This window comes from Periplaneta americana, chromosome 16 (assembly GCF_040183065.1).
Source record: "Periplaneta americana isolate PAMFEO1 chromosome 16, P.americana_PAMFEO1_priV1, whole genome shotgun sequence".
Lineage (NCBI taxonomy): Eukaryota > Metazoa > Arthropoda > Insecta > Blattodea > Blattidae > Periplaneta > Periplaneta americana.
Window position 1 is genome coordinate 176,174,653 of NC_091132.1, and position 125,877 is coordinate 176,300,529.

The 125,877-nt window shown below is 34.7% G+C and overlaps 4 protein-coding genes across 12 annotated transcripts in view; all 4 read right to left on the reverse strand.

The window, feature by feature from the left end:
• LOC138692027 (zinc finger protein 664-like) overlaps nucleotides 1-9,860 on the reverse strand; it is a 105,572-nt gene extending 95,712 nt beyond the window's left edge. For both annotated transcript variants that reach the window (XM_069814835.1, XM_069814830.1), the window contains exons 1-3: nucleotides 9,728-9,860; nucleotides 3,306-3,403; nucleotides 1,171-1,308 (exon numbers count right to left, since the gene is read on the reverse strand). In XM_069814835.1, coding sequence (XP_069670936.1) covers nucleotides 1,171-1,308; nucleotides 3,306-3,398 — 231 coding nt within the window. In that variant the 5' untranslated portion in view covers nucleotides 3,399-3,403; nucleotides 9,728-9,860. The remainder of the gene's footprint in view (nucleotides 1-1,170; nucleotides 1,309-3,305; nucleotides 3,404-9,727) is intronic.
• A 4,142-nt stretch (nucleotides 9,861-14,002) lies between these two features.
• LOC138692025 (zinc finger protein 235-like) lies at nucleotides 14,003-48,929 on the reverse strand. Of its 5 annotated transcripts, XM_069814825.1 has the most exons (9): nucleotides 48,798-48,929; nucleotides 47,068-47,165; nucleotides 46,347-46,484; nucleotides 41,477-41,556; nucleotides 33,666-33,801; nucleotides 28,913-29,010; nucleotides 26,818-26,955; nucleotides 20,053-20,135; nucleotides 14,003-18,717 (listed from the first exon to the last, which is right to left on the reverse strand). In XM_069814825.1, exons 6-9 carry the CDS (start codon nucleotides 29,003-29,005, stop codon nucleotides 17,466-17,468), a joined length of 1,566 nt encoding a protein of 521 aa, XP_069670926.1. In that variant the 5' UTR covers nucleotides 29,006-29,010; nucleotides 33,666-33,801; nucleotides 41,477-41,556; nucleotides 46,347-46,484; nucleotides 47,068-47,165; nucleotides 48,798-48,929; the 3' UTR covers nucleotides 14,003-17,465. The 5 variants fall into 5 exon arrangements, with proteins under 5 accessions (XP_069670926.1, XP_069670927.1, XP_069670928.1 ...); XM_069814826.1 differs by lacking the exon at nucleotides 33,666-33,801; XM_069814827.1 differs by lacking the exons at nucleotides 33,666-33,801; nucleotides 41,477-41,556; nucleotides 46,347-46,484; nucleotides 47,068-47,165; nucleotides 48,798-48,929 and adding an exon at nucleotides 29,334-29,450.
• Nucleotides 48,930-63,747: 14,818 nt separating this feature from the next.
• On the reverse strand, nucleotides 63,748-92,405 carry LOC138692028 (zinc finger protein 235-like). 2 transcript variants are annotated; one of them, XM_069814837.1, is made up of 6 exons: nucleotides 92,163-92,405; nucleotides 82,741-82,838; nucleotides 78,924-79,061; nucleotides 78,663-78,742; nucleotides 69,839-70,830; nucleotides 63,748-64,517 (listed from the first exon to the last, which is right to left on the reverse strand). In XM_069814837.1, exons 2-5 carry the CDS (start codon nucleotides 82,831-82,833, stop codon nucleotides 69,843-69,845), a joined length of 1,299 nt encoding a protein of 432 aa, XP_069670938.1. In that variant the 5' UTR covers nucleotides 82,834-82,838; nucleotides 92,163-92,405; the 3' UTR covers nucleotides 63,748-64,517; nucleotides 69,839-69,842. The 2 variants fall into 2 exon arrangements, with proteins under 2 accessions (XP_069670938.1, XP_069670939.1); XM_069814838.1 differs by lacking the exons at nucleotides 63,748-64,517; nucleotides 69,839-70,830 and adding an exon at nucleotides 72,565-75,108.
• A 4,745-nt stretch (nucleotides 92,406-97,150) lies between these two features.
• Nucleotides 97,151-121,184, reverse strand: LOC138692029 (zinc finger protein 678-like). 3 transcript variants are annotated; one of them, XM_069814841.1, is made up of 5 exons: nucleotides 121,069-121,184; nucleotides 115,503-115,600; nucleotides 112,746-112,883; nucleotides 103,561-103,643; nucleotides 97,151-102,300 (listed from the first exon to the last, which is right to left on the reverse strand). In XM_069814841.1, the coding sequence occupies exons 2-5, from the start codon at nucleotides 115,593-115,595 to the stop codon at nucleotides 101,541-101,543; spliced, it is 1,074 nt and encodes a 357-aa protein (XP_069670942.1). In that variant the 5' UTR covers nucleotides 115,596-115,600; nucleotides 121,069-121,184; the 3' UTR covers nucleotides 97,151-101,540. The 3 variants fall into 3 exon arrangements, with proteins under 3 accessions (XP_069670942.1, XP_069670940.1, XP_069670941.1); XM_069814839.1 differs by lacking the exons at nucleotides 97,151-102,300; nucleotides 103,561-103,643 and adding an exon at nucleotides 107,301-109,304; XM_069814840.1 differs by lacking the exons at nucleotides 97,151-102,300; nucleotides 103,561-103,643; nucleotides 121,069-121,184 and adding exons at nucleotides 107,301-109,304; nucleotides 120,891-121,032.
• Between the last annotated feature and the right edge of the window lie 4,693 nt (nucleotides 121,185-125,877).

Here is a 125,877-nt window from a genome sequence, read left to right on the forward strand (position 1 = left end):
CTAAAACTGAATATTAGCGACGAGTAATGAAACAACATTACCGGTATATAATCTTACCATTGCAGACTTCAGTATTGATCCTTAATGTCGAAAAGGCATTGCGGAAGTTAACTGAATCTGAATTCTCTTCAGTAACACATTTTTCAGGAGATCAAGAATTTTAATTCCTCTAAAAAACACATCGATTGCTCAGCACAAGTTCATTGAACGATATCTTTGCATGACTGAAAGTACCGACAATATGTATAAATGTTAAATGTTATGTTTTATTTAACGACGCTCGCAACTGCAGAGGTTATATCAGCGTCGCCGGATGTGCCAGAATTTTGTCCCGCAGGAGTTCTTTTACATGCCAGTAAATCTACTGACATGAGCCTGTCGCATTTAAGCACACAAATGCCATCGACCTGGCCCGGGATCGAACCCGCAACCTTGGGCATAGAAGCCCAGTGCTATACCAACTCGGCAACCAGGTCGACAATATGTAGAATTGGAGTGCACTAGGAATAACAATAACTTTTAAAATCCTTTATTTCAAGGATTACACCAACAGTTAATGAATATAAGGATGCAGATACTCTATATTATGATTTCGTATCTGAAAATAAGTGATACGCATTTAGAGACAAAACAACGGATCTACACATACGCTGTTCTAACATTCAACACCATAGCGTTATATATGGAGCCAAATTAACGTATAAGGTGATACGTTGTTCTGACATTAAATAATCACGTGCATTTGTAGATACGCAGCACACTATCTCCGTAACGGTTAAAGATAGACGTTCCGCTGTTTTGTCATTAAATAGATTGGTTCCCCAAGTCAGTAAGGATGTAGATATGTCAAAATAGCCAATTTTGTAGATACGCTGTTATGACTCTAAACCCCCGACTTTATGTTGGCAAGAAAATGAACTAAAAGCGGATAAGGCAAAAATTATCAGTGGTGATGTAAAAATTGAAGTTAATATAATTTAGTGAACATTCAGCATTGCAGTCTCAACGACAATAAACAAGGTGGAAATGATTTACGAATGACTACAGGATGGAGAAGTTGAAAGAATGAGAGCAACAATTCTATTCCCTGGTCCCCGAATGTAGCAGCCGTATCAGCCAGTAAATAAGACAGAGAACTACCGACCAACACACTTCATAGACTGCACTCACCTCAGCTTCACTCTTCACGATAGGCAAGTCAAATGCTACTGCATTTTCTTCAAATGGCATCTCTGATTTCACTTCGTACCTGTCGTCCATGCATTCTGTCTTTATTTCAGCGACGTGCAAATGTAATGAATTTCCTTCCTGCAAAATAGAGAGCAAAATAATTGGGGAATGTATCATATAAAGATGTTCACAGGCACTCCTAGAAATAGGACGACCTCTCACAGTATCCAGTCAGTGTGGAAGGTTTCAACCCTCCATATTCGTGGGAACAATTGGACTCAAATATAAATAAATCAACTGAACACCTCTGTACAATGAGGTTGGATGTAACACTTGGACAGCATGTTACATCCAAACCTTTTCCAAAGAAGTACTCAACCAATGAAAAGGAAAACAGTCGAGAATTTCTACGGCAGACTTGAGAGTATAAATTTCCTCTGAGCAGACTATTGAGTCTTTCGCTGCAGACTTTGAGAACACAGAATGTAGTCCAGAGGGCTATAACAGGCGAGAGCGATCCAATCCAATCTTTTTCCTGTTAATTGCTTTCAACTCTAAGCAGCCTCCACTCAAAACTCTAACATCGTTTCTTACCAACATTCCGACACTGAATTTAAATATACAGTGTTCGTTGGGAGACGGGAGGGAAAAAGACCTTTGGGGAGGCCGAGACGTAGATGGGAGGATAATATTAAATGGATTTGAGGGAGATGGGATATAATGCTAGAGATTAGAATGATCGTGCTAAGGACATGAACCGATGGCGGGCGTATGTGAAGGCAGCAATGAACCTCTGGGTTCCTTAAAAGCTATAACTAAGGATATACTGACTTTTAAAGGATCAAGAAGGCTATAGAGATGAGAATTAAGTAGAATGTTTCTATTCTTACGAAAATGAGTATGTTCTAGTGGTTATGACTATATAGTCACAGGAAGAACTTATACTGATAAGTACAAACCTTGACAAAGTACTTAAGTTTTATTCTTACTACCCATTGGGTGATAAAAAAAATGAGTATATAGTATATAGGCTATTAGACTTGTTTAGTAAATACTCTTGTTAGTAAGAATAAAAACATTTGAATACGTAGAATATACTCAAGTGTCCATCTTGTACAGAATACATACTCATATTTGTTAAGAATAAAAGCTAGTATATTCACATTTTATAAGTTATTTCTCATGCTATAATGAGTATGGTGTGTAGCAGGCTCAGTTCTGAATATCTGTTGATTTTTATTCAGTTTAAAGTTAAGTCTGAAGAAATTTCAGAATTTTTTTAACGTTGTAGTGCCTCATGAAAAAATATAGAAAAATACGTGACCATGTGGATCCAAAGAACTTCATAAACCTTTAACTTTTCACAAAAGGAAATGTAAATTGGTTAAACACGTAAATGTTCTTCGTAAAAAAAGATCTATAAAAATATGAATGACTATGAAATGATAAGGTTAGATTGCATTGTTACTTATAATTAACAATTACAGTTTATTTTGCAAAATATGAATTGCAAACTGCAATTACTTGCAGCTTTAAAATTGCAATGTGGTCAAAGGGGCTATATAACACGAGTATATACTAACGTTTAAATGATTAAGAAGGCTGTTGAAATGGGTATATATTCGCGTTAGGTAGAATGCTTTTATTCTTACAAAAATGAGTATGTTCTAGTGGGTAGGAGTATATAGTCACAGAAAGCGCTCATACTCCAAAGTACAAACCTTGAGAAAGTACCTGAGTTTTACTCTCACTACCCATTACGTCTCGACTAGTCTTATCTAAGGACAGCTGGTTTGAGTCTTGACGGGAAAAGAAATTATTTCAAAACATATCGGCCAGTGTACGATACACAACATTCTGAGGAATTAGAGGAGATACAATATGTAGCGAAAACTGCTTCCATAGATCAGCTATTAAGGCTAGTGATATAATGATAACCATACTAAACCCCTGTACAGGTAGGATGATCGTGCACCTCTGTTGACGCAAGTGACACGAGGACAGCAATCGTGTAGTCAGTTTTGGCTCTGTACGAACAGTCGCATTTGGAATTGTTATAGGATACTTTTTGCATCATAAGGTATTTTGTTAAAAACGAACCATTAAGAAAATAAATATAATTGCTCTCAATATACCTCAGATGAAGGCTTCTTAGCTTCTACATCCGCGATACCACTTGCCTGTACAGCCAGTGGGTCGCACTCAGGTTCCATCTTGATCACGTCCATTACGACTGAAAAAGAAAATTAAGAAACTTAAATTTACACGCAGAATGTCAGCTATCTGGGTAGACTTACTGGCTTGGTAAATAATTCGGCATCTGCGTTGTATGTGCATTTCTGTGGGCGCATGCGAACACACACCAAGGATGTTTGAGAATAAGGTGCTTAGGAAAATATTTGGGGCTAGGAGGGATGAAGTTACAGGAGAATGGTGAAAGTTACACAATGCAGAACTGCATTACTCGGTCACAATACGATAACACGCTAGAAATACCACTCCACACATCATCTCTTTATTCTTCATCTTTCACTGTTGCTACTTCTCGTCACTGGAATTCTCTGCCGCCTGAAGTCAAGGGCTGCCGAACTTTAATTTCCTTTAAATGTAAATTAGAAAAATATCTTATGATGAGTTGCCAGACCTAACGCGTTGCAAATATTTAATGGAATGTGTTCAACCGTATTTATTTTTATTTTTTATTTTCTTTTTTTGTTTCTTATTTTTATTGTGTAATCATGTAAATCGTGTTTATTTATCACACTTAACGGCAATATGTATCCCACTGTGTTGTTTTTTTATTATTAATCTATTTTTGTGTACATTTTATTAAATTGTCGGTTTCTGGTTTAATTATGTAAATCCTACTTAATTGTAATCTAATACTAATATATATTAATGTGTTTATTTTTATTTTTACTGTGTACATTATTTTTATTGAATTATCGGCTTCTGTTTTTATGTGATTCGTATTTGATCCCAACAATATTGATATGTATTCGACTATGTTTATTTTTATTTTATGAGGTAAATTTTTATGTAACTACCTCTTTTGATCTCATTATGTACCAAAATTGTATCAGTATGTAATTACTTAATTCTGATCCAGTTTTATTTTCAACTATGTAAGCAGGTTTTAAACCTGAATGAGTGTAAGAGAACACCTTACGGCCTTAACTCTGCCAGGTTAAATAAAGCCATTATTATTATTATTATTATTATTATTATTATTATTATTATTATTATTAATTTTATTCTTCACATAACATAATTAGGAACATTAAATCCAGACGTTTGAGATGGGCAGGGCATGTAGCACGTATGAGCGAATCCAGAAATGCATATAGAGTGTTAGTTGGGAGACCAGCAGGGAAAAAGACCTTAGGGAATGCGGAGACGTAGATGGGAGGATAATATTAAAATGGATTTGTGGGAGGTGGGATAAGATGGTAGAGACTGGATTAATCTTGCTCAGGATAGGGACCAATGGTAGGCTTATGTGAGAGCGGGGATGAACCTCCTGGTTCCTTATAAGCCAATAGGCAAGTAATTATGGAGTGTGACTATTGCGCGGGTTTTTAAATAAGGGCTCTTGGTTATAGGGTAGTTTTATAAGAACACAGTGTTCCGCTTTTTATTTGTAGGAAGTGAAGGGAACATGTTTTTTTTATTAGTAATTTATTATAATTTATAGGTTTGAATTCGGCGGGCGTTGTGAAGATTGGTGGCCCTTTTTCAGTGGGGGTTGTTGTGATTGCTTGGTGGGTGGAGGAGTTCGAGTGATCGATTGACTGCAGTATTGAAGAATCTGTCTTTTGTCTCGACTTCAGTCGAACTGGATCGTGTCTTGTGCGCGAGTACTTAATTAATTATGCTGAGTTATCTGATAGTTGTGCGTGTGGCAATTTTGGGGATATTTTGAAAGCAGATTGGAAGAGAAAGTGTTTCAAGTGTCAAACATTAATTAGCGGTTTCAATGGGGTGATTGGTTGCTGGATGGTAGAGTTCGATTGATCGATCGATCGATTGCAATATTCGAGGCTCTGTCTTTTGCTTTTTTTTTATTTGGATCTAGGATGGCAGTGGATACACGTCTGATGTGGTGTCAGCGTGGTTGTACATCTTGCAGATACGAACGTTCGATTTGGTTAAAGTAGATTTTTTATTAACCAAGTTCTACTAAGAAATGCGTGAGTTCTTAATTAATCATGTGATAGTTGTGCGTGTGAAAACAGTGTGGTCATTTTCAAAGCAGACTGGGAGAACCTATAGTCACATCACGTCCAATTGGTAAGTTTCAGAGCTTATTATATTCGCTGGTAATAATGGATTTTCAACTTTTTTTTTTTTTAACTTTCATTTTCGCCTTATTTAACGTCGTAACCACCTATAATAATGTGTTCTTAGGTTAGGTAGGTTGGGTTGTAGTTCTTTTCCGACAAATGAAAATATTTCTATCGTTTTTATGACGCTAAAGTACGGCGAAAATGGAAGTTTGGAAAAAATTTCAAAAATAATCGAACTCTATAAGTATCTCAATTTTTAATTTGTAAACGTCAATAACTTTACTCAGATGAAACTATTCTACCTAGTTTTTGCTATACTCTACACATAATTACCCATTTTATTTCCACAGGAAACTTCATAATCTTTTCCATTCTATGCCCCAATATTATTTATGCCAAGAAATAAACCTTTAAGCTTACTTAAAAAATTGTTGATATCTTTTCTCTACGTTCCGTTTAGGGTATATTAAACAGAATTTAATTAACGGTAAGATTATACAAACAATTTTATGCTCGACCATGCCGAAATGTAGTAATAATACACCTAGTAGTAGCCCTTTAACGCACCTCATTAAAGTACACCTATTCATTATAGTTCAGTTGCTCAGCCAATGACAAATCACCATTGTAGCATTATAAAACCGCAAGTATCGCTTATTCTCGGATATGCAATCGAAAGACAACTAGCGAAACGTCACGGAGGCTGGAAATCCAATACTGTCGCACAAGGTTATGTTCTGTTACTATAATAATTAGCGTTAATTGTAAATAATATTCAAATAAATTAAATTTGTCATCTCGTTTTTCAATTCTAAATCAATTTCCAGGTTATATCAAGATTAATGTTCATGTTATTCTCTAGAGTATATATCAAGGTCGATGATATTCGTTCCTCGGAAAAAATCAATACTTTCGCATCTGCGCAAATCTCACAATTTAGAAGATCAGTTGCGCTCTTCACTTACATAACCATAACATGAATACTTATGAATAATTTCAAGTTAGAAATATGGTCGAGCATAAAAAGTCGTATGAAACTTGCCTATAATAGTAATTAAGACGCTCGTATGAAAATTATGAAACTCGCTTGCGCTCGTTTCATGAACAAACATACTCGCGTCTTAATTACTACAATAATAGGCTCGTTGCATAATGAACTATTAAATTCCGTAAAAAAAATATATAATATTTAAATAAATAAATGCGTAACTGTCTACTTTACGTATACTACTAATAACAGAAATGTTGAATTATACTTAGGCTATTACAGTTTATGGAGGTCTCTTTCCAGTTTTTTGGGGAAACGTGTAGTTCCCTTTGAGTAGACGTTTGAAGCTTTTCAAAGCCAATAATGGTTGCCATTCATGTCCATAACCATTCCACAGGCAATTATCAATTCGATTACCATATAGATAATCCATGAAAACGGGAATTCAAAACGATCTGATTATCAAGGTCGATACACGTAAAAAGGGGATCGAATCGTATTCAATACTGAGTTGCATGAAAACGGGTATCGTATTAAAAAAGATCTCAATAAGCTATACATGTGAACGTTTGGCATTTGTTTGATCTGTCAGTAGTTTTATAAACAGAGCGGGCAATCATATATGTTGAAAAGGTATGTTGTAATACATAATATTTTGTTTTTTTCCTGAAAACCAATATTGCCATTCTTCATTAACGCCAGAACATTAAGTTTTCACGCGCCTCATTAAGAAAACGCAGCATTGTTTATTGCTAAGGTCTACAGAGTGACCAACATGCTAACATTTAACCAACATAACTATTTTCGAAACTTCAGCTTCCGTAGTCAATTCGTTTTCAATACGTATCGAAAACTGCATGAAAACAGGGGTGGCACAATAGTATTCAATACCGGTTCGGTAAATGTATCGAAATCGATTTGAATACTACACGAAAACGTAGTACATCTCCGAGAAAAATGTGCTTTGTTATGATTATATACTATACATTGTTTTTTATATAGTTCCAAAGACAGCTTAATTCATCACATCTTTGCCAATGCATATTCATTATTACGTCAATTACTGCATTCTGGGAATTGTTCCCTGGAGTTTCATGCATTATATCAGGCGATCATTTGAAAATGGTGTCCGTGAACTAGACATTTGCCGAGAAATGTGTCGTCTAGACATTATCTCCCAACCTACAATATAGGATAGTATAAGTTCAAAAATTTTGTGCAGAGAGTTAGCCAACAGTTTCGTATAGCCTACTACACAACACTCCATCAATACTGATTTCTTTCGGAAGTAATATCTTCAGAACAACTTGTGGGGCGTTCCAAGATACTATCCTTTACCGCCAGAGCGCTAGTCATTTAGACTTCATCATTTATATCCTAATTATATAAATAAAAACAACTAACAATAGGTACCGTTATCCTAGTCATGATAACCTCATAAAATACCAGTTGTTAAGTAGAATATTTAAGAACTTGAAATAAAATTATTTGGTCCAGGGCGCATCTATATTTGGCGCAAGCATAATTAGTTGAATATGTTTCTTCATTGCAACTGCATTTAAATCACGAAAACCCAATAATTTTGGTCCAGGAAGCATACACTTTGGTGCAAACATAATTCCCTTCACTTGTTCAATTGCTCGTATATGTAAATAACTAAAATATACGATAATTTCATACAGGGATATGCGTTTAAGATGTTTCTCAATAACTCAATAAGTCATTAAAAACCAATGTAAATAGAAAGTAAGTTGTATATGAATATATGCTATAAGCCTACATATCTTTTGCCCCCACTGGGCATCGTCGTTACGTAAGAAAAAAGATAAAAGAATGAAAAACGATGTGGCTAATGAAGATTTTAAGAAATAGACGAAGGTTCATCGTTCTTAATGATTTTCAGACAGAAAATAATAAAACATCCATGGAATGGAAATTGCGAACCGGCGAGCATGCAATAAACACAAATTAATAAGAGCAAATTATAAAAATTATTTATCTTATGCAATAATTGAAGTCTTAAATGTAAGTTTCCATCCACGTAACACGTCATACGAAATTGAATTCATTTTATAAAAATCTTTAATATCTCTTCATTAAAGTTAAGTCATTAACTTAATAATATGTGTATATATATATATATATATATATATATATATATATATATATATATATATATATACACACACTTAAATTGATCTAATAATACACCTATTTAATGTCATATCTTCTTAATGTAATATAGTCACAATGTTATGATTTTCATACTTAACAAACACGTATTTGACAATGAATTTTCGATTCTAGCCTATTTAATTTAATTACTTAACTTTATTACTTCTATCTTAGATTGAAGAGCATCACCGGTCATAATGTACGTTCAAACTTATGCCGTTAATTAACATCAAAAGGCAACCTAACATAGAAACATATCATGTCATAAACGACAACCACAACAACTTTGGTGAATGTAGAGTATCCAACGCCCACTGAACGAATATTTCACTTTTATCATTGCCAACGTTGCGCTGTAATCGTATATGCAAGGTAGGCTATAACAAAAACCTAAACTAACCAAACCTAACCTGTCAAAGCAACAAGTTATACTAAATATGTGTAAAATTGGCCTATGTCTCTATAGTGGGCGGGACATAAGTAACATTGACCAGAATCTCTTCACATAATATATCATATAGATTGCAATTTTATTAATTTATTAGTGAAGGCTTGCACTTTCATATATGTACATGCATTGTAATCACACGCGTGATTTTAATCAATTGACAGTAAGGATATATTTACACAAGAAAAGAGATATTGATGTCCTAAATTATGTTGTTTTTTATTAAGTTTTATGCTCATTAATGTATATTGTATTTTGATTGTAGAGACATATGTACCTATTAGGGATGATATTGCTGCATAAAAAGTTGATCTGATGATGTCGGCATGACCGACGAAAGCGTTAATCCAGTATTAAATTATGTAATATAAGGACTTGTACCTTACAAATATAGAAAGTAAAGTCATTGACTGAAAATAAACATTTCGTATTACTTAAATGTAGGCCTACATATATGTCCTGTACCAAGCTTTTCTATAAAAATGTGCAATGGGTGAAATCAATTCCTTTGCTACAGTATATGCCGACGTACAGCACAACGGAAAGTTGGATTGAAAGCCACGTAGATGTGTGGATACAGTCTCGTTACTCGTAAATTTGTGTGGAATGCAAAGTAAGAATATGCTGCTGTATGTGAATGAAAAAATAATATTTATGTACCTGTTTCCTGCTGCCACTCCTAAGCTTTACTAGTGTCCAATATTAGCACAGAATAACTAGGCTTAATCCACCAAATTTATGTAAATTTCAGCAGTAATTAGGAATGCCGTATTGCCGTGATCACTGTTCAGTTCACGTAGAAGACCGTGACTGTGAAACGCACAGCTTTCTGGATTATGTTGCCAACTGGACGGAAATTCCGTCAAAACTGAGGGATTTTCAACGTAGCTGACGGATTTTCTGGCGGAAATTACGATTTACATCGTCTTTTGACATTTTTTGCTACTGTCATTTAATTGTTTAATGGTTGGGAGATTTTACTTTTTATTTGAACAGTCCTGCCTGATCCGAACTATGTTTAAGAATCCCTTTTTTCAAATTTCCTTGTAATCAAGTTAGATGTTGACAAATTAATCTACTTGATGCAAGTAAAGAGATAGGGTTGGAAGTAAATCCCGAAAAGACTAAGTATATGATTAGGTCTCGTGATCAGAATATTGTACGAAATGGAAATATAAAAATTGGAGATTTATACTTCGAAGGGTTGGAAAAATTCAAATATCTTGGAGCAACAGTAAAATATAAATGACTCTCGGGAGGAAATTGAAAGCAGAATAAATATGGGAAATGCCTGTTATTATTCCGTTGAGAAGCTTTTGTCATCTAGTCTGCTGTCAAAAAATCCGAAAGTTAGAATTTATAAAACAGTTATATTACCGGTTGTTCTGTATGGCTGTGAAACTTGGACTCTCACTTTGAGAGAGGAACAGAGATTGAGGGTTTTTGAGAATAAGGTTCTTAGGAAAATATCAGGGGCTAAGAGGGATGACGTTACAAGAGAATGGAGAAAGTTACACAACGCAGAACTGCACGCATTGCATTCTTCACCTGACATAATTAGGAACATTAAATCCAGACGTTTGAGATGGGCAGGGCATGTAGCACGTATGGGCGAATCCAGAAATGCATATAGAATGTTAGTTGGAAGGCCAGAGAGGAAAAGACCTTCAGGGAGGCCGAGAAGTAGATGGGAAGATAATATTAAAATGGATTTGGAGAGGTGGGATATGATGATAGAGACTGGAATAATCTTGCTCAGGAAAGGGACCGATAGCGGGCTTATGTGAGGGCAGCAATGAACCTCCGGGTTCCTTAAAAGCCAGTAAGTATATATATATATATATATATATATATATATATATATATATATATATATAATTATATATATATAATTGTTTTTTTTTTATTTTGACGGATTCTGACGAATTTCCAGGTGTTATACCGACGGGGATAAAATTTGTATGTTGGCAACACTGCTGCCAACTGCTTACATCATGATGCACATATATTACATAAGAACGATGCAGTTCTAATCTTCCAAACCATTTTAGAATTTAGAGTTTGCTCTGTGGTAGCGTGCCTGCCTCCAGACTAGCCGGCCCGGATTCGATTCCCGGCGGGATCAGAAATTTTAATCACCTTATTGTGCACCAATATACCTGGTTAAATCCCAAATCTTCGCAGTGCATATGAAGGGAAGGCATATGTCACTGTTGAAAGCAATTCGTCCCTCGGATGGGGACGTTAAGCCTGGCGGCCCTTAGTGCTATTGGACAGGAGTTGGCTACGTGCCGGCATGGGTTTCCCCTTCTCCCTTCCTCACCTTCATCATCATCATCAATCATCTCCAGACTTCCACATACACTCACCCTAGTACACGACATAACTCTCCAAAGATACTCATCATGTACAGCGTGTACAACTAGACAATGGTCACAATTCTGCCATCTATACGCAATATGCGGAACCCGAATCACGCAAGTGAAGTGAGTGGGCATTGGATTCACACATTTTACAATTTTATACCGTTCAATGTCGTTAACGTTGGGACTTTGCAGCTTCTAACAGATTTTCGGTGGCAATTTGCTTAAACTTTTGTATCGCTAAAGTAGGGATTTTCAGCAACTTCTACCGATGATAATGAAACTTTCCTTTATAATCTAGTGCAGAGATGGGCTCGTGCCTCAATTCTAAAATAATGCCTCACTGTCTTTCATAGAGCTTATCGCTCTGAGTGGCATCATCTTCACAGTCCCCGTTCCTCCCTCACGCAGCTCCTAGGCGTGGGCAGGGTTTATACCAGTTTCATAAGCAATATCAGTAGTGGCATAATAGCATTATCAAAGCAGTGTGTACGCGTTATAAAACGATTATTTCATGAGAAATGGGAGGAAGAGTTTTTTTTTTCTGTTTAGAAGGGGAGAACATAAGATGTATGTTATGCTCGAAAATCCTATTAGGCATGAATAAATTTAATATACAACGACATTACTCCTTATGTCATAAAGAACATGCTGAATTAGAAGGTAAGACAAATTAAATGTTATTTTTCGTACTATTCCGAAGAAAATTTATGATCTTAACATTTGCATTGTATACTAAATACGACATTATACCTTAAACACGCTGCTTTAAAAGGTAGGAGGAATTAAAAGTTGTTTGTACGTTCCAAAAGAAATTTATAAAAAATATATATATATATATATCAAATATGCGTAGAAAACGAAATATGATTTTCTGAAATTATTTTAGGTCGAGAACGTTCAAATCTATTAAGTAATCTTGATAAACGCCAGAATATCCAAGAAAATAAACATAGATAACGTGATGGAATATTATTGGCTAGTTACGCAATTTCTCGCCTCTGATTTAAATCAATTCAAAGATGGAAAAAATAACTATTATGAATAAAGCTGCCGAATTAATTTGCCAAATTGAATAAAAGTTTTCGAGTCTCTCACGTTAACCAAGCTCTTTCCTAATAATTCGCCACTGACCGCCTTAGCGATTACGATAAGGTGACGCAGGTCACAGCAGTTTATATTTCCCGTCCTACTTTGCAGTCTCCTCTCCTAGTAAACTATTTCAGATCGAGTACCTCACGTAACCAAAAATTAACAATAACGATCTTGCTTATTTATTATTTAATACATCTCATCTTTATGTTGGGAGATATTTTCTAAATGATTCAATAATTTGTGAAAGAGTAGGCACTTATTTTCCTCCTGGACCTCTCGCACATTATGTTGGTAATTAGTAGATTAGTATGATGTAATATTAAAATGTATTTTGTCTGACAACATGCAATTCATTGCTTTGACTAAACAGTTTACGATTCACGAGACCTAACCTAGAAATGTACTTTGTTTGATCCACAGATATATAGATATATATGGTTTGATCATGTGAAATGATTAGTACAAAGTCCGAAAACCGAATCCCACTTTGAAATGTATACTTAAGAACACTTACATCGCCTAATAATTTTGTATTTAGTTATCATTGCTGTCTCTGTACACATTTTCTATCGATCACCCAAGTGCATGTATCACACCATGTTATATTTACAGTTATCTTACTGCAATCTTGATTTATAACCACAACGCAATGCAACACATGAAATAATGTATATTAATATAATACTGATATTAATTAATTTTTAGTGTGATCAAATTTTACTAGCTTCCAGTAATCAGCGCAGAAATCTAGAACAATTTGAATTTCCAGAATTTGCACTACCGACAACAGCTGTTCCTGCTGCCAACATAACTGTTAAAAAATCACTACCAGTTGTAGTAAGTTTCATTATCGAAATTCGAAACGAAGTTGGCAAAAGAAAATTCAACCTTCAAACTAGAAAATCACAATAATTCATTATAGTCCCATCGCCCTAATTTCCGGCAGCCAATCGCGTTGCAGGTCGGCTACATTTAAACATGTGCGTCTAGTGATTCGCTTATGAAGACGTTATTCATTTCTTAAGACTCGATAAATACTTAATATAAAATAATATAAAATAATACAAAATAAATAAGTAATAAATAAATAAATAAATACATAAATAAATAAATAATCTTTATAATCCTTATATCAGTAACAAATTCTTCGACTTTTGTTTGCATATAAGCAGCATGAAAAACTGTGTGTGTGGAGTTTTAAGCGAAACTTTTTACATATAATTTGGACGCTTTGAACAATAAGGTGTTGTTTGGGTCAATTTGTTCTTAATATTTATCGTATAAGTTCTTTTCATTCGGTTAATGACATCTTTGTTCTCATTACAATGAAATAATTACAATCATTATTAGTTACAGACGACATTTATATGGATCATATGCGGAGAGAAAGAGTAAGGCAGAAAATAGGAAAGATTGAAGAATGCTGGGTTTACAGTGAAAGACCTGCCCTTAGGCAGAACACTATGAATGAATGAATGAATGAATTATTAATTATTCTTTATTGCAAGATGTTACTCTGTCTGCATGGAGTTTCAAGCATATTCTCAAATGTTTGCAATACTGTCTTATTTTTATCAGTCTTATGGCCAGTCTGACCAAGTAATGTTTAATTTTGCTTAACAAACAGTCTGTTTATTTCTAACGCCTTGTTAATATATTTTCCATTTGTTCAATATAATTTTGTTTAAGATAACCAACACCTAACTATAACGTCTGTTAGCACCATTTTAACTACTCAACAGCAGTTGGTAATGATTCTACACATGTAAGACAATTTTTGATTGACTAAAATTAATCTTTAAATTCTATATTATAGAGTGAGTCATGAAACTTGCATAAAATGACAACCTGTTATAGTAGGCCACGCTCCATAAAAAGCAGTTGACAAATGAAAGTTGCAGTTGACGTGCTGAATAATAATTATAAAACAAGGTTATATTTTCTCATTGTTATTATGGATACGAAATACGAAAGAAATAAAATAAGAATGATATATTGAAGCAGTCCAAAGTATTTTTTAAATGTTATATTACCAGTTATATGCTAAACATTCCCTACAGAAAGACAGAAAATATTAATTTCGCAACTTCTGTTCGAACAGTTGTGGAGACATCGGCCATATTTAACTGTTAAACGAGTTAACTGCCTGAAATCCTACATTTAAAATTAACAAACTGTCAACTATCTGTTAAACCAAACTGGTGTTGAAATCATACAATTTTATTAATTAACAAACTGTTTAGAGTTTAACAGTCGTTAAATTTTCTAACAATACTAGGAAAAACCGGCCATTACAGAAGTGAATTTTACAGGTCAATTGTCAATGGCAAAACCACGAGGATACAACTGGAGGGGGGATACTTTCGTCTGGGCTGTTTTGTCCTGATTTTATAGGCATCAGTGAAATATCATTGAGGAAATGTTCTGTTCTTCTAACGTGGTGGTCATGGAGTGTACGAAGACCTACTAATTTCCTGATTATTAACTAATGTAGATCTTCCTTATAAACGTGACGCAGGATCATCGCCGAAATCACTATCATTTTTCTCATCATCAATGATTTCTTCAATCATCATAAGGGTATTTGTCTCATCAATAACCGTGTTCTTCAATCAACTTCTTTTTAATGTGTTCAAAAACTATAATTGCTTCCACAGTTGACGTTTCTTCCCAAATACCAAAAAAATTCACAACCAAGTTAACTACCAGGGCTTGTTTCATTTTGTACAATGCAAAGAATAGTGCACACTCATGCCCAACTTAGACCTTGCAAAATCCGTTCTGTCTCTCGTCGTCAATACCCCCTCCCTTTTTCATTTTTTCTTTCTAAAACAAAAATCAACTTGTTCCATTCAAAAGTCAGCGACAAAATCCTGGACCCTGCGTTATGAGATATGAAGACCATAATAGCTATTTATGGTACTTGTGAGGTAAGTGCATCTTTATTGCGCGAGTGGAAAGATTTAAGCACGAGGCGTTAGCCGAGTGCTTAAATTACACGAGCGCAATGAAGATCACGCTCACATGTACCATACGTAATTTTATCCATGACCATAACAAAAAATTATGTTTTAAGTGTTGAAAATAAGTCCTCATATCATCACAAATCATGGCAGGGATTTTAGAATCGATACGTGTACTAGACAGGTTATGATGTAGGAGGCCATGATTAATGAAGAATGGTATCTAAGGCGTTGGATAAATAACAAATTATAATTAATTATATAATTGTAATATATATATATTTTTTTTTTCATTTTAAACGTGTATTTTCATCTTTTTGAAGTTACAGGGATTATTTAGAAGTGTTCACGGGACTAATGTGATTAAAATAATTTCACATTTTACTTCTGTAAACTTAAGAGGAATATTAAAAAGTAGTTAATCATTATGTATGTTTAGCTCAGTTGACTAACGTGTGTTGTTATAGAATCCTAAAATCCTATAAACCCAACTTCGCAGGTTCAAGTCTCCTCGCCTCCCAAAAGGTAAATTATTACAAATTAAAAACAAAATATATATTAGATATGGATGCAATGCACAAATTACGATGTAGTGGATAGAGACAAGAGAAGGAGATTGAGTATATGTTTATTTAAGAAACGGTAATAAAGAAGTGGAGGTAGTGACATCTAGTAACTAATATATTAACTTCTTGAATAATAGTTGAATGGAAAAGCATACGTGTGTACCCGGGTACTAGGAAAATACTAATGAACTGTGAGATAAAGTTCAAACTGTGAGGTAAAGTCTTTATCTCACTAGTGGAATAAAGTAATGTTGAATAAAAGCCTACTTTACAAACGCAATAGTAATATGCGTTACCAGACCGGTATGTTGGAAGTTTTCATGTTCGAGGAAAAGTTTGACAAAGCAAAACGTAGTTGAGCTTTTTTAATTTCCGAGAATTGAAAGAAAACATACCGATCGTGTATCGTGCATTATTTTGTGCGAAGATCGTTTATTACATACCTGAAAGAGAAATTTCTTAATAATTTGCAATGAAATCTCCATCTTAGTTTCTATTCAATGACGGCAAATTTGCAAAACAAAAATATCTATCTTCAACATTGTTGCTTTAAAATATTTTCTGTGTTTACTATACTCCAGCAGGCCGTGATATACGTCTCTTTTTTTTTTCCCCCAGTCCATAAATGCGAACTTAAAACAAACGGTAAGGTTATGTAATGTTTTATTTTTCATTTTAATACTTTTACAATAATATTTATACAACATATTGCAGTAATAACATCGGCAAGTTTGTTGATTTTTTTCACGGCTTTCTTAATGTTACTTGCATCACGAATGCAGTAACTTTAGTGGAGTTGTAGAGTTTACTTAATTTTTGCAAATATTTAAAAACAATAATTAACAGTGCAATTTAGGTGAAATTGCAGTGGTAAGTTTCCTATATATATTTTATTGGGTTATTTTACGACGCTGTATCAACATATAGGTTATTTAGCGTCTGAATGAAATTAAGGTGACAATACCGGTGAAATGAGTCCGGGGACCAGCACCGAAAGTTACCCAGCATTTGCTCACATTGTGTTGAGGGAAAACCCCGGAAAAAACCTCAACCAGGTAACTTGCCCCGACCTGGATTCGAACCCGGGCCACCTGGTTTCGCGGCCAGACGCGCTGACCGTTACTCCACAGGTGTGGACATTACTATATTGAACGTCTCTAAAAATAATATGTTAGAAGCCTAAAGCAGTAAAATCAATATGTCACTTAAGCGGTAAGAAGAGGGAAATTGTTATGTGTGTTAGGTTGGGAATACTGAATGTGGAATTTTAAACTTTCCGCGGATTGGTTTTGTGCGGAAACCAAGCAAATACGCACGATCTCGCACAAAAGTATTTAGTAGAGACATGCTTTTCGTTATGGTCATGGATAAAAAAAGATATTCCATACACATCACAACTGAATGATTTCTCTTATGTGTGTGTTAGTGAATGCACATTCAGATATTCCAAGCGCGAAAAAACCTTTCCACAAACTTCACAACTGAACGGCATCTCGCTTGTATGAACACGTGAATGGAATTTCAGATTTTTCCTGTATGCAAAACCTTTTCCACATACATCACAAGTGAACGGTTTCTCTCCTGTGTGAACACGTGAATGCATATTGAGATTATCCCGGCGAGCAAAATATTTTCCACACACATCACAACTGAATGGCTTTACGGCTGAGTGTATGCGTGAATGCATATTAAGATATTCCGGCAGTGTAAAACACTTTTCACATACGTCACACCTGAACGGCTTCGCGATAGTGTGCAAACGTGAATGCCTATTAAGATTTGCAAGGCATGCAAAACACTTGCCACACACATCACAACTGAATGGCTTCACGGCTCTGTGTACCAGTGAATGCCTTTTCAGATATTGGGAGCGTGAAAAACTGTTTCCACAGACGCCACAACTGAAAGGTTTCACGCCCGAGTGTACGCTCGAATGCAATTCGAGATATTTCGAGTATGAAAAACAAAGTCCACAAATGTCACAACTGAATGGCTTCTCGCCAGTGTGCATCATTAAATGTGTTTTAAGGTTCGAAGAACTTGATAAACACTTTCCACACACGTCACACCTGAATGGTTTCGCGCCTGAGTGTAGGCGTGAATGTCTCTTGAGATTTGCCAAGCGCGAAAAACTCTTTCCACAGACATCACAATTGAACGACCTCTCCTTTTTGTGCACGCGTGAATGCCTCTTCAGACATTTTGAATTCCAAAAGCACATTCCACACACGTCACAACTGAATGGTTTTGTACCCGTATGCACGCTTGAATGTCTCTTGAAATTTTTCAAGAGTGAAAACCTCTTTCCACATACTTCGCAACTGAATGGCCTATCGTCAGTGTGTAATAGTGAATGTCTCTTGAGATATTTCGATATTGAAAACCTCTTTCCACACACGTCACAACTGAATGGCTTCTCGTCCATGTTCAAACACGAATGCTTTTCCAAATCTGCCGACTGAGAAAAACACTTTCCACACACATCGCAATTGAAATTCTTGTCACCTTCGTGTATGAGGTAATGGCTTTTCAGCCTTGCAAATTCAAGAAAGGACATTCCGCAAATGTCACAATCGTATTTTTTGTCGTGGGTATTTTCGTCGTCCACTTGACGAATATTTTCGCTGAATGTTGCAACTCCACTATTATGGCTAACTGCAACACTAAAAATTATAAGTGTCATTAGTGGAAAGAATGTCTAAATCTGCTAAGGAAATCTGTACGCCACAAGCAAACTAATATAGGATAATTAATAATAATGTTATCTTCTCAGTTGTAAACCAAGTCATTAACGTCTTTAGTGGACCTGAGTTTCGAGGAATATCACTTTTGTTGACGCCGTACAAAATTTTATTCAATATTCTTTTGAGAAGATTAACTCCATATGTAGATGAAATTATTGGGGATCATCAGTGTGGTTTTAGGCGTAAGAGATCGATTATTGATCAGATTTTTTGTATTCCACAGATATTGGAGAAAAAATGAGAGTATAAGGGTACAGTACATCAGTTATTCATAGGTTTCAAAAAGGCATATGACTCGGTTAAGAGAGAAGTTTCGTATAACATTGTTATTTCCTGAGTAGATAAAATCAGTCAATGAAAAAGGTGAGTGAACTGTTATCCATTAAATGTGATAAGTTGAAGGCAGGTCTATGCCTTGGTATTTTCTTTGACAGCAGCAACATCAGCTCCACTAGTTGGCAGTTGTAGGAGTGGTAAAGTAGCGGTAGGGCAGGAGTTCGTGATAGAGATAGGATATTATATCATTCGTGTAATTTATGTCTGCAAGGTAAACTGGAGTTTTCGTATAAAAAATAATCACGTTGAAACCACAAAATATATTTATGCTCGACCATGCCGAAATGTAGTAATTATACACCTGGTAGGGGTCATTTAATGCATGTCATTAAAGTACACCTATTCATTAAAGTTCAGGTTTTCGAATATTCTCAGATATGCAATCGAAAGACGAGGGAAACGTCACGGAGGCTAGAAATCCAATACTGTCGCAGAAGGTTATGTACTGTTACTATAATAATTAGCGTTAATTGTAAATAATATTCAAATAAATTCAATTTGTCATCTCGTTTTTCAATTCTAAATCAATTTCCAAGTTATACCAAAATTAGTTCATGTTATTCTCTAAATTATATCAAGGTCAATGACATTATTGTTCATCGGAAAAAATCAATACTTTCGCCCACATCTCACAATTTACGAGCTTGCACAAAGTCACTTCGGCTCTTCAGTGAGATGCAAACGAAATGAATAGAAATATGGTCGAGCATAAAAAGTCGTATGAAACTTGCCTATAATGGTAATTAAAATGCTCGTATGAAAATTATGAAACTCGTTTGCGCTCGTTTCATAAACAAACATACTCGCGTCTTAGTTACTATCATTATAGGCTCGTTGCGTAATGTACTATTATGCTGTCATTATTTCAATAAAGCACTACAGCCAGCAAAAAATTAGGGACTCCTATATTTCACTCACCTCTCAGTTAAGACTTCATTCTCTTCTGCTGTTACTTCCAGTTTGACCTCCTCCTTCACTTGATCCAACTCACAAACCTCTTCCTGTAGGAGAAGTTCATGGAAAACAGACACATAGGACAATAATACACGAAAATCAATGCATGGCAGTTTATATATTCCACAGATTTGAATATAGATCCTACCAATGCACAATTGTTGGCAAAAAACATGACATGGAAATAAGTACAAAAAATTTAAAACAGAATTTATCGATTTTCTATGAATTACGGTGTATTTAATACATTTTATGCTCGACCATGCCGAAATCTAGTAATTATACACCTGGTAGCAGCCCTTTAATGGGCCTCATTAAATTACACCTATTCATTAAAGTTCAGGTGCTCCACCAATTAGAAAATACCATTGTAGTAATACGAAAACGCAGGAATCGATTATTCTCGAATATGCAATCGAAAGACAACTAGTTCTTTTACTATAATAATTAGCGTTAATTGTAAATAATATTCAAATAAATTCAATTTATCATCTCGTTTTTCAATGTTTAATTCAATTTCTAGGTTTTATCAAGATCAATATTCATTTTACTCTCCAGATTATATCAAGGTCAATGACATTTGTTTCTCGGAAAAAATCAATACTTTCGCATCTGCGCACATCTCACAATTTACGAGGTATTGCACAAGGTCAGTTCCGCTCCTCAGTCAGATAAGAATAACATGAATACTTATGAATAATTTCAAGTTAGAAATATGGTCTAGCATAAGAAGTCATATGAAACGTGACTATAATGGTAATTAAGACGCTCGTATGAAAATTATGAAACTCGCTTGCGCTCGTTTCATAAACATACTTGCGTCTTAATTACTACCATTATAGGCTCGTGGCATAATGTACTATTGCACCACACTGATTCAACTGAGAGTGTAAATGACAATAAGCGTCGTACCAAATTCTAATATGCTCAAAAATGAGTAGCAGAAAATGTCGCTGGCTGAGAACCAGTTTGTTCTATCTCCATTTCTTTAGGTTCTGGGAAATTGATTTTAAAAGTTTCACTTATAGTTTAACACGCAAGAACAAATATATTATATATTTCTTCATATCATAGAATTTAGAGCACTGAAGACAAATAAATGTATAATGTCTATTATTATTATTATTATTATTATTATTATTATTATATTATTCTATCTGCATTTGGTGTTTAATATTGTCAAATAAACATAACATTTCACAAGTTATGTAATGTTATTTTAATAATAATAATAATAATAATAATAATAATAATTATTATTATTATTATTATTATTATTATTATTATTATTATTATAATGATGTTTTATTTTCGCTGGCAGAGTTAAAGCCATAAGGCCTTCTCTTCCACTCAACCAGCCTTAATCAATACAATACATATTTAAATACAAATATTTACACTACACTTAAAATGTTCTCCAGCAATATTCTTCAGTTTTAACGACTAGTAAACTACATATTTATTTAAATTTAGATAAACGTATAAGGTAAAGTAGTAACTTAATTTATGAGCTAATTTAATTCAATCAATTATAAATAATTTGAGGTTTGAGATAGCTAGTAAAATGACGAAAATTAATTTTATATAAGCTTATTAGGACTATGTTACAGGGAGAAAAAAATATATATATATTTCTATAATGAGAATATTAATGTAATTGCCATTAGAGGTTTTGTAAATCTATTTAGAGAAATTAATGGTAATAATAAGAATGGACAGATGTTAGTTTCATTATAAGTAACAAATATTAATCAGCAATTAATCTGTTAAGTAAGAATTTATGTAATTTTGACCTAAATGAAGTTATTGTCCAACAACCCCTTACATCATTCGGAAGCGAGTTCCAATTTTATTTCTAGCAACTGAAACTGTATAGGATGAAGAATATAAAGATGGCTTGTGGTAGGGTATAATAGTAAATTGTTATGATGAGATCTTGTACTTTGCTGATGATATGCGGATAAATTTTGAAGACGAGAAGCCAAATAGATTGGGGTAGCGGTGCGCAGAATTTGAAATAAGAGAACAAGAGAATGCAGGGCTCGTCGATCGCTTAGCCTTAGCCAAGACAGAGTTTGGAAAGACGGGGAAACATGATCATACTTACGAATATTACAAATATAACGGCCCCACGCATTATGCACACGTTGTAGCCTGCTGCTCAAATTTGCATTTAGGTTACTTAATATAATATCGCAGTAGTCGAAGTGTGGCATCACGAGTGTTTGTACAAGGGTTAATTTTAATTTATCAGGAAGAAAGTGCTTCAGTCGCTTCAATGAGTGAACAATAGAACTCTTTGCGTAGGATACACTCTTTGTAAATCTGTGAACGCATTTAACCAACAATAGGTATAGAATGACCTTTGAAAATGGTTTCATAAAAAGGAATGTGAACAGGCGAAAATTATGGAAAGAGAGCTCTGGTATCTTTTTTTCTTTTCAGTGGAAATCAGTCAATTTTGTCTTTTTACTAATTTAGCTTCATTGTCAATCCGTTTACAGCAGGCCTAGAGTTTTTTCTTGCAGAGCGAGGTTTATGTACAGCAAGAGTGGTTGATGAAGACTCTTTTACAAGGCTGATTTTATAAACTACAGAATGCATGGAATAGTCGAGGAGCCTCACAGAACAATATGGCATCACTGACAAATTTGTGAATTCTGATATTGCTTTGATATTGCCATCAGAAGTTACCTTGTAAAATGGCAGTTTTATCAGGTGGCCGCTTGATTAAGGTTGCGGTTTTTTATGAATTAGCATGAAAGTACTGATTTTCATTGACTTTTTAGGACTGTGTGCATACAAGAATCGTGCATATTAATGTCAGCCTCTTCCATTCTTGCAACTAGCCTTTTCAAAACTCAATTTCTTCTCCCTCGCACACTTGAACCATTCGTAAACGAAATCATTCACATTACTAAACACAGATTCTCTCTTCTTTTTTTGGCCACCAAGCATATTTTCCTCCCATTGTTTTAATATTTCATCTTAATTATACCGTGTATTTGTGTCCTTCCACATTTGAATATTTCTGCAATTATTCTCGCAGATGTTCCCTTCTCGCTTTCTTCAATCATTTTTCGTCTCACCTCTAAACTTAATACCACTCTAGATTTATTGTTAGACTCAAACTAACGTCAGAGCTCCTCTGAATCAACTGAATGAAAAGAAGAAAAATTCGTAAAAGCTGGTCCAAATAGAAAAAGATGGAAAGAGGAGAAAAACAAAAATAAAAAAATTTCGAATGGTTAACTACTGACCTAAAACATACTGTGACATTTTCGATAGAAAACGTCCGTGTTTCAATCCTTTAAAAACGAGTAAGAATTTATGGCTGTGCAGGGTCGAAGTGGAAAGTGACAAAAGAATCATAAAACTAACCAACTAACCCCAAGATATGGAGGGTGTTCTGTTGTACACTTAGCTATTGTACTCGTGATATTGCTCTCTGTCCTCTAACCATCGAAAAAATAGGTCAGACAGTATCTGTGAAAATATTTTTGTTGGACAGTGACTGTTATAGTCAGGTTCCAATCCAAAGAGACCCCGGCCGCTGGCCGAAGCATGAGGTGGCCGCTAAATAAAGAGAGAATTTGTATTGATCTTATGGAAAATGCAATTGGTTCCAGAGAAAATTGGCCTTTTGGCCAGGTGGCAGTTTAAATGAAGTGACCGCAAAGGCAGGTTTCACTGTAATTTCATATAATTACAATTATTGTAAACCATTTCTGGGCTGAAATTGAATTACTTCATATTTCGGAAAACATTTTTTAAATAAACTATAGATACGACATAGGGCTGTGCAGTTCATATTGCACCTCCAGCTTCCTGCCAATAGCAGAGTGCATATTGTCCACTTCTTCAACTGCACTGTGAGCTGACTCTTGAAATTTATGTACGAAACTGGCATTTCATTCATTAACCACAGCAAGGCAGTACTCATTACTGAATTTCTGCTCTTAGCCACACATAAATCACACCACAAAATTATTTTTTTGGAACAGTTGCATTATAGGACCCACCCTAAATATAAGAATATGCAAAGCCACAAAAGAAGTTCAACGGAAGTAGCGTTTCGATCAATTAAATTATCGATACATATCGTTTACATTATGTTGCCAACCAACGAATATTGTTGTAAATTAGTTTGATTTTAATCATGGCGGCAATTTCGAATGTTAAAGTTGAATATAAAAAAGAAGTGGACCAAATTCTTCCTGTTGGCTTAAAATGTAAGCCTAGAACTTGAAATTATGGAATTATAAATAGAACGTTTTTACTTGCCTTATCCATGAATACAGATATGTTCTATGGGTTTTTTTATGTGATTGTGGTTTATTTAAGAGTGAAATGTTCTGCAAAACATGTAATTCCGGGATGAGTTTGAAGAAATGTAAAAGTAAACGAGATACACTCATGTGAAGATGTCATCGGAAATTGCAAAGTTTTATAATATGACAAACGAACGCTGTTTCGTAGTACTTTGTGAAATCACTTGGATGACAGAGAAAATGAAACGGAACATCTCCATGATAATGTTTACAACAATTTTTTATTTAAATATTTTGGTCCAGGGAAAATACTAGTAAAAATGTGTTTTTGGAAACACTAGTATTTTCCTAGGACCAAAAATGCAGCATAAATGGAGTAAAATTAGTATTTTACGTGGACCATATTGAATTTGTGGTAAAATATTTAAAGTTTTAAGTTTAGCTTTGGTTTGTTTCTTTAACTTGACTTTGAATAAAATATAATATATTGTAAAAGAAAGGTGACTAATAAATGCGCTTAATTTCATTGTTGTTGGTTTCATTAAATGATACTTGTTTGTAGTGTGCTTTAGTTTTGTTAAGATGGCATACTTGATATAATAATCGAAACTATACGATATATAATCGATACTATGGAGTACTCGGTGTGGGTCCTATAATGCATCTGTTCCATTTTTTTGATATCTGGAAATTCTGAAATGTAATTCTGTAATAGAACGCAAGAGCACTACTAATTTCACTTAATCCCCTACCTGCTAATTGTTCATACCAAATATCACAATATGATTTTTTAGTCCTTATTGCCTTAGCATTAAGGTTATAAACAGCCAAGTTCCTTGAATAATAGACCACTGATGTATCAGATTCTGGACATTGCATAACACTTCGCAAATCAAAGGAAATAAATTCCGTAATAATATCAACGTTTTCGGTGTCCAGTTTTTTCTCTTCCCTGACTGCAACCTTCTCAGTTCCATGAATGCCGTGTTGTCAATATCTTCTAGAATATTACTCATTATCAATGTTTTTTTGAATAAACAAACTTCTTATATTGATGAAGTTATATCCTAACAACGAATAACAACTAAAGTCGCGACGCAGTTATTTCCGGCGTGACTCCGTGTCTTTGCTTACGTCATAGGAAGTGAAGGCTCTATAAAGTCTAGGTAGTTAGTATAGTTCGCCATTTTTGTTCTTTCGTTCCCGAGCTACCAGACGAGGGATCTATTTGCCACACCGTGAAACATTATCATGTCGTAGCTCCTATAATAATAAATCAAACGCACTGTAATTCAGCAAATAATTAAGTGGCAAATAACGTCTTCGTGTGCTTTCTGCGAACGCCAACGAAAGAGCCAAAATGGTGGGCGATTATATTAAGTTTTATGGAGCATTAAGAAATGAATAACGTCTTCATAAGCGAATCACAAGACGCACACGTTTAAATGTAGCCGACCTGCAACGCGATTGGCTGCCGGAAATTAGAGCGTCAGGACTATAGTGACGTGTTTACAAACGGGCATCTCATTGGTTCACGCAATTGTTGCAGTCCACGTGCAGATAGAACAAATTGGTACTAACAGACTCTAATCGATTGGATATGGAACAAATGAATTCTTATGATATTGACCTGCAGAACAAATTGGGTACGAAGGAATATGTTGTTGTTGTTTTCTAATGCCAGGCGTTTGACAATAAAGTCATTTGACCTCTTGCACTCCAATATTTTTCCAAGATATTGTCATGGTCAGCCACTGAAGCACAGATTTTGAGGTGTTCCGAATCCATTTCTTGGTTTGAGTTGCAAAATAGGCAGTTAGGGGACTGATATATTCCAATTCTATGCAGGTGTTTGGCCAAGCAATCATGGCCTGTTGCCAATCTAAATGCAGTTGCAGACGATTTTCGTGGTAAATCGGGAATTAACTGTGGATTATGATGCAGAGAGTTCCATTTTTCCCCTTGAAATTTTGTTTTCAAATTTTGTTTGTTGAGTTCTAAGTATGTAGATTTAATAAATCTTTTCACAGAGTAATACGTAGATTTAGTAACAGGTCTGTAAGTAGCAGTGCTGCCCTTCTTTGCTAAAGCATCCGAAGGAATATGTAGACTGGTATATAGAACAAATTGGCTCCAAAATCTAAGGTCAATTTGAACACAGAACAAAATGGTTCTCAGCCAGTGATATGTCACGGATTAAAAATGTACATTTGTTCAATCTTTAGCGTAAAGTCAGTAATGGAAATATTTTGTGAAAGATACGAGCATCCATTTTGACACTAGTGGATCACCAACATGTATGTATATGATTCTAATGAACTAAACAGTGCTAGTAAAACAATAAAGTTAAAAATTTGACAGGGTAAAAATTATCACTGGGATGACTGTAGCAGCTACATCAGCCAGAAAGTAACAGAGAGAGAACTACCGACCAACACACTTCATAGACTGCACTCACCTCAGGTTCACTCTTCAGCATGGGAAAGTCAACTGGCACTGCAGATTCCTCAAATACTATCTCCGATTTCACTTCATATTTGTAGTCTACACATTCAGTTTTTATTTTAGTGACGTCCAAATCTAATAAATTTCCTTCCTGCAAATAAAGAACAAAATAATGAGACAAAACAGTATGAAAGTTGTTGACGAAAATCTCGTGACTATTTATGAAGTCCGTCAACACTATTATTAATACTGACGTCAACAAACGCACGTGTACCTATTCCAAAACCAATAATAAAATTATCTGTCAGAAAATTGTCGCAATGCAGCGTATAAAAGTAAAAGAAAATATTATTTTATTGTATATGATATTAACATAGCCTAGTATATACAGTCACGAAGCTCAATACTTACTAAATATGCATTCATAGATGGTTGCTAACCACCAGGATCGCTACTATCCTCTTATTACAGACCCTTTCCCTAGAAGACGATAAAATGAATTGCAATTTCGACATCGTATTCTTTTTAAAAAATTAACACCTTCCTTCCACTATTGAAATATGAAAAACATAAGGTTTATATATTGTTTTCATAAAGAACATATTACATTTTATAAACTCACCTTCCTGGATCTTTCGGAAGAAGGATAACTCTGACCTCTTTTTCTTACAATTTATAGTGCTATAAACGTCTCCTTGTCCAATATTATTATTCAAATTATTGTATTTTAGCCATTTACGGTTATTACAACTGATAACAAACATTTCACAGTTTACACAACTTTTCAAAACAATGCGAAATACGGTACAGTCAATGTCTTTTCGATCTAGACCAGGCCGTAATTTTTGTTTGGGTTTTCTATTTCAATGTATGGAGCTCAGTGAAATATTATATTATAACTTTATTGCGTATCATTGCTAAGTTTTATTTAGTGTAATGTGTCCTTAAGTTCCGTTTACTTCTTGTTGCATAATATGTTGCAGAAATAATTACAAAACTGTGTTATTTTAATGTGAAGATAATTTACATGTTAACATAATCTGTTCGCATTAAGATCTTAACTTTAGAATTGAAGCTATTTTGAGGTTTAATAAAAAAATTTATATTGTGATTTTAGTTTACCACATCTACCTTCCTTAATTGTAGACAGAAAATTTACCATACCACTCCTATAAAACTAGTGTATGTATGATTGCGTTACTTCGTCTCTTACGTAGTAGATAAATACAGTAAAAAATTACAGTATTAAAATATTAAATACAGTATTAAAATACAGACAAATTGAATGTGCGAGGTATCATACATGACATTATGTTTAATTATAATGTATAATTACGAATATAAGAATATAAGTTAAATATAGTAAACATAACCTGTAATATCTATATGACATAACATACATAGGCCTATGTAATGGTAGGGCATTGGAGACCAATAAAATTAGACAGAAACGGGCAACTGGTACAGTAAACATAACCTATAATTTCAACATATCTAAATATCCGTGCGGTGAAACTGAAAATTATTGAATCGTGCATAAATGAATGTACAAGAATATCGTAATATTTAATCGAAATAAAGGCAGGTATTACACATACGAACAACGGAAATTTTGACACCAAAAATAATATTACACCTTAACTCGCAAGTGAATTATGTCTTAAGTAACTCATCATCATTATTTTAAAATTTTATTAATGCAATTACACTATATTTTAGATAAATATACGTTACTCTTTATGCATTCTAACTAATTTATATGGTTGAAACGCCGCCTTTGGTGATCGGGTTAAGCGCGTCACATGGTCTGCCTTACGGCCTATATTAGATCACGATGGCAGTGGCACAGTCTATTGTTCCTAGTACTCACAGCACTCCAAGCAGCTAGCAACTATCGAGAGAAATGCAAAAAATCATCCCAAGCTTCGTGACTGTATATACTAGATTGTGATATTATATTGCAGTATGATCACAAGCAACCACAATACTATATAAAGGTTTTAGTTGTGTTTCATCTGGTATAAGAAAAACAATTAAGTACAAAGGAATGCGCTCGCTAGTCACAAATGACGCATTTAAAAAATAAATAGTAACTGCTCTCAATATACCTCAGATAAAGGCTTCTTCTCTTCTACATCTGCGATACCACTTGTCTGTATACCCATTGGGTCAGACCCAGGTTCCATCTTGATCACGTCCATTACGACTGAAGAAGAAAATTAAGTAACATAAGTTAATATGCAGAATGTGAATACTCAGACAGACTTACTAGCTTGGCAATAATAAGTCCATATCTGAGCAGTGTGTGTATTTCTGTGCGTGCGTCAGAATGTGTACTGAGCATGTGATTCTAGGAATAAGTTACAAATAAAGTCGAGAATTTCACGACAGTGTTCGTCACAAACCCATATATAACACAATGGATTGACATGCAGAAAAGTTTGTGGATATCATTTCTCCCTAACTTTTTCGGAATACAATACAACAGCAATTTGCCCATTGTACACTGAAACATTTATATTTACATACCTGCTTTGAGCAGTAAATCTTAAGCACTCGTTAAGGCCAGAATGAGCACAGCATAATTAGCTCTGTACTGCAAATTTATATAAATGACTTTTCTACAAAAGATAATGTACATAGCTGGATAGCAATTCACATAGAAGACCGTGACAAACAGGTTTCTGGATCAGCTACGCTAATGATTCTAGTATTACAGACTGGATACACAATACCAGTATACAAAGGTTTTGCAAATGTTTTAAGGCAAATGTCTGTAAGAGCCCGAAAAGAAATGGGTCACGGAGCTACATTCCTTAATTTCTGCAAACAAATTTTCGACACTGTTGTCCTCGCTTAGCTTCGTACATTACCTTGTCATATGAGCTACATTACTCCACTCTGTTCGCACTTAGAGAGTAGAGGCGATCTTTTAAGGTAGAAACACACGGTATTGGCACGGCACGAAATGTGATTTCCTGTGCTGTCACGTTCTGCATTCAATGTGTGGTATTCGTTTTCTCCATTTATTTACGTTGCTTAGAATCACACTGTTCCCACGCCACGGACACCACGTCCTCTCCTGTGTAGCACTCGTGCCATCACGTTTAGATTTTCTGTCGCACCGGACATTGTTAGACGGTGGAGAGCACGTGCAGGTTCATTATGGAGGAATATATCATTGAAAAAGTAAGGCAATATGAATTTATGTATAATTTTAAATCATCCAATTGCAGAGACTTAAACATGAGAAAAGAAGCTTGGGAGGAAATAGGAAGAGAGATGAATATAAGCGGCGAGTACTGTATGTTAACTTATTTCCAAGAGCTATTCCATCTCAAACTGACCGAAATATAGAGAAAATTGACCTTAAAATTTCTAAATACAATGAAACTTTTTTTTGTACGTAGAGAACAGTGATACAATGAGTATAAAAAATGCGAGGTTTTTTACTGATCGATTTCATATGGAATAGCCCATAAGTAAATCATCGATTCAACTTAACCTCATTATTACTACTATTTTATTATTATTATTATTATTATTATTATTATTATTATTATTATTATTATTGTTGTTATTTTAGGAGGTACATCAGTGTAGATGCGACCATACACATAAAAGTGCATATTAACAATGACTACAACAGCTGTACTGTAGACATTAATTTTAATATTGCGATCTACCTCGACGAACAACATTTAATTGCCAAGGCACTGAGCCTAGATAATTAAAATATTCCTTGAAGTTTTCTCGCACTTGAAAACACTCGCGTGCACTGTTTCTTCTCAAGTGGTCTAGGTTTCTTAGGGCACAGGTTGGTAGTGAAAGTGCTTGCACATCAGGCTAAAACATATTGTCTTTACATAGCATATTATGCAGGCAGCATGACGCAAGTACAATTCTATCGACCATGTTCTGTTGTACCTCCATGTATCTTCGAAAAATTCTCCAACGAGCAGTCAAAATTCCGAATGCATTCTCGACCACATTTCTCGCTCGGGAAAGTCTATAGTTTAAAATCTTTTTTGTTTCGTCTCCATCTAAATGGTGCCTGCCATATGGACGCAGAAGATATTTCTTTAGTGGAAATGCTTCATCCCCAACAATTGTGTGGTTGTGGTTCCCCATTTTCAACTAATGGAGCATTTTGTGGCACATTTAAAGTATTAGATTCCAGTTTTTTCCCAAAGCGTGAATTAGCAAACACACATCCATCACTGTTTCTGCCGTAAGAGCCTACATCAATTGTAATAAATTTATAATCAGCAGGGAAAGGATTTATATGTAAATACATATTTACTTATAAAGCTAATATAATTTATATTTTGCATTATCTTTATGTTTCACAATGTGTAGGGTTGAAAAATCCTACTTTTATTTTCCATATTTTTCCATATTTTAGAGTTTAGTACATATTTTCGTTAATTTCCATATATTTTCCATATTTCATATAAAACAGTCCATATTATATTAGGTTTAACAATAAAACAAAACAAAATTCCATTAACTTTTAAAAATACATTTCAACAATAGAGATTTAAACACATGTTCAGTAATCCCTTTAACATCAGAGTTATTTGAAAATTAGCAGTCCTATCAACAATGGGAAAGTAAGTTACAAAACTGTATTAATTTAATTTAAAATTTTTAACAGACTTCAGTTGTGCAGCTCAACAGTTAAATGCCAGTCAGAGTACACATAGGTTCAGTTTTGTAAATCATACTATAAAGACGGTAAATATGCCAAAAGTACGTCATTCAGTCAATTTAAAATCAAAACTAACAAGTTACATTTCAGAATTTAAAGAAGATGGTTTATCAACTGACAATAAAATATTATTTTGTAATTTGTGTCAGTGTGCAGTATCATCTACACAAAAGTTCCTGGTGCAACAACACATTACAACTAGTAAACATCAGGCCAACAAACAACTAAATTCCAAGCAGAGACAATTGTTTTTAACACAACCAACAACATCGAATGTAAGATCTGAGTTTAACATCGACCTGTGCCGTTCTCTCATCTCTGCTGATATTCCTCTCTACAAACTAAAGAATAAGGTCTTCAGGGAATTCCTTGAAAAATATACTCAACATACAATCCCGGATGAGTCAACACTTAGGAAGACGTATGCTCCATCCATCTACGATGAGACAATACAGAAGATAAGAGATGAAATTAAAGATAGTTCAATTTGGGTTTCCATTGATGAGACTCCCGACAAAGAAGGTAGACTTGTTGGTAATGTAGTTATCGGTTTGTTAAGTGAACAATATTCTGAACGAATTCTTTTACATTGTGATGTTCTAGAAAAGTGCAATAACAAAACTATAGTTAAACTGTTCAACGAAGCTATGGGTATCCTGTGGCCAAAGGGTATTATGTACGATAATGTGTTATTCTTTATTAGCGATGCTGCCCCTTATATGGTCAAAGCTGGACAAGCATTATCTGTTGTATATCCTAAATTGACTCATTTTACTTGTGTGGCGCATGCATTTCATCGTGTGGCAGAAGTGGTCAGAGACAATTTCCCTAAAGTAGATTTGTTGATTTCATCAGTGAAAAAAGTATTTCTCAAAGCTCCCAGTAGAGTTAACGTGTTGAAAGAAATGTACCCTGAAATTCCATTGCCACCAAAGCCAATTTTAACTAGATGGGGTACATGGCTAGAAGCAGTTGAATATTATGCCGAACATATAGACTCTATTAACAATGTTCTCCTTGCATTGGACTCTGAAGATGCAGTCTCAATTGATACTGCGAAAACAGTTACCTGTGACATAAGTGTGAAGAATGACTTAGCTCACATTCAGCATACATTTTCATGCATCATAAAAACGCTCAAAAGTCTCCAAAATAGGCACCTTTCACTATCTGAAAGTTTTGAAATTATAAATAGTACTGTGGAACAACTGAATCGTGGTAGAGGTAAAGTTGCAGATGCAGTAAGAGCTAAGGTGGACACTGTACTTTCAAAAAACCCTGGATATGAAGAACTACAAAAGGTTGTTGCTGTGATGAGTGGTGAATCAACAGTGAAGATTAACTTGGACTTATCCCCAGCAGACATTGTGAAATTGAATTATGTACCAGTTACTTCTTGTGACGTCGAACGCTCTTTTAGTCAGTATAAATCTATCCTCAGAGACAATAGAAGAAGATTCACTTTTCAGCACTTGAAAGAAATGTTTGTAACCTATTGTTATGGTAACAGACAATAAAAATTGTGTTTTGTTGAAACTACATTGGAAGATAAGGTACGTCCATTATATTTTTTGTTTAGTTTGATTAAAATGTACCAATATTTAACGTACATAGTCATTTTTTTATAATTTTAAGTCCATATTTAATTCCATATTTTGGTAAAAATCCATATTTAATTCCATATTTTGGTAAAAATAACTACATATATATTTACATATTTCATATATTTTTAGTCCATATAAATCCGTTCCCTGATAATCAGCATCAACCAGAGCATTTTCGATATCTTCTTCAAACTCTGAAGAACTACTGGAACTACTAACCCATTCACCTGCCATCTCTGCTACAGAAAGCTACTGAATAAAATAGCGACTGAACAGATTGTAAGTTTAGTGTGAAGTGGCATGGCGTGGCGATAATGTGCACACAACACGACACAGCACGTGCCTTCCAACTTATATGATCTCACAGGAGAACACATGCCGTGGCAATAATGTGTTTCCGGCTTTACTGTTCAAACTTACAACTCCAGGCGTTTCTTCCGGCTGCCTTAGGTTAATCTCAGGATATCACATCAATTACATGAACGAATTCACTCGATTCTGTTTGCACTGCGAGAGAACACAATACATTTCAATGTGCATACTTACACCTTTCGACGTTTCTTCTTCTGATCAATATCAGCTGCTGTAACGCCTCTACCTCTGCAACTGTAGTGTGGTAGCTATTATGTCAGGTACATTTTCGGCTTTTACTTCAATATTTTCTTCAGTGGAGTAGCAATGCCTGGAGTGAGACAAATGGCCAATACACTTTGAGTTCACATATTCACTTTTTCTCAGGCCCTAACTCCCCTGTAACTAAGGGTTGTCGCGCAGATTTTAAAGTTTCTCCGACCATTTTCCTTTCTTTAATTCAATTTAGCTACGGCTGTATAATAATGCTACAAGAAAGTAATGTGATACCTCAATAGTATTGAAACTCTTTAAGCGTTTAGGCGAAAGACGAACTTCTTTTAATATGATTTTTTTATCAAACTCTATAGTTCCAACTTGCTACACATGTTTCTCTAATGTGACAGTATTATTTTCTAAAACCCTCTGACGTATTCGAGAAGAAGACAGTTCAGGAAAAAAAAAAAAAGAGTCACGAATACAATAATTTTGAGGTCGATTTACATCTTTAAAATAAAACTTTTTACTTAAGAGTTAGGAGTGTCTGAATACGCCTATATTGCTCTATGGATTGTCCATATTGCTCTCTTCTAATGGCAGGTAAATGTCCAGAATATATTTAATTACTCTATGTCGATATGTAGTGCATTGAAAGTATCTAAAGCAATTCCGTAAGTATGTACCATTTTCATTTATAAAACCATAAACGGAATGAGGCACATAATTAACCAGATTTAACTTGTTTGATTCTGAAATAGTGGATGACAGCACAGATAAAAAAATAATCAAAAGTCTTTAGCCTATGAGTCCACACTTTGCTAGCTGAATCAAAATGAGGATCAGCATCTCGTGTGAGATATTTATCTATAATGAATATAGTTATTTTGTTGGTTAAATTGCAATGGAAATACGTAACATATTTGTTCACGTTTTAATCAACAAACAATTCTACATAATTATGCTTCAAGTAGTACAACCAAACTGTTGCAAACAGTATCTTAAGGCAAATTCACACGCTTTTAGTTTACAGGAGTCAAGTGCTTGGAGCATGTCGACTTTCCTTCAACTTTCCTCGTGTGATATGGTTGAGACAGTCAAGTTGTAACTTGGCGGTGAATTTGAGTTGACGATCGTCAACTTTTGTGACCACTTTCCCGTCACGTGACCAACTTGATTTCACCACTTCCCTCGTGTGAATGCGAACTTGTAGCAACTTGGCAAGTAGGAAGTTTGTAGTTTTAGGCCTATTGTCGAATTAAATTAATAATTATTAATAATGAGCGCCCCTAAGTGGATTTCCAACGATATCATAAAGTTTTTGTTAGTGTATAAGAAGTATGAACTTATATGGAATATACGTGACAAAGAATACCTCAATAAAAACAAGCGGGAATTATTATTCCAGCAACTAATCAGTGAACTTCGAAAACATCGACGTAGCAGTGGTTCGAAAAAAGTTAAAAACCCTTAAAACAGGACTCATTCTGACGTGTTTCCTGTATTCTGCAGGATCTTTTTCAGCTAATTCTTTCAACAAGGTATTAGATGCACCGTGCATATTTCTTCTACGAATCCATTTCTTAACCTATGTTCTCTTTTCCTTTTTTTCAAGAATATTTTGTAATTCATACAATAACAAGGCGCCAATTAGCTGCACTCATGCTTCAGTATGTGCTGGTGGCATCTTCAGTCTCACCAAACTAAAAATGCCAGTTCACTATTGATTTTTATTAACTATAATAGAATACAAGAATTCAAACACCACTACGAATACAACATTCAGAGCGCGCTTTTTTTCAAGCTTGGTTTCAAGTTTAATGTCTCCGTGTGATCACAAATATAGCATCAAGTTTAGAGGCTTCAAGCACTTGACTCCTGTAAACTATCCCCGTGTGACTCGGGTTTTAGAAACTGAGTAACAAACAACTCAATATAATCAGGTTGCTAAGTAAGCCTCTTTTTTTCTTTCCCCCCACATATGTTTATACATTTCGTATTAAATGTTCTCCTTTCAGTGTAATTTGTAATATTTTTGTCACTCGTTATTTTGATAATTTAATGTAAAGAATTTTTTTTGTTCTCTTTGTGTACCGTAATTTAGTAGGCATATTTATTATTTTTAAACCTGCCTCTTTTTTCTAATGTGAATTTTTGTGAAGAATAGAGCAAAATAAACTCTTATATCAGATACACTTAAGTACAATAATTTTTATATTCTGATGTCGAACTATACAGTATATATAAAATTGGTTACATTATTTAAACTATATATGTGCCAGTTAACTTGTGACAAAGCCAAAAATGATACAGTTTTATATGGCGAATAATTCTTTTTCATTAAAAATACAACTTCAGATTTATTTCTGCAATGTATGACAAATTGTACCAATATGATTTTTTGTACCTTATTTAGGCCTAACTTACATATCCTTCGAAGAGGTGGAAAAATTCAAATATCTTGGAGCAACAGTAACAAATATCAATGATACTCGGGAGGAAATTAAACGCACAATAAATATGGGAAATGCCTGTTATTATTCGGCTGAGAAGCTTTTGTCTTCTAGTCTGCTGTCAAAAAATCTGAAAGTTAGAATTTATAAAACAGTTATATTACCGGTTGTTCTGTATGGTTGTGAAACTTCAACTCTCACTTTGAGAGAGGAACAGAGATTAAGGGTGTTTCAGAATATGGTTCTTAGGAAAATATTTGGGGCTAAGAGGTATGAAGTTACAGGAGACTGGAGAAAGTTACACAACACAGAACTGCACACATTGTATTCTTCACCTGACATAATTAGGAACATTAAATACAGACGTTTGAGATGGGCAGGGCATGTAGCACGTATGGGCGAATCCAGAAATGCATATAGAGTGTTAGTTGGGAGGCCGCAGAGAAAAATACCTTTGGGGAGGCCGAGACGTAGGTGGGAAGATAATATTAAAATGGATTTGAGGGAGGTGGGATATGATGATAGAGACTGGATTAATCTTGCTCAGGATAGGGATCGATGGCGGGCTTATGTGAGGGCGGCAATGAACCTCCGGTTTCCTTAAAAGTAAGTAAGTAAGTTATTTAACTTATATTTCGACAATAATCTTCTCCATCCCTAACCCATATTTATCCTCCTAGTCGGAATTAGTTCACGTAAATGTGTGTCCAAGGACATGTAAGACATTTTTCACTTATGTATATTTGCCTTTGATTTTCATATGTTTATATTCACATATATTTTTTAATTTAGAAGTAATTTAGAGGACAATATATATTTATTTCGTTTATGATGTTTATATCGAAGTTTAGAGAATTCATATCCACATCAAATTGATAGATAAAGTAAATAATAATCCACCATGAAAGGAGAGGCTTATCATTTAGATGTCTTCTTAAATCTGAGATAAACAACCCTCAGTACTTACAAATATATTTCATTTCAGATGGTGACCTATTGTCAGTTACGTCTGATATAGTAACAAATTAAAATATAGAATCGATTGAACAACTCCAGGATGTTCTGCGTGATAAAACAGCTACATTCATACTTTGAAATATTTCAAGAACAAGCAACTCACAAATTAAAATAGGCCAATTACAGTACTTGGCCATGTTAATAGAATCTACAACGATTTTTCAATTGCTTGTTATTAATTCTACATTTACTGCAATTTTAAAAATAAAAGTACATCTGCATTTTTTTTATTTTTATTGGCTTATTTTGCGACCCTGTATCAACATCTACGTTATTTAGCGTCTGAATGAAATGAAGGTGATAATGCCGGTGAAATGAGTCCGGGGTCCAGCACCGAAAGTTACCCAGCATTTGCTCGTATTGGGTTGAGGGAAAACCCCGGAAAAAACCTCAACCAGGTAACTTGCCCCGACTGGGATTCGAACCCGGGCCACCTGGTTTCGCGGCCACACGCGCTGACCGTTACTCCACAGGGGTGGACGCATCTGTATTATCTCCACTATTTCTTGAGAACTCATTTTGAGAAAATTTACATTTCAAAATAGCAAATTGAAATTGTGTGTCACGGGAATCTGTTAAAAGAGAAAAAAACCTTCTCGTCAAAAAAAATTCGTGCTTGACCTTGGCCCAAAAGTTCTCCGGACTTGAATGCAAACGAGAATATCTATGAAATGCGGATGCTAAGAGCAAGGCAGAAACTAGAAAAGATTGGATAATGCTGGATTTGTGGTGAATGGTATGTAAATGTGTAAGGTAACCCAGATCCACAAAAAAATTTCCACACTAGTGATACGGTGTGATTTGAAGACCTGTGAATTTGTTGCTATGTCAAGTTTGTCACTGGTTCTGACTGACAATAGTTCCAAAATCTCAGCTCCGAATCTCTAACCGATACGTCATTCGTATCAATGGTGAGTTATCTAAGTATATGTGATAATTTCACATTAACTTTAAGGACAAATTAAATGGGACCTAATTAATTTTTGTCCCAATCACAAGGTTATCTTCGGCAAATTTTTGATACGCAAGTTACAATGCACTCGCTATATTCTTCCACGAATGATTACCCTAATTATTCGCAAATATAACTGGACGAATATACGGTACAACACATCCCGAAAAGAGAACTCAGAGCGTGTTTTAAGTACACTCAACTCTAATCAGTATAGCTGATATAAGATATGGCATCAGTACATAAATTCACTTTGCAGAAAAGTAATACACAAAAATATCTTTCGGGTCGTGATCAAAAGCATTTGCAACCTGAACGACAACTCAACACAGAAAATAACTTCGGGACAAAATCCTTAGTACTAATGACAGTGATTTTTTTCGGATATGTCACAATTCAGAGACCCGATTACAAAATGCTTTGTTCCACACACATCACAATTCAATGGTTTCTGAAGTACTTTATTTCGTGAAGGTGTCGCCAGATATGGCTATTTAAAGGCTTTCCCTTGTGTAAGCGTTCAGAAATCACTGCACTCACCATAGTCTTTCCCGTACTCATTGCTCTAATACGGACTTCCGTCTGTGTGCAAGCTTTCTTCTATATTCAGACTAATCGATTCAGGGCAGTCCTTCCACAAACATGGCGTATATGGCTTTTCAGACTTCCCTCATACGAGAAACGTTTGCCACAAATTTGACAATTCAATGGCTTTTCGCCGTTGTGTAAGGGTGAATGTCTTTTGAGACGTGTCTTATCCCTGAAACGCCTACCACAAACGTCACAACTAAATGGCTTCTCGCCTGCATGTACGCGTGAATGAAATTTGAGAGGCCCAATGGATTGAAAACTCTTTCCACACGCATCACAACTGAATGGCTTTTCGCTTTTATGCACGCGTGAATGATATTTGAGAAATCCAGAGGATGAAAAACTCTTTCCACATAAATAACAACTGAATCGTTTTTCGCCTGTGTCTAAGACGTCATGGCTTTCGGGTCTTGCAGAATCGGGAAGACTCCTGCTAACGTCATACTCGTGTCTCTTCTCGTTCGTATGTAGTTCCTTTTCTTGGTGAATATTTTCGAAGACTGTTGCAACTCTATTGTTATGGCTAACTGCAACACTGACAATTATATGTGCCATTAGTGGAAAGAGAGTCTAAATCACAATCAATGAGCAATAGGGACATTATATGCCAATATAGCAGAAATTAATAGTGGATTTCCAACCCTAGTTTATTATGTAGCGAGTAGATTCAAAATAATAGTAATAATAATAATAATAATAATAATAATAATAATAATAATAATAATAATGGTAACAATAATAATAATAATAATAATAACCACAATACTAACAATAATAAAAATAACAATAACCAAGATAATAATAATAATAATAATAATAATCACAATACCAACAATAATAATAAAAATAACAACCATAATAATAATAATAATAATAATAATAATAATAATAATAATGATAATAACCACAATACTAATAATAATAAAAATAACCATAATAATAATTTTAATAATAGTAATAGTAATAATAATAATAATAATAATAACAACAACAAAAACAATAGTAACGATAATAGTAATAATAATAATAATAATAATAATAATAATAATAAAAATTGCCAAAGAATTAGTATTGCCATTCAAAAACGGAATGCTATAGGTATTATGGGGACTTTTCCCAAAACTAAATCAATGGAACAAATATTTTATTTGGTGTAGAGCTGTAGACCCAAACCAAGAAATGGATTCGGAACACCTCCAAATCTGTGCTTCAGTGGCTGGTCATGATAATATCTTTGAAAAATATTGGAGTGCAAGAGGTCAAATGACTTTATTGTCAAACGCCTGGCATTAGAAAACAACAACATGATAATAATAATAATAATAATAATAATAATAATAATAATAATAATAATGATAGTGATAATGATAATAATAATAATAATGATAATAAAAATAATACAGCATTCCTTTGCCAAAGAATTAGTATTGCCATTCAAGAAGGGAATGCTACAGGTATTATGGGGACTTTTCCCAAAACTAAATCATTGGAACAAATATTTTATATGGTGTAGAGCTGTAGACATTCTTTTTCGCGTCCTTTAGTTTTGTTGCAACATTTTAGCTTGTCCCTTTCTCAAACATTTAATTAAAAAGAAAAAGTTGTATAAATTGAATGTGTCCTTAAAGGAAATCCATTGCACTTTTATATGTACATTAATATAATATAATAAATTATATCTATATTAAAATAATAACGATTTTTTTTATTTTACTAGGTTATTTTACGACGCTTTATCAACAGCTTAGGTTATTTAGCGTCTGAATGAAATGAAGGTGATAATGCCGGTGAAATGATTCCGGGGTCCAGCATCGAAAATTACCCAGCATTTGCTCATATTGGATTGAGGGAAAACCCCGAAAAAAACCTCAACCAGGTAACTTGCCCCGACCGGGAATCGAACCCGAGCCACTTGATTTCGCGGCCAGACACGCTAACCGTTACTCCACAGGTGTGGACTAATAATGATGATGACAATAATAATAATAATAATAATAATAATAATAATAATAATAATAATAATACGAAATCTGTAAATCCAAAAATTCAAATAATCACAGCTTCATTAAGAACCGTGTTAGAAATCTGGATGTGTTGTTCCTCCTGCAGAGACGTAGGAATCACTTCCTTCAAAGCTATAAACAAAAGACTATTTTTTTAGTAGGTTATTTTATGAGGCTTTATCAGCATCTTAGGTTTTTTAGCGTCTGAATGAGATGAAGGTGATAATGCCGGTGAAATGAGTCCAGGGTCCAGCACCGACAGTTACCCAGCATTTGCTCATATTGGGTTGAGGGAAAACCCCGGAAAAAATCTCAACTTGTCACGACCGGGAATCAAATCGGTCCCACCCGGTTTCGCGGCCAGACACGCTAACTCTACAGGTGTGGACCCTCAAAAGACTATTAAAACTCCAGGATGGAAACTAACAAAACAATGGGAGCCATATTTCCCGAATACATACCATTAGTCAATGAAAAACGTCAGTAAACTGTTCTCCATTAAATGTGATAAGCTGAAGGCAGATCTATGCCTTGGTATTTTCTTTTACAGCTGTAACATCAGCACCAGTAGTTTTAGTAATGGTATAGAAGTGGTAGGTCAGGTATTCCTGATAGTAATAGGATATTGTGTAATTCATACCGTTTATATTTGGAAAGTATACTGAAGTTTTCATATGAACAATAATTACGTTAAAACAACAAATATATTTATTTTGCCATGATTTAAACAAAGCACTAAAACCATAAACAAATAAAGACTCATATTTAACTCACCTCTCGGTTAAAATTTCATCCTCTTCCGCTGTTACTTCCTGTTTCACCTCCTTCACTTGATCCAACTCACAAAACTCTTCCTGTAGGAGAAGATTATGTAAAACAGACACAGAGCGCAATATTACAGGAAAATCAATGAATTGCACTTTATATACACCACAGATTTGAATATACAGTAAAATCTCGATAAGACGCGCCCGCTTATTACGCTATCCCCAATAAGACCCGTAACACACTTGAAGAGTTTTCACTAGCGAGAAATGTGTTGCGAGAAAGAGGCGAAGAGCCTTCCTCCACACACTTGGCGAGTTCTCGCTATCACTGATCACACCTTGCTATGATCATCTATGCACTGCCTTCATGCAGAAAGCATTTTTCTGATGACTCGTTGGGGTAAATATTGTAGGTTATGTATTTACGTATATTGCCGTACTTAAATATATAACCTGTAAGTATATTGTCGTACTTTACAAATTACATACGAACGCTATGTTGCATCTGAGTATTGAAATGATGAGGAAATGGAGTTACATGAACATATTATGTTAATGAAAAGAAAAAGTAGGCTTAAAATTAAAGCCAGAAATATCTGAAAATCACATTGTATCTTACGAAAATAAGGGCGAGTTTTGGACACTGGTTTCGATTTGAATGATGATACGTTTAGGCGTTATTTCAGGTTCAACGGACCACAGTTTTTTTTTTTTTTTTTTTTTTTTTTTTGCTATTCATGAAATGATAGAGAATCCTTTGCTATATTCTGATTAAAATTACGTAAACTGTTAAGACATATAGATACATTATTTCAAATGTTTAATCAATACTATTAAATCTCATCAAAATAAAATATAGCCCTATTTATTTGCAGATAATCTTATATTTGTCTCCAGATTTCTTCTTTAAGTTTCGTGATTTTATAGTTTTCATCCCGTGTATCATATAAATAGGCCTACGGGTGACATCGTACAAGTTCGATAAGTTTCTGACTGCAATTATCAGCCATCTTTCCTCATTTTCAAATAACAACAATACAATTCATCGCCATCTGTGATATCTTTTCTACATTCAATAGTCGTAAAAAGTCTAAATGTCAAACATCTTTGATAAATGTGTCTAGAAAATTCGCTGAGCTACCAATTCCAGCGAGATGCTCTCGCGAGGTTTTTGCCTTGAACGAGAATCTCTTCCAGTGTGTGGACGTTCATTTCAATCCATGTTATCAATTTTTTAATTTTCTCGCATCACATTTCTCGCTAGCGAAAACTCTGCAAGTGTGTTGCGGGCCTAAAACGCTTTTTTTTTTATTCGGCCCCTGCACATTTCATATAAACACCTTTATAAAATATCCGTTTGTTGTGCTTAAGTCCCGCATAATACGCTGTTTTTGTGGAATATTTTCGATGTAATTTTCAGCAATGTACTGTAACAGCACTTGGTGCTTGGTCACTGAACTCACTGGTGCCATTAACCTGAAAAGTATTGGTATTCGACCCTTTACCTGCGCATTTAAACCTTCATACTTCATACCTTAGTATACCCCACCCTCTTGTTATGCTCTCTTATTCGACTCCTTATCTGCGTGGTTAAAGCCTACATACAGTTACAATACCTCACCCTCTTGCTAACCCTCTCTCTCAAACAACATTCCTCACTCGGCTGTAATAAAATTCTGGAAATTTTTGCTGGGCAGTTTGTTGTCCTTTAGTGTATTGAAGTGTCTATGAATGTGATTACAATGAGTGTTAAACGAAAAGCGCTTTCTGTGTCGGAAAAATTGGAAATCTTACGAAAGTACGATGAGAACAGTACTCTTACTCAGAAACAACTCTCTGACTAATTAGGAATCCCATCATCGATATTAAAAACGATAATAAAAGCTCGGGACTCAATCACTACAGCTGCGACGTCGTCGGCAAGATATAATCGCAGAAACTGAAGTGTGGTAAACATGAGGACTTGGAGAACATGCACGGCAAAAAACTATAAATGACTTTTTTCCGAAAGAATTAGGTATAGTACATATTGTAAATGTCTTTGACGTAGAGTACAGTAATTACATAATGGAGTAATACTGTATTACCTTTGATGAATCATGTATGTCAATAAAGAAAAATGCTAATAGATACTGTATATGCTTTAAATTTAATAAAGTCGTATCTTAAGGACAGAATTCAAATAATGAAAATTGACAATTATTCAAGTGAACCTTCAATTATTAATATAGGTGTTCTCCAAGGCACAGTTCTAGGCCCTATTCTATTTTTAATATATATTAATGACTTATTAAAAATTGACTTACAACAATACAATGGTGTTCACTATTCTTTTGCAGATGACACAGTTTTACTTTTTGGTGGAAAAACTTGGTATGATGCATATAATAATTCAAATAATGGACTTCAATTAATAAAAAAATGGTTTGACATAAATTATCTGTCAACGAAAATAAAATCATAATTATTCCATTCTCATTATCTGGAAAATGTAACAAACCTCCTACATCTGTATTAAGTATTAAATTACATAATTCTGATTGTTGTCTTGTACAGTGTCAATGTTCGATTATTAAAGAGTCCTCTGAAGTGAAGTATTTAGGCATAATTTTCGATAATCATTTAAAATGGACCAACACATTAATTACCTTTGTAATAAAGAACGTAAAATAGTATATTATTTTGTTTTATTAAGGAATTACTTGTCAATAAGTTTATTATGCACAATATATTTAACTTTATTTCAATCGGTAATTATGCATGGAATTATAGGATGGGGTAGCTCATTTAAATCCAATTTTAATCCACTTTATTTATTACAGCAGAAAATAATTAAAATATGTCTTCATAAACCTATTGATTTTCCATTCCAAAATTTGTATTTAGACTTTAATGTATTTAACGTGAGACAAATTTATTATATTGTATTAATAAAATTCATACATAAAAATCGAAATAATTTTGAATTGTATTCTCATAGTTATGAAACAAAAGGTATGAATTCTTTAAGATTGTTTGAAGCAAAATGCAACACTGTTACAGTATTTAATCATAGTAGTAATTTAGGCCCAAGAATATATAACAAATTTATATTTAAATATCCTAATCTTGTCAATTCTAATAGTTCTAGTATTAAATTTAAAAAGTTATGTATGGATATTATAAAAATTGTATATTTAAATTTATATACTACAACTGCATAGTAGACATAAGACAAATTGTATTGTATAATTATTAATTTCAATTCAGGAATCCGCCCCTGAGCACGAGTTCTCCTCTTTCAGGGGCGAGCTAAAGTTTTTTCTCTATATATTATATGTTATGTTATAATTATTAGCAAAATAAATAAATAAATAAATAAATAAGTAAGTAATAAATAAATAAATATTAAATAAATAAATAAATATTAAACAAAATAAATAAATATTAAATAAATAAATATTAAATAATAAATAAATATTAAATAAATAATAAATAAATATTAAATAAATAATAAATAAATAATAAATAAATATTAAATAAATAATAAATAAATATTAAATAAATAAATAACAAATAAATAATAAATAAATAAACAATAAATAATAAATAAATAATAAATTAATAATAAATTAATTAATAAATAATAAATTAATAATAAATTAATTAATAAATAATAAATTAATAATAAATTAATAAATAAACAAATAAATAATAAATAAATATTAAATAAATAAATAATAAATAGATAAATAAATAATAAATAAATAAATAATAAATAAATAAATAAATAATAAATAAATAAATAATAAATAAATAAATAATAAATAAAGGAATAAATAAATAATAAATAAAGGAATAAATAAATAATAAATAAATATTAAATAAATAAATAACAAATATTAAATAAATAAATAACAAATATTAAATAAATAAATAACAAATAAATAATAAATAAATAAACAATAAATAATAAATAAATAAATAATAAATAAATAAATAATAAATTAATAATATATTAATTAATAAATAATAAATTAATAATAAATTAATAAATAAACAAATAAATAATAAATAAATATTAAATAAATAAATAATAAATAGATAAATAAATAATAAATAATAAATAAATAAATAATAAATAAATAAATAATAAATAAATAAATAAATAAATGTCAAAATTAGTATACCCGCCTAATATGCGGTCCCAGTTAATACGCGGTTTACACCCGTTCCCCTGAACGGCGTCTTATTGGGGTTTTACTGTATATCTTACTAATACAGTACACAGTATAAGAATTGTTGACAAAAACGATATGGAAATAAGTACAAGATATTAAAAACAGGATTTATTGCATTTTGTATGATATATCGCATATTTAATAAATTTTGCACCACACTGACTCAGCTGAAAGTGTAAAAGACAATGAGTGTCGCACGAAATTCTAAGATTCTAACAGGTGTGAACTAGGTGGCTGTCAGCAAGTAAAAATTTACAACTGATCATATCTCTAAGGTAAAGTGAATAATGGAAACATTTTATGAAGGATATGAGGACATATTTAGACACTAGTGGAGTACCACCTAGTAAGAAATAAGATTCCATCTAACGAAACAGGACTAGTAAAATAATTAAATTAAACTAAAAGTGGATGGGGCAAAAATTATCACTCGCGATGGAAACATGATAATTAAAATGATTTAGTAAACACTCAGCATCGCAGTCTCTATAAAAAAAAATGAGGTGGAAAAGATTCACGAATGACTACAGAATGAAGAAATTCGAAGAATGAGAGAAAAACAATTACATTCCCTGGTCACATTACTGTAGTAGACACATAAGCCAGTAAATAACAGAGAACTACCGACCAACACACTTCATAATAAACTGCACTCACCCCAGCTTCACTCTTCACGACGACAAAGTCAAATGGCACTGAATTTTCCTCAAATGGTATCTCTGATTTCACGTCATATCTGTGGTCTATACATTCTGTTTTTATTTTAGTGACGTCCAAATCTAATAAATTTCCTTCCTGCAAATAAAGAACAAAATAATTAGACAATAAATCATATAAAGTTGTTTACGAAAACCCCGTGATTATTTATAAAGCCCGTCCACACTATTATTAATACTGATGTCAACGATCGCGTGTGTACGTATTTCAAAAACAAGACTGAAATAATTTATCTCAAAATCATCGTAATGCAGCACATGCCAGTAAAAGAATATATTTATTGTATACGATTTCCACGCCAGTATGATCACAAGAACCTACAATACAATATAGAGGTTAATGTTATTCTAATTGATAGGCTATTATTTAGTTTTAAATTATTTAAAAGTTCTTTCAAAAATCGATGCAAGTAAGAAAACTCCAAGATTGATATGTTTATAACATATTTCCTGAAAATAAGTACCCACATAACTTTGTTACATTATAGTATGTGTTTTGTGTCAAATAAAATTTCGTTGTTACGCTTCAAACTTCACATTCGCAAATTTTTAACCTCTTTAATTCTATTTCATCACGTGCAAGCAAAATATTTAATTACAAAGCAATCTACTGCCTGACGCATTCAGAAAATGAATAGTAGGCCTAATTGCTCTCAAATTACCTCAGATAAAGGCTTCCTCTCTTCTATACCCGAGTTAATACTTGTCTGTATACAATGTGGGTTACATCCAGGTTCCATCTTGATCATATTCATTACGCCTGAAAAAGGAAATTAAGAAAATTAAATTTATATGCAGAATGTAAGATATTCAGATAGACTTACTAGCTTGGCACTAATACCTCGACATCTGCGTAGTGCGTGAATTTTTGTGGGCGCGAACATACAACAATTACCATAAATACAAACGAATGTATGCATGGGGATAGATGAGCATGTGATTCTAGGAATAAGTTGCAGTAGTTGTATTACAAACAAAGCTGAAGATTTCACAGTTGAGTTTGTCACTAAGTTTTATATATGTGATCTGCTGCTTTGAAGCGAAGTGCTATGAGTTTCTTATGTCAAATTAGAGGTACAATTTTACATCGCCGTGATTCGCAGGTTGGTAAGATTGCGGTTATTTTTACATTGTTTACCTCCCAGCAATTTGTAAATCAAGCCATGTTCTCTCATGTTTCTAATTTTGTTTTTGAATTTTTCTCTACTTGCGAAAATTGGGAGTTTACAGATTTTTTCTCAAATACTTTTTTCCAAGTTTTAACCCTGTTTGCTCATTTTTTCTAAGTGTTTTAATTTTTGGGACAAAATCGGGGGGTTTCGGTATGTTTTTGTCGAAGGGGCAGAACCAGTACTTACAGAGATTTACCTACTCTTCTTATAGATGCAACAAAAATTAATAATAATAATAATAATAATAATAATAATAATAATAATAAACCTGCATAAAATTTAAGTTACAAAGCGATGAGCGTGCAATAGAAAAAAAAATATGTGCATTACTAAATACATGTGTATATTAAGAAATAATGAATTACAGATTTTAAATTGCATATATCTACCTGTATCCCATTTGTATATAATAATGTGCAAGGAATGAAGTACGTGCCCCTATTATAAGCCGATGCAAAGAACAATGGATTGAAAGTCATGCAGAAGAGTTTGTGGGAATCTTTTCCTCATGCCCTTTTGTGGAATACAATGTAATAGTAAGGTGACATGAAAAACTTTTTCCATGCTTTTTTATCTATGTCCTGATTGTACCTATACCCATTATAACATATGGTACAGAAACATGGTTTCTGAATAAAAATACATGCAAACAACTAGCAGTATTTGAGAGGAAAATCTTAAGAAGGATATTCGGAGCAATTGAAACAGTGGATGGATGGAGAGCCAGATATAATAATGAGATATACGAACTGTACAAGGAATCGGATTTGGAGACGCACATAAGATGTCAAAGATTGAGATGGTTGGGACACGTCACAAGGATGGAAACAACAAGGAAAGTGAAGATTGTCTTCAATAACAACCCAGATGGAACCAGATTAAGAGGGAGACCGAGAACAAGATGGTGGAACTGTGTACGAGTGGATGTGAATAGATTAGGAATAAGGAATTGGAGGGAGTTGGCGATGGATAGAGAAGGATGGAAGAGAGCCATAGAGGAGGTTAAGGCCCACCTGGGCTGTGATACCAAATAAGAAGAAGAAGAAGATTGTACCTATGATTTGTAAAATATTACCATGCCGACTGAAACTTACGATTAAGCAAAGCCTGCATGGTAACTTATAGTAAAAAAAAACAAGGTACAATAAAAATGTAAGGAAACAGTTTTTGATGTCACTGTATATTGCCCAGTGTTCATTGAAAAAATTACATTTACATACCTTCTTTCAGTTGTCACTCTTAAGCATTTGTGAAACCCAAAATTAGCGCAGAATAATTAGGCTTAATATTGCAAATTATTCAATTTTCAGCATAAAATCTAATTATTAAGGAAGCTTGATTGTAAGTCACATAGAAGGCCGTGACACATAGACTTCTGGATTAATATGCCCAGTGATCTCAACATTATTATTTAGATACACAATTTAGAAATTCATTTTGCCTAAGATTATTCCATCCTTTTCCTTAGGTGCAAAGACAAAAAGTCGGGATGAGTCCTAAATGAAATGGGCCACGGACCAATATCCTCTTCCCGATGAAGATTCCACTAATTTTCCAAACATAAATTTTCGACATACATGCCCTGGCTTACCTTCATACAATAGCCTGCTACATGACAGAAGTCACTCGACTACACTTCCACTGCCAATTTATATTATACCTCTTACTTTGAAGACTTAGAGCTCCCAGTCCACACCTGTGGAGTAACGGTTAGCGCGTCTGGCCGCAAAACCAGGTGGCTCAGGTTCGATTGCCGGCTTGGGGCGTTACCTAGTTGAGGTTTTTTCCGGGGTTCTCCCTCAACCCAATACAAGCAAATGCTGAGTAACTATCGGTGCTAGACCCCGGACTCATTTCACCGGCATTATCACCATCTCATTCAGATGCCAAATAACCTGAGATGTTGATAAAGCGTCGTGAAATATACTAACGTACTCCCAGCGTTTTTTTCCGGTCCTCTTGGCTTAACATTTGAACATCACACCTGTTGAGTTTAATCGGCTCCACTGGCACTGCGAAAGGACAAAGTAGGAAGCTGTTGTGCCTAGGAACAGTTTTTTTTTAATTTGAATTTTTTTTTTTAAATTTTGTAATAACGTTTTGTCGTACGCCGGACTCCTGGTCGTTTCGCTCTCCGACGTGTTGTCGAGGTGGGGAGGGGAAACGGGAGTGACGTGACAAGATGGCTGTCTCTTGTGGGTGTGGTAATGATAAGGAACTGTGGTGAAGGTTAAAGGAAAGACTGTTTCAAAGTAACATTTGTTTATTACAGAAATAGCTAACAAAGAAAGTATAACTGTGGTTCCCTCCTAGTCCTGTGGTAGGGGTAACGGGAGAGTCGTGATAGAAATTGATAGTTTAGAAAATTCGTCCTGAGGCTTCGATGCGAGGAGAGTTATGAGGGGTGATAGTAAAGTACGACTTGAATGAAAGGTAGGTAGGGGTAACGGGAGTGCCTGGGGAAAATCGGCTTGCTTTCATGTGTGTTGTGGGGTGGGCAGGATAACGAGAGAGATGGAATCGGGATGATGGTTGATTCTCTAGGTCGAAGGATCAAACACAGCGTACTGTGCGACTTACCGACTCCAAGAGGGGGAGGAATGGTGGCCCCTAGCGTTCGGAGGATCAACACAGCGTACTATGCGACTTACCGACACTGGGGGGGGGGGTATGGTGACCTCTAGCGTTCGGAGGATCAACACAGCGTACTATGCGACTTACCGACACTAGAGGGGGGGGGGATTCTGAGGAGATGGTTGTGTTTAATTGAACAAGCGGGGAGTCGAAGTCAGGGTGGTGAGAGATAAGGGTGATCAGGGGAGAGAAGTGTGTGGGTTGGAGGTGCTGATGAGGCCTGTGGCGAGGCGAGAAGAAAATAAGTGCGTAAGAAGTGAAGAAGATTCGGCTGGTGGAGGAAAGAATACAGGAGACAGGGGCGCGGCTGGCTCCCTGTTCCTGGGGTGGTGGCCGTGTGTAGACACGTCCGAACAAAAGGCAAGTCTCACTCGACGTTCTGGGCAGCTCGGCTCCTCTGCTCCGCGCATGCGTAATTCGGCTTTACTCCCACTACGTTGCTGGAGTTGTCACTGGCGGGTTGTGTTTGAGTTTGTTTTGAGTCTCGTGCTATGTTTTTATGGTTTCATTTTTATAACATTTCATTTCGTGTTTCATTGTAGTTATTGTGGTGGGTATATATATATATATAGTTGGGTATGTGTGTATATAGCCTTATTTAGCGTTCTTATTTGTCAAGATGTCCACATTTAATTGTTTCACGTGTGAACTGTGTGACAAGACTTTTAGTAAAAGATTCAACTTAAAAAGACACTACAACAATATACATTCTGGGTACTCTGGTACGGACCAAGAATCGTCCAGAACTACAGCTTTGAAGTGTGCTATATGTGTAAATACATTCAAAAAATTTACTGACTTCAGTGATCACCTTCCCATAGTGCATGATATAGAATTACAAACTAACGAACTAGAATTCGAAAATTCTAGTCATTTCAAAGAATGGAAAAAAAGTGTCGAGGAGCAAGAAACAGCTTCATATGTCAAAAATCGATCTGGAAGTACGTATGCAGACAAAAAAATAGTTTATTATCAATGTCACCGTTCGGGAAATTACAGAAGTAAAGTTTCATCTCCAGGCAAGAGACAGAGAGAGATTAAAGTACAGGGATCGTCAAAAATTAATGCTTATTGCCCTGCCAGAATTAAGGCAGTATTTTTTAGTGATGGAAGTGTGCGGGTTAATCATTGTATAACCCATGTGGGACATAAAATGGAACTAGCTCATTTGACCTTACCGTCATGTGAAAGAAAAAATATAGCTTCAAAAATAGCCGCGAAAGTACCTTTTGAAGCTATCTTAGATGACGTACAGAGTTCTGTCGAAGATGAAATCAAGCGGAAACACCTTGTTACAAAGCAAGATTTACGAAATATAATAAGAGAATTTTGTTTAGACAGCGACTCTGTACGCCATTCTGATGACGCGCTGAGTGTCGAGGCATGGGTAGAGAAAGAAAGGAGAAACGACGAAAAAAGTTGCGTTATTCTCTATAAGCCCAAAGGAGTGGATATGGCAGAATATCCTCAATTAAAAACTGAGGATTTCATGCTGGGCATTATGACAGAGGCACAGTCAGAGATACTTAAAAAATATGGCACTGACTGTATATGCATGGATTCTACTCATGGAACAAACGCGTACAGTTATGAAATGACAACACTGCTAGTTCTCGATGACATGAGACAAGGATTCCCATGTGGATTTTACTTTTCGAACAGAAATGACCAAACCGGTCTAGACGTGTTTCTGAGGGCTGTAAAAGAGAAAGTAGGGCATATTGACACTAAGGTATTGATGACTGACATGGCCGAAGTCTTTTACAATTCTTGGAAAACCGTAATGAGCGACTGCGAAAAGAGGTTGTTTTGCAGCTGGCATGTCAAAAGAGCGTGGCAAAGACGACTAGATAAAATGAAGAACGAAGAGAAGAAGAAAGACGCCTATATTAAAATTTGTGCTTTACATAATGAATTAGACGAAAACGCGTTCGAAATGATGTTGCCTATCATGGTCAATGAGCTGTGCGCAGATGAAGAAACGCAAGATTTTGGACTATATTTAAAAAACAATTACCTAAAAAACTGTCAGGCTTGGGCCTATTGCTATAGAAAAAATGCCGGCATAAACACAAACATGCATTTGGAAAGGCTTCATAGCATAGTCAAACACCTGTTTTTGAAAGGGAAAATGGTAAAGAGACTCGACATAGCAATTCATGCTATAATGCGGTTCATAAGTCGCAAATTATTTGACCGTTTGATTGTACTCGAGAAGGGAAAAGTAACGAATCAACTCCGAAATGTAAGAGAGCGCCATAAAAAGTCCCTGTCTATGAGTGCGGAAAGTGTTGCAGTTTCTTCTCAAGATACATGGAATGTATTTTCATCGTCGGCAAATGAAATGTATACTGTGACACTAATTGAGCCATCTTGTACTTGTACCCTGATTTGTGAGTATTGCAAAGCATGCATACACAAATTTAATTGTACGTGTATTGATGCATGTATAAAGTGGAATATGTGCAAACATATACACTTGGTTTGCAGCACTATAGAGACGAAAGGAACTTCCCACACAAAGACTGAATCGGTTAATGAAGATGATGAGTTTGTTTCTAACCCTGGTCTTCAAATTGAGGAGGAAGAAGAGGCAAAATTGAAAGAAAAAAAATGCGATTTTAAATTATGTAGGGAATGGTGATAACTTTAAATCTCAAAATGTGAATATAGAGGAAATGAAAATGGAGGTTTCAAATGAATTTCATTCTATTTTGGACAAAGTCACACAACCTAATCAAGTAGTCTTAATTAGAAAAATGCTAAAAAAATATAGTGCCGTTGTTGGATTCTGTTCAAGATGTCACAAGAAGTTTCCCAGATGTGACAAAAAAAATTGACACAAGGAAGAAAATTGACCCTCAACGAAGATTCACGATTAGAAAAAAGAAATCAAATAATAAAGTAGTTCCAAAACCCACATCTGCAGAGACTCAAACTATTGCAGCCCACACTATAATTGGACATCTGTCACGTGCTGGTACAAGCAATGAAGATACACAATTTCCTGATGTGTAGAACTGTTTTATAGTTCAGGCTGTGTAAAATAAAACTCTCATTTTATGTAAATAGATAATCATTATTGATGTTATGAAAAATAGGCCTTATTATTTTAAACGGAATACGTGTGATGTGAAAGTGATAGTGTGCAATTAAGACTTAACTGTAATATGGATTAAAACAGTGACTGATGTCATTAAGAAGAGTCATATATCGTAACCTACTTCAGTGTTCACGACTTCTGCTAAATTGAAGGTGAGTAATCTAAATACTAAACGTTTAGATCAGTGATCACTGATATGAACCGCCTACCATAGATTTAACTGCCACAAATTAAACATTTACAACTAAGTTCATAATGTTATGGTGTGAAATAGAGAAAAAGTCAATAAGTGACTTATTTTGAATGTTGAATTTGCATAAACTGCATGCATTTGGTTATCACTGGTCTTGGTTCCGTAATTCTTTATATTTTCAATTAGCTGCCTATAAATATCGTCTTTGATAGCCATTCTAAAAGGGTTGGAGAAATATGAGAACAGATAAAATATTTTCTCGCGTTTTTAATGTTAGATATAATATTTAATATTTAATGACACATGTTAAATAGAATATAATAGAATAGAATATAACTATGTAACAGTAAAAATGTATTCAATAATCGTAGACAAATACATTGCGAAAATACGAGCAATCGTGACGATATAACTGAAGAGCTAACAGCGCATGCGCGGAGCTGAGGAGCCGAGCTGTCCAGAACGTCGAGTGCAAGTCTCTGCGCCTAAGCGAGAGGAGTGAGCACTGGACGAGGGCAGCTGCTAGCTAACCCCCGTCTGACCAGTCTGCCGCTCTCGGCCGCTGGGCCTTCTTATATACCCCTCTCGGAGCTGACGTCACTAAGCTCTTCTTTGTTTGGGGTGCTAGCGTGGGTTCACGTCACAGTGCCTGGGGGTATTTCTACTGCCAACGTTACTCGTCGCCGCGTGATCTTTGCTTTCTCCCTCATAAGAGGGAAAAACGAGCCAACATGCTTTCTTAGAGAAAACAGAGACTGTCGTTCGCGCGGGTAGGTTTGAACCATTTAAAGTAGGACGCACGGGCATCGAAAATTGAGGTACACAACAGTTTTTTTAACTTTTTTTATTAACAACAATATATTTGACGTGTAAAGTATCTTAAGAAAAAATAAGGTTTCAATTAAATATTTTCTTGTACATATGTTTTAATTTTTCTAAAGTGCTACATACAGTAGTCTCCCTAGATACACAAGGGTGATGTACCTTGCGACATGGTTCAACATTATGTTAATATAACTAATAGGAATTTTTCTTAAGTTTATAATCATATAAAATAGAGACAATTTCCTGTTTTGTAATGATTAATGATAAGGTTTGCCTTTAAATTTAATGTAATAACAAAAGTGATAAAGTTGCTACATTTAAATTCTAGTATTAATTCTCAATTTTCTTGACACAAAACAATATGAGACTTCCCAATTAAATGAATTTCTTATTATTCAAAGGCATATCCTTCAAATGACATTTTGAAAACATATTTCTTAGTGTCCCTTGGGCTTCAACCTTTTATTTGGGAAGGAGAGTGAAATTTGATCACAGTATTCTCTGAAGGAAGGACAGAAATGTCTGATTGTTCATTGTGTAAAAAAAAAAAATTGTCACATTTAGTAAATTTCTTTAGATACTTACTTATGGCTTTTAAGGAACCAGAGGTTCATTGCCGCCCTCACATAAGCCTACCATCAGTCCCTATCCTGAGGTCCACACCTGTGGAGTAATGGTCAGCGCGTTCGAATCCCGGTCGGGGCAAGTTACCTGGTTGAGGTTTTTTCCGGGGTTTTCCCTCAACCCAATAGGAGCAAATGCTGGGTAACTTTCAGTGCTGGACCCCAGATTCATTTCACCGGCATTATCACCTTCATTTCATTCAGACGCTAAATAACCTAGATGTTGATACAGCGTCGTAAAATAACCCTATCCTGAGCAAGATTAATCCAGTCTGTACAATCATATCCCTATGCCCTCAAATCCATTTTAATATTACCCTCACATCTACATCTCGGCCTCTCCAAAGGTCTTTTTCACTTCAGTCCCCCAACTAACACTGTATATACATTTCTGGATTCGTCCATATATGCTACATGCACTGCTCATCTCAAACATCTGGATTTAATGTTCTTAATTATGTCAGGTGAAGAATACAATCCATGCAGTTCTGCATTGCATAACTTTCTTCATTCTCCTGTAACCTTACACCTCTTGGCCCAAAACATTTTCCTAAGCACTTTATTCTCAAACACTCTTAACCTCTGTTCCTCTCTCAAAGTGAGAGTCCAAGTTTTACAACCATAAAGAACAACCGGTAATATAACTGCTTTATAAATTCTAGCATTTTTTTTTTTGAGAGCATACTGGATGACAAAAGCTCTTATCCGAATAATAACAGGCATTTCCCATATTTGTTCTGCGGTTAGTATCCTACCGACTGTCATTTATGTGTGTTACTGTTGCTCCAAGATATTTGAATTTTTCCACCTCTTCAAGGGATAAGTTTTCAACTTTTATATTTCCATTTCGTACAATATTCTGGTCACCCCTCATAAAGCTGTGTTTGTGCCAAAGAATTAGTACCATTCCGAGGTTTATTTTGGGGTTCCGTAACAACCTATTTTTTACGGTCATGTGTTGTTAGCTCTTCGTCCAACCCCCAAACTGGAGGACCACCCCTCATCGGCAGTCAATGACTGCTTATTCAATATATTTGCAGCTACCATCCATATCTGGAGGCCGTCTCCTCTATCCGCAACCTGAGAACGTGGCTACCATGGTGATAAGGACCCACAATACATGGCTTCTTTAGATACTGAATTGCAAATTCTGTTCCACAAATCTTCTTACAAATTCTACCTACAAAATATTTATAGTCTCCCTTTCCTGCCACACGAATAAGAACAAAATCTTCTTCTCTTATTTCTTCTAAATTCGCTCGAGCAATCAACTGTGTCGTTTATAGTTGAAATGGCATCTTCATCATTATCAATAGCAGTAGCGAAGCATGACAAAATTTTTAGGTAAGCTGGGCTACACGGTGATATAGGCCATGCTATACGTCGCTAAAAGGTAAACAAAACACGGAAACGCTCCTGTTTTTAATTAACTAAATTCTAAATTGATCTTGTTCCTTCTTCGAAAATGTTTGGAAAACCTCAGCTTACCCTCCCTACCCTGAAGCTTCGCCACTGAATTCATTACCACCAGCACATTCTCTGGCTCATCTGCAGTCTCTTCTGAATTATCTACTGGAAACAGAGTTTGTGGCTTCAACTTCTTCCGTTTTTATCCATCAAATTTCTCTTCTCACTCAACTTTCTCTTTCTTTCTTCTATCCCGGTTCACTCTGGCGTATCTGTTGAAACATGTGTCTTTCCCTTTTTAGGATTATGAATTAATCCTTTCTCGGGAGGAGCATTAGGGAAGGTTAACTCACCGGATGGAGACATTCTTTCAGATTTGTTTTGGCTGGTTTCAGAGGTCGAGGGAACGTAATAATCAACATTTGTGTTGCCAATTGATTCATTGTTAGAATCTAAAAGAGGTTGTGAATGACTCTTACTGACTTCAGATGGTAAGAATTCATGGTCGTTATATTACACACTCTGAAACCACTGATAATATTGGCAGGCATAAAAGCAGCAGTGAATGCTTCTCCTCCTATCCTTGCAACATCGTATATAGTTACGGGTTTACCTGCAGTTCCTGGAGATATCATATAATTAGAGACCACTCTACTGTAATGGGTCTATTTAAGGAGAGTTAGTCGTTATCGCGTGCAAAATAATGGTAAAAATAGCCTATCTTCAAACAGTCATAAACATAATACTATTTATCAGAGGTCTTTCATTTTTCAGTGATGTGTGCACATAAAAAGCTTTAAAATTATAAAAGAATGGTTACTCTAGAGTAAATCTTTACCCTTAATTTTTTAATTTAAACATAATTTTTTTGATAAATTCAGTACATGCCTGAGATCAGGTACGCTCTATTCATTTATCATAGCACATATTGAATTGAAATTTTAGCCACTTACTGCTAACAGATACTAAAACATACCTTACTAAAATTATGAGTGTATCTGTAATATTATGGTCACAGGGCTTATACCAATTATAACTGTCAATAAATAATAATAAAAAATTGACGATGAAGATTGGTATGAGCCCTATGACCAAAATATTATAGATATATTAATAATTTTAGTAGAGTGTGTTTTAGTATCTATTAGCAGTAAGTGGCTAAAATTTCAATTCAATGTGTGCTATATTAAGTGGATAGAGTGCACCTGATCTCAGGCATATAGTGAATTTATAAAAACATAATATTTAAATTCAAAAATTATTTTAAGGATAAAGATTTACTCTAGAGTAACCATTCTTTTTTTTATTCTAAAGCTTAATGTGTATAAATATATCACTGAAAAAGGAAGAGCTCTGATAAATAGTATTACATTTATGACTGCTTGAAGATAGGCTATTTTTACCATTATTTTGGATGCGCTAACGACCAACTTCCCCTAACACCATAAACTGTGCAGTCCTGTGGTTGAATCTTCTATGTCGTGTGTGGAGGAAACATTACTAAAATTTCTCCAGCTTCCTTTATTCGGCAAATTATAGGAACAGATGTGACTTTTGTGATTGTCCAATACCAATATGACTGGATGTGAAACAGTTGGCCGAGCATGAGATATTAAGTGATTCAAGAAATTAATAATATTCTAATCTTCTCACAGATTTTTGCAAACAGGATGTTTATTGCTAAAAAATAATTATACAAATCATTTTTAAATTAAAGAATGCTGACTCATGTAAACCTTATTTTAAACATCATGAACTTTAAACATCTACATTCATTTATAATTATAAATGTTTAATTTTCTTTAAACAGAATGAGAATAAATACAAGAATTCATAATCATCAAGAATTTATCATCCATAATGGTCATTATCGAATATCATAAACTTAGGAAATATGAAAAATCGCCTGCTCATAATGGCATTATGTGTTTTAATAAGTCACCACTGGAGATGCAAACTTTACCTTACACAAAATTCAAAGTGAAGGCGAAACAGATTTTAACTGACACATCTTTTTATACTTTAAAAAAATTCTTAAATTACAATAAATGTAACACTATTAGATGTGTTAATTACGTTTAAACTAATGAAGATCAACCTAAGCAGGTACATGAAGAGAAGTGTGCTATTTACTTTCCATGGTGTGATGATCTCAGTCATAAATATAAATAAATATTCAAGATTGGAAGCCACCGGCATAAAGCTCGGTCGGTTAAGGTGCTAGCTTGCCGATCTGGAGTTCCGCTCGGGCACGGGTTCGATTCCCACTTGGGCTGATTACCTGGTTGGGTTTTTTCCGAGGTTTTCATCAACCAAAAGGGAAATATCAGGTAATCTATGGTGAATCCTCGGCCTCATCTCGCGAAATATATCGCTATCACCAATTCCTTCGACGCTAAATAACCTCGTAGTTGATACAGCGACGCTAAATAACCAAGTAAAAAAAGAAGGATTGGAATGTCATTGGACTTATGTTTGGTGCGCGAGGAACAATTTCCAAATTTACATCAATTGGAGATTCTCAGAAAATTAAAGGTTCCTGAAAAGACTCCTCAGACAATTGCATCTACTATTTTAAAATCTTCATTGAACACATCAATCACCATCTCTAATCTTTTTTATAATATATCACTGTATATTATTTATTTTTCAATAAATTCTTATCATATTCATAGCTACCACATCTTGTTGCAGATCATTTTTTTATGCATATTTCTAACATTAATTTACATTTTTTTTTTCTAGCCACCGGCGTGGCTCAGTCGGTTAAGGCGCTTGCCTGCCGATCTGAAGTTGCGTTCGGGCGTGGGTTCGATCCCCGCTTGGGCTGATTACCTGGTTTGGTTTTTTCCGAGGTTTTCCCCAACCGTAATGTGAATGCAAGGTAATCTATGGCGAATCCTCGGCCTCATCTCGCCAAATATCATCTCGCTATCACCAATCTCATCGACGCTAAATAACCTAGTAGTTGATACAGCGTCGTTAAATAGCCAACTAAAAAAAAAAATTTTCTTGTTCATTTGAATTTATGAGGATGCCGATATCTTAATCCAAAATTTGGACGGCTATCAATATGATGATACTACTAAATGTATTTTTAATCTATACGATATTTTAATTGTTTTAACCTAAACTGTATTTTTAAAAACTTTGTAATGACGTGTACATTCATGTAGGCTAAATGGTAATGAATTGAATAAACAAACAAACAATCAATCAATCGAAGTACGACCTCCTGCGAGAATAATCTCTCCTTCAATGATACTAATAGCAACTACCTTACTATAATAATATCAGCCACTGCAAATGGCACTGGTGCTGCTACCTAGATGACAGGGCATAGCGAAACCCATGAAGCAAGCTGTAATCAACTGAAATAGAGATTGTTCCTAATATTGTAAATATGGTTCTATTAATCAGAGCTAAATTAAAATATCAGGAATTATATGTGTGCTGTTTATATCTGCTACAATTACGGCTTTAGAAATTGCTCCAAATCGTATTTTCCATTTCTAGTGGTCATGAAACATAGGTGAGCAACATTCTTTAGTAGGCTTAATGCCTTCGTCTCTGTGTTGCCCAAGAGTTTCCTTTTAATATAACAAAGGTAATGCACTTGTAAATTTGTTGTAGGCTAAATAATTTAAATGTTCGTATACTTTCCAACATTTCATCGGCATACTTCTGAAATTCCTTAAATCCAGTTTTTTATGAATGTTGCAATAAGTGTATATCATTTCAAAATGTTCCTACTGATAACACCTGATAAGTCTGCAAATGTTTCAATATTTTATAAATAAGTTATTAGCTGGGTTATAAAAGAATAAGACGTTATATTGCTATCTTGTACAATTTCTTCAAATGCGTTACTTTATTGGTGTTTTAAAATAAGTGAACTATTTTTTCATATAACTACAGGTTGCATTCATTTACAATTAAATACAGTTCACATGGTATTCAGAACATATTTAATTGTTTATTTGATTTTTAAAACTGAATTACATTAATCTATTTTTATTTCTAGAACAATTAAGAATTTATTTTAATTTAATCACATAGGCCTATCAAGTACATATATGCAGCCCAGTATTTGGTATGCCGCATGTCCGAAAAAATATTGTGTTCCAACTTAAATATTTAGCAGTCATGATGTGAAAAAAGTAGCAGGCATCTACGAAGTTGGAAAATACGGAACATTTTCAGATCGATTTTTTTCCCTCAAATTTTGCTTATTAATTATCATAATATTCAGCTTCGATATTATATTAAAATACCCCACAAAATTTCTTCAGTCTCTCATATACTACATAGGTTGGATAAAACGTTATGGCAACACTGCTGTCACGTGACGATGGTGCGTTCGAGAGCTGCCAGCTGTGTGGACATGAACAAGGACTCTTAGATGAGTTAGTGCAGCCAGCGGAGACAGTACTCTGTCAATCTACTGCAGTGTGTACAACGTCGACTTTCATAGGGATAGTGCGAGTGCCCTAAGACCACGTTTACAAAACTAGAGCAATGTTCCTGGATCAAAATTGAAGTGGCACGAGGTCGTAGTACGCAAGAATGTTTGCAGGGACTGCGTGAAGCATGTGCCGATGCAGCGTTGCCATATTGCACAGTGGCACAATGGGTTAAAGCATTCCGGGAAGGCCGTTCAGGACGACTCCGCATGGAGGACAACACAGTTCAATTCCTTGCTTCACTCTTGGATGCTGATCGCCGATGGACTGCGCGTGAGTTAGCAGTGGAAGTCGGACTATGTCACAAAACTGTGCTCCACATTCTGCAAGACATTCTGGGTCACCGCAAAATTACAGGGCGTTGGATACCCCATGAAATTTCCGAGGTTTAACAATGGCACCGCTATGCAGACGCACAGGCCTTGTTGGACCGGTACCAAAGGAAAGATGACGATTTTCTTGGACGAATCGTCGCTATGGACGAAAACTGGGCTCGCTCATACGAACTAGCCAAACTTGAAACATCAATCAAATGGTTCTTCTCGTCCGAAGAGAGTGCGCCCTACACAAAGTGCTGTGAAGGTGATGTTCATTGTGGCGTATGACACTGATGGGGTAATGCTGCACCACGCTGTACCTCCAAGGCAGATGGCAGACGCGACTACTGCAGATTTCTGCAGCACCACCTTCGTCCAGCCCTCAGGAGAAAACGACGACACTTGGTGGTACAGAATCCCATCATTCTTCATGATAATGCAAGGAGTCACACCGCTGCTGCTGTCAAGGACCTCTTGCGTTGCTGGCAATGGGAGATTCTGGAACATCCACCGTACTCACCCGATATGAGTCCATGCGATTACGATCTCTTCACCAAAGTGAAAGAACCACTGCGAGGGACCCGGTACAATACCAGAGATGAACTTATCCATGCTATAGGGCGGTCAATACGGAACATCAACAAAGATGGACACGCTGATGGTGTACGACGCCTTCCAAACATTTGGCAAAAGGTAATAAATAAGGGGGCGACTATATAGAAGGTACGTAAATTTTGTACCCCTGTGAATAAAGCCATGTCAGAAATATCGAACTGTTGCTATTACTTTTTATCCAACCCAAGTATTCTGCATTAGTACCTCACGTTTCAAACAAAATTCCCGTAACCGCTATAATATTGTTTGTATTTGTGGGCGTAATTCACACTGCTCTGTTAGACGTCAGGTCCGCGAGATTTCGCACTTGTCAATGCTGCTAGTATACAGTATTATTATAGTAAGGTATTTGCTAAAGTGCTTTCTTATTTGTGTGGTCCAAGGATCCCTAACAGTCACTGCACAGAAATTTGCACCTGAATCTTTCTATAAAACTTCACTAGGCCTCCTTAAATTACAGTCCACATCAACATGTGTCATTACTAGGGAGCGGATTTTTATGTGCTAAAAAATTTAAATATATTTATTTTTCATGTGCTAAAAAGTACGAAAATATTTGCGAAAAATAAAAAAATATATATATTTTTTTTAAATATGACAAAAATACCTTACCTAGCTTGGAAAAAAAATGTTACTAGGTACTCACCAACCACACTTGAGTGCTAGTAGTTGGCCGAGAATTGCAGTAACAACAAAGGTCATCTCCAAATTCTCCATCACAAATGCATGCCGATTATCTCTGAACAACGACTTATACTGTGAAAACGATCTTTCCACATCACAGGACGTCAGACGTGCATATTTAAAGAGAGGAATGTCACAAACACCGTCAATTTCATCTACAGGCACACCCTCCAATACTTGAGCAACTTTACACATTACGAGTATATCCACTGTTTTTCCGAAACACATTCTGCAATTTGTCCCTAAATAACTGTGCTTCTGAACCTGGTAGCGAGTCTAGTTTAATTCCTACGGCACGCACCTCCCTGTTTCAGACAACAGGTTTTTTGATATTTCGCGTTTTCTTTATGGTGTCACACAAAAAGCTTAGATTTCATAATAGGAAAGCTAAATCGTTTTTTAAACAACCATCTTTCAGTATATGTTGAAGGATATCGACTGACGAAGCCCGAGGGAATCATAACAAGACGTATTGCCTTACTTGATGGACATGAGCGAGAGGGGAGAGATTTGTTTAAATTAAATATGTTCATACCCGAGCTCTTATCTGTTGTGTTTCACAAACAAAGCGTGGAATTAAATCATCTTCAGCAACAATAAACATTCCTAATTATGTGTTGCAAGATCTCTCCTCCTTGTCCATGTTAATTTATTCTCTAATAATAACACTGATATGCTGCCTAGCAGTTCTCAGAACTTGAGGCGATACAAAAATGGATCGCGGATACACCACACAGCGCTTAGAAACACGAAGCAACCAAGAATTCTTAAAAAGATAAAGCACTTCTGAGTGACATAATGATTTAGTTTTAAAATGTTTAAAAGTTCTTATAAAAAAATTATTTAAGTAAAAAAACTCCAAGATTTATGTGTTTATAATAGATTTCCTGAAAATATGTATTTACATAATTTTTTATGAAAATATGTGTTTTTATGTGAAATAAAATTCGGGTTTTGAACTTGAAACTTTATGTTCGGAATTTTTAACTTTGTTAATTGTGTTTTATCACACGCAAAAATAATATTTAATTACATAGGAATCCGCTCCTTAGTCATTACAGCAACAATACATCCATTCCTTACGAAGTACAGCAGACGAATAGTTGTAGGTTATATATGTTTATATGAACTTTTTTCCTTGTTCTGGTGTGACGAACATGACCCCAAGGTTTGTCAAAGTCTTTCTGAAACACCCTGTATATACAGCTTTTTATTAGTAATAATTTAACCTGTGTGTTCGTGAATTTGACGTCATTTCGTCATATATATATATATATATATATATATATATATATATATATATATATATATATATATATATAAAACTTGGGTAAATACTTACTTACTGCAAAATAAAGAGAAAATTGATATTAATTAGTGGACATCATCAGCTGAGTTGTCTTTTATAAATTTACAGGGCTCATGAAATAATATTGTACAGACTATGGTTATGTCGTCCAAATGGAGAGCGAGGGAATAATGCCAAAAAATAGTTCTGGAATGCGAAACTTTGTAAAAAATACTTTAAATTTTATTTTATTATTCTTTGGGTCTCGATACGCATTTGTGTGGATTATCTGTTTCGGACCTTTTTTTTTTTTTTTTAATTTTTCCAAACAGTAAAGCCAATGACAAGTAATTAGGCCTACATGGCCATTCTCGGCTTCATCTTCATAACTAGCATCCCTAACATCTCGACGCTAATAAGATCGTATTTGGTTTGCACCATAGAATTTGCAACTGAAACGATACCTTAGCCTATACTATATTATCTCACCTTAAAAGTTGCAGGTAGATCATCCACTCGCCAATGTCACGAGTATTGTACACTTTTATCACTGCAAATGTGGCGCTGGAAACCAATTTTCAACACTTTCATCACAGCCGCAACACTTTTCAATTCTTACTTCACTATATTTATGGCATTATCACTACAATAACACATTCATTGTTGCACAGAACACACACTTAACGACGCAGTAAATGTAATTCAGAGAGAGCCACATTTTCTCCTCGCCATCACGATCCTCTTCACTAGATGACTCCAGACACGCCGTGTAGCGAGAATACCAATATCTGCAAACGAAATGAAGCTAAACGTGAGGAATGTTATAACACGCGTGTAGTATTATGTTACAAGTTAGCTTAGGTTACATTAAGTCTGTATTATGTGGATGGTTAGGTTAGATTCGGTTTATTTTATTTATTTATTTAAATTTAAATATACAGAATAAAGAATATAATTACAAACAAACAAGAGAAATAGAAATAAAATAATATAAACAATATAAAAAAAGGAGATACAGTAGTATTAACAAAATTTGAGACCGAATGAGCAGCGCTCGTGTTCGGTCGCAGTTCAGATATAATATTAATAGGCATATAAGAGAATATAAAATAAAATAAAATAGGAAAGAGAATTAAATTTACAGTTATAGAAATTATATAATACAATATTAATATAAGAGAAATATAGAAAATAAAAAATAATAATGATAAAAATAAGTAAGTAAAATAAAATAGGAACTAAAATTTAAATTACAGTGGCAATATAATTATATAATATAATATTAACACTAGAGAAGAATAATATCGCACGTGAAAAGTAGGACTATATATTTTTTCCAAAATTATAGAATACAAATATAATATAGGTTCATTAATTCATAAACATAGGCTATAAATTTATTTAATCAAATTGAAGATATTAACACGTTTCTAATTGTCTAATTAAGTGTGTAATATTACAACAGGTATGTAGTATTATGTGACGCTTTAGATTACGTGTATAGTATTATGTGACGGGTTAGGTTAGGATAGATGAGGTGTGTACTATCTCAGAGGTTGGGTTAGGTTAACTGTTAAGTTACACAAGGTGCGTAGAGATTAGGATAGGTTAGATTAGGTGTACAGTATTGTCAGAGGTTAGGTTAGGTTAGGTGTGTAGTATTATGATAGGTTAGATTAGGTGTGTACTATTGTCAGAGGTTAGATTTGATTAGGTGTGTAATTTTTAAGTAGATTATTTTACGACGCTGTATCAACATCTTAGATTATTTAGCGTCTGAATGAGATGAAGGTGATAATGCTGGTGAAATGAGTCCGGGATACAGCAGTGAAATTTATCCAGCATTTGATCAAATTGGGTGGAGGGAAAACCACGTAACGTGCTCCGACCGAGATTCGGACCCGGGCCACTTGGTTTCGCGGCCAGACGCGCTAACCGTTACTCCACTAGTGTGGCTAGCCGTGTAGTGTTTTCAGAGGTTATGTTAGTTAGATTAGATGTGTAGTATTGTCAGAGATTAGGTTAGGTTATATTAGGGGTGTAGTATTATATGAGACGTTAGACTAAGCGTGTAGTATTGTCAGAGGTTAGGTTAGGTTAGAGTAGATGTGTAGTATTGTCGGAGGTTAGGTTAGATTAGGTGTAGTATTGTTAGAGATTAGGTTAGATTAGATGTGTAGTATTGTCAGAGATTAGGTTAGATTAGATGTGTAGTATTGTCAGAGATTAGGTTAGATTAGGTGTGTAGTATTATATGAGACGTTAGACTAAGTGTGTAGTATTGTCAGAGGTTAGGTTAGAGTAGGTGTGTAGTATTGTTAGAGATTAGGTTAGACTAGGTGTGTAGCATTGTCAGAGATTAAGTTAGATTGGGTGTGTAGTATTGTTAGAGGTTAGGTTAGATCTGTAATATTGCCAGACGTTAGATTAGGTTAGATTAAGTGTATAGTATTATATGAGATGTTAGATTAGGTGTGTAGTATTATATGAGAGGTTAAATTAGGTGTGTAGTATCATATCGAGATGACGTTAAGTTAATAAAGGTTAGGTTAGATTAAGTGTGCAGTATTATATGAGAGGTTAGATTAGTGTGTAGTATCATATGAGAGATGATGTTAAGTTAGGTTAGATTTGGTGTGTAGTATCATATGAGAGATGATGTTAAGTTAGGTTAATAAAGGTTAGTTTAGATTAGGTGTGTAGTATCATATGATGTTAAGTTAGGTTAATAAAGGTTAGGTTAGATTTGGTGTGTAGTATCATATGAGAGATGATGTTAAGTTAAGTTAATAAATGTTAGGTTAGATTAGGTGTGTAGTATCATATTATGTTAAGTTAGGTTAATAAAGGTTAGGTTAGATTTGGTGTGTAGTATCATATGAGAGACGATGTTAGGTTAATAAATGTTAGCTTAGATTAGGTGTGTAGTATTATATGATGTTAAGTTAGGTTAATAAATGTAAGGTTAGATTAGGTGTGTAGTATCATATGATGTTAAGTTAGGTTAATAAAGGTTAGGTTAGATTTGGTGTGTAGTATCATATGATGTTAAGTTAGGTTAATAAATGTTAGGTTAGATTAGGTGTGTAGTATCATATGATGTTAAGTTAGGTTAATAAACGTTAGGTTAGATTTGGTGTGTAGTATCATATGAGAGATGATGTTAAGTTAAGTTAATAAATGTTAGGTTAGATTAGGTGTGTAGTATCATATGATGTTAAGTTAGGTTAATAAAGGTTAGGTTAGATTTGGTGTGTAGTATCATATGAGAGATGATGTTAGGTTAATAAATGTTAGCTTAGATTAGGTGTGTAGTATTATATGATGTTAAGTTAGGTTAATAAATGTAAGGTTAGATTAGGTGTGTAGTATCTTATGATGTTAAGTTAGGTTAATAAAGGTTAGGTTAGATTTGGTGTGTAGTATCATATGATGTTAAGTTAGGTTAATAAATGTTAGGTTAGATTAGGTGTGTAGTATCATATGATGTTAAGTTAGGTTAATAAAGGTTAGGTTAGATTTGGTGTGTAGTATCATATGAGAGATGATGTTAAGTTAGGTTAATAAATGTTAGGTTAGATTAGGTGTGTAGTATTATATGATGTTAAGTTAGGTTAATAAATGTAAGGTTAGATTAGGTGTGTAGTATCATATGATGTTAAGTTAGGTTAATAAAGGTTAGGTTAGATTTGGTGTGTAGTATCATATGAGAGATGATGTTAAGTTAGGTTAATAAATGTTACGTTAGATTAGGTGTGTAGTATCATATGATGTTAAGTTAGGTTAATAAAGGTTAGGTTAGATTTAGTGTTTAGTATCATATGAGAGATGATGTTAAGTTAGGTTAATAAATGTTAGGTAAGATTAGGTGTGTAGTATCATTTGATAAGTTAGGTTAATAAAGGTTAGGTTAGATTTGGTGTGTAGTATCATATGAGAGATGATAAGTTAGGTTAATAAATGTTAGGTTAGATTAGGTGTTTAGTATTATATGAGAGGTTAGATTAGTGTGTAGTATCATATGAGAGATGATGTTAAGTTAGGTTAATAAATGTAAGATTAGATTAGGTGTGTAGTATCATATGATGTTAAGTTAGGTTAATAAAGGTTAGGTTAGATTTGGTGTGTAGTATCATATGAGAGATGATGTTAAGTTAGGTTAATAAATGTTAGGTTAGATTAGGTGTGAAGTATTATATGATGTTAAGTTAGGTTAATAAATGTTAGGTTAGATTAGGTGTGTAGTATTATATGATGTAAAGTTAGGTTAATAAATGTTAGGTTAGATTAGGTGTGTAGTATCATATGATATTAAGTTAGGTTAATAAAGGTTACGTTAGATTAGGTGTGTAGTATCATATGATGTTAAGTTAGGTTAATGAAGGTTAGGTTAGATTTGGTGTGTAGTGTCATATGAGAGATGATGTTAAGTTAGGTTAATAAATGTTAGGTTAGATTAGGTGTTTAGTATTATGTGAGAGGTTAGATTAGTGTGTAGTATCATATGAGAGATGATGTTAAGTTAGGTTAATAAATGTTAGATTAGATTAGGTGTGTAGTATCATATGATGTTAAGTTAGGTTAATAAAGGTTAGGTTAGATTTGGTGTGTAGTATCATATGAGAGATGATGTTAAGTTAGGTTAATAAAAGTTAGGTTGAATTAGGTGTGTAGGATTATATGATGTTAAGTTAGGTTAATAAATGTTAGGTTAGATTAGGTGTGTAGTATTATATGATGTTAGGTTAATAAATGTTAGGTTAGATTAGGTGTGTAGTATCATATGATATTAAGTTAGGTTAATAAAGGTTACGTTAGATTAGGTGTGTAGTATCATATGATGTTAAGTTAGGTTAATGAAGGTTAGGTTAGATTTGGTGTGTAGTGTCATATGAGAGATGATGTTAAGTTAGGTTAATAAATGTTAGGTTAGATTAGGTGTTTAGTATTATGTGAGAGGTTAGATTAGTGTGTAGTATCATATGAGAGATGATGTTAAGTTAGGTTAATAAATGTTAGATTAGATTAGGTGTGTAGTATCATATGATGTTAAGTTAGGTTAATAAAGGTTAGGTTAGATTTGGTGTGTAGTATCATATGAGAGATGATGTTAAGTTAGGTTAATAAATGTTAGGTTGAATTAGGTGTGTAGGATTATATGATGTTAAGTTAGGTTAATAAATGTTAGGTTAGATTAGGTGTGTAGTATTATATGATGTTAAGTTAGGTTAATAAATGTTAGGTTAGATTAGGTGTGCAGTATCATATGATGTTAAGTTAGGTTAATAAAGGTTAGGTTAGATTTGGTGTGTAGTATCATATGAGAGATGATGTTAAGTTAGGTTAATAAATGTTAGGTTAGATTAGGTGTGTAGTATCATATGATGTTAAGTTAGGTTAATAAAGGTTAGGTTAGATTTGGTGTGTAGTATCATATGAGAGATTATGTTAAGTTAGGTTAATAAATGTTAGATTAGATTATGTGTGTAGTATCATATGATGTTAAGTTAGGTTAATAAAGGTTAGGTTAGATTTGGTGTGTAGTATCATATGAGAGATGATGTTAAGTTAGGTTAATAAATGTTAGGTTAGATTAGGTGTGTAGTATCATATGATGTTAAGTTAGGTTAATAAAGGTTAGGTTAGATTTGGTGTGTAGTATTATATGATGTTAAGTTAGGTTAATAAATGTTAGGTTAGATTAGGTGTGTAGTATCATATGATGTTAAGTTAGGTTAATAAAGGTTAGGTTAGATTTGGTGTGTAGTATCACATGAGAGATGATGTTAAGTTAGGTTAATAAATGTTAGGTTAGATTAGGTGTGTAGTATCATATGATGTTAAGTTAGGTTAATAAAGGTTAGGTTAGATTTGGTGTGTAGTATCATATGAGAGATGATGTTAAGTTAGGTTAGATTAGGTGTTTAGTATCATATGATGTTAAGTTAGGTTAATAAAGGTTAGGTTAGATTAGTGTGTAGTATCATATGAAAGATGATGTTAAGTTAGGTTAATAAATGTTAGGTTAGATTAGGTGTTTAGTATTACATGAGAGGTTTGATTAGGTGGGTAGTATCATATTAGAGGTTAGGTCTACATTAATACTTACCAAATTATGGTTGTGGCGGGTACATCAGTGCCGCCCTTTTGAAGAACTCGCACAACAGACGAGACCTGGGGAAGTTCGACTTGAATATGTACTCTGCAAAGTAGCCCTCCAAGTGCTCCTTTTTTCGGCCGAACACAGGCATCGAATTCTTGATAGATCGCAACTTCATCTCGATGTCCTGAGTGTGTATCGGCAAGGTCTGTCCCGCTGGGCACGTGAAGCTATCCTCGATGTGGATCTCCTCGCTGCCGGCCGTGTCAACAATCGCCACGGAATGGTCAAGAAGGAGCTGCTGGAAGTCTTCATTTTCCAAGGCGTTATAAGCTCCCCAGCAGTCTGACACTATTGTCGTCCCAGGAAGAATCCACTGACTGATTATTTCTACCAACGTTTCCGCGTTTCGGTTCTGTACAGGCACCAGGAAGAAGTTCCCAGCACTTCCGCGTTCTACACCGCAAAAAACCCACTGCCCCTCAATGCGTTTGTCTCTGTTGTAATCTGGTGGTCCAAATTTGCTCTCATGGATCTCCACTAAATTTCCAGGGCCTCCTATCTGCCGCCTGTTGTCGTACACCCAACCCAAGCACACCTCCCGACAGAAGCTTGACCAGTCTGTAGCAGTTTTGTCCGTAATGTTGGTTTCTTCCCGTAGTACTCTGTACCTAGGATTTGGTAGAAGGCACCAGAGAGCACAGAACTTCAGAATTTGCTCAACGGATAACTTGCTTCCGCCGACGAAAGTACCTTGTCGAGCACTGCGTTCAAAATTACATCTCTGTGCCTTGCCGTGACGATTGTTGCACCTGTAATAACACTTGTCGTTCCTCCCTATTACCAAATGTCTGATGTCCCCACACGTTGGGCACGCCACTGACTGCCGGAAAATACCGTGCGATACCAGAAAACCCATCCATTCTACTGGATTTCTAAGAGTTACTGCGAAATCCATAAGCTTCATATCACATCCAGGGCACGCCGTTCTAGCTTCAAACCTAAGACCAGAAGAAATGTATTTATTTTTATTTTAGTAGGTTACTTTACGACGCTTTATCAACAGCTTTGGTTATTTAGCGTCTGAATGAGATGAAGGTGACAATGCCGGTGAAATGAGTCCAGGGTCCAACACCGTAAGTTACCCAGCATTTGCTCATATTGGGTTGAGGGAAAACCCCGGAAAAAACCTCAACCAGGTAACTTGTCCCGACCGGGAATCGAACCCGGGCCACCTGGTTTCGCGGCTAGACGTGCTAACCGTTACTCCACAGGTGTGGACGAAGAAATGTATGTTAGTGTTTAAGATGAGGGGTAGATAGCCTTTACCATTCTTTATTTTAATGTACAGACCAGAGTGCTGCATTGGAGTTAAATCGCTCGCTTGAACTCGGTCGAGTGTCGCACCCTCGAGTGAGATAAGATCGGTCGTGATACGCTCGTAATGAATAGAAGCACAGTACAAGGTCATCTCACCGACATGTCTTATCTTGTATGGAAGGCGACAGATAAGATACACATATGTTTTGCTCACACAGTAAAAATAGGGCTTTATTTTCTACGTTTATGACAAACGTTTAATGGAACAGTCAATGGAACGTATCGAAACTGGAACATGAAGTTATGAATAGTCGAGTGTCGCACCCTCGAGTGAGATACGATCGATCATGATACGCTCGTAATAGAAGCACAGTACAAGGTCATCTCACCGACATGTCTTATCTCGTACGGAAGGCGACAGATAAGATACACATATGTTTTGCTCACACGGTAAAAATAAGGCTTTATTTTCTGCGTTTATGACAAACGTCTAATGGAACAGTCAATGGAACGTACTAAAACAGGAACATGAAGTTATAAATAAAATAGTATTAAAAACTTCGATATACAGTTATTATTGCTAATTAATAATTATTCAATATTTGATTTACCACATATATATGATAGGGTCCACGCCTGTGAAGTAACGGTTAGCGCGTCTAGCCACGAAACCAGGTGGCCCGGGTTCGATTCCCAGTCGGGACAAGTTACATGGTTGAGGTTTCTTCCGGGGTTTTCCCTCAACCCAATATAAGCAAATGCTGGGTAATTTACGCTGTTGGACCCCAACTCATTTCACAGGCAATATCACCTTCATATCACTCAGACGCTAAATAACCAAAGCTGTTGATAAAGCGTCGTAAAATAACCTACTGAAAAAAATATATATGATAGGTCCATATAGTGTTCCGCCTATATACTGCGACAATGTAGAAACGTTTTACAAAATATTATTGATATAGCAGTAGATTAATAACAATATTAGTACAGAGATAACGTCACAGAAAATATAATAAAACGAATAATCATGCTGCACAACTGTTACAGGCGCAAAGATTGATGCACTAATTATTAGAGATTATTATTATTATTATTTATTATTATTATTATTATTATTATTATTATTATTATTATTATTATTACTAGAAAACTTGATACAGTTCTTGCATTATTGTGATTGTGTTCTCCGTTTATAATAATTACATTTACACCCAATAACATCTATCAGATGTGGCAAAAACAAAATCACTCCTGTGTGGGGGGGAAAAAAAAAAAAAAAAAAAAAAAAAAACACACACATTTACCTACAAAATTTATATTACGTTTTAAAGCAAGTTTTGAAGTTGTGCTATGGAGAGGTTAGTTAAACACTGCAAAGTTTTGAGATGATAAATATCTACAATGTTACTACACAGTTCATCACTGTAACAAGAACGAATGTCTAATGCTCGGCTTATACCGTTCGAGGATTTATCGCTCGTGACAATTTTACCCATCATGCATGAGCGCTACCTATTGGATTATGCTATGAACTACTTGGCGCTCGAGCGAAAACATCCGATGCAGACCTCTGCTACAGATATCTTGGTATCTCATATATTAAATTTGACGATGGCAAGGATTATTTATAGTGGACAAATCCAAGGTGAATGTTTCTCACTTTTTCCTTCGCCATTCCACCAACACTCTCCACCACTTCATCTTTTTTATCAGCTCCAAAAATTGATCATCAGCTGTGATTGTGAGATGTTAAATACACAATTCTCCACAACAGAAGTTCCTCGCATAAGAAACTAAGATAATTCTATATTTTGCCGTTATAACACATGCCTACCTAAATTGTAAAGTTTCTAGCAACGAGTTAGAATGAGAGAGATCGCACTTTTCGTTGTTACAATAGTTTCACAAAAACTACTGTTGTTACTATGTAAATGACACTCAGACAATAAAATCTCTTTACTAAGAATAAGCGGATTTGGCCCTATTATGGCGCTGTATCAATTAAATTTGAAGAAAAGCGATAAACAAAAACGACTACTGGCTCGTGATCAGAGACATTTGCATTCGCTAGCAGCCACCCGAAAAAAAAAAATCACATAGTAACAAAATCACTAGTACCTGCTAACAGCGATTAATCCGAAATTGTCACAGTTCAGAGATTTGACTACAAAACGTTATCATGCCCCACATCTCTTCCAGAAACACATCGCAACTAAAGTGTCTCTGAAATGTGTTACACGTGAATGAGTTTCGGCAGTACTCCATTCAACGTAGGTCTTGTCAGATATAATAGCAAATACCTCACTATAATAATACCGGACAGCTGTATTCTAGCAGCATTGGCGTGAGTGCGAAATATCGGGGACCTGACATCTAGCGCAGAAGGATGGAATTACGTCCACATATACAAATATTAACATAGCGAGATTTGGACTATTGTTTAAAACGTGAGTTACTAATGTGGAATTATATAAGATACACGTAAGAAATGTTGTATAATATTTAATGTAAAATTATTATCTTATATCAAAGCTGCATATTATGAGAAATTTGCATACTTCATATTACTTTCCGTAATTAATTGTTACATATTTTTTCTTTGGTTTACCGAGACAAAATCAATCTGATATTAGGAACGAATTTACAGTAATGTTTTATATACGCATTGCTGACAACTGCAAAGATAAAATTGATAGTAATATGATGCTTGTCATAATTAGTAAAGGCATGAGGAGAACAATAAAACTTAATTTGATAAAACCTTAAAATCCAATACATTTTAACTTCTATTTATTTATTAGGTCTAAATAAAAAAAATAATAATTTGTATTTTTCTATCAACACAAAGAAGGAATTAGGCCTACTATAAAATGTTGTAGACTTACGTTTTATGAACTGTCGCAAATCGAAAGTACGATTTGGAGCAATTTGTAATGCTGCAATTGTCACAATTATAAACAGCACATATACACCCTGATATTTTAACACTAATACTAATTCATAAAACTATTAACAAATTAACTAGGCCAGCAACAATATACATTGCAGTTGATTACAGCTTGTTTCGCGAGTATCTCAATCCCGGCAGGTAGGTAGCAGCACCATCGTCGTTCGCACGTAAACTGCTAGCTGTCCTGTATTATTATAGTAAGGTATTTAATGATAGTGTAACCGTGCATTCCTTTTGAAATAACTACAGTCCGCAAAGTATTTCCCAATTACTACACTAGTACTGCTTTTTGCCTGTGACCACACGTGAATGTGTTTTTAGGTTACTGGATTCTGCTTTCGTCTTCCCACACACATCGCGTATATGGCATTTAAGACTTCCCTCAAACGAGAAACGTTTACCACAAACATGACAATTCAAAGGCTTTTCGCCGGTGTGTAAGCGTGAATGCCATTTAAGATTTTCCATTCCCGCAAAACTCTTACCACACACGTCACAAGTGAATGGCTTCTCGCCTGTGTGCACGCGTGAATGCCTCTCTAGGTGAGCAGAGCACGAGAAACCCTTTCCACAAACGTCACAGGTCAATGGTTTCTGGCCTGTGTGTCCATATGAATGTATATCAAGACTTTTCGAGTCCGAAAAACACTTTCCACACACGTCACAGCTGAATAGTTTCTCGCCTGAGTGTATTTGTGAATGCATATTGAGATTTTCCGAGCTCGAAAAACACTTTCGACACACGTCACAACTGAATGGCTTCGTGTTTCTGTGAACGCGTGAATGCCTGGTGAGATTTACCCAGCGCGAAAAACACTTCCCACACTCATCACAACTGAATCGCTTGTCGCATTTGTGTACCAGGCCATGGGTTTTAAGACTTGCAATGTCGGGAAAACACTTTCCACAAACGTCACAATCGTATTTCTTCCCGTCGCTATGCACATCTTCTTGTTGTGGAATATTTTCGCAAAATGTTGCAACTCCACTATTATGGCTGACTGCAACACTGACAATTATATGTGCCATTAGTGGAAAGAATGTCTAAATCACGAGTTAGCAATATGGACATTATATGCCATAAGCACTCCAATATATATCAGAAATTAATAGTGGATTTGCACACTTCGTTAATATTGTAGCAATAATCTAATTTCATTTCTTAATTATAAATATCAATGTAGTAGTCAAGAGTTCTTAGTGAATAGTGGTCCAAGACAATTGATATAGGCTACGGTAATAATGTTATAATAAAATTAATAAATACAAACAAAACAAAGGTGAATGCGAAATTCATAAGTAATCTGTAATATATTATAGCATCAAAATAAAATGAAAATTACAATAAAGAGAAATGTTTGTAAGAAAAAAAATATATATCAATTGTGAACTAACTGAATTGATCGAATCTGCAATTATGGTTGTCGAATAATAATAATAATAATAATAATAATAATAATCGCTCTAGAATTGGTGGTAGTAGTAGTAGTAGTAGTAGTAGTACTAATCACTCTAGAATTGGTAGTAGTAGTAATAATTATAATAATATTAATATTATTAATAATAATAATAATAATAATAATCCGAGGCTTCTGTTGAGACTTGAAACCAATGTAAAAATGACGCTCAATGGGTTGCTAGCCCAAAGAGGTGCAATTGGTGGGGTTCCCACCTGGGATCATAAAAAAAAATGAGGACCTAATGCAAGAACTTCAAATAGAACCCATTATGCAGTTCATCAGCAAATATCAACTTCAGTGGAAGGGTCATCTCGAACGAATGAATCGATGCAGAATTCCAAAAGCACTGCTTCATTACCATCCATATGGCAAAAGATTTCTAGGCCGTCCAAAGAAGAGATGGACTGAAAATTCTAGTTTGAGACCGTAACAGGCCACTTGGCCTAATACTTGTTAGGAAGATGATGATGATGATGATGATGATGATAATAATAATAATAATAATAATAATAATAATAATAATAATACTTACTTACTGGCTTTTAAGGAACCCGGAGGTTCATTGCCGCCCTCACATAAGCCCGCCATTGGTCCCTATCCTGAGCAAGATTAATCCAGTCTCTATCATCATCCCACCTACCTCAAATCCATTTTAATATTATCTTCCCATCTACGTCTCGGCTCTCCTAACGGTCTTTTTCCCTCCGGCCTCCCAACTAACACTCTATATGCATTTCTGGATTCGCCCATACGTGCTACATGCCCTGGCCATCTCAAACGTTTGGATTTAATGTTCCTAATTATGTCAGGTGAAGAATATAATGCATGCAGTTCTGTGTTGTGTAACTTTCTCCATTCTCCTCTAACTTCATTCTTCTTAGCCCCAAATATTTTCCTACGCACCTTATTCTCAAACACCTTTAACCTATGTTCCTCTCTCAGAGTGAGAGTCCAAGTTTCACAACCATACAGAACAACCGGTAATATAACTGTTTTATAAATTCTAACTTTCAGATTTTTTTACAGCAGACTGGATGATAAAAGCTTCTCAACTGAATAATAACAGGCATTTCCCATATTTATTCTGCGTTTAATTTCATCTCGAGAATCATTTATATTTGTTACTGTTGCTCCCAGATATTTGAACTTGTCCACCTCTTCAAAGGATAAATTTCCAATTTTTATGTTTGCATTTCGTACAATATTTCAGTCACGAGACATAATCATATACTTTGTCTTTTCGGGATTTACTTCCAAACATATCTCTTTACTTGCTTCCAGTAAAATTCCCGTGTTTTCCCTAATCATTTGTGGATTTTCTTCTAACATTTTCACGTCATCCGCATAGACAAGCCCTCTCTGTTATTCTGAACTTTCCTAATGGCATACTGTAGAGCAAAGTTAAAAAGTAAAGGTGATAGTGCATCTCCCTGCTTTAGCCCACAGTGAATTGGAAAAGCATCTGTCAGAAACTGACCTATACGAACTCTGCTGTACGTTTCACTGAGACACATTTTAATTAATCGAACTAGTTTCTTGGAAATACAAAATAATAATAAATAATAAGTAATAATAATAATAATAATAATAATAATAATAACAATAATCATAATAATAATAATAATTTTTTTTCATTTATTGAGCACGTCCCAACAAGTGGAACTGATATACCTAGGAATTTTGCTTCACAGCAGCACATCAGCTCAGCACCAGTAGTTGTAGTAATGGTATTAGTAGCGGTAGATCATGCATTGCCGATAGTGATAAGACATTTCATAATATCGAATCATTCACCTGAGCAACGTTGTAACCAATGTAAGATTAACATAGAACTGCATTATGTCTGTTATCCTGCATGCGATGGGAAACTTCCTTTTTTGCCTAAATCAATAGTTGGCACCATTACAGATTTTTTAAATTATTGCTCATTAGAAGAACATTATAATTTTTGCAAGTTTTTTTCCCTTGTGTAAAATTTGCTTTTTGTTGATTGCAACGTTGCTCGGGTCTAAAATTCAATTTATACCATTTGAGACCGCAGAGTATACTGATATTTTCAGACAAACAATAATTACGTCCAAACAACTAACTTATTCGTTAAACCAAGCCCTTTAAATATAGAATACAATCTAAATTTAACAGAAGATATACTAAAATCAGAAGTAAATACTGAAATACCAAAACAATTGTCTTTAGAGAGAATTAATATTAGGTACCCTCCACAAAACTGGCTTCATTTATACACTGACGGATCCTTGATCTCCAGAGAACAAGGTGCCGGTGCAGGTGTTATGTGCTGTCTCTTCTCACTTTATAGATCTCTTGGATATGGAACAACAAGTTTCGATGGAGAAATCATTGCAATAAGTGAAAGTCTCAGGAATCTTCTATGCCACATCAATAAATTTTAAAATGCAGTTATATTGTCAGACTCCAAAGCACCTATTCTATCAATAGCCTCTAAACAGACACCTTCATCTCAAACAGCAGAAATAACTAAAATGCTCTCTCAATTAATATCACTCAATAAAAGAATTGTATTCCAATGGATACCATCCCATTGTGGAATCCTGGGAAACGAGAATGCGGATGCTTTAGCAAAGAAGGGCAGCACTGCTACTTACAGACCTGTTACTAAATCTACGTATTACTCTGTGAAGATTTATTAAATCTACATAATTAGACTTCAACAAACAAAATTTGATAACACAATCCCAAGGGAAAAAATGGAACTCTCTGCATCAAAATCCACAGTTAATTCCCGATTTACCATGAAAATCGTCTGTAGCTGCATTTAGATTGGCAACAGGCCATGATTGTTTGGCCAAACACCTGCATAGAATTGGAATATATCAGTCCCCTAACTGCCCATTGTGCAACTCAAACCAAGAAATGGATTCGGAACACCTCAAAATCTGTGCTTCAGTGGCTGGCCATGATAATATCTTTGAAAAATATTGGAGTGCAAGAGGTCAAATGACTTTATTGTCAAACGCCTGGCATTAGAAAACAACAAAAACAACAACTAACTTATTTGTTTTGTCATGATTTAAATAAAGCGGTGAAACAAGGGTTGATGTAAGGACTCATAGATTTCACTCACCACTCAGTTAAGACTTCATCGTCTTGTGCCGATACTTCCAGTTTGACTTCCTCCATTGGATCCAACTTACAAGACTCTTTCTGTAGGAGAAAATTATGTAAAATAAGGATGCAAAATATTCACGAATGACTACAGGATGAACAAATTGAAAGATTCGGAGCAACAATTGCATTCCCTGGTCACCCGACTGTAGCAGCCATATCAGTCAGTAAATAACAGACAGAGAACTACCGACCAACACACTTCATAAACTGCACTCACCTCAGCTTCACTCTTCACGATGGGAAAGTCTCTTGGCTCTGCAGTTTCGTCATATGTCATCTCTGATTTCAGTTCGTACCAATGGTCTGTACGTTCTATCTTCATTCCAGTGACATGCAAATCTAATAAATTTCCGTCCTGCAAAACACAGAGCAAAGTAATCGGGCAATACGTAACATATATTCGAAGAGAATAGGTGATGATCCAAAGAGCTATAACTGAAAATCAAGTAGCACACGCGAAAATAAAGTAAGGGCTAAGAGTGGAAGTGAAAGTGATGCCATAATTGGAAAGTGCTTAGGTCAAGAGATGAAAAAGACTGCGAAGATGTAGCGGGGATGGGGAATTTAGAATACAGTGCAACTCCACAAATAGACGCTCACTCTCCTATATTTCACGATACAAGGTAAGTCAATTTCAATTAAGATTGTATAGTTGGCAGAACTGGTGACAAGAGAACAGCAGATCATAACACACTACTGCCATTTAGCTGAATATTTTTAATAATACAATTTCAAGACAGTTTCGCATTTTCGTAAATAAATTAATATTTTATTGTATTAGCGTACCAGTACTTTATTTCTTCTAATATTTATATATTTTCCTCTAATCGTGTAATAGTGAACTAAATCTCACGAGTTTTGATTTTCTCTAGAGAAATCAAAACTTCTAATGAGATTAATATAAAGAAATGGCTGAAAAAATTTTAGTTTTGTTCCTTGAAATTGAAGAAATTTGATCCCAATTAATGTCACATTTCGTTCTGCAAAGGATTTTTAAATATTGATGCACTGTGACAGCCACGTAAAGGTTTATTGCAGTTCGCGTAATGCGAGATATGGATGAGAGAACGAGAAATGCAGACATATCACACGCAATTGCTTCTAATAGAAATTTTATTTCTTGTATGTAAGTTTAGTGGCTACTACTTTAAAAATTAAAGTGGGAGGGAACTATTTCTAATTGGTTGAAGAAAATTCTTGTAGTACGACAAACGAAGATTTTTTTAATGATTAATTAGAGTTGTGTAACGTAAGATAAGTTTTTTTTTTTTTTGTTTTGTTTACCGAATATTTAATTCAAATGAAATCGAAGGGTTAAAAATATTTTCAATTTAGTTCGTTTAACATAAAATGAGGCTATCGTATTTTTGTTTTCCTTTACAGTTATAATTAGAGCTAGGATTTTGATGAAATTGCATCCTTTTTTCTAGTAAGCCAGAAACATAGCTGCTTTAGTATTTATATGTTATGTGATAAACTGAGTGTATTAAGACATATTTGTTAGGGCATTTTTTTAATTTTTTGCCTGTTTCAACTCATGAGAGCATTTTTTGTTTAATTCGGTCTTTTTTTTTAGGCATTTTTATTTAATTTTGACGATAAATCCCCATTATTAATGTAAAATGTTCATTTCACTTGATATTTTCTCTACATATTTTGTTTATTAATATTCATTATTTTGTATAATTTTTAATCGTTTTTCTACACAAATATTGTCATTTTAACGTAGTACACCCTATGTAATGGATCAGACCAACCACCCCTTCAATATACGAGTAGACTCCTCTATACCTGCTAGTTCCGGATAAGGGTGGCCTTGTGGTGGACTACATGGAAAAACTACACCAGGTAAAATAATTAATTAAAGTGTACCACTTAGAAAAAATTGTGTAAAATTAAATAAATTTAAATGTTGGTATTAGAAATCAATTTAATTACTAGTCTAAATATTAAGCAATGCTATTCTCCTACTAAGTCAATTTTTAGGGCATTTCAAGGCCATTTTTGAAAGAGTTTTAGGTCATAAATGCATTGTTTTTAGGACATTTTTTCATGATTTATAGGTCATCAAAATCCTAGCCGTAGTTATAATGTTTTAAAATTTTCTTTTCATAACGTACCCTAAGGGTCATTCTTGTTTACGTCGTCTAGAATATTCAACTGAGAGCACCGGATCGAATAATCATTGTTACCATAACAGATATCACTATATTCTGAAGGACTAAAAATTAATCTTTAAATAGATTCTTCGCTCAACAATGCATATTACACTGGAATCCCGGCCACCAAGTCACTCAGTTGAGTGCGTGCCTTGTATAATGGCAGTTGACTTAATATATGAAGAGTTCGCGGGAAAAACGATGAATGTCACATTTCTGTTAAGGATTAGATAATGATCTAATTGAGTCTATAACTGCAAGATGTAGTGCTGTTTCTATAGAAAATAAAGGAAAGGATTACTGTATTCGTGGTGATAATTCTCCTTTTTACCATTTTTCATAAGAACAACATTAAATTTCGCAGTGATCCATTGAATTAGATAATGACATCACCTTAAGAAAACTGTGACATTCGTTTTTCCCGCGAACTCTTCATATGTCAACATATATGTTGAAAAACGCTAGAGAGGGATTCGATCCAGTGGTGGGATTGAACTTCGGCGTAGCTCAGTGGTTAGAGCATTTGGTACGTAGAACCATGGACCCGGGTTCGATCCCCAGCGCCGCAGCGAATTTTTCTCCTCTAATAATCACTGTTACCTTAACAGATTTATTCCGTAGACCGAAAATTAAGCTTTACGGGCTATTCCATATGAAATCGATCAGTAAAAAACCTCCATTTTTTATACGGTACTCTAATTTTTTCCCTATTTATACAAGGTGCTGAAGAGAGTGCATTTTCAAAAATACGCTATCGAAAGACAAACTGTTTTCGTACTATTGAGCGACAAATTTAGCGTATTTTATAAAAGAAGCCTTTTTCAGCACTCAGAACTCTGGAATCATTTACTGCAGAACATTGGACGAGAGCTTATTTTGAAGCTGACATTTGGTAGGTTATGTTAAGAAGTAATCCTCATTTTTATTGTACACAGAGAGACAGATAATCTGACTTTACTTACTGTTAGCTTTTTGCCCATTTGTAAAAATGTAAAAAATATTGAGAAAAACCTTGCATTATTAAGAGGGATTCGGCATTGTTTGCTTAGTGGTACGACAATAAGTTTCGGGGATATTAAATAAATTATTTTCACATGCCTAGACTTCAACGGAGCAGTACCGCACGCACTGGCCGAGAATTGAAGATAAGCGAGCGTTGGGCGTCATTTTACTCCTGTGTTTATGAAAACCTGTGATAAAGCTAGCCCAGCCATGCCCTGCTAGACGTAACATCACGTGTTTGTCTCCTGGCCTTGCTTGCCTAGGCTAGCTCTCGCCTCACAGTCAGCTGGTTAGTTCACGCGCGTAATTCAATACTTTATCAATGTGCCATCAGTAAAAAATATGTGTTTATTTCTACTTTCAATGCGGAATCTAACTATATATTTTTAAAGTATTTTTTCGGTGGCAAAGGCGTCTTAATGAGGAAAAATCTAAATTTTTCCATTTCCGTAAAATGTAAGAAAATCTGTTAATATGTCAATATAAATTTTAATTTCTCAGCATCAAAATAAACCATGATTTTGATCATTGGGTGAAAGGGTTTCGGAGCTACAACAGTTTAAAGTTGCTAATTTTATGAAAATACGATAAATTTAAATATTTTTAATTTAAACACTATGAAGTACTGATGCCTCAAACTTTGCACAAAGCATTGTATCACAGTTCTCTACGTACAAAAAAAGTTTTATTGTATTCAGAAATTGTAAGGTCAATTTTCTCTATATTTCGGTCGATTTGAGATGGAATAGCTCTTACGTAGATTCGTTAATTTTGTTTTATCACGTGCAATAGTAAATATTTGACTACAAAGGAATCCCCTCCCTAGTTCAAATGACGCATTTAGAAAATAAATAGTGACTGCTCTTAATATACCTCAGGTAAAGGCTTCTTCTCATCTGCTTCAGCGTTACCACTAGTTTGTATAGCAAGTGGGTCGACATCAGGTTCCATCTTGATCACATCCATTACGCCTGAAAAGAGAGATAAAGTAACTTAAATTTACAAGCACATTGTACGCTATTTGGATACAGTTACTAGCTAGGTAAATAACAATTCGATATCTGTGTATTTCTACGAGCGCGCGAACCCATACAGATTAAAGGCTGGTTCACAATAAAGCGGGAACGGAAACGACGAGAACGAGAACGGAAAAAAATGTTAAAATAAACGCACTTAAATATGAGCGTTCACAATAGTTAATTGTGAATGCTCACATTTAAATACATTTATTTTAACAATATTTACGTTGAATAATTTCGAGGGAAAAATTGTTCCGGAGCCGGGTATCGAACCCGGGACCTTTGGTTTAACGTACCAAGGCTCTACCACTGAGCTACCCGGGAACTCTAACCAACACCGATTATTCAAATCAACTTTACAGGGAGTTATACCTGAAATCTTGATTTGCATAATACACGTCACTGTTCATTAACAGAAAACCACCATTTAAGTCACACGGAGTTAGTGTGCACTCGAAGTTGGTTGCTCGACGGTTGTAGGCCCACTTTGAGGTCTGTGGATATAGAGAGAAAAATTGGATCGGTGTCGGTTAGAGTTCCCGGGTAGCTCAGTGGTAGAGCCTTGGTACGTTAAACCAAAGGTCCCGGGTTCGATACCCGGCTCCGGAACAATTTTTCCCTCGAAATTATTCAAATACCTGAAGTTATACCTGAAATCTTGATTTGCATAATACACGTCACTGTTCGTTAACAGAAAACCACAATTTAAGTCACACGGAGTTAGTTTGCACTCGAAGTTGGTTGCTTGACGGTTGTCAGCCCACTTTGAGGTCTGTGGATATAGAGAGAAAAATTGGATCGGTGTCGGTTGGAGTTCCCGGTTAGCTCAGTGGTAGAGCCTTGGTACGTTAAACCAAAGGTCCCGGGTTCGATACCCGGCTCCGGAACAATTTTTCCTTCGAAATTATTCAAATCAACTTTACAGGGAGTTATACCTGAAATCTTGATTTGCATAATACACGTCACTCTTCGTTAACAGAAAACCACAATTTTAGTCACACGGAGTTAGTGTGCACTCGAAGTTGGTTGCTTGACGGTTGTCAGCCCACTTTGAAGTCTGTGGATATAGAGGGAAAAATTGGATCGGTGTCGGTTGGAGTTCCCGGGTAGCTCAGTGGTAGAGCCTTGGTACGTTAAACCAAAGGTCCCGGGTTCGATACCCGGCTCCGGAACAATTTTTCCCTCGAAATTATTCAAATCAACTTTACAGTGAGTTATACCTGAATTCTTGATTTGCATAATATTTACGTTCTCGTTCTCGTTTCCGTTCCCGGTTTATTTTGAACCAGCCTTTACGGAACACAAACAAATAATGCGTACTCGAGCACAGGTGAGCACATGATTCCAGGGACAAGTTACACAGCAGCCATCGCCAAATTTGTACTCGTGATGACGTCGCTGGACGCAAGCCGCAATACATATCAATCAAGGAGTATACAGCACTCTGTTCGGATTTCAGTGGCGGACTCTCAACACAAGCACCTGGCATAAACTACACAATAATCATTTGTAGATGGACAAATTATAGTTTATTTCACCTCAATTTTTACTGTGCCACAACAAGGTAGGAAAATACGCCACAATATACCACTATACCACCCTTAATACAACTCGTATATTTTCGTATGGCACTCATGATTTTTGTTTAGTTTTTACAAGTTTTTATTCAGAAAACAAATGTTCGGAAATATACTGAATGTAAAGCGAAACATAGCAGCAATATTTTGTAGCGACAGGTGACGTAAGATAGGACTATAGACATTTTTCTATGGAGAGCATTTTAAATAAATCTAAGCTAGTCTGGCGTGTTACACAATGGCAACCTTTTATATCCTCACTTATTTCCAGCTCTCTTCACACGCCAGTCCACCTAGTAAATAATTTTAAAGTTATATTTCGAGTGTCGTCTGTTATTAGAGACACGAGTTGCTTTATGTTCAGATTCATTTCTTCATGCTGTTGTATTTCCTTTAAGTGCAATGACATCGAGCAAATATTCTTATGCAGAGAGATTCTTCGTAACTCCCCGGGTGAACATAACCAGTTCTAGTTTTAGCACAGTCTACTATATACACTTGCGAAGCTCAATATGTAGTAAAAATGCAAACATGGATAGTTGCCCACCACTAGGATCGCTACTATCGCCTCATCATCGCAGATCTCTCTCCTAGCAGCCGACAAAATATGTCGTTGTGTTCTTTTGGAAAAATTAACACCTTCCTTCCATTATTGAAATATTAAATGCATAAAGTTAATTTATTATTTTAATGAAGTATATTAAATTCCACCATAAACTCGAAGATACCTGCAAGAAATAGGTTAATATTATTTTTGTTTGTGCAAAACGAACTGAAATTTACTATAATCGCTTCACTCATTCAAGATTATAGCGATAATTAACTATGAAACCAATAAATATTAATTTTCATTTCCCTTTACAATAATAATAATAATGGAAATATGAATTAATGGATTAACTTATGTACGTGTACCGGTACTTGTAGTGTAGGCTTACGTAGTTGAGGTTAAGCAATAATAATCACACCAGAATTGGAAACAAAACGTGATCAATAAATTTTATTGTAACAGACTTTTTCTACGTCTCTAATAAAGTAACAAATAAAAATAACAACAAAATTAACAGCTGTAATTAAAAACATATCCTTTGAAAAAAAAAAAAGTAGGCCTAAGCAATAATAATACCACCAGAATTGAAAATAAAACGTGATCAATAAATTTCATTAAAACAAACTTAATTTTTCTACGTCTCTAGTAAAATATTATTATTCCAATTATTGTATTTTAGCCATTAACATTTTCATTACAACCAATAACGAACATTTCACAAGCATCAATGTGAAATACGCAACGAGCTAGCACTCGATGGAAATACGATTCAGTCCAAAGTCGACCGTGGACAGTCTATTGTGTCTAATTGCTAACCGCTAATCATGAGATTTCCAAAAAATCACCTCAAGCTTCGCGACTGTATATAGTAGACTGTGGTTTTAGTTTTATAGTTTTATTTTCCCTGGCAGAGTTAAGGCCATTAGGCCTTCTCTTCCACTCAACCAGGATCAAATAACATACAGAAAAATACATACCAGTATACAAATATTAACTTAAAAGTAATATAAACATAATAAAGTAAAAAAAGAGAGATTGAATACATATACACAATCAGTATTAACTTTAAAATAATGATAATAAAAAAATATATAGAATAAAAAAAGAGACTGAATACATAACCACAAACAGGAAAATACATTCTAGTATGGAAGTATTAACTTAAAAAAAAAGAATTAATACATATGAATATAATCTCATAACTATTGTATCAATATCAAAGTTTCCACCTAAGGCGAGAGATTAGACCACAGTCTGACGCATCTTTCATTTCATTTCTCGTTCAGCTAGTGTTTCAATATCCCTTATCCTCCTTTGTATTGGTCATAGCAATATTATTCGGACATGTTTTAATGAACTGTCCTTCGTTATAGTACTTCAATGATTTCGCGATTTCCAAAGCAATAACATAATTTGCAAGGAGTACCCCTTGACTCATATCTTGTTTCATCATATTTTGTACCACAACTATTATTTGAATTTTGTTTTTTATGTATTATTTCCTTCGCCCCATCCAGCCCCAAGAAAATAATTCGATATGAAATTTTATTCGGCAAAGAGTTGAAATTTATGGAACAACTGGATAATACGCACGGCAGACCAATATCGATAGTCGACTCTACTCGCTGGCCACTAGTCACCGGGCCGTACCGAGCCGTATCAAACAAAATATAATCGAAATGGTGGTAGTCAAATTCGCGACTATATTCTTAAATAATTCACTCCATTAGTCAAGTTCAAGGTTTTATGTAGTACAACGGCTGTTTTTTGAACGCATTAAAAGAAAATGAAGATGTAATAAGATAATAAACTAGGTTATCACAAGGAAATTAACAGGAAAAAAGGAGTGTTTCACGGAAAACAATTAAAATGACGGAAAGTAAATTTCCGGTTAATGTTCGCCAAAGCGTAAAGTACGTAATTATGACGGCGTTGCTGTTTTATTTCTGGCCTATAGAAAAATACCTAGCCTTTTACGAAAAAAAAAAAATTAAGGACCATGAAATTATTCACCGCTTTCATTATAGGCCTATTATTTTTTAACAATATTACGAATCAAAAACTATCATATTATATAATTTTAACTACTACATGGACGAATCAAATCAAGCTAACCTAACCAAAGCTAACCTAACCTAACCAAAGCTAACCTAACCTAACCAAAGCTAACCTAACCTAAGCTAAGCTAACCTAACCAAAACTAATCTAACCTAACCAAAGCTAATCTAAGCTAACCTAACATAACATAACATAACCTTCGTAAATGCAAGGCCTGTAATCGGAGCAAGAAGGAATCTCAATCATTTAATCTGCAAGTACACGCAAAAATAAATTCAAGTAAGGATCACGCTCCCACTGCACGAGAGGTCCGCGCATGCGCTACAGCAAAACTGTTTCTGTCCCGAGCCTCTCATCTAAGGCACTCGTCATAATTTACTCGCAATATTTACGCAAATACACATTGTCGCTAACAGTGGTGCTATCTCTCAATAATGTTCAGAACGAAGGAGGTAGACAGAGAGAGAAAAAATTTCTCCCGCCAACTACGCCACACACCAACGTCATGTTCTTATGTTGGTGACATTGTGTATTTACTTAAATTTGGTGGTAAACGTAACGGCACGGTTCAAAGAGACCGTGCTAATTCTCCAGTATAGCGAAATTTATTTTTCAATTTACCTTAAACTTTCTATCGAGGTAAGAAATACTCGTAACAATTATACCACCAACTGAACCAGTGCTTAAAAATAAACCAGAGCCTGCCTTTCACAAATCAGTTTTCTTTCAACATTGAATAAGTTTGCGTCGAGTCTAACGTGCTTCGTTATTTTAGTGGGTTATTTTACGACGCTGTATTAACATAACAGGTTATTTAGCGTCTGAATGGAATCAAGATGATAATGCTGGCGAAATGAGTGTGGGGTCCAGCATGAAAGTTACCCAGCATTTGCTCGTATTGGTTTGAGGGACAAACCCGGAAAAAACCCTCAATCAGATAAATTGCCTCGACCGGGATTCGAGCACGGGCCACCTGGTTTCGCGGTCAGACGCGCTAACCGTTACTCCACATGTGTGGACCGTAGGCATTAACCGTTATTCCACAGGTGTGTACCATAGACATTACTAACACATGTAGTCTACTCGTATCTATGTTTGTTATGCATTATGTTGGTTTTTAACGGTTTAGGTCCCTGGCTGTATTGCAGAGGAAGCATTAACACACAAATATATGGGTAATAATATTATCACAGTCTACTATATACAGTCGCGAAGCTCAATATGTAGTAAAAATGCAAACATGGGTAGTTGCCCACCACTAGGATCGCTACTATCGCCTCATCATCACAGATCTCTCCTAGCAGATGACAAAATATGTTACACTTTCGTTGTCGTGTTCTTTTGGAAAAATTAACACCTTCTTTCCATTATTGAAATATTAAATGGATAAAGTTCATTTATTATTTTAATGAAATATATTAAATTCCACCATAAACTCGAAGATACCTGCAAGAAATAGGTTAATATTATTTTTGTTTGTGCAAAACGAACTGAAATTTACTACAATCGCTTCACTCATTCAAGATTATAACGATAATGAACTATGAAACCAATAAATATTAATTCGAATTTCTCTTTACAACAATAATATAATAACAATAATAATGGAAATATGAATTAATGAGAGTAACTTACGTGTACCGGTACTTGTAATGTAGGCTTACGTAGTTAACAAAGTGGGTTGAGGTTAAGCAATAATAATCACACCAGAATTGGAAATAAAACGTGATCAATAAATTTTATTGTAACAGACTTACTTTTTCTACGTCTCTAGTCAAGTAACAAATAAAAATAACAACAAAATTAACAGCTATAATTAAAAACATATCCTTTGAAAAAAGAAGTAGGCCTAAGTTGTCTGAAAATGTACAATTATTCAAGGAATCAGCTGATACAGACGTAGAATTAGTGCAAGGCTTTTGTTTCTCAGCTGCAGGTAATAACAGAACAGGTTTATTTGAAACATCAAATAAAGTTGGAACTGCATTCCAGATTAATTTATTTTTGTTTTCATTCATAAATTGTGTGTTTTCGAAATTAAGAGAGCAAAACTTTATATTATTATAAATATATGCTTCATTCTTTGTCATTAGATCTTCCCTCCTGCTGTTTATTAACCACTTTTTGCATCTAGAAGTAAAATAAGAAATAGATGTTACGATTTTTCTTCACGAGCATCAATGCGAAGTACGCAACGACCTAGCACTCGATAGAAATACGACTCAGTCCACTCTAAAGATACGGTTTGTTTACGGCGATCATCGTCGGACGCACATCGCCGGCTATTATAAACGCTGGCGATGATCGCCGAGAAGTGGTTTCTTTATTGACGCACAACGCTGTAGATTCTCATTTGTTTATTCCTTCATCTACTATATATGGGCAAGTAAATTAATGTAGGCCACGGACATAACCTAAAAATTATAATGAATAAATCCAAGATAATGAAGTTGCTATTTATTCTAGAAGAGGGAGATGAGATATCAAAATCTTGCATGCGTATTATAAAAGGAACAAGCTACAGACTAATGAAATATTCAGGAATAGGTTTACAGAATTCTGTTTTAACACACTGATAATGAGACATCTTTATAAAAACGCTACAAAATTTAAGGAATATTTCAGACTCTCACCGACCAGTTTGATTATGTTTTGAGTTTAATTGAAAATGACAATGTTAAATTACCTACAAATTTTGTCAAGACCCCCGTAACTTCAGTTGAAAGATTGGCAGTAACTCACGTTATGAACTGAACTGATTATTATTATTATTATTATTATTATTATTATTATTATTATTATTATTATTATTATTATTATTATTATTATTATACTGTATTACATTACATGGTGTATTCCAAACAATAATTACAAAAAAAAAATTGGCTAAACTAGCGCTGAGGTAGTTCCCTCCGTAATCCGCTTATACACTTTACATGTACGAACATGTGATAGGTTAGGTTTGGTTCGTTTGTGCTTTTATTATGCCTTGTATATACGATCAACTACATCTCTACAAAAAAAAAAAAACGCTATATTTCAGAATACCGCGTAAGTACTTAGGTAGGCCTAGTCACAGAAAACTTACAGAAGAGAGAATTTCCCCCTTACCAACACTGAACGAAATTCTCTGGGGCTCGGGCGTGATAGAAATGTAATATGTAATGTAAGCGTTTATTGTTTAATTTGTTTATTAATTCACAAGCTCATATTAAAAAGAGCATTATGTTGTGACACATATTCAATAATAATTTCGTCTTCAGACCGCGAAAAATTGCAAAAGTCTTGATTTGTTTTGCAGCCAAAACGTACACACGTGGTTAACGTGTACAGATTAGATATTCGATATTACATGACCTTGTCTAAATATCGATTATTGAACACGAATGCGGCGATGTGCGTCCTGAATTTGCTTCAGAAGCAACCTCCAGCGATCTGCGTCGCGTCCAACGAACTGCGCTGGCGATCTTCGCTGTAAAGAAACCGTGCGCATTCATTTCAACTGCTAGCAACTCCGCCGACAATCGCTGACGATGTGCGCCCGGCGATGATCGCCGTAAACAAACCGTAGCTTAAATCCAAAGTCGACCGTCGACAGTCTATTGTTTCTAGTTGCTAGCCGCTTGGAGCGCTTTATCGCGAGATTTGCAAAAAATCACCTCAAGCTTCGCGACTGTATATAGTAGACTGTGATATTATGTCACTTTAGTACGCACTTTATATCGAATTCGTTGTCTTCAATGTACTCCTGAATTGTCAATGTGATGTTTTGAAGTAATAAAGCACTAATAACCTATATGGATATCGTTCATAATAGGCCTACTTAAATTGAAATCATTTCTGAATTACATGAATGGATAAATTTTTATCGACAGTTAAAATTGGAAGGCATGTCTTGTAAAGAGTGTTAAGATCGAATTTTTCAACGATCGTGTGGTCTAATGATTACGAGACTACTAAGCAGAAGGTTTCTGGATAGATTCCCGGTGATTTTAATATCATAGACTATGTTTTTATTTATTTTATTGGGATATTTTACGACGCTGTATCAACATCTAGGTTATTTAGCGTCTGAATGAAATGGTGATAAAGCCGGTGAAATGAGTCCGGGGTCCAGCATCGAAAGTTACCCAGCATTTGCTCGTATTGGGTTTAGGGAAAACCCCGAAAAAACCACAACCAGGTAATTTGCCCCTACAGCGATTCGAACCCGAGCCACCTGGTTTCGCGGCCAGACGCGCTGACCGTTACTCCACAGATGTGGACCATATGTGGTGATGTAAAAGTGGTAACAGAGAGTAGATAGAAGTGAGACGAATTGAACAAAAACAGAAAAAAAAAGGTAGATTTAAGAGAAAAATGAAGAGTTTTTGCCGAATTTATTATTCCCCACCTCTTTACTTCCATAGTCTCTTAAGACACTTGAGTTAATGCGTAACTGCCATATGTAAAAAGTCTGGCAGCTCCAGTATTGTGCACTTATTCCGAAAATAAATAATAAAACCTGCATAAAACAGAAACAATCTGGTGAGCGTGTAATGAATAGAAAATTGGGTTACTGAAGAATATGGTACAAACATATTACTCCCCACTGCTGAAACAAAGATAGTGATGCCGTAATGTAATAACTGTATATGCAAGGCATGGTAATGCCTCTACAAACCTAATCTAACCAGTCACTTATTCTCGGCCGTAAGAAAACTCTCAATCTACCGAAAAACGTAAAGTTGCGTATCGTATTATTCAGTATACCCAAGGAAATCGGTGTAAATATTAAAAAATTTGTACATTACAAAATAGTTAGTTACAAGTTTTAAATGTACCTGTTCAATTATTGGTCAAACTAGCGATAAGGCAGTTCCCTTCGTACTCCGCTTATATACCTTGCATATACCAACCAATCTATGACAGGATAGATTTAGTTAGTTAGGATTTTTTTTATGTCTTGCATATACGATCAACTCCATCTTCACAAAAAAAAAAAAATCCCTTATAAATTAAACAATGTTTACTTCCGAAATCATAGAAACTAACTTCACGCTAGTTTCATCCAATTTTTATACAATAATGTACAAAGAATGAAATACATACCTCCACTCTACGTTAATGTACAGCACAGAGTATAGATGGATTCAAAGCGACGCTGAAATTTTGTAAATGTAGTTTCCTCCTAACTTCTGAAATAAAATGTAACAATATACCGCTCTTTGTGGTTTTCAGCTGTCACTCTTAAGCAGTGTATAAGTCCAAAATTAGCACCGAATAATTAGACCTGATAAAGCAACTTTTTATAATTAGAATTTTAGGATACAGTGTACTCAGAAACAATTGATACCGCTTCACGTAGAAGACCGTGATTATATGGACCAGGACCAGGGTAGCCAACAGCCTATCACTGAATCTCGCTAGACGGGACTTAAATATAAGCTATTTTCGAGCGTAAAAAAGCTAGATTTTTCATAAAATACTTAAAAATCAAGTAATTCAAAATTTTACTTACAGGTATTGTTAATTATATATCACATGTTTTAATGCTGAATAATTCAAACTATGATTACTTGATTCATATAGAGTTTTCTTAAGGATCAACAGGGTCAATGTCTGGATATTCAATGTTAAGTAGCAATGAAGAAGTACTACATATCACATCTATTGACAATATGTAATCTTTACAACTGCCCAACTTTCTTAATGAAGACAATGCACTGGATGATATAATATTAAATATATTTGTAAAAAAGTTGGATTAAACCGACGAAACCTTCCTCCTGCTAAGAGAAGGAAATAAGCTTGATTCTCCGCTAAGTGGGATGAATTATTTGCCACTGAGCTAAACTTAAAAAAAAAAGATAGATTTGACTTGGAAAAAAGCCAAATTGACAACACTGACTAAGCCTTACTTATCGTAAGAATATTTACTCCCTCCAAGCTAATCATTTTGAACTTTGTGCATTTCAGTGTTGCCAATGTCATATAGGGACTTTGTCGCTAAATCTTGCAGTTTCAAATTATGTTTTAGCGACGATTCCTTTAAAAATTTCAATTGTTTCATACAAACGGAAGGAGCGACATTTTCAGCACCCAATAACAACAAAAATGAAACTTTTGTCTATTGAATCTAGCGCATTTTAAAATATCGTTTGATCATTCACAACTTTTTCCATAGCCTACACTTCGGCTGGCTACATATGGTGATATTGAATCATGACATCAAAATACTAGATTATTTTTTTATCTTGTTGTTCATAACATCACTAATAAACTATATCCTAGCTTTTTTGGCATATACACTTTAATATTGGCAATTCCTATGGCGACTCTAATGTGGATATTCGCCTCATTTCTTCAAAGAGAACCAACATAGATTTCCGTTCTTGAAGGTGCTATATAGCATTGATATGACTATCATCAAGTAAATAGCTCCACGAGCTCGAAATTACTGTCGGCAAGTTAATTCTTCTTAATGATTATATCGAATCCATTTATTCCTACGATCCACTGGGGAACGCTGCGATGATGATTTTGTATTTTATTTTGTTGTAGTTCACATTCCATGGTATTCGTACATCGTTTCACAGGTAGAATATGGAACATGTCAACAAACTTAATAGTGCTCAACGAGATTACCTCTCTTCTAACTCGTTGATAGTACTACAAAGTCTTTATTCATAGTCAGTCTCATTGAAATATATACAGAAGCGTTTTACAATATACCCATATGTTCACAGAAATCCATCCGTGATTACAAACGGGTATAAATTCATAACGGCGTACATCACGAACTTAATACTAGAATCATAAGAAAGAACGACTCGAAGAGTTCCTGTTTCGAGTACTGCGGTATGTCTAATTGCCGCCAAAAACTACAGTTGGCAGCAGAAGCAAATATGAAATGTTAATATGGGTTTCGTTCCTTCTGGTTTACCAGTCTTTTGTTATTTTTGCATTACCGTATTCAATTCTAGCAAATGTTTGTAACGATATTAACAAACAACTGACAGGAAGGTAGATTTCACGCGCTAGACACCAAGGCATCTTTTGCAAGTGGCCACCACGGTCGCCAGTCTCACGCCCACACAGCAAAATGATAATACGTTCGTCCTGTGTCAGCATGATTCACTTAAAATAAAAGAAAATAAGAAATTTTATGATATCGTCCATGACGCGAGGTTTGTCGGACACTCTGTACATGCCAGAAATTGAGAAAGAACATTAATACCCATAAGTTATTCTGATGCTAACTTAAAACTAAATAAATCCCGCTAAAAACTGTGTTTGGCGGTTCACTGAAAATAAAATCCTAAATGTGAATGTGCGACTTCGGGATTTGTGCTCTCAAAGACTTTGAGCTCAGTGATGCTGCCATTTTATACTTCCTGGATTCTCTTCAACCTCTTTCTTTGAGCGAAGTTTCTTTGCACTATTAATATTTATTTAGCTAAAATGTGTGACATAGATTTTAGGTTATACTTCGTTTGAGAAACATCTCTTTTAAGTGTCTAGCAGTAGTCCGACTGAATTTTTCGTCTCAATCTTTCCTGGTAGCGCCTTTCCACTTCAGAAAAATCCTGATGAAAATGCTCCCTATGTTCGTTGCTGACTCCCCGAAGGTTTTGAGGAAAGAAAAAATAGATGAGAATCCAAGAAGTTATTTTGAGAGATACATGACATCCCATCGCGTTATAATTCTGAATCAGTTCACTGACAAGTTTTCTGTAATCTTCTGATCTGTGGTTCCTAGAAAGTAAGTCTGTTGAACAATTCTTAGGTTCGCAGTAGGCCTATATCATTGGAACTGGAAAACGCATATGACTGGATCCTTTTAGCCAATCAGTTAGGCTAATAGAAATACATGAAACACAACAGATTTCAGGGGCACAGTTACTGTCATCGTCTATTTTGCAATCACAAGAACACTCGTAAGCTCTTTTAACTATGGTATTGTAATGAAATTCACCTATGTGATTTCAATTTTAACTATCCACAAACGTAACAAAATTAGTTTGTGATTTACACAATATTTCGAGGTATATTTCACTTTATGAGATACTTTTAACACAGTCTACTATATACAGTCACGAAGCTTGAGTTTTGAGGGTGCTAGAAACAATAGACTGTGACGGTACTATTTTGCATTGCCTGTAATGAGGCGATATTAGCGATCCTAGTGGTGAGCAACTATCTAATGTTTGCATATTTACTACGTATTGAGCTTCGCGACTGTATATACTAGACTGTGCTTTTACCACACTTAATAGGACAAAGAAAAGACAAGTTATGAAACTTGTTTCACGATTGTAAGTTCCAACTCAACTGAGAATTAATACTAATTCTCGCAGTCTTATGAAGAATAAAATTCACATTAATGAATTTTGACTTCACAGGCAACAGTGATCTAAAGTTATAGGCTAGGTCAATAGTTAAAGCAATGAAATGAAATATTTGAAATATTTTCTTTAAATTAGCATGTTAAGGAATGTGTATAGCAATAAAAATGTCAATTTTTCTAAAATTACAACATAAATGGTGGGTGGTAGAAAAAATCTGACTTCATTTTCGGAATCAGCAGATGACACTACATAAGAAAGAGCAGAAACTGTGCATTTAACAAAATCACTATTGACCAGTGTAACTGTAACTTTGTGCATCACGTGACGACAAGTAAAGGTATGTTTGTTGTTTTATTTTTAAACTTCAATATAATTCTACAAATGTAATCTTCATCTTTACGATGTTGGTGACGTATAAACGTCCGTTGATGTGACATATTAATGAATTTAAATACTATTATAGTCACAATCATGCCATGGTATGACAGAAAAATTTCATAACCTCGAGCGGGATTCGAACCTGCGACTTCCTGCGAATTCAAATGCAGATATATTATACTGTACTTCTGGTCTCATAATCATGTCTGAAATATGCTATTCCTGAAGACTCAGGAGGATACAGTTTGCTACAAAGAAACATTGAGTTATTATAGGCTGCAGCTTAGTAGGAAACTCAACTGAGCTGCCATTTTAATTTTTAACAACATTTCATGATACAGAAATGCGAAACATGAAAAACTATTCTTTAAAAATCATGTGTCATACCATACTGGAAATGAACGAAGTATTCTACATCTACAGTCTTACTAATAAACAGTGTATACTTTTTATACTAGACTTATGCAGAGTTGAGACAGAAAACTTTACTAATAAACCATGCAGAAGCGATGGACGTATAAACAGCCTGTAACTACAATGGGAATTGCTTTGCAGTAGTTATATACACGAAACCCCTTGTTTAAGCGTTGTATATAGAGAAAAAATGGCCGACCCTCTAACAGCTGTTCGTATCGACTGTCATTTTATGATGATGGTTGCCTAGTAACCAAAGAAGAACAAACCAAAGAGCACAGAATAATTAGAATAATATTACTGTAGCTTGTACTCTTTGACCAAAATATAATATGGTAATCGATCAGGCCCAGTTGTACTATCGATACTTAACACGCCACACTAGAGCGCTCTACCGGATGCAATAGAGAACCTCAGATATTCTATTATCTTTCGTAACGAAGTAATGACGAAACTATGACGTAGCTGTGTAACAGTTATACTGTTATACACGACGTATGTAGTGATTATTAGTAAGGAATTTACACACGACTTATAAACGAGCTACTCTTGTATAAGTATAAGACAGATAAACGTCTGTCTATAGAGTTTTTATTAGTAAGACCGCTAATGTTTAAGTATTATACGGTATTTTATTTAGACCATTCAGCACTTTTGTCACTCAAGAGGAAATTTTACGCAGAATAAATCTGGAAAATGCCTGTAATTATTCGATTGAAAAGCTTTTATCATCCATTCTGCTTTCAAAAAACCTGAAAGTTAGAATTTATAAAACAGTTATATTACCGGTTGTTCTGTATGGTTGTGAAACTTGGACTCTAACTTTGAGAGGAACAGAGGTTAACAGTATACGAGAATAAGGTGCTTAGGAAAATATTTGGGGCTAAAAAGGATGAAATTACAGGAGAATGAAGAAAGTTACACAACGCAAAACTGCACACAAAATATTCTTCACTTGACATAATTAGGTACCGTACATTAAATTGAGACATTTGAGATGGGCAAGGCATGTAGCAGGTATGGGCGAATAAAAAAATGCATATAAATTGTTAGTTGGGAGGCCGGAGGGGAAAAAGGCCTTTGGGGAGTCCGAGACATAGATAATATTAAAATAGATTTGAGGGAGGTGGGATATGATTGTAGAGACTGGATTAATCTTGCTCAGGATAGGGACCAATGGCGGGCTTATGTGTATTTAGTATTTATTTATTAAATACAATTAGTATTAGATTTATAGTTACAATTACAAATAAAATTACAATATTAAATTTACAATTACAATTACAATAAAAATCAAAGTATGAAAAGATTACATGACTAATGAAAGCTAGATAATTTATGATAGAAAAACGAAGAATATTTTATATTTACTGAATTACAAATTAAACCTAGAGTAACAAAATTGTATGAGGGTGAGTTCCTTAAAAACCATACGTAAGCACTTTTGTAACTGAATGCACACACAGTCTGTCCAGAAACTAATATTTTCTGTCATCGATGTGGACGTCACAGATTTTCGAACGTTCATTGTGTGTGAGGGTTGAACATAACTCTTTTCTGGAACTGCATGCAGTTGAAACTTTATTCTGAAAATCTTTCTAAACACACAACATTCATTATAGGTACAATGACATATACATAGAGAATTATAAAAAGAGGCAGACAGTCTCCTTTAAGCCAAACAACAACGTGGTTCGATCACCTGAACCAGCCGTCGTGGTAAATAGTCACTGAGGATGGAGAAGCATCTCAGAAACATGTCTGACTATTAGTAATTTCTTTTATAATTATATTACATTTATTAGTGTTCATATAACTGTAATATATAATTTTTTACGTTTCTTATCAAATCTATGAACACTGTATAATTGGCCTAACATGTGTGGTTTATCTTTGAATGTGTTTGTGTATATTATAACGCCTTTTCATACTATATATTAGGTTGATACATGTTGATGGCATTTTTATTCCTCATTACAACATAGCAATGTTAAGAGATTGTTCGCCGTTTCTCATTTGTTATTTATGGTTTTGTTCTTGTAAATACGGCTTGGATTTTTGCAGATTTTAAGAAATTCTGTGCTATTTGTGGGCTCAAGAACCTGGGGTGTAAGTTGGAAAAACACGAACAATACCGACATTTTCTTCTGTTCGAGTTTAATCCCATATCAGTTATAAGAGATTGTTCAGCCTTATAGGCTTTGACGGCAACAACTTTTATTAAATTTCACTATGCTGCCATCTAGCTACTATATAAGATGTCAAGTTACAAGTTTCTTTTGAATTGCATGGAGCAACTGTACTTTCATCTGGCGATTGTTCCCAAACGGTGATGGTGCTTCTGGCGATTGTTCCCTTCCACATGTTACTGATGGCCAATGTTACATATGTGATCAGGGGTTTAATACAAGAGCAAAGGCAGCCGAGGTGGCTCGGAACATTTGCAACGTGTGCAGAGGTTGGACGTTACAGATGATGATGTTTTGCATCTGGTAGGATAAGAAGGACGTCGTGTAGTACGAAATACTACCCAGGAATGTATCCATAACTTCTGACATTACCAATAACACAAAAGCCTTGCGGCCGCAATTGAAGAAAAGCGACAGGGAACGCTGCAAAAAGTGCAGCTGCAACCCAAAGATGCACGTGCGCACTCCGCAAACATCACGAAACCAGATATGAAGGAGGTTAGATGGGAGGTGGTTTCACTTCCCCCCATTTCCTCCCGATTTTGTGCCCTCAGATTTTCTACATTATCTGTTCATTAACGGACAATCATAAAGGGAATTCCCTAATAACGAAGATGCCTCACAAATTTGACTCCAAACCAGCACATTTCTAAGGAAACGGAATAGAAAAGCCATTCCAGCGTTCGTAGAGACTCCTAGATAATATGGGGGAATATAGTACCAGTAATTAATACCTGTTTTTCATTCATCCCAGAAAATAGAAACTTTTCTGACAGCGAAAAAAAAAAAAACGCTATGAACTTTTTCATTAACCCAGTATTTTTATTACAACGTCGAATCAGTAATATAATCCGTTTGGTATGTATAAAATAAAAACACCGTAAAACATTTATTACTGAACTTCATTTGTTGAAACTTTTTGCATACAACACTGCACGATGGGAGATTCCTCAGAGCTCAACATGACCCCCATTGCGAACCCCGCACAACTCATAACGGTGAAGCAATTCAGCCCATGTCCGTTGTAACATAAGAGGGATGATTTGTTGAAAAGCTTGAGTAATTTTTACTCTTAGATCATCAATGTTCATGGGTTTCTGTGAATAGACAATGTCTTTAACAAAACCCTACACGAAGAAGTCAGGAGGGGTTAGATCTGGGGAGGTTGGGAACCAATCCAAGAGATAGTTGCTACTCATATTGCGTTTCGCCTGCAACTTCCTGTATGTTTTTAACACAGAATCTGTTTCTATAAATGTTCGATACCACAACATTATGTAATCGTATTTAGGCACATTACGCACACCATAGTCACGTCGAAATTCCCGTTGAACTCTTTTAACACTCTCAAATTAGCATACTAAAGAAGACATTGTGCCTTCAGTTGATTTGTAGTAGCCATTTTAATCATCTACAATTTTTATTTGTCCTTTCAGATTATGCACTGTTGATTGTCATATATGGAAACTCCCATCTTTTAATCATAATGTAACCAGCAAGAAAATTTCATACTATCATAACAGCTTTATAATAATAAATTAATATTATCCATACCCAAATGGATCAGACTGTACAAATTATCAAGCGACAAGCACACTTATATGGAATTTAAATAATACTGCCATTAAAAAGATACAAATATGACATGGACCTGTGTATGGGAATAGTCGATTTACCAGAAACATACATTAAAGAGACATTTAGATTGACTTTTTTACAAAAAATTTCCAAAAATCGATTTTCGGACTTTTGTTCAAAAACATTCCTTCGACTCCTATTAAGTTAACCACAAGAGGTTTTTCGCCTTCTAAAAGGTCCAGAAGCAACCATTTTTTATAGGACTGCCCTGCATGTCAATATTGTATTATACAAATTTCCCTTTTTTTTTTTTTTTTCCGAAACTATATTTTTGCATGTTCATAATTGCCCATGCACTGACAGTATTAATGCTATTCATTGAAAATTTTTGTACGTGTCTATACATTATTATCTGAGATCTAACGTTAAGAAATGTGAAGTATCTTGACAATTAGGAGCTAAAAATTACATAAACTAATAAAATAATTAACAAATAAATAAAAAAATAAATAAATATATAAATGAGTGACTTTAAGATATATTGCATCTAAGCTAGCGTAATTTTCATGAATTTCTAAACGTTAAAATATTGCCCGTGAAGCATGGTCCATACGAAAAAATATGAACTTGCTGTAGTTAAATATAATGTGTAAGGAACTTTTCGAATAAATCTCCAAATCACATAACGGAAATAAAATCACTTTCGAATCTAACACTCCGATTTAGCACAAAATTTGCATGCACTTTATTCCTAATGCAACTAATAAACCGCTAAAATAATTTAAAAAAATCGGATTAAAATTGAAGGGTAGACGGGAATAACGATCAAGGTCCATTTTAGAAAGTTTAGAGAAAAACGAATTTTAGAGTTTAAGCACTTAATACTTTCTTATGTGTGTATTTAATAGAAATTGACGTAGTGGAATGTCAAGAACGATTATTTCTTATTACTAGCTAGACCACAAGATAGTACTTCCTTTCCACTATAAGATGGCATTATTAACTCAATTTCGACTTTTGATGGACCTTGATCGTTTTTCCCGTGTACCCTTCAATTGTAGACATTTCAAAACGCAGTTCTCTATTTTACTTAAAGTAAAAGAAAAGGAGGCAATTCATCGTCCATCCATTCCTCACTTCAGTGAGAGTTATAATACACCTATATATGCATTTGAGGTAAAGGGTCTCCTTTTCGGAGGTCGGGAGAGATGTTTTAAATATTGTCAAAATTATATAAAATCTCAAGGTATACTCCAGCACGATATCGAAAGTATTTGTCTGCAAATTCCTAAGGACTCTATACTTATACTAAATACTCATTTGTATTCTACGTATTAATGTGATTATACCAAAATGTTATAGCAATATTTATAGTTGGTAATACTAGTTTCCAAATTAGTACAGTTTTCATGTTAATTAAATTAAATTCTTGTATGTTTCTAATCTAGAACTGAATGGTCACCTGGTCTCTCAGGCTGGTCTCCCCTTCTTTATGAAAAATTATTATTGTTTACTATTAAACTTGCAAGGACTTGTGAAATCTCGAAAATAATAAAGAAAGATTTAGCTCAGACTTCACATTAGACTATCTTCTCTGTTGTTGCATGTTGGTTTGAGTGGTACTTCAAACCTGTGGGTGAGGAGTAACACTTCCCACAGACATCGCATTTATATGCCTTCTGACATTTGTGCAAGAGTTCATGCTTTCTGAGATAAAACAAATCAACGTAGTTCTTCCCACACTCATTGCACGAGTACCGCTTGTCTCCAGTGTGTATGCGTGAATGCTTCGTCAGGTACCACGCTTCCGCGAAAGATCTGCGACAAACTTGACACTTGAATGGCCTCTCGCCTGTGTGAACGCGAGAATGCCTTTTAAATTGACTCGAATCCGCGAAGACCTTCTCACAAACGTTGCACTTGTACGGCGTGTTGCCGGTGTGTACCCGTACATGCCTCGTGAGGTTACTCGAATCTGCGTAACTCTTTCCACAGTCATTACACTTGTATGGCTTTTCACCTGTGTGTACACGTTTATGGGTTTTCAGGTGATTTAATTCCGCGTAGGTATTACCGCAAACATCACACTTAAATGGCTTCTCGCCCGTGTGAGTGCGCATATGGCTTCTCAAACTTCCGAGAAAAGAAAAACTTTTCCCACAAATGTCGCAATTGAACGGCTTTACGCCGGTGTGAACGCGTTCATGCCTTTTGAGACATCCGGATTGCGAAAAATTCTTTCCACACACATCGCAATTATATATCTTATTGCCTGTATGCAGTTCATCTTGTGACATTTTGTTGTTGTCAGCTCCCACTCCATTATTATGCGTTGTACTGCTGTAAAGAACACGATAACTTTAGTCCAAGCTTGACTATATCTAGGTCGTCGTAATCTTGCATTTGAGAGTTTGTTCCTACAAAGCTGTGCGGTATACTTATAAACCAATACAGCAGTAGTAGTAGTAGTAGTATCAGTAATAGTAGTAGCAGTAGTAGTAGTAGTAGTAATAGTAGCAGTAGTAGTAGAAGTAGTAGTAATATTAGCAGTAGCAGTAGTAGTAGCAGTAGCAGTAATAGTAATAGTAGCAGTAGTAGTAGCAGTAGTAGTAATAGTAGTAGTAGTAGTAGTAGTAGTAGTAATAGTAGCAGTAGTAGTAGTAGTAACAGTAGCAGTAGTAGTAGTAGTAACAGTAGCAGTAGTCGTAGTAATAGTAGCAGTAGTAGTAATATTAGTAGTAGCAGTAGTAGTAATAGTAGTAGTAGTAGTAGTAGTAGTAGCAGTAGTAGTAGTAACAGTAGCAGTAGTCGTAGTAATAGTAGCAGTAGTAATAGTAGTAGTAGTAGCAGTAGTAGTAGTAGGAATAGTAGTAGTAGTAATAGTAGCAGTAGTAGTAGTAGTAGTAGTAGTAGTAGTAGTAGCAGTAGTACTAGTAGTAGCAGTAGTAGTAGTAGCAGTAGTAGTAGTAATAGTAGCAATAGTAATAGTAGCAGTAGCAGTAGTAGTAATAGTAGCAATAGTAATAGTAGTAGTAGTAGAAGTAGTAGTAGTAGTAGTAGTAGTAGCAGTAGAAGTAGTAGTAGTAGTAGCAGTAGTAGTAGTAATAGTAGCAGTAGTAGTAGTAATAGTAGCAGTAGCAGTAGTAGTAATAGTAGCAGTCGCAGTAGTAGTAGTAGTAACAGTAGTAGTAATAGTAGCAGTAGTAGTAGAAGTAGTAGTAATAGTAGCAGTAGCAATAGTAGTAATAGTAGTAGTAGAAGTAGTAGTAGTAATAGTAGCAGTAGTAGTAGTAGTGGTAGTAGCAGTAGTAATAGTAGTAGTAGTAGTAGTAGTGGTAGTAGCAGTAGTAATAGTATAGTATAGTAGTAGTAGTGGTAGTAGCAGTAGTAGTAGTAGTAGTGGTAGTAGCAGTACTTCTGGTATTTGTGTTAGCGACAGAAAAGAGTATAACTCCTGCCAATTAGGTTTCCCGAAGTATACTGAATCGTTCATTTGTACAACAATAAAGTTGAAACAAGTTACCAGTTTCTTTCCTTCGTAGTTATTTAAACAAAACAGTGAAACCAACAACGAACGAAAGGCAGACACATTTCACTCACCTCTCAGTTAATACTTCATCCTCTTCCACCGTTACTTCCAGTTTGACTTCCTGCTCCACTTGATCCGACTTACAAGGCTCTTCCTGTAAAACAAGATTGCGTAAAACAGAAAAACTGTAGGCAGGGTTGCCAAATGCTCTCATCAGAAATCCAGGACAGGTGATGCTACTGCGTACTTTAATGTGACTACATATTTGAATTAATTTAATTTGAAATACAACTGAAATTATTGTTTTATGTATTTCAACTAATTACAATAAAATCCCTTGTAACCGGCGCCCAAATAACCGGCAAAACCAAAATAACGGAACTTTCATTTTCAGGGAATATCTGAACCTGAAATTTGTGTATTGTTTGTGTTGTGTGATGTGTTGTAATGTGTTTTATGTTTATTCAGTTATGAGCAAGCGATACAGATATAAGCTTCACATGGCTGCAGCTTCAGAATTTGGCATCATCAAATACTAACTTTGTTTTTATATATACCAGTATTCAATTATCCGGCAAAATCTCGTATCCGGAACTAGCCTGGTCACTTTGGTGCCGGTTAAGAGGGATTCTGCTGTATGTAGGACTCAAACTTTTAATTTTGTAACATTTCTTTTAGATTATGAAATTTCATTTGAATTAATGATAAAGTCTAGAAAAGTGTCATATTACAGTCTAAACTATATTCATAAAATGCGCTATACAGCGTTTAAATCATATCAATAATAAATCAACTTTCAAAGAAAGATAAAAGTAAAGGTACTGCACAACACTAATTCATTCTAGAGTATTATCGTTTTTATTTCAATACAACCGGATACAAGGCGCCAGGTGGCGTTGGCGACGACATTCAACATAGGTTTAGTAGTGTCTTGAAAAAAATGAATAAGAAATTTTGAAAGTAATTTTATGCTCGACAATGCCGAAATGTAGTAATTATACACCTGGTAGCAGCCCTTTAATGGACCTAATTAAAATACACCTATTCATTAAAGTTCAGGTGTTCCACCAATCAGAAAACACCATTGTAGCAATATGAAAGCGCAAGTATCGATTATTCTCGGATATGCAATCGAAAGACAACTAGCGAAACGTCACGGAGGCTGGAAATCCAATATTGTTGCATAGTATTAGTGTTAAAATATCAGGTGTATATGTGCTGTTTATAATTGTGACAATTGCAGCATTACAAATTGCTCCAAATCGTACTTTCGATTTCCGACAGTTCATAAAACGTGAGTAGGCCTAATTCCTTCGTCTTTGTGTTGATAGAAAAATACAAATTAGTTTTTTTATTTAGACCTAATAAATGAATAGGAGTTAAAATGTATTGGATTTTAAGGTTTTATCAAATTAAGTTTTATTGTTGTCCACATGCCTTTACTAATTGTGGAGTGTCGTTTCAAATCGTATTAAATGCAGAAAAACAAATTTTACAGGAAACGTAAAAAACGTTTCACGGCTAAGATAATGGAAAAATTTTTAATATCTTAATGTCACATTGTGAAATGACACCAAATATAATAAACACTGACACTGATTGTTTAATCTATTGCATGATATTGCCAATTGAAGTTTGCACTTAATACGTTTTGCACTGACACAGTGTATTTAATACGTTTTGAAGCGATTTTGTCACATAATACGATTTGCATCTATAAACCACGCTGAATTGTGCCCTGTCATTTGTCAGTTTTTCTGTGGTTCTTACAGCAGTATACTATGTAAGACGATATATCAATAGTTCTTATTGCTTTCTGCTGGAAAATAGTGATAAGGAACGGCGAGTTTCTTACCTGCAACCCTTCGAACGGAGCTGCCTAAAGAGACATACTTTGGATCGTGCGGCCACCCGGGTCGATCTCTAACTCACATTGAATATAAATTTTAAATAATTATGGCATGTACAGAGTGAGCACAAAGTTCCGTTATCCCCTTAAATATCTGAAATACCTCAAATATGCACACTATTGATGTAATTCTGGTCATAATTCAAACATACAAACAAAATAACCACTGTACACTAACTGTGTATACCTAAGTATCTAAAGAGTCAGTATCAGTGTTGTCAGATCTTGAAAAAATATTTCTGGAGGTCGTAATGAAAAAAATCCGGAGATTTGTCCACAATTTCCGGAGGCACTTTCGAAAATCATATAAAATGTTATTATAACCTTCTATTACAATACATGAACCTATAATAAAAAGATTTCTACTTTAATTCTTTTAATCACCAATTTGATTAGTAGTCACCACCTTCTTCTCCTCATAGATGTTTCTCCAGACCAGATATGTTCATTTTTACGTGTTACATATTTTATATTTAGCGAAACATTAGTAGTCAAGTTATAAAATATGTTGTTGTTGTTTTCTAATGCCAGGAGTTTGACAATAAAGTCATTTGACCTCTTGCACTCCAATATTTTTCAAAGATATTATCATGACCAGCCAATGAAGCACAGATTTTGAGGTGTTCCGAATCCATTTCTTGGTTTGAGTTGCACAATGGGCAGTTAGGGGACTGATATATTCCAATTCTATGCAGGTGTTTAGCCAAACAATCATGGCCTGTTGCCAATCTAAATGCAGCTACAGACGATTTTCATGGTAAATCGGGAATTAACCATTTTTTCCCTTGGGATTGTGTTATCAAATTTTGTTTGTTGAAGTCTAAGTATGTAGATTTAATAAATCTCTTCACAGAGTAATACGTAGATTTAAAATATTAACAAAACTTTAACTATATAATGTTCATCTATCAGTTTTAATGTATGCCAGAGATTGATTTTTCTAAAAAAGTAAATAATTTCCTACATTAAAAAAATCCGGAGATTACAACATTATTTCCTATTTTTCCTGGAAGTCAAAAAATTCCGAAGATCTCCGGAAATTTCCGGAGACCTGGCAACACTGGTCAGTATGTTCCCCATTATTCTCATGACACAAAATAATATGGACTAATGGGACTTTTTTCCCAGCCTGTATATTTTATTCTTCAATCCTTATATATATATATATATCATTCATCGGCGAACAGCCTAATACATTTGATGAACTGTCGAAATTAAATTCACTGATAAATGTAGTGACGCAAGATGCCACTTCAATAGCGCCCGCCCAGCCTGTGCTTCATTTCATGTAAAGAAATTTGGCTTCTCTGAAGCTTTATCAGTTACACAGAGAGTATAGAAAGCTAATTGTCTTGAATAATATACTTCACTTATGCTGAGTTTCGAGAGTGGTTGCAGTTGCTGTAAGTCGAAGAAAAATGACTGTGTCTCATTAGGTTCTGTTCTCATAATTTTATGGAACGTATTGGCACGAAGCTTATGTGCGCCTAAATCGAGTAAGAGCCTAGTCTTTGAATAACTGTGCACTCGATGTGGGTCTCTGGCGTTTCGTCTGCCATCGCGAGTTGTGTGGATATAAAGGGAAAAGTTGAGACGGTGTCGGGTGGATTTCCCGGGTAGCTCAGTTGGTAGAGCGCTGGTACGTTCAATCAGAGGTCCGGGGATCGATACCCGGCCCCGGAACAATTTTTCCCTTGAAATTATTCAAATCTGCTTTACAGGGAGCCTTACCTGAAAGACTAGATTTGCATAATATATACGTCACTGTGTAAGTAAACAGAAAATCACAATTCCTAGTCACACAGAGATTGTGTGCACTTGATGTGGGTCTCTGACGTTTCGTCAGCCCACGCGAGTTGTATGGATATAAAGGGAAAAGTTGAGACGGTGTCGGGTAGAGTTCCCGGGTAGCTCAGTTGGTAGAGCGCTGGTACGTTCAATCAGAGGTCCCGGGATCGATACCCGGCCCCGGAACAATTTTTTGCCTTGAAATTATTCGACAATTTTAATATTTAATGTAACAATACAATGCTATAGCAACAATAAAACACATTTTTATTGTAGGAATGTCTACCTTTATCGTGAGTGATAAGGCTCAAAGCATCTCTGACAGAGCGTTACATCACACTTCTTGCAGAAAGTTACTGGTCTTCCTTTACATCCTGCCATCCGGCAGTGTCTCTGAGAGGGTCTTTTTGCCATGAAGTGACCTCTACCATCAAATCTCATATCAAACTGCACTCCTCGAGGTGACGAAAGAGGGCGCTCCATTCTCTTGCGGTTCGTAAACATCTTCAGATATTGAACAGCCAAGCATCGTCGGAATTCAAGCAGGTCCAAAGCGTCTCGTCCATGTATTTCTCTGTAGATAATCCAACCATTTACTACAGCCATGTCCAGCATTCTTACAAATAGAGCCCAGTACCACTTTTTACAACGGATTGCAGTGGCATATTTCCCAGCTAAACAATCGTGATGGTCAACTCCACCAATGTACTTATTGTAGTTCTTTATGACCAATGGTTGTTGCACACTTATCTTCTGTCTTGCATTTCTGTTCCACCTGCTTGCAGAAGCCACTGGCTCAACTACGTCAAAGTTTGATGCTACAGTTACAGATCTGTTATCATTCCACTTCACGAAGAGAATTTCACCGTTAATGTCAAATGAGTAATCATAGGATCCCCGTACTGATTTCTGTAGTAATTTCGTATCCTGAAGAGGACAGCCGTCCATTCTGTTTTCTCTAACAGTTCCTGTAGCCCGGAAACCAAGATCCTGAAGGTGGAGCAAAAGATCTCTACTTGTAAAAAAATTATCGAAGTATATGTCGTGAGCCCGAGGATGTACAATGCAATCCAACATATTCAGCACAACTTTGGTGCCTAAGGCTAAGTCATGCCTATTACTGACGTCACTTCCAGCTGCGTCCTTACCGCAGTACAAGTCAAACTTATAGCAGTATCCATTAGAACCACACAGAGCCCACAGCTTGTAGCCAAATCGAATCGGTTTACCTCGAATTAACTGTTTCAATGAGTTGTGACCATAATATTTCACTATCATCTCACCTATGGCGAGGTGTTCTGAAAATATACCGAACTGTTGAAAGGCAGCATTCAGCATGGACATAAGTGGTCTCACTTTGAATCCTTTATTGTGGTTCTGATCATTAGGATCAGTGTTATCGTTAAAATGAATTAAGCTTTTCAGTTTTAGGAACTGATTTCGAGACATTGCATTCTTCACAATATCCAATCCCAAATCAGCTTCCTCCGACCAATAATGTCTTTCTGAGGGAAGTCGGTGATATCCCGAAAGTAATAATATGCCTAAGAAGACTCTCAATTCATCAGGATCTAAAGTGAAATCAAAAATATTTTTGCATGAAACGGCATAGGAAACAGTCTCCTTCACAATAAAGTCAAACATGTCGTTGTAGTTCAGAATTTTTTCCCCAATCTCTAATGGCGTACAATTCTTTAAATTGTTTTTAATTTCTTCCAATGTTTCATGTGAAGTATGGTCGTTTTCTAGAATTTTCGTGTACTTGGGTGTACATTTTTCGTACTTTGCTGTTTGCTTGCAGAGTTTTATTTTTTTAGTTGGTTTTTCAGACATGGAGGTAGATATTTCAGGACAGTCGGCATTTTCAGAAGCTATGAAATGTACCTCCACTGGCCCAGGCACATCTTTGACATTCGCTACCCCAGTTACATCATCAGGTGCTTCATCCTCGTCTGTCAGACTATCTGGATCAGGAGGAAGTACTACAATATCAACTTTCTCTGACTGGACATCAACTTCATTAGCAAATGTATCATCATTTACAATGTCCAAGGCATCTTCTAGCGTAATCCCTTTGAATACTACGTCATAACTGCCTGCCATCCCTCTGAATGGAATCTACAAATTGAGAAATATTACGATATAATTTTCATAATGCGAGAATTCACGTGTGGTTAATCGTATTTCCCAATGACACAAAACTAAAACAGTAACACCATGTAAACATATTTTGTTTATATCCTAGTAATTCGTCGACATATGATGAAAACGTCTTAACTCGAGATATTTACGCAGTCTCAATCTGAGGTTAGCCACAGGTGAAATGAGTCAAAAGTGATACCATCTGACATAATATTGCGAAAGAAAATGAAGCAAAAGTGATACCATCTGACATAATATTGCGAAAGAAAATGAAGCAAAAGTGATACCATCTGACATAATATTGCGAAAGAAAATGAAGCAAAAGTGATACCATCTGACATAATATTGCGAAAGAAAATGAAGCAAAAGTGATACCATCTGACATAATATTGCGAAAGAAAATGAAGCAAAAGTGATACCATCTGACATAATATTGCGAAAGAAAATGAAGCAAAAGTGATACCATCTGACATAATATTGCGAAAGAAAATGAAGCAATATATCATACCATTACAGTAGTGACTATTTTCCTGTGTTCTGTAATGTGTGGTGAAAATGAGATACGTGATTTTCATTATTGTCAAACAAATTATTATTCCACTAGCCATAACCCTGCGCTCCGTTGCACCCGTTAGAAATAAATATAAAGTAATTACATGATTAAAATAGGACATTTGATCCAGGGAACATTAGTGTTTCATAGAAGGATAAATCGTTTAGTATGTTACTTAATTTAAATTGCATTTAAAAAAATTAGAATGCGATCATTTTGATCCAGAAAGCAATCATTTGTTGCAATGACAATTCCTTTAACATGTTTCTTAATTGTTATTACATGCAACCATAGTTTAATGAAGATTGACATATCATTTAGTTTTAATGTGTATACTTTATATTATTTGCTATATGTTTCCATTGAATTATGGTAATAACTTAACTTTAACCCTTGTTTTTTACGTCTTCAGTAAATGGCGCTTGGCCCACTATGGTTCTGAACCCTTCAAATAACTTAAATAGTGATATAGCATATATTATAGTGATATATAATTATATTTCTTTCTTTCGAAAATGTAAGAATTCACGATCTCCTATGTACCATTGCCATGGAATGAATAAATGTGTTTTTTCTTCCTACTCAAAAATTTTATATTTTGCACATAGGAGTTATTGCAGGAACAACGACGATATAATCTGAGGTGGCGGTGAAAATGTATTGTATTGTTATTTTAAAAGTCTTGTATATAATTAGCTTTCGATATTACTTCATACAAACACAGAAACATTCTCTTAGGCTATGTTTAATACCTTTCGATTGTTGTTGTCCAAGGCCCCTTATAGATGAAGTCATTTATTTCCATTTCATTACAGGCCAATAGGTGGCATCGTTATTTTAAATTTAAAACTCATTTATCTCGTTAAATATCAGTCCTATCAAAATTTTTCTTAGAATAAAACTTATCGGAAATTATTTTTAAAGAAACTTTTGTCATGTAACATTTTTCACGAGAATCAATAATAAGCGAGATATTTCGATTTATTTAATTCAAGCACCCTTATAACCACCCTTTTAAATAAAGTATTTTGAATGTCATATAGCCTACAATCTAAGTTACAAGGAACTTAATTTATATTCCAATTTTCATATAAATCGGTTCAGCATTATCGCGTGAAAAGATAACAAACATCCAGACAGACAGACATACAAACAAAAATTTAAAAAAAGCGAGTTTCGGTTTCAGGATGGTTAATTATATATGTTAGGACCAATTATTTTTGGAAAAGCGAAAATTACCAGAAAAATTTTGGCTACAGATTTATTATTAGTATAGATAATACTTGTTGCACTTACAAGTAAAAGTGAATAAATCCAAAGACGTACACCAAATCACATTTATTTCCACTTTACATACGAAAAGTTATGGGGATCGAATAGTTAGGCAGCTTTCAGATGCTGATCTACTTGCAATACCACAGTACCACAGTCACTTACTGATATCAACTGTTGCGGTACTGAGTGCAATAACATCTTTGTTGTTTTCACGTGATATCATAAGCGCCCAGCGTTCTATTTATTATAGACTGCAGCTGTTTCAATGCATATTGCTCCAATCATTTTACATACATCTGTATTTTCCTTGTGCGACGCAATAATAGTATCCTTCACACTACTAAATCACAAACCAATAACAATATCAAGACAATATAACACGGGAAAACAGTTTTATTCTTTACATGGCGCAACTTCATTTTGTACCTTAATACTAATCCGAACCAAGGTACCTTAAGGGGAGAGGATGGTATTTTTGGTGAAAAATGAGTACATTTAAAAAAAAAGTCTTTAAAATGCTCTGTATTTCAGTATGGAATGCATAGCATAATATTTTGTGGGTATCTGTGCCCTTATCAGATGTTGAGGCGCCATTTTTGAACTTCCTGCGTTATGGATTTTTAAATCACTCGACCACTTTTATTGTTGTTTCCCATAAATTGAATTAAAAAAAAGTTTTTTTTTTTAAATACTCTTTGATATGTGTGGAATGCATTGCATAACATTTCGTAGGTATTTGCGCCCTTATCGGATATTGAGACGTCATTTTTAAACTTCCTGCGCTATAGATTTTTAAATCACTCGCCATCTTTTATTCGTTTATGGTAACTTCATTTTTTTGCTACACTGCCAGACAAAAATGGATATAATTTCTGAACTATTACAGATACATTCATGAAATTTAGAACACATTCTTTAGACTATTAGGAAACTTTTCTCTGTTAATTGATTTCATTTTAAAACTATGTCCGTTTGTTTGCGAGAAAGCAATTCAGAAAAGTGTTATTCAATTTTAATTGTTTTTATTTTACAAACGTAGGGACTAATATCAAAATTCTGTTACAGACAGTTTGTAGAGCATGCTTTTGCAAGTAAATTGCAAAAAAAAAAAAAAAAAAAAAAAAAAAAAACGGGATGAATCTACCTTTAAAATGGTTTAGATATATCGATTTCAGTAAGATCCTGCATTGGATCGATTTCAGTAAGATCCTGCATTGGTTTTTTTTTTTCAAATCTGGGCTCCCAAATAATTTTTTTCAAAATATTTATTTTTGGTTCAGTTTCTACACAGTTATGAGCTCTCTACATACAAAAAATTAATATTTTACACCAAATAGGAAAAAAGTTAAAAAAAATACCGTCCTCTCCAATTAATGTATTACAATTCTTGAAGGAAGATAAAATGGTGGCATATTTAGTTAACATCTTACATTATATAATTATAATGACCACTAAGATAGAAGTAATGTGGCGCCAGTAAAAAAAATATAATGTTGTCGACTGTGCAAGGGTCTATAATTAGACCACTGGGCGTTAATGGGTTAATAATGAAAGAAAAACAGCTAGAGCACCCTATGCACAGCACTTACCTCAGGTTCAAACTTCATCGCAATGACATTATTTGGCACGGCAGTTTCCTCAACTTTAAACTCTGAAGTGAAATCATGGCTGTCATCCACGCATTCCGTCTTTATTCCAGCTACATGGGAATCCATGAAATTCCCTTCCTGCAGAAGACAGACAGTATAATGCAAATGTTGTAAGAATGTGATTTCATGTGCTACGCACTGTATTCTGGTCCACATTCCAAGGGGCAACTGCTACTTAAGGCCCGTAACACACTTGAAGAGTTTTCGCTAGCAAGAAATGTGTTGCGAGAAAATCATAAAAATTGATAACATGGATTCAAATGGACACACACTGGAAAAGATTCTCGTTCGAGGCAAAAACCTCGCGCGAGTTTCTCGCTGGAATCGGTAGGTCAGCGAATTTTCTTGACACATTTATCAAAGATGTTTGACATTTATACTCTTTATGACGACTGAATGTAGAAAAAGATATCACAGGTGGCGATGAATTGTATTGTTTTTATTTGAAAATGAAGAAAGATGGCTGATAATTGCAGTCAGAAACTTATCGAACTTGAAAGATGTCACCCATAGGCCTATTTATATGATACACGGGATGAAAACTATAAAAACACGAAACTTAAAGAAGAAATCTGGAGACAAATATCAGAATATCTGAAAATAAATATAGCTATATTTTATTTTGATGAGATTTAATAGTATTAATTAAGCATTTGAAATAATGTATCTATATGTCTTTAACAATTTACATAATTTTAATCAGAACATAGCAAAGAATCCTCTATAATATCATGAATGGCAAAAAACTATGGTCCATTCAACTTAAAAGAACGCCTGAACGTATCATCATTCAAATCGAAACCAGTGTCCAAAACTCGCGCTTATTTTCGTAAGATACAATTTGATTTTCAGATATTTCTGGCTTTAATTTTAGGCCTCCTTCTTCTTTTCATTAACAAAATATGTTCATGTAACTCCATTTCCTCATCATCTGAATACTAAGAATTCAACATAGCGTTCGTACGTAATTTGTAAAGTACCACAATATACTTACAGGTTATATATTTAAGTACGACAATATAAGTAAATACATAACCTATAATATTTCCCCCAACGAGTCATTACTATAATCAGAAAAATGCTTTCTGCATGAAGGCAGTGCATAGATGATCATAGCGAGGTGTGATCTGTGATAACGAGAACTCGCCAAGTGTGTGGAGGAAGGCTCTTCGCCTCTTTCTCGCAACACATTTCTCGCTAGCGAAAACTCTGCAAGTGTGTTACGGGCCTAAGACACGTGGGTCAATCTAGTGCTTCCACCAGCCACTGAAGGAATATTGCGCAATTTTATCACTGCCAATGTGGCGCTATAAACCAATTTTCATTACTTTTATCACAACCACAACACATTTAAAATCTTATTGACCATATATAGAGAATTATGGTGAATGTTACTTATGTCCCGCCCACTACTGGACACAATAGGCCAGTTTTACACTAATCCTAAACATATTTAGTATAACATGTTGCTTGTGGGCCATCCCAAACCCTGACCTCCACCCCTAAGAGCGCCGGTCCTTATATACCCTTCAGTCAAGCCCTTCTGACAAATAAAAGCAATTGACAATAGATATCTCAGTCATGACAACCTCATAAAATATCCTATCAATTGAATAATCGATCTTGTTACGTACAACATAATTATATTAAATTATTACCCATTTCAACGAGTACTGACGACCATTGAAAAATACGATAATTTGATCCAGGGAGCATTCTCTTTTGGCCAAGGATGATTTATGTAACATGTTTCTAAATTTGTCTTTTAAATAGCGGTACATTCTTTAATAAGTCACTGAAAAACAAATGTGAATATAGGATGTGGAGTGAGTACGAAATTATTTTTTTTGGCGCATCATTTTTACGTAAATAACGACAAATAAAAACTAACATGCCACATAACATTATTTTAAGAAATACAGGAAACAAGCATGAATAATATTTACCATTCTTGATGATCTTGGGATAAAAAAAGTATGGAATAGAAATTACATACAAATGTGCGTGTAATAAACAATAAGCAAACAATCTCGATTAATAATTTCAAAACAACGTGAATATAGTGGCGATTGTGTAGGAAAATAATTTCTTGTATGTTGCTCCCAATGTGCATCATTGGTACCTTATAAAAAAGTAAAAATAAAAGTTAACATGGCATATAAACACTATTTGAAGAAATATAGGAGATATTAAGTAATATTCAGCGTTCTTAATGATCTTCGGATGGAAAATAACAATGAAATATGCATAAAATAGAAATTACATACAGGTGAGCATATAAAAAAGTAAGTAGAATCATATCTGATTAATAAGCTTATATTACTCCAGGTTTAGTGTAAGAGTGGCCTATATCTAACGATGTCTCCCAGGAAATTACTTAATTTCAAAACAAAAAAATCGTGTTAGAAGATTGAATTTGTGTATTTTCTCTCAAACTTTCCAAATATCTGTAGGCAGTCTTTTACGAATGAATGGCTTTATGAGGTTGAAGTTTAAGTACGTTAACATTTGGAATAGTTTTTTTCTTTATATAACATGCAAATCAATAGTATTGTGAAAAGCAGACCATAGGAGATAGATACTGTACAAAATAAAAAAAGAAAATAAGTATTTTCCTTAATACGCAAATTTAAGACGACACTCCATCTTTAAAACACAAAAATTGCAAAAAATCACAACCACGGACATTTACGTTACCTCTAATAAGGGCTTGTTCTCATCTTTATCAGTGTTATCACTTGACAGTATAGCCAATGGATCAACATCGGGTTCCTTCTTGATCATATCCATTACGACTGAAACAGATATTTGAGCGATCAGAATATAAGCTGCTGAAATAATTTTATTCACAATGATTACCATATATTTACAATCTATTTCGAACTTCACAATTTATCCTTAACTAATTAGCAGCTACACAAAACCAAAGAATATCTACAGTAGTCGTGGGGAGTGATTTGCAGACCTTTGATTTTGTCTCTGTGATAAGTTTTGTCGTTTGGAATTGAACTGGTTACATCGGCTGCTTGTCTATGTGGATGACGTGAATATGTTAGGAGAAAATCCACAAACTATTAGGGAAAACATGGAAATTTTACTTGAAGGAAGCACAGAGATAGATTCGGAAGTAAATTCCGATAAGACAAGGCATATGATTATGTCTCGTGATCAGAATATTGTACGAAATATAAATATAAAAATTGGTATTTTATCCTTTGAAGAGGTGAAAAAATTCACTCGAGAGAAAATTAAACGCAGAATAAATATGGGAAATTCCTGTTATTATTCGGTTGGAAAGCTTTTGTCATCCAGTTTGCTCTCAAAAAAGCTGAAGGTTAGAATTATTTATAAAACAATTAGCTATATTACTGATTGTTCTGTATGGTTGTGAAACTTGGATTCAAACTTTGACAGAGGAACAGAGATTAAGGGTATTTGAGAATAAGGTGCTTAGGGAAATATTTGGGGCTAAGAGGGATGAAGTTACACGAGAATGGAGAAAGTTACACAACACAGAACTGCACGCATTATATTCGCCTGATACAATTAGGAACATTAAATCCAGACGTTTGAGATGGGCAGGGCTTGTAGCACATATGGGCGAATCCGGAATAGTACATTATGCAACGAGGCTATAATGATAGTAATTAAGAAGCGAGTATGGATGTTTATGAAACGAGCGCAAGCGAGTTTTATAATTTTCATACGAGCTTCTTAATTACCATTATAGGTGAGTTTCATACGACTTTTTATGCTAGACCATATTTCTAACTTGAAATTATTCATTTTATTTGTATCTAACTGACCTTGAGTAATACCTCGTAAATTGTGAGATGTGCGCAGATGCGAAAGTATTGATTTTTTCCGAGGAACATATGTCCACATTGACGTTGATAGCCTATAAGAACCTACAGAGTAAACTAAATATTAACTTTGATATAACATTGAAATTAAATTAGAAAAACGAGATGACAAATTGAGTTCATTTGAATATTATTTACAATTAACGCTAATTATTATAGTAACAGAACATAACCTTCTGCGACAGTATTGGATTTCCAGCCTCCGTGACTTTTCGCTAATTCCCTTTCGATTTCATATCCGAGAATAATCGATACTTGAGGTTTTATAACGGTACAAAGCGGACTTGTCATTGGCTGAACACCTGTACTTTAATGAGTAGGTGTACTTTAATGACATGAATTAAAGGACTGCTACCAGGTGTATAATTACTACATTTCGGCATGGTCGAGCATAAATGTATATAGAGTGTTTGTTGAGAGGCTGGTAGGGAAAAAGACCTTTTGGGAGGCCGAGACGTAAATGGGAGGAGGATATTGAAATGGATTTGAGGGAGGATGATGGTAGAGACTGGATTAATTTTGCTCAGGAGAGGGACCGATGGCAGGCTTATGTGAGGACGGCAATGAACATCCGTGATCCTTAAAAGCCATAAATAAATTATATAGGTTTTGTCACTGGTTCAAACTGTGACTCCAGTTCAAAAATCACACCTACGATTCGTCATCTCTGCCCGATATGTGATTCACAGATAAGGCGACTGATGTACTTATATGGGACAGGTCCAGAGAACTGCAAGTCACAAGATTAACTTGAAGGACAACAAAACTGAGATCTAATAGTTTTCGTTCCACTTGAAAGGTTAACGTCGGGAACTCTTTGATATTGAAACTATGATCTCACTATATTCGTCCATGATTGATTCATTTGATCATTCATTGAGCGAATATATTCGTCCACACATAGCAATAACACAGTTCAAAAGTCTGAGCGTGTTTTGTTTTCAATATACTCGCTGAACTAATCACTATTGTTGATATAAGATATGATAGGCTCCCTACATATCCATTAAATTCGCAGAAGATCGATAAACATAAACGAAGGATTCAGGGAAAGAACGAGCTTTGCCCACTTTAGAAAAGTTTTCAGGATAGCAATTTAAAAATTGTGTCTTTACAATATTGTTTCCTTGTATGCCAAATCTAAAATATGTCGTAGCAGTCTTAGCTTGCATTAATTATCAGTAAGTTACGTCCATAACAAACACAGACCTATTAAAATAGAACAAGGTATGGGTTACCTAATGTTTTGTGATCTATTAATAAATTTGGAAGGTCTACATGTTCATTTTTTTTAATTAAAATTCAAGTGATAGTGTAAATTTTTACGTTTCAGATTTAACTTGTGTGTTTACCACCGTGAAGATACCAGAGTGTATTCATGACTGGGAACAGCTTCCCTCCAAAATCCTACTTTACCTAAATTAAATCACCGTCTAGTAAATACAGTCACGAAGCTTGAGTTGTCAGGGTGCTAGAAACAATAGACTGTGCCGGTACTATTTCGCATTGTCTGTAATGAGACGATATTAGCGATCCTAGTGGTTAACAACTACCTTCGGATGCATATTTACTACGTATTGAGCTTCGTGACTGTATATACAGTACTAGATTGTGGTTAAATGAAATCGCGGCGAAGTCGCTAAGTGAGAGAAGGCCGACGATATTCACGTACTTCTGTATCATATTCATCGATTAATAACGTTGAAAAATTGACGCCACAGTGAGAATGATTTGTAGTAATGCCGTACAATTTGGTCATTATCTTTATATATAAGAAGTTCCAAATTTCATGTAGGCGAATGAGTTTATAGCCTATCAAACTGTGTTTCTAAGAATGATTTCATTTCCCAGTGATTTGAAACGTGCTAGGCCCAGGAAGTGGTGTACCCTTACTTCCTACTTACTTACTGGCGTTTAAGGACCCGGAGGTTCATTGCCGCCCTCACATAAGCCCGCCATCGGTAAAGTAGCCTCGTTTAATTATTAGGCAGCGGCATTCCTTTTAAGATTTGTAGGTCTTTATTGCATGCACCGATAATAAAATGAAAATGCGACGTTGTCACGTCTTGTTTGTTGCTGCTATATACTCGTATTAATATAACATGGAACAAGACACACTGCTAAAATTTGCAACTCTGGTTTATATACACACTCCGCGTGAAGTATTGGAGCGGCCTTCAAAAGACTTGACGACAATGGTCAGCGCGACATAATTAAAATTACTGAAACTACAAAGCTTCCGTCCTCTTTGACACCGCTAGCCTACTAATTGAACGTGGCTACTTTACCTATCCTGAGCAAGATTAATCCAGTCTCTATCATCATATCCCACCTCCCTCAAATCAATTTTAATATTATCTTCCCATCTACGTCACGGCCTCCCCAAAGGTCTTTTTCCCTCCGGCCTCCCAACTAACACTTTATATGCATTTCTGGATTCGCCCATACGTGCTACATGCCCTGCCCATCTCAAACGTCTGGATTTAATGTTCCTAATTATGTCAGGTGAAGAATACAATGCATGCAGTTCTATGTTGTGTAACTTTCTCCATTCTTCTGTAACTTCATCCCTCTTAGCCCCAAACATTTTCCTGAGAACATTATTCTAGAAACACCCTTAACCTATGTTTCTCTCTCAAAGTGACAGTCCAAGTTTCACAACCATAAAGAACAACCGGTAATATAACTGTTTTATAAATTCTAACTTTCAGCTTTTTTGAGAGCAGACTGGATGATAAAAGCTTCTCAACGGAATAATAACAGCCATTTCCCATATTTATTCTGTGTTTAATTTCCTCCCGAGTATCATTTATACAGGGACATCATTTTATTTTTACTTCAATTTTTATTGTACCTGCGTTTCTAAATGTACTTGGCTCCCACCCCTTTCACTAATGCTCTTGCTAACGTCAGTCACACAAACTTACGGCCGCTGTTGCTAGCAGTGAAATAAACAGTACAGAGTACAGTGTGTTTCAGAAATATGTTGCGTTTTCTATAGACGAAAAAGTTTATATTATTCAAGTTTATTTTCACACAAGTATGGTGTGTAGCATAACTGAATTTATCTATGTGGACTGACCACAAGTGAAGATTAGAGTTACCGAAAGTACGGTACCCTATAATATAGTACGGTACTTAACAGCATTATTTAAACAAGAGTTTTGTTTTACTGTTTGTAGATATGAAGGACGATGATGGAAATTGGAATTACAATGTAACCGAATGTGAACAACAGTTCTTCTTTTTTTCATACAATTTCCTGATTATATCATTACGGAATATTTTCGTAGAAATGCCATTAATCTGGTAGATAAATTTAGAGCAACAAAGTGTACAGAAAGAAGAAGTAAGATGGCCAACAAAGGTGACAGAAGATGCTAGAGAAAGGATGCAGGGAGGTCCTAATAAGTCGGTCAAGAAGTTAGCTGTAGAAATTGGGGTTTCTTACGGAAGTGCTCACAAAATTCTCAGGAATAAATTAGGTTAGTAATATGCTGAATAAAGTAGACATTACATAATGTATATAATCGCCTGAACACTTGAGTTTGTGAAAAAAAATTGTTACTATCCTACTGTTTTTTGATAAAATACTGTAAAAGTAATGACCAAACTGAAAATCGTAATACTATATTTCCCTGTAACATAAACGGATACACTACTTTTCTCTCCTCCTATAGCTAGTAAAATGATTTGTTTACATATTGCACTAGCAACTCCAAACTCCTGTAATGGAAAGGGGGTAACAGTGTTTCCGAGTATAGCCACGTTAATGTAAAAAATGTTAGTAAAAATAAAGTGATGTCCCTGTATTTGTTACTGTTGCTCCAAGATATTTGAACTTCTCCACCACTTCGAAAGATGAATTTCCAATTTTTATATTTCCATTTCGTACAATATTGTCGTCACGAAACATAATCATATACTTTGTCTTTTCGGGATTTACTTCTAAACCTATCTCTTTACTTGCTTCCAGTAAAATCCCCGTGTTTTCCCTAATCGTTTGTGGATTTTCTCCTAGCATAGCCTATTCACATCATCCGCATAGACAAGCAGCTGATGTAACCTATTCAATTCCAAGCCCTCTCTGTCATCCTGAACTTTCCTAATGGCATACTCTAGAGCAAAGTTAAAACGTAAAGGTGATGGTGCATCTTACTTATCAAATATAATATCTTTACGGCATGCAAAATTTCTAATAATAATTTTTTTCTTCACTTACCCTCAAGACGTATACGCTAAAACCTACAAATAACACATTCACCTTATAAAATAACACTACTGTAAGTTAGGTAAACTTATTAAATTACGATGTAGACATAATGAATAGGTACACAATGTCTTGAATCATAATTACAACGAACACAAATATCTTGCAATATTCACAGATACATGCTTACTTGTAATAAATGTTTATTTACAATGAACTCTACTTTATAAATATCAGCACTTCAGTATAATGTAGAATTTACAATTTGCAATTCCGTAGTATATACGATAATATTTTGGTTCAATGGGACCGTGACTTCGGATGTCAATCGTAAAGTAATATGAAATGGCACCAGCCCTACCTACCGCAAATGAATGGTGATTCACATCTTCATAACCGCGTCAATGCGTGAGCATAATTAAGTTCAATGTAATTATTACTTTTATCTTTAGGAAATAGTATTAGAGTTTGTATTCGACAACGCTCTTTGCATAGTGTGAGCATACACATATGAAAAAATCACTTCTTTAGCATTCATTTGTATTGTTTTTAAACATTAGAAAAATTTAAATACCCTTTCTATTAGCTTACGCACTAAAATATTAATTCTACTTACGTACTAGACCTGCCCAAACTCCTGGTGTAGTAATCTTCACAAAAGTGGATTTTTAAGCAGGTGTTACCTGGATCCCAATTTTGCTGCAAATTTCTAACAGATCATATTAAAGATTGTTATGACAGGCAATATGGCATTTTCTAAACTCATTCTGAATTTTTTTTTGGATATCCATATAATCTTCAATGAAGAACTGAAGCAATATTTTTCAATAAATTTTTATCGTATTGATAGCTACCACATCTTGCTGCAGATCATTAAATGTTTTAAATTTTGTTACACATATTTCTAACATTAATAAAATTAACATTTTATTTTTATTTTTCTTAATTTCAGTTGATTAGAATTCCAATATTTTAAATCCAAGATTTGGACGCTATCAATTTGATGATCTACTCAAAGTCTGGAGTTGTGTGCAGGGAATAATTTTCTCACAGGATACATAAAAAAGTCATTCCATTTTGACAAAAGATTAAAATTTTTATATCCCACTTTATTTTCTCTGAAGTCACATACATATCTTCAAGCGACAAATTTCATCAAATAAAACAGTATCTTCGTCCAGATATTTTTAGTAGAGCCATCGATGTAGCTCAGTCGGCAGACTCGCTGGGCTGCTGATCCGGAGCTGCGTTCGGGCTTGGGTTGGATCCCCCTTTGGTCTCACTGAATGGTTTCTTCCGAGGTTTTCGCCAGCCATGGGACTGAAGCCGGATGGTCTATGGGAAGTCCTCAGCATCACTTCATTTCACCCCTTTGATTTGATTACCTGATTGGGTTTTTCCGAGGTTTTCCCCAACCAAAAGGCAAATGCCGAGTAATATTTTGATGAATCCTTGGACCTCACCTCATCATTGTGGAAAATTACTAAATTGTAAAACTGTAAAAATGGTAAAATATTGTAAAAATTGTAATTGTAATATTGTAAAATTTTGACTTGTTCCACATCTTAAAGGTCCATTGCACATGTAAGATCTATGGAATATAATAAATTAAGGAATGAATGAATCAATCAATCTACATTTCAAGAAAACTAATGGACCACCTCTTCAGATTTTTCTCCTTCTGAAAATCTCACCAATATGCACTCCATAGATAACTTATATTTCAATGAATAACCATGGCATTGAGATATTGAACATAATTTTCATAAAATTCACTAGAAATACCCAGATATTCTGTTATGATATAAGAATCATCTATTCTGAAGATACTAAAAGTTGCTTAACCCTTAAGTAGTTGCGCGGGGTGTTGTGAACATCCCAATCAGATATTACGGAGCTCGTAACTATATATTCAGTAAGTCTGCTTAAGGGTTGATGTTGGAACAAATTTCTCTTGCTTTCTGGGTTCAATTTTTCTATTAACCTTGATAACAATATAAAAAACACTGTAGTTACTTGCTGACCTTCATTTTTATTATGGCATAATGAAAAAGAGGCAAAGTTGTTTAGCAAAATTCATCCACAGCAATGCACAAAGACCATTAAACCATATTAATAATTAATACTTACATATCTGGGGACAAATGACTAAATCCGGGAACATTTTGGGGAGGAAAAGGAAAATTCAGCAGGCTGTCCAAGCAAACTGGGATGCCTGATATATACACATGTTGGTTTAATATTATCTGTAGGCTACATGTTACGTTACATTTTATAATAATAATAATAATAATAATAATAATAATAATAATAATAATAATAATAATAATTTATTTTAGCTGGCATAGTTAAGGGCGTAAGGCCTTCTCTTCCACTCAACCAGCAAAAAGTGTATATACATATGCATGAACTTACAAAGAATTCAACAATTTGATTTAGGTGAGAGTTACATGTATACAAGAGTTATTTACGAATTAAACAACAAAATACTATGAACTATTAATTAAACACTGAAATAAATTGTGTAGCCGAATTAAACTAAAATAAATAGAATGTTAATATATTTCAAATAATATTCGATAATAGAAAGAGATTATTATGAGACAATTTTGAAAATACAGCACAATCAGGATGATGTCTAAAGAAAAAAGTAACAATGTAGTCAGTGATAGTTTAAATCAGTATGACTGGAGTGAAATGCTAGGTAACTTATGGCGTAACAAGTTAAGGTAACATGTATAACAGAAATATTATTATATTATTATACTGTAGTTACAGTATGTCCTTTGAACTCTTCAACAATAGACTTCAATTTTACACAAAGATGAGTGGAGACAAATAAAGTTTAATAAAACTTAAAGTGTAGTACGGTAGTTGAGTAGGTCTATAACAATTTCTCATAAAGTGTATCTCAACCAAGATCTTTTAAAATAAAAGTATCTGCCCTTCAATAAGGGTAACCACAAGGATCCAGAAAACAAATAGATATATAAAAGTTTACAATGAAAATACATACAATAAATTTCAAAATAAAATTAAAATGAATCATGTTACTTGAAATAGAGATGAAATAGCAAAATTTGAACTGAGTCCTTTAGAATTTCTGTAAGGATTTTCTCAACATTGTAAAATGTGAATCCCTTTGATTTTAGGAGGTTATAAGTGTATTTGGAGATGGTACCACGAACTTCAAAAAGAAGTCCGTGTACTCAACAACGATTAGCCATGATATTATACTGCTTGCTAAATAAGGAATGCAAGGTTCAAAGATGATTCTATTTTCAACATCAGCAAGTTTTGGCTGCTGTGCATCTCTTTCAAACCTGGTAGTCGGGTCTAGTATTGTTCCTGTGTTGTTTTTTCTATCAGTGACAACAATATCTGCTCGTCTTGTTGAATAATCTTCCGAGATACAATGCATTTCTTCATGGACTTCTAATCCTTGTTGTCTTAGGATGTCAGCAAGCATTGTCCTTACCCTGTGATGGCGGTTGTTCCGCAGTAACTTATTCTTTCGTCAGAAACCCAACACATGTCCTAGTGTTTCAGTCTCGTTAATGAAATAGTCCTGGTATAGGGATAGCGTTTGTTCTACACAAATGAATATATTTGTAATGGAAATTTATATGCGAGTTACAACGAGCTGATCACATTGGGCGACATACAGGCTTTTGGTCTATGTAAAATGGAATTTTGCAACATTTTCTTCTAAAAATGAGACTATTGTAATTTGGAAAATATTTGGACCACAAAACTCTATTTTTGAACGACAAAATGCAATCTATATTTTCATTACAATTTAACAGGGACGATTTCATCTTTAAGAACTGGCGAGACCTTTGATAGTCCGAAAATGGTCAATTAGACTGAAAGGTCCAACACCAATAAAGAATTTCAATGTGTAATAACCAGGGAACGGATTTATATGGACTAAAAATATATGAAATATGTAAATATATATGTAGTTATTTTTACCAAAATATGGAATTAAATATGGATTTTTACCAAAATATGGAATTAAATATGGACTTAAAATTATAAAAAAATGACTATGTACGTTAAATATTGGTACATTTTAATCAAACTAAACAAAAAATATAATGGACGTACCTTATCTTCCAATGTAGTTTCAACAAAACACAATTTTTATTGTCTGTTACCATAACAATAGGTTACAAACATTTCTTTCAAGTGCTGAAAAGTGAATCTTCTTCTATTGTCTCTGAGGATAGATTTATACTGACTAAAAGAGCGTTCGACGTCACAAGAAGTAACTGGTACATAATTCAATTTCACAATGTCTGCTGGGGATAAGTCCAAGTTAATCTTCACTGTTGATTCACCACTCATCACAGCAACAACCTTTTGTAGTTCTTCATATCCAGGGTTTTTTGAAAGTACAGTGTCCACCTTAGCTCTTACTGCATCTGCAACTTTACCTCTACCACGATTCAGTTGTTCCACAGTACTATTTATAATTTCAAAACTTTCAGATAGTGAAAGGTGCCTATTTTGGAGACTTTTGAGCGTTTTTATGATGCATGAAAATGTATGCTGAATGTGAGCTAAGTCATTCTTCACACTTATGTCACAGGTAACTGTTTTCGCAGTATCAATTGAGACTGCATCTTCAGAGTCCAATGCAAGGAGAACATTGTTAATAGAGTCTATATGTTCGGCATAATATTCAACTGCTTCTAGCCATGTACCCCATCTAGTTAAAATTGGCTTTGGTGGCAATGGAATTTCAGGGTACATTTCTTTCAACACGTTAACTCTACTGGGAGCTTTGAGAAATACTTTTTTCACTGATGAAATCAACAAATCTATTTTAGGGAAATTATCTCTGACCACTTCTGCCACACGATGAAATGCATGCGCCACACAAGTAAAATGAGTCAATTTAGGATATACAACAGATAATGCTTGTCCAGCTTTGACCATATAAGGGGCAGCATCGCTAATAAAGAATAACACATTATCGTACATAATACCCTTT

What these genes read in the sequence shown, in the direction of transcription:
- LOC138692025 (XM_069814826.1), bottom strand. Translation starts at nt 29,005, where the DNA reads ATGGACGTGATCAAGATGGAACCTGGGTCTGACCCAATGGGTATACAG. An exon ending in TGCTGAAGAGTGAACCTGAG is followed by an intron (nt 20,136 to 26,817) that starts GTGAGTGCAGTC and finishes CTTCTCCTACAG; the next exon opens with GAAGAGGTTTGTGAGTTGGA. An exon ending in AATGAAGTCTTAACTGAGAG is followed by an intron (nt 18,718 to 20,052) that starts GTGAGTGAAATA and finishes TATAATTTTTAG; the next exon opens with TGTTGCAGTTAGCCATAATA.
- LOC138692028 (XM_069814837.1), bottom strand. Translation starts at nt 82,833, where the DNA reads ATGGATGTGATCAAGATGGAACCTGATGTCGACCCACTTGCTATACAA. An exon ending in AGAAGAAGCCTTTACCTGAG is followed by an intron (nt 79,062 to 82,740) that starts GTATATTAAGAG and finishes TGTGTTTTGCAG; the next exon opens with GACGGAAATTTATTAGATTT. An exon ending in GATGAAGTCTTAACTGAGTG is followed by an intron (nt 70,831 to 78,662) that starts GTGAGTGAAATC and finishes TTCTGGTCTTAG; the next exon opens with GTTTGAAGCTAGAACGGCGT.
- LOC138692029 (XM_069814839.1), bottom strand. Translation starts at nt 115,595, where the DNA reads ATGGATATGATCAAGAAGGAACCCGATGTTGATCCATTGGCTATACTG. An exon ending in AGAACAAGCCCTTATTAGAG is followed by an intron (nt 112,884 to 115,502) that starts GTAACGTAAATG and finishes TGTCTTCTGCAG; the next exon opens with GAAGGGAATTTCATGGATTC. An exon ending in CGATGAAGTTTGAACCTGAG is followed by an intron (nt 109,305 to 112,745) that starts GTAAGTGCTGTG and finishes CTCAATTTGTAG; the next exon opens with ATTCCATTCAGAGGGATGGC.